Source organism: Euprymna scolopes, chromosome 23 (genome assembly GCF_053919585.1).
Source record: "Euprymna scolopes isolate OS-2025 chromosome 23, ASM5391958v1, whole genome shotgun sequence".
In the NCBI taxonomy this organism is placed as follows: Eukaryota; Metazoa; Mollusca; class Cephalopoda; order Sepiida; family Sepiolidae; genus Euprymna; species Euprymna scolopes.
In genome coordinates this window covers 10,257,241-10,401,419 of record NC_136504.1, presented here as the reverse complement: position 1 = coordinate 10,401,419, position 144,179 = coordinate 10,257,241, and the positions used below count along the sequence as shown (strand labels likewise).

Sequence of the window (144,179 nt, the reverse complement as noted above, 5' to 3'; positions counted from 1 at the left end):
CCCCCCCCTCTTTGGGTAGAGCACTGTCGTAAATAATCTCACCCGATACTTAATTGGCTGAAAATGCGAAGCTCATTGTTTGTTTGTTTACGAACAGGCGATTTGAGCACAATAAAAGTGGTGGCGGATATCTATTTAAATAGACATTCCGACGAGTTATTTACGGGCGTCGATTCCATGGTCGAGTGGGAGAACTGCCGACTGTCAACACGACGGTTCTAGGTTCAATCCTTGGCTTGGGAGAGATGCTAGTCTAGCGGCACTGATGAGTTGTGATACAACGGAACAGGACTGTATGTCGATGACTACAAATATATATATATATATATATATATATATATATATATATATATATATATATATATATATATATATATAAGTGAACGTGTCTGTGTGTCTGTTTATCTGCCTGTCTGTGTACATTCCCTACGCAAAGAAAAAAGAAAAATTAAAAAATTAAAAATAAAAATAAAATGAAAAGCATAGATAAATAAATAAATGAAAGAAAAGTAAATGCTTACATACATTAGCGAATATAAGAGAAGATAAAATAAAATAAAGAGGAAGGGAAGGAAATAGATTAAATAATAGGGAGAGATAGAGATTAGAGAATAATAATAAAAAAGAAATAGAGGGGGTGGGGAGAAAAATAGACAGAGAAAGAGAAACTAAGGAAATGAAATCAATAAACCTTTATAAGATAAAATGACAGACCGCGAAAATAGGTCAGATTGCGAAAGTAGGTCTAGACATATGCAGGAAAGAAAACGAAAGCAAAATCCAAAATCACGCCATTTTAAGTAGAAATTCCCACTTAAATAAATTTAAATCAAGTCAACTCAAAATAATCTTATCTAGCATATACAGTACAATTCTTGCTGATTTTATATGTATTGATAATATTCTTTATATGACAATATTAAACTGAAAATTTGGAACTATAATAATCTGTGGACGTACTTTGAAAAAATAAAACTAGGCGTATTAATAAAACGTGTTATAAATATTATAATATTAATGACAATACTTTACTGAAAAAATATCATATATAAATACGAAAAGTATAAAAGCTTATAACTTTTCTTTATCCGTTTTCTCTGGTAACATGCAGGAATACAAAATAACAGATTTGCGACCGATCCTTCAGTCTTCATTAGTGTAATGAAAGTGATGAGTATATACAGGGAAAATGGGAAAGGAAAAGGAAGGAGGAGGTATAGCCAATGAGAAGGTGCCACGTCAGTTTAAAATACATATACATATAAGTATACACATACACACATGAACACAGTACATATACAAATACAAAAGAAAAATTAAAAATTAAACAGTAAATAAACGTGAAGAAACGCGCCTTTAACTGTCCAATGTTTTGAATTCCAACGATATTATTTATTCCAAGAGAACTAGAATTCAAAGGATATAAGACGTTATGAGGAAAGACGCCATGAATTCATTTGTAAATCAACGGCTATTTCTCGTTTGAAGAAGGAACGAAAGCGGCGTTTCCAAATTTAACTGTTTGAAGACAGAAACGAAACGCTTTTTTTATTAATTTATATATTAATATGTACATACACATACGTATACAAACAAATACTCATATGTACAAATATATACACATATATATGTATATATATACACACAAACACACACACACATATATACTAACAAATACACATGCACATACATAAATGTTTGCGCATATACTTACACGTAGAGACAGCTATACATATATACACAAGTCTACATAAGCGAATGGAGAGAGAGAGAGAGAAAGAGAGAGAGAGAGAGAGAGGGGGGACGGGAAAAGAGGTATAGGTGTGCGAGAAATACATATACATATATATATATATATATATATATATATATATATATATATATATATATACGGTACTATGTAGAAAATTAACACTTAAAAACATGTAAGTGTTTTGAAAAAAACACACACACATATACACGCACACATATATACATATCCCCACATCTAGGAAGAGAATAATTAAAGCCCGTCAATAATGAGTTTTTACATAATAACATATTATTAAGAAAGGCATTCAATGTACGGCTGGCGTCAACGAAATGTAAAAAACCTGTGTAGAGCATTTAAAACCTTTTAAAAATCAAGTGAACTCTCTGGGATGATGACATATAGACATTTAGCGAATAGATGCAAAAAGTTACAAAGGGAATAGGCAAGTTATCTCTCGATAAATGACTTATAAATAAAATTAATTAAACTCTGAAAATCAATGTTAAATCTGTAAATGAGATTTATAACTCATTATGTGGCCTTTCTCAGTCTTTTGTCGTAAATGAACAACTTTTAATACAAAACAGTTTGTGCTTATTTCATTTTTTTTTTATTGTAAAATATATAAATAAATAAAATAAATAAATAAAAGAATCGGTTTGAAATCGGAAATTAAGCTGTAATTTTTTCGATTCCGATACCCACAAAAGTTCCAATTTTTCCAATTCCCAATTCCGATTAATCATCACAACATTAATATATATATAAATAAACTTTATAAATTGTTGAAAACCCGGTCGCTGCCACACATGCTTAAGGCGATCAGAACCAAACAAATTAAATTTCGTCTCATCAGACGATAAGACATGGTTCCAGTAATCTATGGACTTTGTTGACATCTCTTCAGCAAACTGTTTGCAGGCTTTCTTGTGTATTGCTTTCAGAAGAGTTTTCCTCCTGGGGTGACATCCATGCACACTAATTTGAGGAGTACAAAGATAAGCTTACAGTACAACATGGTGGTGGGAGTGTCATGGTCTGGGGCTGCATATGTGCTGCAGGTATCAGAGAGATACATTTCATTGAGGGGAAACATGAACTCCAACATGTACTGTCAAATACTGCAGCAGAGCATGGCCCCCTCCCTCCAGAAACTTGGTCGCAGAGCAGTGTTCCAGCATGACAATGACCCAAAAACACACATCCAAGACAACCAATGTTTTACTGAAGAGGCTGAGGGTGAAGGTGATGGACTGGCCGAGCATGTCTCCAGACTTGAACACAATAGAACATCTTTGAGGCATTCTCAAGCAGAAGCTGGAGGTGCGCAAAGTCTCAAATATCCGCCAGCTCCGTGACGTCACAATTGAAGAGTGGAAGAGCATTCCAGTGGCTACATGTGAAACTCTGGTAAACACCATGCCCAGGAGAGTAAAGGCAGTTTTGGATAACGATGGTGGCCACACAAAATATTGAGAGTTGACATGCTATATGTTAATATTGGCAACTTTTCTTAGGGGTGTACTCACTTTTGTTGCCAGGGATTTAGTTTTTAATGGCTATATTTTGAGTTATTTTCAGGGGGAAATAAATTAACTCTGTTATAAATGCTGCAGACAGACTACTTTTCATTGCGTCAAAAATCATTTTTTCAGTGTTGTCCCATGAAGAGATATACTTAAATATTTGGAGAAATATGAGTGGTGTACTCACTTTTGTGATACACTATATATATATATATATATATATATATATATATATATATATATATATATATATATATATATATATATATTTAAATAAAATGGGTTAAGAAATTCCAACGAAAGAAAGATGTATATTTAAATAAGGGAGTAGTCACCAACAATGTGTATTTTTTTAACATTATTTTATTATTCCGTATCTTGGTTTTTCATTGAGAATTATGTTTGGATCATTGTAATAATGTTTTTAAGTCATTGAAATTGTTTTTGCGCGCGTTTCAGACGTTATGTGAAGCGTCCTCGTCAGAAATTATTTTCAAATGTGTTGGAGATGTAAAAATGGCAATTTTCGTAGTTCATTTGAAGTGTTTCCAAGGGGTGGAGGCTTGTAAGTGTTTATTATTCATTGGCATGTTCAATTTTTATTACTCTTTTATTGGGCTTGTCCAGGCCGCTGAACTGTTTTTTTTTGTTTTTTTTTACACAGTGATCACCACTTATCAAGGCCCGGAAGCCACTCAGGGATAAGGGTTATTGCAAGTACATTACGTTAGTGTGGAGATTTGATGAAGTGTTTACTTAAGGGGGCGATTCATTAGGAATTTGTTAACATTGGACTTGAAGACATCCAAGTTGTAGTCCGGTGGGAAGCAGGCAGACGGAACAGAGTTCCACAGGCGTGCAGTTCTAAGAAAGAAGCTTTGTTCATGGAATCCACGTTTTGATCTAGGCACAGATAAAGAGTGGGGGAAATTTTTCACAGTGGATTCGGCTAGACGGGTGTATTTCGTGAAAGATTGGCAAGGGGGGACCAGGGATTGGAGTTCAGACGAGCACCTGCCATGTAAATAACGATAAAACAAGGATAGGCTCGCAACGTCTCTTCTGTGGGAGAGAGGTTGCAGGGTAGAGAAAAGGGCATCCCCCACTAAGTCACGAAGTCTATTTTGTACTCTGTCAAGGCAGGATAGGCTGTTTTTTGCAGCTCCTGCCCAGATATGGCAACAGTATTTCATCCTTGGACATACTTGGCTTTTATATAGATAGATAATTGCATCAGTAGTGAGATATCTTCTGGAGCGGTAGAAGGATCCCACCATCTTTCCAGCGACCTTGGCAACAGACTTGATGTACATGTTCCATTTCAGATCAGGAGTAAAGGTCAAACCCAGAAGCTTGTCAAAACATGGAGCCTTACCCAGACGAGAGCCATCCATCACAATTGATGCCAGATGGGGATCAGAGCGTTGATGATGTAAGGATAGGAGTTTGGTTTTGGATGCATTAAAGGTAACCAGCCACATCTTCCCCCACTGAACCACAACTTTGTCATTTACAGCCTTTGATGTGTTGCCGTAGATGGTCGTGTCATCAGCGTAGATGTCAACGAATGATTTAAGTATGTGTTTAGGGAGGTCATTGATGTAGATCAGGAAGAGAGTTGGGCCCAGGATTGACCCCTGAGGGACTCCAGCATTTATATTGCAGGCCTCCGATTTTTGTCCATCTACCACTACTCTTATGAGCCTATCGGAGGTTGTAGTCACTCTCTCTTTCTGCTAGTGTATTTTTCTTTTCCTTTAGGGTGGGGTAGGGTGTGTGTGTGTGTGTGTGTGTGTGTGTGTGTGTGTGTGTGTGAATGTGTGTGTGTGTGCGTGTGTGTGTTTGCTTTTATTGGTTTGAGAATGTTGAGAGTATACTGTTTTATAATATTATGAGGTTATTTTCTTCCTTAGGAAGGTGACTGTGATCCGAGGTCGTTACTAATGTGTATGTGTGAGGAGAGGGGGCGGCTCTTCTGAAATAAGGGTAGGGGTGCTTTCATTCTATTTTGATATTTATTTTTTGGATTCTTGGATTTTAGTATTGTGATTTTTCGTTTTAGTCTTTTCGGATATTCCTTATATTATGTTTTGTTTAGAAAGAGGGGTGTATTTAAAATATGTATAGGGGATTTTTTAATGTTTCTATTTATTTGTCTCCCCCTATATATATCTCTCCTATATATATATGTATATATATATATATATATATATATATATATATATATATATATATATATATATATATATATATATATATATGTCCTGGATATGACCTTAAACTATATCCCGTGGTGAGGCCCCAGCTTGCGGGCTTTGGGGAGTGTGGAGCCGCCCTTTAATTGCTATGGGTTAAATAGAAACCGACTTGAAAACAACAGATATATTCTATTACAATTTTTTTCTTGGATTCGGCATTAAATAACCTGACAAGGGTTGATTTACCGTCAAACAAAAACAACTACCCGACCATATATATATATATATATATATATATATATATATATATATATATATATATTACCCTAAATGGTAATCTCCAGTCAACCACACTAGACATAGCAACGCCACCGCAAAGTTCCCTGTATACCAAGTTGACCATCCACTGAACCCGTCACTTAATAACCACAAAGGAAGAAGATATTCTCCAGCATACAACGAGAACAAACGAGCATTGTATTTAACGTCACTAGATAAATAAGGTGTCGCACGTTATAAAAAAAGTAGAAAAAAAACGAACTTATTTCCCTACCGTTCGATAAATGAAAGGAATTCTTCGTCATCCCACTCGATACATCACTTTCCACTTATGCCCTTTCTACACACCCACCATAAACATCCCTAAGAACTAAGGCAAAACCGATCTGCCTTCAGATTTTGTCATCATTCATACCCACACACCCAATACAATTATAGACTGCACCTCATCCAACGCCTCTCATTGTTTCAGTCTCAAACCTACTGCCATACATGAAAAGAAGAAGGAGAAAAAGAAGAAGAACAATAACAACAACAACAATAATAATAATAATAATAATAATAATAATAATAATAATAATAATAACAATAATAACAATAATAATACGAAAAAGCGTTACATGGAACCAAAAACATTGAAGATGCATATCTATAAGTTCTCTATCCCCCTCCGCTCCCACTCCCATTACTTAATCATCCCCCCCCCCCCAAAAAAAAGAACGATGCCAAATAGCCGAGAAGAGTATGGAAAGACCGAGGAGAGAGCACTGACCAGATCTCCGCTGGACAAGTGTGAAGGGGTCCTGGATATGACCTTAAACTATATCCGATGGTGAGGCCCCAGCTTGCGGGCTTTGGGGAGTGTGGAGCGACCCTTTAATTGCCATTGCTCCCAGGTCCACTCTGACCCGGAGTGGTAGTACCTGTTAGGGTCCCAACTATGGGTTTAATAGAAACCAACTTGAAAACAACAAACATATTCTAATAAAAAAAAATTCTTTAAAATCTTTGGATTCGTCATTAAATAACCTGAAAAGGGTTGATATGCCGTAAAACAAAAACAGCCAACAAGCAGAGAAATTGGATCTTGGAGAGCCTTATTGTCACTCAGATTCCAGTGGAGACCAATGGCTGCTGCTAGCAAGAAATTGATGGACTGTTGCGATAATGCAAATTCATTTGCAAATGTTATCAGAAGAGGTGGAAAACTGGGGAGACTTTTGTTGTCACTCAGCTTCCAGAGAACACCACAGGCCGTTTTCAAGGAAAGATCCTTCATGATCTGTGTGAGAGCTCCTTGTGAGTCAATAATAATAGCAATAATAATAATAACAATAATAACAACAATAATAATAATTATAATAATAATTATAATAATAATAATAATAATGCAAATACCGAGTGGTTTACGAATGACGTCACGGCAAAGAAAAAGAAAAAGTCTATGAAAAGGAAAAGAGATCATGGTCGTAACGAGATGTCACGTGTGGCGGGAAAATGAGGAAATAAATATTGTTGTTAAAAAAAGGAGTCGAGTTATTACCTATCCTATGTTCCTTGCGATGTGTTAACCTATTAACGAGAACGCTGCACAAGAGCAAAATCAAATCAAATAACACGGGGCATGTATACGTGTGTTTTTTACTTATTTTGTTTTTGAGTGGCCTTGGATTCGTCTTGTGGTCGAAGATCTTCTGTTTATCTTAAGACGAATAACTACTCATGCATGAAAATACAATGAAAACTTGCTGAGTTTTCAAGGTTTTATTAAGAGAAAGGCAATTTGCTTATGGGGAGAGACCACGTAACTAATTATTATTATTATTATTATTATTATTATTATTATTAAAATTCCACTTTCACCCAAGCAAAGCACAGTGCCACTTTAATGTAGGAGGCTAATATCTGGGATATAATTTGTAGGGAATCTATGTAGGGAGTTGAGCAGCAAGATGTCTTGAACTTCTGCACGTCAGTAAAGTCAGGGATCAGAAACCTGGAAGCGAATTTCAAAGTCTTGCAGTCCCAGGAAAGAAACTATTACAGTAGAAGGCTTTCAGGCATCTAGGGATCTCTACTGTGTAGGAGTGGGACTTTGCTGCTTGTTGAGTTTGTCAGGGGTATTTACGTCGAGGGGGTACAAGGGCTTGTTGTTCGTCGGAGCACCTAGTATTAAAATACTTGTAAAACAGGCAGAGGAATGCAACATTTTGTCAATGGGACACAGGTAAATCCTAGCTGAGAGAGTTCGAGACCTATTAGGTTGGTGACTCTTTTGAACCTTGTCCAGGAGTGAGAGACTAGTAGCAGATGCACGAGTCCAACAATACTTCATATATGGACGAATGGTGGCCTTGTAGAGGTACAGGATACTCTCAGGCATAAGTAACTTTCTTGTGTGGTAGAGAGGACTAACCTTCTTCACAGCAACCTTGGCAATGTCCTCAATGTATTTGTTCCAACTCATGTTCCCTGTGAACGTTAAACTGAGGAGTTTGAAAGAAGTATTTTCAGGTAATGTATCGTTAGCCATGGCTATTGGTGGTAGAGAAGGTTTCTTGTAATTATTAAAGGAAACAAGTTTAGTCTGGGCAGCATTGAAGGTGACTATCCATTTTTGTCCACATTCCACTACAGATTGGAGGTCATCCTCTAGGATTTCTACCATTGCTTTGGATATGTGTTCATTCATTTTCCCTTTGTGCCTGTTATAGAGCATGGTGTCATCAGCAAATATACCCATCTCAGAGACAATTTTATCAGAGAGGTCATTTATGAATATCAGGAATAATAAAGGTCCAAGGATCGTTCCTGAGGTATACCCACATTTATATCATATTGTTTGGAGATACAATCATCGAGGAAAACCTGGATTCTTCTTTTATTTAAGAAGGAATTAATTAAGTATTTGTCCACTAATACCATATGATCTGCTTTTAATGAGAAGACTATTGTGCCATACCCTGTCAAAAGCCTTAGATATATCTAGGGCTACTGCCATAGCCTCCCTTGCTTTATCCAGTGCATGGTTCAGAGATTACAGTTAGGATATCTTTAGTAGAACAGGCTTGCCTTAATCCATACTGTTGGTCGGACAGAAGTTTAGCAGCTGTAAGGTGATGGGCTAGAGCTTGAATAATTATGGATTCAAATATTTTGGCGAAAAGTGGGAGCAGTTCTTTCCCCACTTACTTTATTTTCATAACTAAGTCTAAAGGAGAGGAGTTGACGACGCAAAAGGATAACATCTCGGGGTAACATTCACTTAGATTATCATTACATTGTTGGAAGCATCTCGTCTGTATTGCTTCTAATGAGAGACTGCTTAGAAACTCTGTTTTCTTACCCGAATACGTGACGTCATTTCTATTGTCATATCGTCTGATGCTTGCATTTCTAGCATGGTTTGTCTAGAGAGTGTACATTTTGCTTCCGCTTCAATCATGTCACATGTCGCTAGGTACATCTCTGTTTACCGCCAGGTTATCCTGATACATACTAATGTGACCCCTGCCAAAGTTCATACTAGTTAACTTAATTGCTACTTACTGGTGTAGGATCCCAGTATATGACAACATTTCACATACAAACAACCACATCTGGGCTTGTGCATCTACCATTTTAAACATGATGCAATAAAGAGTCTCCAACCTAATAGATCTCGCACTGTCAACAAAACTCCAACATCTGCCCCATCGCCGCAATGGTGCATTTCTCTGCTCTTTTACAAATATTTTAATGAAATGTGCTCTCACGAATTTGTAGCACTTGTGTTCCCTCGATGTAAATATCCCCAACTAACTTGCGAAGCAGCAAAATCCCACCCTTCACTGTAGAGATCCCTAAATGCTGGAAAGCCTTCTACTCAAATAGTTTCTACCCTCGAATTGCTAAACGTTGAAATTCCTTCCCGGTCTCCTGCTTCCATGACTGTACTAACATGCAGTAGTTCAAGTATAATGTGAATAGACATCTCGCTGCTCAACTCCCTACATAGTGTCCTTCTAACTATGGTTCCAGATAGTAGCCTCTTACATTCAAGTGGCAATATGCTTTGTTTTTGAACAAGATTTAAAAAAAAGATAGAACAGGTTTAACAATAGAATATTCCTCTCTTGGAATCGCCATCACATACAGGGTCCAGCTAGACAATTCTAGATGCTTGCAGGCATCATTACCAAATTCTAGAGGAAGACTTTTTCTGGAAGGTAATTTCGAATAAAAACTTCACTTTATTTTTTACTAGAAGATGTACCGAGAACTGCTCGGTATTAAACGTAACATTACATTTCTTTAAAAAAAAAAAAAAAAAAAAAAGAAGCAAAAAAACAACAAAAAAAACGGAAAGCAACTGAGACATGTGTATGTTTTTTCTAAACAGTTCACTTCTTGTAAGTAAAAAAAAAAAAACTCGAGCTGAGATCGAAACAAAAACCTAAAGATAGTGAGTCAAGTACGATAACCATCAGGCCAGCTTGATACGATTTTTAAAGGTGTTTTCAAACCTACTTATTCTTAACATAATGTTAACGATTCGCTCATGTGCAATCGTGAACCAGTTGACAAACAGATAAAAATCTGTACCAATTTTTCAATTTTAATCCCTTAGCAGCCCTTTTCCCGGATGAAAACCGATTAAAAGTTTTTCTATGTCTGAATACCCTATATATCAAATTTCAAGTCTGTGGATCAAAAATATGGTTGAGAAATGCCCACACACACATACACATACACACACATGCACACACACACATGCACACACACACGCATACACACATATTCTCGCTTTGATATAGATTGAAAAAGAAATTGTTTAAAATTTAGCATTTTTAATTTGAAGTTGCGTTTGGTTATTATTTGAAGTTATCCTTACGAGTGACGTCTATTGGCAGGAGAAAAACAACAAATAGAGAGATCAACAAGCCAGTGGTTCTAGCGTCTCTAGTTGAGTCTCGACAGAATTGTCTGTCACGTTTCAGGTTAAAATAGCATTTCCACGCCTCATCCCGCATCTTGAACACGCGCATCTTATTTTATTTACACCCAACCGTTTCTATAACATGCCGCGTATTTGATTGGTCTGCACGCTTCAGTTAGAAACAGAATTTTCATAGGTCTGCCAGGATGAAAATTTTTAGTAGTTACTTCTTTGGTCTAACACGCATAAGTTTGAAATATAATTTTGAAACACTAACAAGCAAGGGTCCTGGATATGACCTTAAACTATATCCAGTGGTGAGGCCCCAGGTTGCGGGTTTTGGGGAGTGTGGAGCCACCCTTTAATTGCCATTGCTCCCAGGTCCACTCTGACCCGGAGTGGTAGTACCTGTTAGGGTCCCAACTATGGGTTAAATAGAAACCAACTTGAAAACAACAAACATATTCTAATAAAAAAAAATTCTTTAAAATCTTTGGATTCGTCATTAAATAACCTGAAAAGGGTTGATATGCCGTAAAACAATAACAACCAACCAACCAACTAACAAGCAAAGATAACGAAATACCAAAAGTTTATGTACGACATGAAAAGAAACTGAAATCTTAGGAAGATTCCCATCATTCCAGTTATTATAGAAGCAACCGAACTCATGAAAAAACAATTTCAAAAGCTACCTGACAAATATACCGGCGATTCAAGTGCAGGAGAAATGTAAAAAGGTTGTATTTAAAGGGACGGTTAGAATCTTTAAAAAGATCTCTCGGTTGGAAAATATGAGATAGCGGGTGAATATCTGCCATCCGGTAGGATGTCCCATCCCCAGCTTGGAAAAAATTATAAGATTTAAAAAAAAAAAAAAAGAAGAGGCAAATATTGAATAAACATATATGAAGAATTCCGATTCTCATCCATCCTTGTCTGAAACTAAAAATACCGGAAACTGCGGGATTTTCCCGTTTTTTGTTGTCAACCATCAAAGAATGGATTTTGTTTTTGTTTCATTATTAACTCAAAGACAATGCGATGGAATAAAGTTTATTAGAAGTAGAACATATAATTTTGTTTTTCCGTTCAAATTTTTAACTAGTTTTAACCGCTTTAATCCCACAGTTCATGGAATTGCGTCTACGTACACAAATTCCAACGCCGAAAAGTAGAATTTAACACGCATAACTCGGCAACGTTGAGTTCTTAGTACAAATTGTATATTTATTTTAAACTAGCGGGATGAGGGGCACCCAGAGCTTTGCCCGGTCGTAAAATGCGCTTAAATACATTTTTCATTCATGCAGATATCGTATTTATTATTAAAAGCCAATAGTCAAATGAATATTAGATTATACTTTATTAATAATAATATTGATAATGATATTAGATTATACTTAATTAATGATAATATTAAAAATAATATTAGATTATACTTTATTAATAATAATATTAATAATGATATTAGAGTATACTTTGTTAATAATAATATTAATAATAATATTAGATTATACTTAATTAATAATAATATTAATAATAATATTAGATTATACTTTATTAATAATAATATTAATAATAATATTAGATTATATTTATTCATAATAATATTAATAATAATATTAGATTATACTTTATTAATAATAATATTAATAATAATATTAGATTATACTTTATTAATAATAATAATATTAATAATGATATTAGATTATACTTTATTAATAATAATAATATTAATAATAATATTAGATTATACTTTATTAATAATAATAATATTAATAATGATATTAGATTATACTTTATTAATAATCATATAAATAATGATATTAGATTATACTTTATTAATAATAATATTAATAATAATATTAATAATAATATTAGATTATACTTTATTAATAATAATATTAATAATAATATTAGATTATACTTTATTAATAAAAATATTAATAATGATATTATATTATACTTTATAAATAATAATATTAATACTAATATTACATTATACTTAATTAATAATAATATTAATAATAATATTAGATTATACTTTGTTAATAATAATATTAATAATGATATTAGATTATACTTAATCAATAATTATATTTATAATACTATTAGATACTACTTTATTAATAATAAGATTAATAATATTAGATTATACTTTATTAATGATAATATTAATAATAATATTAGATTATACTTAATTAATAATAATATGATAATGACTATTAGATTATACTTTATTAATAATAATATTAATAATTATAGTAGATCATACTTTATTAATAATAATATTAATAATAATATTAGATTATACTTTATTAATAATAATATAAATAATAATATTAGATTATACTTTATTAACAAAAATATTAATAATGATATTATATTATACTTTATAAATAATAATATTAATACTAATATTACATTATACTTACTTAATAAAAATATTAATAATGATATTAGATTATACTTTATTAATAATAATATTAATAATGATATTAGATTATACTTAATCAATAATAATATTCATAATACTATTAGATAATACTTTATTAATAATAAGATTAATAATATTAGATTATACTTTATTAATAATAATATTAATAATAATATTAGATTACACTTAATTAATAATAATATTAAAAATAATATTAGATTATACTTTATTAATAATAATATTAAAATAATATAAGATTATACTTTATTAATAATAATATTAATAATGATATAAGATTTTACTGTATTAATAATGATATTAGTAATAATATTGGATTATAATTAATTAATAATAATAATATTAATAATCATATTAGATTATACTTTATTAATAATAATATTAATAATAATATGAGATTATACTTTTTTAATAATAATATTAATAATAATATAAGATTATACTTAATTAATAATAATATTAATAATGACTATTAGATTATACTTAATTAATAATAATATTAATAATGACTATGTGATTATACTTAATTAATAATAATAATAATAATGTATATTAGATTATACTTCATTAATACACATATTTATAATAATATTAGATTATACTTAATTAATAATGTTATTAATAATAATATTAGATTATACTTAATTAATAATAATATTAATAATGAATATTAGCTTATACTTTATTAATAATAAAATTAATAATAATATTAGATTATACTTTATTAATAATAATATAAAAAATAATCTTAGATTATACTTAAGTAATAATAATATTAATAATAATATAATATTATACTAAATTAATAATAATATTAATAACAGTATGCGATTATACTTTATTAATAATAATATTAATAATATTATTAGATTATACTTTATTAATAATAATATTAATAATAATATTAGATTATACTTTATTAATAAAAATATTAATAATGATATTATATTATACTTTATTAACAATAATATTAATAATAATATTAGATTATACTTTATTAATAATAATATAAATAATGACTATTAGATTATACTTTATTAATAATAATATTAATAATAATATTAGATTATACTTTATTAATAATAATATTAATAATAATATTAGATTATACTTTATAATTAATAATATAAATAATGATATTAGATTATACTTTATTAATAATAATAATAATATTAGATTATATTTTATTAATAATAATATTAGATTATACTTTATAAATACTAATATTAATAATCATATTAGATTATACTTTATTAATAATAATATTAATATTAATATTATATTATACTTTATCAATAATAATATTACATCATACTTAATTAAGAATAATATTAATAATGACTATTAGATTATACTTAATTAAAAATAATATTAATAATGAATATTATATCATGCTTTATTAATGATAATATTCATAATGATATAGATTATACTTAATTTATAATAATATTAATAATATTATTCGATTATACTTAATTAATAATAATATTAATAATGAATATTAGATCATACTTTATTAATAATAATATTAATAATAATATTAGATTATACTTTATTAATAATAATATTAATAATAATATTAGATTATACTTTATTAATAAATCTATTAATAATAATATTAGATTATACTTTATTAATAAAAATATTAATAATGATATTAGATTATACTTTATTAATAATGATATTAATAATAATATTAGATTATACTTTATTAATAATAATATAAATAATGACTATTAGATTATACTTTATTAATAATAATATTAATAATAACATTAGATGATACTTTATTAATAATAATATTAATAATAATATTAGATTATACCTTATTAATAATAATATTAATAATAATATTAGATTATACTTTATTAATAATAATATAAATAATGATATTAGATTATACTTTATTAATAATAATATTAATAATAATATTAGATGATACTTTATTAATAATAATATTAATAATGATATTAGATTATACTTTATTAATAATAATATTAATAATGATATTAGATTATACTTTATTAATAATAATATTAATAATGATATTAGATGATACTTTATTAATAATAATATTAATACTAATATTAGATTATACTTTATTAATAATAATATAAATAATGATATTAGATTATACTTTATTAATAATAATATTAATAATAATATTAGATAATACTTTATTAATAATAATATTAATAATAATATAAGATTATACTTTATTAATAATAATATTAATAATGATACTAGATTATACTTTATTAATAATAATATTAATAATGATATTAGATTATACTTTATTAATAATAATATTAATAATGATATTAGATTATACTTTATTAATAATAATATTAATAATAATATTAGATTATACTTTATTAATAATAATATAAATAATAATCTTAGAATGTACTTAAGTAATAATAATATTAATAATAATATAATATTATACTAAATTAATAATAATATTAATAATAGTATGCGATTATACCTTATTAATAATAATATTACTAATAATATAAGATTATACTTTATTAATAATAATAATAATAATATTAGATTATATTTTATTAATAATAATATTAGATTATACTTTATAAATAATAAAATTAATAATCATATTAGATTATACTTTATTAATAATAATAATATTAATAATAATATAAGATTATACTTTATTAATAATAATATTAATAATAATATTATATTATACTTTATTAATAATAATATTAGATCATACTTAATTAAGAATAATATTAATAATGACTATTAAATTATACTTAATTAAAAATAATATTAATAATGAATATTAGATTATGCTTTATTAATAATAATATTAATAATGATATAGATTATACTTAATTTATAATAATATTAATAATATTATTCGATTATACTTAATTAATAATAATATTAATAATGAATATTAGATCATACTTTATTAATAATAATATTAATAATAATATTAGATTATACTTTATTAAAAATAATATTAAAATTAATATTAGATTATACTTTATTAATAAGAATATTAATAATAATATTAGATTATATTTTATTAATAAAAATATTAATAATGATATACGATTACACTTTATTAATAATAATATTAATAATAATATTAGATTATACTTTATTAATAATAATATAAATAATGACTATTAGATTATACTTTATTAATAGTAATATTAATAATAATATTAGATGATACTTTATTAATAATAATATTAATAATAATATTAGATTATACTTTATAAATAATAATATTAATAATACTATTAGATTATACTTTATTAATAATAATATAAATAATGACAATTAGATTATACTTTATTAATAATAATATTAATAATAATATTAGATTATACTTTATTAATAATAATATAAATAATCATATTAGATTATACTTTATTAATAATAATATTAATAATAATATTAGATTATACTTTATTAATAATAATATTTATAATGATATTTGATTATACTTTATTAATAATAATATTAATAATAATATTAATAATAATATTAGATTATACTTTATGAATAATAATATTAATAATAATATTAGATTATACTTTATTAATAATAATATTAATAATGATATTAGATTATACTTAATCAATAATAATATTTATAATACTATTCGATAATACTTTATTTATAATAAGATTAATAATATTAGATTATACTTTATTAATAATAATATTAATAATAATATTAGATTATACTTTATTAATAATAATATTAAAAAAAATATTAGATTATACTTTATTAATAATAATATTAAAAATAATATTAGATTATACTTTATTAATAATAATATTAATAATGATATAAGATTTTACTGTATAAATAATAATATTGATAATAATATTGGATTATACTTAATTAATAATAATAATATTAATAATCATATTAGATTATACTTTATTAATAATAATATTAATAATAATATTAGATTATACTTTTTTAATAATAATATTAATAATAATATAAGATTATACTTAATTAATAATAATATTCATAATGACTATTAGATTATACTTAATTAATAATAATATTAATAATGAATATTAGATTATACTTTATTAATAATAATATTAATAATGATATTAGATTATACTTAATCAATAATACTATTAATAATACTATTAGATAATACTTTATTAATAATAATATTGATAATAATATTAGATTATACTTAATTAATAAAAATAATATTAGATTATACTTTATTAATAATAATATTAATAATAATATTAGATTATACTTTATTAATAATAATATTATTAAAAATATTAGATTATACTTAATTAATAATAATATTAATAATGACTATGTTATTATACTAAATTAATAATAATATTAATAATGTATATTAGATTATACTTTATTAATACACATATTTATAATAATATTAGATTATACTTAATTAATAATGTTATTAATAATAATATTAGATTATACTTAATAAATAATAATATTAATAATGAATATTAGATTATACTTTATAATTAATAATAATATTAGATTACACTGTATTAATAATAATATAAATAATAATCTTAGATTATACTAAAGTAATAATAATATTATTAATAATATAATATTGTACTAAATAAATAATAATATAAATAATAGTATGCGATTATACTTTATTAATAATAATATTAATAATATTATTAGATTATACTGTATTAATAATAATAATAATAATATTAGATTATATTATATTAATAATAATATTAGATTATACTTTATTAATAATAATATTAAAAATAATATTAGATTATACTTTATTAATAATAATATTAATAATAATATTAGATTATACATTATTAATAATGATATTAATAATAATATTAGATTATACTTTAATTATAATAATATAAATAATGACTATTAGATTATACTTTATTAATAATAATATTAATAATTATATTAGATTATACTTTATTAATAATAATTTTAATAATGATATTAGATTATACTTTATTAATAATAATATAAATTATGACTATTAGATTATACTTTATTAATAATAATATTAATAATAACATTAGATGATACTTTATTAATAATAATATTAATAATAATAATAGATTATTCCTTATTAATTATAATATTAATAATAATATTAGATTATACTTTATTAATAATAATATAAATAATGATATTAGATTATACTTTATTAATAATAATATTTATAATAATATTAGATGATACTTTATTAATAATAATATTAATAATGATATTAGATTATACTTTATTAATAATAATATTAATAATGATATTAGATTATACTTTATTAATAATAATATTAATAATAATATTAGATTATACTTTATTAATAATAATATAAATAATGATATTAGATTATACTTTATTAATAATAATATTAACAATAATATTAGATAATACTTTATTAATAATAATATTAATAATAATATAAGATTATACTTTATTAATAATAATATTAATAATGATACTAGATTATACTTTATTAATAATAATATTAATAATGATATTAGATTATACTTTATTAATAATAATATTAATAATGATATTAGATTATACTTTATTAATAATAATATTAATAATAATATTAGATTATACTTTATTAATAATAATATAAATAATAATCTTAGAATGTACTTAAGTAATTATAATATTAATAATAATATAATATTATACTAAATTAATAATAATATTAATAATAGTATGCGATTATACCTTATTAATAATAATATTACTAATAATATAAGATTATACTTTATTAATAATAATAATAATAATATTAGATTATATTTTATTAATAATAATATTAGATTATACTTTATAAATAATAATATTAATAATCATATTAGATTATACTTTATTAATAATAATAATATTAATAATAATATAAGATTATACTTTATTAATAATAATATTAATAATAATATTATATTATACTTTATTAATAATAATATTAGATCATACTTAATTAAGAATAATATTAATAATGACTATTAAATTATACTTAATTAAAAATAATATTAATAATGAATATTAGATTATGCTTTATTAATAATAATATTAATAATGATATAGATTATACTTAATTTATAATAATATTAATAATATTATTCGATTATACTTAATTAATAATAATATTAATAATGAATATTAGATCATACTTTATTAATAATAATATTAATAATAATATTAGATTATACTTTATTAATAATAATATTAAAATTAATATTAGATTATACTTTATTAATAATAATATTAATAATAATATTAGATTATATTTTATTAATAAAAATATTAATAATGATATACGATTACACTTTATTAATAATAATATTAATAATAATATTAGATTATACTTTATTAATAATAATATAAATAATGACTATTAGATTATACTTTATTAATAGTAATATTAATAATAATATTAGATGATACTTTATTAATAATAATATTAATAATAATATTAGATTATACTTTATAAATAATAATATTAATAATACTATTAGATTATACTTTATTAATAATAATATAAATAATGACAATTAGATTATACTTTATTATTAATAATATTAATAATAATATTAGATTATACTTTATTAATAATAATATAAATAATCATATTAGATTATACTTTATTAATAATAATATTAATAATAATATTAGATTATACTTTATTAATAATAATATTTATAATGATATTAGATTATACTTTATTAATAATAATATTAATAATAATATTAATAATAATATTAGATTATACTTTATGAATAATAATATTAAAAATAATATTAGATTATACTTTATTAATAATAATATTAATAATAATATTAGATTATACATTAATTATAATAATATTAATAATAATATTGATTATACTTTATTAATAATAATATAAAACATGACTATTAGATTAGAATTTATTAATAATAATATTAATAATAATATTAGATTATACTTTATTAATAATAATATTAATAATGATATTAGATTTTACTTTATTAATAATAATATTTATAATAATATTAGATTATACTTTATTAAGAATAATATTAATAATAATATTAGATTATACTTTATTAATAATACTATAAATAATGACTATTAGATTATACTTTATTAATAATAATATTAATAATAATATTAGATTATACTTTATTAATAATAATTTTAATAATAATATTAGATTATACTTCATTAATAATAATATTAATAATGACTATTAGATTATACTTTATTAAAAATAATATTACTAACAATATTAGATTATACTTTATTTATAATAATATAAATAATACTATTAGATTATACTTTATTAATAATAATATTAATAATAATATTAGATTATACTTTATTAATAATAATATTAATAATAATATTAGATTATACTTTATTAATAATAATATTAATAAAAATATTAGATTATACTTTATTACTAATAATATTAATAATGATATTAGATTATACTTTATTAATAATAATATAAATTATGACTATTAGATTATACTTTATTAATAATAATACTAATAATAATATTAGATTATTCTTTATTAATAATAATATTAAAAATAATATTAGATTATCCTTTATTAATAATAATAGTAATAATAATATTAGATTATCCTTTATTAATAATAATATTAATAATAATATTAGATAATACTTTATTAATAATAATATTAATAATAATATTAGATTATACTTTATTAATAAAAATATTAATAATAATATTAGATTATACTTTATTAATAATAATATTAATAATAATATTAGATTATACTTTATTAATAAAAATATTAATAATGATATTATATTATACTTTATTAACAATAATATTAATAATAATATTAGATTATACTTTATTAATAATAATATAAATAATGCCTATTAGATTATACTTTATTAATAATAATATTAATAATAATATTAGATTATACTTTATTAATAATAATATTAATAATAATATTAGATTATACTTTATTAATAATAATATAAATAATGATATTAGAATATACTTTATTAATAATAATATTAATAATAATATTAGATTATACTTTATTAAAAATAATATTAATAATGACTATTAGATTATACTTTATTAATAAAAATATTAATAATAATATTAGATTATACTTTATTAATAATAATATTAATAATAATATTAGATTATACTTTATTAATTATAATATTAATAATAATATTAGATTATACTTTATTACTAAAACTATTAATAATGATATTATATTATACTTTATTAATTATAATATTAATACTAATATTACATTATACTCATCCTTAATAATATTAATAATATTAGATTATACGTTGTTAATAATAATATTAATAATGATATTAGATTATACTTAATCAATAATAATATTTTTAATACTATTAGATAATACTTTATTAATAATAAGAATAATAATATTATATTATACTTTATTTATAATAATATTAATAATTATAGTATATCATACTTTATTAATAATAATATTTATAATAATATTAGATTATACTTTATTAATCCTAATATTAATAATAATATAAGATTATACTTTATTAACAAAAATATTAATAATGATATTATATTATACTTTATTAATAATAATAATAATTATACTAATATTACATTATACTTAATTAATAATAATATTAATAATAATATTAGATTATACTTTATTAATGATAATATTAATAATGATATTAGATTATACTTAATCAATAATAATATTTATAATACTATTCGATAATACTTTATTAATAATAAGATTAATAATATTAGATTATACTTTATTAATAATAATATTAATAATAATATTAGATTATACTTAATTAATAATAATATTAAAAAAAATATTAGATTATACTTTATTAATAATAATATTAAAAATAATATTAGATTATACTTTATTAATAATAATATTAATAATGATATAAGATTTTACTGTATAAATAATAATATTGATAATAATATTGGATTATACTTAATTAATAATAATAATATTAATAATCATATTAGATTATACTTTATTAATAATAATATTAATAATAATATTAGATTATACTTTTTTAATAATAATATTAATAATAATATAAGATTATACTTAATTAATAATAATATTCATAATAACTATTAGATTATACTTAATTAATAATAATATTAATAATGAATATTAGATTATACTTAATCAATAATACTATTAATAATAATATTAGATAATACTTTATTAATAATAATATTGATAATAATATTAGATTATACTTAATTAATAAAAATAATATTAGATTATACTTTATTAATAATAATATTAATAATAATATTAGATTATACTTTATTAATAATAATATTATTAAAAATATTAGATTATACTTAATTAATAATAATATTCATAATGACTATGTTATTATACTAAATTAATAATAATATTAATAATGTATATTAGATTATACTTTATTAATACACATATTTATAATAATATTAGATTATACTTAATTAATAATGTTATTAATAATAATATTAGATTATACTTAATAAATAATAATATTAATAATGAATATTAGATTATACTTTATAATTAATAATAATATTAGATTACACTGTATTAATAATAATATAAATAATAATCTTAGATTATACTAAAGTAATAATAATATTATTAATAATATAATATTGTACTAAATAAATAATAATATAAATAATAGTATGCGATTATACTTTATTAATAATAATATTAATAATATTATTAGATTATACTGTATTAATAATAATAATAATAATATTAGATTATATTATATTAATAATAATATAAAATTATACTTTATTAATAATAATATTAAAAATAATATTAGATTATACTTTATTAATAATAATATTAATAATAATATTAGATTATACATTATTAATAATGATATTAATAATAATATTAGATTATACTTTAATTATAATAATATAAATAATGACTATTAGATTATACTTTATTAATAATAATATTAATAATTATATTAGATTATACTTTATTAATAATAATTTTAATAATGATATTAGATTATACTTTATTAATAATAATATAAATTGTGACTATTAGATTATACTTTATTAATAATAATATTAATAATATTATTAGATTATCCTTTATTAATAATAATATTAATAATAATATTAGATTATACTTTATTAATAATAATAATGATAATAATATTAGATTATACTTTATTACTAAAAATATTAATAATGATATTATATTATACTTTATTAATAATAATATTAATACTATTATTATATTATACTTAATTAATAATAATATTAATATTATTAGATTATACGTTGTTAATAATAATATTAATAATGATATTAGATTATACTTAATCAATAATAATATTTTTAATACTATTAGATAATACTTTATTAATAATAAGATTAATAATATTAGATTATACTTTATTAATAATAATATTAATAATTATAGTAGATCATACTTTATTAATAATAATATTTATAATAATATTAGATTATACTTTATTAATCCTAATATTAATAATAATATCAGATTATACTTTATTAACAAAAATATTAATAATAATATTTTATTATACTTTATTAATAATAATAATTATACTAATATTACATTATACTTAATTAATAATAATATTAATAATAATATTAGATTATACTTTATTAATAATAATATTAATAATGATATTAGATTATACTTAATCAATAATAATATTTATAATACTATTAGATAATACTTTATTAATAATAAGATTAATAATATTAGATTATACGTTATTAATAATAATATTAATAATAATATTAGATTATACTTAATTAATAATAATATTAAAAAAATATTAGATTATACTTTATTAATTAAAATATTAAAAAAATATTTAGATTATACTTTATTAATAATAATATTAATAATGATATAAGATTTTATTGTATTTATAATAATATTGATAATAATATTGGATTATACTTAATTAATAATAATAATATAAATAATCATATTAGATTATACTTGATTAATAATAATATTAATAATAATATTAGATTATACTTAATTAATAATAATATTAATAATGACTATTAGATTATACTTAATTAATAATAATATTAATAATGAATATTAGATTATACTTTATTAATAATAATATTAATAATGATATTAGATTATACTTAATCAATAATACTATTAATAATAATATTAGATTATACTTTTTTAATAATAATATTAATAATAATATTAGATTATACTTAATTAATAAAAATAATATTAGATTATACTGTATTAATAATAATATTAGATTATACTTTATTAATAATAATATTATTTAAAATATTAGATTATACTCTATTACTAATAATATTAATAATGACTATGTTATTATACTAAATTAATAATAATATTAATAATGTATATTTGATTATACTTTATTAATACACATATTTATAATAATATAAGATTATACTTAATTAATAATGTTATTAATAATAATATTAGATTATACTTAATAAATAATAATATTAATAATGAATATTAGATTATACTTTATAATTAATAATATTAATAATAATATTAGATTATACTTTATTAATAATAATATAAATAATAATCTGAGATTATACTTAATATAAATAATAATATAATATTGTACTAAATAAATAATAATATTAATAATAATATGCGATTATACTTTATTAATAATAATATTAATAATATTATTAGATTATACTTTATTAATAATAATAATAATAATATTAGATTATATTTTATTAATAATAATATTAGATTATACTTTATTAATAATAATATTAAAAATAATATTAGATTAGACTTTATTAATAATAATATTAATAATAATATTAGATTATACATTATTAATAATGATATTAATAATAATATTAGATTATACTTTAATTATAATAATATAAACAATGACTATTAGATTATACTTTATTAATAATAATATTAATAATTATATTAGATTATACTTTATTAATAAAAATTTTAATAATGATATTAGATTATACTTTATTAATAATAATATAAATTATGACTATTAGATTATACTTTATTAATAATAATATTTATAATAATATTAGATTATCCTTTATTAATAATAATATTAATAATAATATTAGATTATACTTTATTAATAATAATATTAATAATAATATTAGATTATACTTTATTAATAATAATATTAATAATAATATTAGATTATACTTTATTAATAATAATATTAATAATAATATTAGATTATACTTTATTAATAATAATATTAATTATGACTATTAGATTATACTTTATTAATAATAATATTAATAATAATATTAGATTATACTTTATTAATAATAATATAAATAATAATATTAGATTATACTTTATTAATAATAATATTCATAATAATATTAGATTATACTTAATCAATAATAATATTAATAATAATATTAGATTATACTTTATTAATAATAATATTAATAATAATATTAGATTATACTTTATTAATAATAATATTAATAATAATATTAGATTATACTTTATTAATAATAATATTAATTACAATATTAGATTATACTTTGTTAATAATAATATTAATAATGACTATTAGATTATACTTTATTAATAATAATATTAATAATGACTATTAGATTACACTTTATTAATAATAATATTAATAATAATATTAGAATATACTTTATTAATAAAAATATTAATAATGACTATTAGATTATACTTTATTAATAATAATATAATTAATGACTATTAGATTATACTTTATTAATAATAATATTAATAATAATATTAGATTATACCTAATTAATAATAATATTAATAATAATATTACGTTATACTTTATTAATAATAATATTAACAATGACTATTAGATTATACTTTATTAATAATAATATTAATAATGACTATTAGATTAATCTTTAATTATAATAATATTAATAATAATATTAGATTATACTTTATTAATAATAATATTAATAATGATATTAGATTATACTTTATTAATAATAATATAAATAATGAATATTAGATTATACTTTATTAATAATAATATTAATAATAATATTAGATTATACTTTATTAATAATAATATTAATAATAATATTAGATTATACTTTATTAATAAAAATATTAATCATGATATTATATTATACTTTATTAACAATAATATTAATAATAATATTAGATTATACTTTTATAATAATAATATAAATAATGACTATTAGATTATACTTTATTAATACTAATATTAAAAATAATATTAGATTATACTTTATTAATAATAATATTAATAATAATATTAGATTATACTTTATTAATAATAATATAAATAATGATATTTGATTATACTATATTAATAATAATATTAATAATAATATTAGATTATACTTTATTAAAAATAATATTAATAATGACTATTAGATTATACTTTATTAATAAAAACATTAATAATAATATTAGATTATACTTTATTAATAATAATATTAATAATAATATTAGATTATACTTTATTAATAATAATATAAATAATGATATTAGATTATACTTTATTAATAATAATATTAATAATAATATTAGATTATACTTTATTATTAATAATATAAATAATGACTATTAGATTCTATTTTATTAATAAACATATTAATATTAATAGTAGATTATACTTTATTAATAATCATATTAATAATAATATTAGATTATACTTTACTAATAAAAATATTAATAATGATATTATATTATACTTTATTAATAATAATATTAATAATAATATTAGATTATACTTTATTAATAATAATATAAATAATGACTATTAGATTATACTTTATTAATAATAATATTAATAATAATATTAGATTATACTTTATTAATAATAATATAAATAATGATATTAGATTATACTTTATTAATAATAATGTTAATAATAATATTAGATTATACTTTATTAATTATAATATTAATAATGATATTAGATTATACTGTATTAATAATAATATAAATAATAACATTAGATTATACTTTATTAATAAAAATATTAATAATGATATTATATTATACTTTATTAATAATAATATTTATACTAATATTACATTTTACTTAATTAATCATAATATTAATAATAATATTAGATTGTACTTTATAAATAATAATATTAATAATGATATTAGATTATACTTAATCAATAATAATATTTATAATACTATTAGATAATACTTTATTAATAATAAGATTAATAATATTAGATTATACTTTATTAATAATAATATTAATAATAATATTAGATTATACTTAATTAATAATAATATTAAAAATAATATTAGATTAGACTTTATTAATAATAATATTAATAATAATATTAGATTTTACGGTATTAATAATAATATTAATAATAATATTGGATTAAACTTTATTAATAATAATAATAATAATATTAATAATCATATTAGATTATACTTTATTAATAATGATATTTATAATAATATTAGATTATACTTTATTAATAATAATATTAATAATAATATTGGATTATACTTTTTTAATAATAATATTAATAATAATATAAGATTATACTTAATTAATAATAATATTAATAATGACTATTAGATTATATTTAATTAATAATAATATTAAAAATGAATATTAGATTATACTTTATTAATAATAATATTAATAATGATATTAGATTATACTTAATCAATAATACTATTAATAATAATATTAGATAATACTTTATCATTAATAATATTAATAATAATATTAGATTATACTTTATTAATAATAATATTAATAATAATATTAGATTACACTTTATTAATAATAATATAAAAATAATATTAGATTATACTTTATTAATAATAATATTAATAATGATATAGATTATACTTTATTAATAATAATATTAATAATAATATTAGATTATACTTTATTAATAATAATAATAATATTAGATTATACTTTATTAAAAATAATATAAATAATAATATTAGATTATACTTTATTAATAATAATATTAATAATAATAATAGATTATACTTTATTAATAATAATATTAATAAAAATATAAGATTATACTTAATTAATAATAATATTAATAATGACTATGTGATTATACTTAATTAATAATAATAATTATAAAGTACATTAGATTATGCGTTATTAATAAAAATATTAATAAAGAAATTAGATTTTACTTAATTAATAATGTTATTAATAATAATATTAGATTATACTTAATTAATAATAATATTAATTATAATATTAGATTATACTTTATTAATAATAATATAAATAATAATCTTAGATTATACTTAAGTAATAATAATATGAATAATAATATCAGATTATACTTTATTTATAATAATATGGAATTTTACTAAATTAATAATAATATTAATAATAATATAATATTATACTTAATTAATAAAAATATTAATAATAGTATGCGATTATACTTTATTAATAATAATATTAATAATAATATAAGGTTATACTTTATAATTAATAATATTAGATTACACTTTATTAATAATAATATTAATAATAATATTAGCTTATACTTTATTAATAATAATATTAATACTAATATTACATTATACTTAATTAATAATAATATTAATAATAATATTAGATTATACTTTATTAAAAATAATATTAATAATAATATTAGATTACACTTTATTAATAATAATATAAAAATAATATTAGATTATACTTTATTAATAATAATATTAATAATGATATTAGATTATACTTTATTAATAATAATATTAATAATAATATTAGATTATACTTTATTAATAATAATAATATTAGATTATACTTTATTAAAAATAATATAAATAATAATATTAGATTATACTTTATTAATAATAATATTAATAATAATAATAGATTATACTTTATTAATAATAATATTAATAAAAATATAAGATTAAACTTAATTAATAATAATATTAATAATGACTATGTGATTATACTTAATTAATAATAATAATTATAAAGTACATTAGATTATGCGTTATTAATAAAAATATTAATAAAGAATATTAGATTTTACTTAATTAATAATGTTATTAATAATAATATTAGATTATACTTAATTAATAGTAATATTTATTATAATATTAGATTATACTTTATTAATAATAATATAAATAATAATCTTAGATTATACTTAAGTAATAATAATATTAATAATAATATCAGATTATACTTTATTAATAATAATATGGAATTTTACTAAATTAATAATAATATTTATAATAATATAATATTATACTTAATTAATAAAAATATTAATAATAGTATGCGATTATACTTTATTAATAATAATATTAATAATAATATAAGGTTATACTTTATAATTAATAATATTAGGTTACACTTTATTAATAATAATATTAATAATAATATTAGATTATACTTTATTAATAATAATATTAATACTAATATTACATTATACTTAATTAATAATAATATTAATAATAATATTAGATTATACTTTATTAAAAATAATATTAATAATAATATTAGATTATACTTAATCAATAATAATATTAATAATAATATTAGATACTACTTTATTAATAATAAGATTAATAATACTAGATTATACTTTATTAATAATAATATTAATAATAATATTAGATTATACTTAATTAATAATAATATTAAAAATAATATTAGATTAGACTTTATTAATAATAATATTAATAATAATATTAGATTTTACGATATTAATAATAATATTAATAATAATATTGGATTATACTTAATTAACAATAATAATAATATTAATAATCATATTAGATTATACTTTATTAATAATGATATTAATAATAATATTAGATTATACTTTATTAATAATAATATTAATAATAATATTAGATTATACTTTTTTAATAATAATATTAATAATAATATAAGATTTTACTTAATTAATAATAATATTAATAATGACTATTAGATTATACTTAATTAATAATAATATTAAAAATTAATATTAGATGATACTTTATTAATAATAATATTAATAATGATATTAGATTATACTTAATCAATAATACTATTAATAATAATATTAGATAATACTTTATTAATAATAATATTAATAATAATATTAGATTATACTTTATTAATAATAATATTAATAATAATATTAGATTACACTTAATTAATAATAATATAAAAATAATATTATATTATACTTTATTAATAATCATATTAATAATGATATTAGATTATACTTTATTAATAATAATATTAATAATAATATTAGATTATACTTAATTAATAATAATAATATTAGATTATACTGTATTAAAAATAATATAAATAATAATATTAGATTATACTTTATTAATAATAATATTAATAATAATAATAATAGATTATACTTTATTAATAATAATATTAATAAAAATATAAGATTATACTTAATTAATAATAATATTAATAATGACTATGTGATTATACTTAATTAATAATAATATTAATAATGTATATTAGATTATACGTTATTAATAAAAATAATAATAATGAATATTAGATTATAATTGATTAATAATGGTGTTAATAATAATATTAGATTATACTTAATTAATAATAATATTAATTATAATATTAGATTATACTGTATTAATAATAATATAAATAATAATCTTAGATTATACTTAAGTAATAATAATATTAATAATAATATCAGATTATACTTTATTAATAATAATATTGAATTTTACTTAATTAATAATAATATTAATAATAATATAATATTACTTAATTAATAATAATATTAATAATAGTATGCGATTATACTTTATTAATAATAATATTAATAATAATATTAGGTGATACTTTATTAATAATAATATTAGATTATATTTATTAATAATAATAATAATAATAATATTAGATTATACTTTATTAATAATAATATTTATACTAATACTACTTTATACTTAATTAATAATAATATTAATAATAATATTAGATTATGCTTTATTAAAAATAATATTAATAATAATATTAGATTATACTTAATCAATAATAATATTAATAATAATATTAGATAATACTTTATTAATAATAAGATTAATAATATTAGATTATACTTTATTAATAATAATATTAAGAATAATATTAGATTATACTTAATTAATAATAATATTAAAAATAATATTAGATTATACTTTATTAATAATAATATTAATAATGATATTAGATTATACTGTATTAAAAATAATATTAATAATAATATTGGATTATACTTAATTAATAATAATAATATTAATAATCATATTAGATTATACTTTATTAATAATAATATTAATAATAATATTAGATTATACTTTATTAATAATAATATTAATAATAATATTAGATTATACTTTTTTAATAATAATATTAATAATTATATTAGATTATGCTTAATTAATAATAATAATATTAATAATGACCATTAGATTATACTTAATTAATAATAATATAAACAATGAATATTATATTATACTTTATTAATAATAATATTAATAATGATATTAGGTTATACTTAATCAATAATACTATTAATAATATTATTAATAATACTTTATTAATAATAATATTAATAATAACATTATATTATACTTTATTAATAATAATATTAATAATAATATTAGATTATACTTAATTAATAATAATATAAAAAATAATATTAGATTATACTTTATTAATAATAATATTAATAATGATATTAGATTATACTTTATTAATAATAATATTAATAATAATATTAGATTATTCTTAATTAATAATAATAATATTAGATTGTACTTTATTAATAATAATAATTATAATAATATTAGATAAAACTTTATTAATAATAATATTAATAATAATATTAGATTATACTTTATTAATAATAATATGAATAAAAATATTAGATTATACTTTATTAATAATAATATTAATAATGACTATGTGATTATACTTAATTAATAATAATATTAATAATGTATATTAGATTATACTTTATTAATAAAAATATTTATAATAATATTAGATTATACTTAATTAATAATGTTATTAATAATAATATTAGATAATACTTAATTAATAATAATATTAATTATAATATTAGATTATACTTTATTAATAATAATATAAATTATTATCTTAGATTATACTTAAGTAATAATAATATTAATAATAATATCAGATTATACTTTATTAATAATAATATTAATAATAATATTAGATTATACTTTATTAATAATAATATTAATAATAATATTAGATTATACTTTATTAATAATAATATTAGATTTCATTTTATTAATAATAATATTAATAATAATATTAGATTATACTTTATTCATAATAATATTTATAATAATATTAGATTATACTTTATTAATAATAATATTAATAATGAATATTAGATTGTACTTTATTAATAATAATGTTAATAATGAATATTAGATTATACTTACTTGATAATAATATCAATAATAATATTAGATTATACCTCATTAATAATATTAATAATGAATATTAGATTATACTTTATGAATAATAATATTAATAATGAATATTAGATTATACTTTATTAATAATAATATTAATAATGAATATTAGATTATACTTTATTAATAATAATATTAATAATAATATTAGATTATACTTAATGTATAGTAGTGATTTCAAAAGTAAAAAAAATGGCTTGAGTACCATCAGCTAGAATCGAAACCAAAACATTTACCGCTCCAACCGCGTTCCTTACCCTTTATTGACAGACAGATAAGAAAATATTTAAAATTAGACTACTTCAACGTATGAATGAATTTGTGCATGCGCGCAAGTAATAGAAATATGTTGGCAAGTTGACAAAGGTTTTACTTGTTATACACCATCCTTGGTGTATGATCACTATTTCCTATTAATTTCAGTGTTATGTGAAAAATAGTTTACGAGTTTATCAGTTAAATATTTTCACACACATACATACATCTACTGTTTTATTTATCGTTTACAATACTTAAAATATTTAAAAGCATTTAAGCGTACCATTTGTTTCATAATGAGCCTGGTTAATGGTTGTTGTTTTTTTTTAATATGGATTAACAAGGCTTCAATAATCGTGAGGCATACATCACAGTGTGAGACAGCTAAAATGGCAGTGCTTTTTATTAGTATGTCTCTAAATTCAGTTTTGGGGTATCGTGTGCTGTGAGGTGCCGATAAACGGAGCTATTCAGTGAAGATAGGTTACATATTAATCGACGAGAGATGTTGGTTCGGATCATGCCAATGTACGTGTTATTTATATCGATTAATTAATTAATTAGAGTCACGGCAATGAACTTATTTTATTTATCTATATAATTATAAAACTCAAATGACCTTGTAACGAGTGATGTAACCCACTTTCTGGTTTACGACATCCGGTTGCGCATGCGCATATATACATTAAACCATATCAACGTAAACAAATAAACACAAATCGCTTCTTTTGCAGATTTTGACCTGCGCACTGAAATATTAACGTTATTATTTCGAAATTATTATTTAACATGGGAAGAGTGGGTGTGTTTTGCAACTATTCTTTATTACAACTATACTGTTGCTATTTTCTTACAGCTAAACAACTTTAACCCGTTGACAAACATAAGAACAATTGTAGTAAAGCCAAGACTACTACTACTACTACTACTACTACTACTACTACTACTCTCTATCCGTCCCTTTTCCTTCCTTCCTTCCTTTTTTATTTTTGTTTAGATTTCTAGATACAAAATAGTTGTGTGAGAACGGTGAATTTGTTGACACATTTACTAATCTGTTTCAATATTAGTTTTATTTTATTTTATTTTATTTAGGTTTTATATTTTTTGCTTCAGGTTTTATTAATTATTATTTTTTTTTTTTTAGATTTTAAGTTTCTATAACTTGGTTGAAGGATTCCAATATGGGTTTTTCATTCTTATATTTCTCATCGGTAGGTTCATGTGCGTTTTTGCTGCTAAATGATTTTTGTCGGCGTTCAATTCGTAGGAAAATCATGTTTAATTTTCGATTTTTGAGCGATTATTCGGAAAAATAGTTAACTTTACACGAATAGGGATGATTTTTTTGTTTGTTTTTTCATGTTTGAGTGATCCGTCCGTGATTTTTCATTTTAATATACTTTCATAGAAATGTTTCTGTTATGTAAAAAAAAAACTATTTTCTTTACGTCACACGTGTCACGCTCATACGTGAATTCCATAGCTAATATAACATACTGACCCAACGGGTCACGGGTAGTCTAGTATAGATTAAAAGTGGAAGAATCCATATTTTCATTTTACTTGCCATTTTAATTTTGAGGGAAGATCTATTTATAAGTTTAATTTTACTTGGACATTACATTTATTTTGATTTGAGCATTAAATTTATTTTGACTTAGGCATTATTTTTTTTTTTTTTTTGCTTGGGCATTAAATTTATTTTGACTTGGACATTAATTTTCTTTTGACTTGGACATTAAATTTATTTTGATTTGAGCATGAAATTTATTTTGACTTGGGCATTAATTTTTTTGGGGGGGGCATTAAATTTATTTTGACTTGGACATTAATTTTCTTTTGACTTGAACATTAAATTTATTTTGACAGGGGCATCAAAGGCTTTGTGTTTAGCGGTTTGTGTGAACAATTGAGGATATTTGAAAGCTGTATAATATCCACAGGCAAACACTACAAAAATCCCCCATAACAACCCAACCAGCACAAATAACACCGACATGATTTATAAAAATAAATCTTCCCTCAAATATAATTAAATGCAGTTCATATATTGTTTAATGTTAGAACTCTCATAATGTTTCTCATCTTTTGGCTTTGATTTATTGCCGCATCGTTAATCCTTATCCTTGAGTGACTTTTGGTCTTGATAGGTGGTGGCCTCGAAATAAAAAAAAAAGAGAAGAGTGGTCACTGAGTTCAGTTGGCACCAACGATGTCAACCACAACAAAAATCACATAAAAAAGAACTCCATACACTTTTGCGTTTGATTTTCAAGCCAAGTTCTCAGCAAACTTCGATATTTTTGTTTTTAATAAATTTGTTAGAATTTCGCAAAGAATATGTTTTTTGTTGTTATTGTTTTGTGTTGTTTACGAACTGCCACTCCCTTTCGTACGGAACCAAATATTCTCAGTTGAGGAAACCTTTCTGGTTGGCGCTCCTCTATTTACGTTTACATATGCAATATTTTCTGAAGTTTGTTTTTCTACATTTAACGTTTATAACTCGTTAAATTCTTTTACATAACACAACCATACTCGCCACATGGCAGTCAATTACGTGATACATCTCGTTAATAAATTTTTTACCGTTCCTCTATTGTTCATTAATTTAATTGTTCGTGAGATTATACGTGTTTGTTATTTAGTTTGCTTTATAAAGGAATTGTATCTTGTTTATTAATTTTTCCATGTTCACCGTTACGGCACATCAACAATCGGAGGTCTATAAAAGTGTTCTTACTTGATAAAGATGTCTACGGTATTCGAACCGAATGTGATGTTCAAATAATAAAATCGAACGTATATTTTATCCCGTTCGCATATTTGTCCCAGAAGTCACCTGCGTCTGTTCTGTGTTTCTCAGCCCAGGAAACGAACCTTTTTCAACACAAATGATAGACGCAAGTATCTATTATTTTTTTTCTAGACAAATGAGTTTTTATTCAGCCATTGATGTTACCACGCCGAACCTGCGTCGCCAATTCGCTACCTTAAGACTATTTATCTTGCTATGATCTCAATCTCGATGCGGCTCTTCTCGCCGCCCCCACGAGAAATCAGTCGGCCTATCTTCTCTGAGATCCAGAGGCCGGCTTTTCGATCCGCTGTCTCTGCCGCCCAAAAACAAACCTTCGATCTCGTAATAATCGCGTCCACGAACGATTCTGTAAGGTTGCAGCATCACCCCATGTCAACATGTGCTCAGCTCAGCACAATATCGAATATCGAACCATCTCTCTATTTTGTTGTGACACATTAAGTAAACAAACAACAATTTCGTTGCACGCTCATTTGAACTTAAGAATTTCTAATCTAAAACAATGACCCGTTTCTCAATTCTATATATCGCATTGACCACAACTGATCGTCTGTCTACATAGGGCCATTATCCAACAATATTTACATACACTCAGAAGAAAATAAACTTCATAGTCTTGTGGTTTGTTTGTTATTGTTGTTGAACATCATTGGTATTCGTTTCGATGATATCTTTCTTTTAAGAATTCTTTCTAGAAGGATATTGATTACTAACAGAAGGGACCACATGAAGGTTGCCAACATCCTTAAATGAAAGTTCTCTTTTTTTTAAACTCACGTTCACCCCTAACAAGACATATCGCCACTTTGACATAAAGGGCTACTATTTGGAACCATGCCTAAGAAAGATTAATAAGATGTTGGTTTACATTACATTTAAACTTCTACATATCAGTACAGTTTGGGAAGCAGGTAGCAGGAAGGGAATTCCAACATCCAGCTGTTCGAGGGAATAAACTATTAGAGTAGAAAGCTTTCTGGCATTTAGGGACCTCAATAGTGAAGGGGTGTGATTTTGTTGCGAAGCGGGTTTGTCAGGGGTATATACGTCGAGGGGGGAACAAGTGCAACGAGTTCATCAGAAAACATTCCATTAAAATACTTGTAAAACAGGCACAGAGATGCAACATTGTGGTGATGGGACAGGGGTTGGAGCTTAGTTGCCAAAGAAGGACCTATTTACTGAAAACTCTTTTTTTGACCCTATCCAAGAGGAAAAGGCTAGTGGTAGATGCACCAGTCCAGATGTGGCAACAATACTCTATGTACGTGTGAATGGTGGCCTTGTAGAGGTACAGGATACTCTCAGCTGTGAGTAGTCTTCTAGCTCGATAGAGGGAACCCACCTTCTTTGCATCAGCCTTTGCAATGTCCTCTATGTATTTGTTCCAGTTCACATTGCCCTCAAATGTTAGGCCGAGAAGTTTGAAGGAAGAATTCTCAGGTAGTGTGTCATTTGTCATGAATATCAGTGGTTGGAGAAGCATCTTGTAATTGTTAAAAGAGAACAGCTTAATCTTACTAGCATTAAATGTTACCATCGATTTGCAGCCCCATTTCACTACGGCCAGGAGGTCATTTTCTAACAATTCTGCCATTGTCTTTGATTTATATACACTCGGTCTTTCCCTCATGCATGTTATAGAGCGTTGTATCATCAACAAATATATCCATCTCGGACACAATATTATCAGGGAGGTCGCCTATGAATATCAGGAATAATAGTGGTCCAATGATCAACTCCTAAGGCACTTCCGCATTAATGGTTTGCTGCTTGGGTGCACGTCCATCAATGATAATCTTCTATGGGATGAACTGGATTCGAACTTAGCACACCCAGATAGTCAGTCTGTGCACGATCTTCGTAATATATGTCATTAAGGCCCGTGAGCTGTAAATGACGTCATCGCTGAGGTCCTAGCAAGAAAGATCTGTCGAATAGTCAGACTGTAGGTAATGAGTAAATTTTTTTACAAAAAGCATTTAAAACTTTAACTTAAAAATTTTATTAAAAAAGAGAAAAATAAGGAACACGATGATTTGTACTGAAACTGATTCAATATTTAAAAAAAAAAAAAAAGAATTCAAAATGGAAAAATTTTGTGTTAATGCGTTATGGTAATTAAAAATATTGTTATTTAATGGATTTTGAAGACTAAAATATGTTTATTATTTACTTATAAATTACATTTTAAAATAAGAAAAGAAAGGAACACGATTCGATTCATAGTAAAACTGAACTTTATTCAATGTATAAAAAATTATGCATGTAAAATTATGGTTGTTTGAAGCAGAAAACAATGTTGCAAATCATGAAATATGAATTTAGGCAATCAACAAGTATTAAACAATCAACTTAAAGTATTAAACAATCAACTTAAAGTATTAAACAATCAACTTAAAGTATTCAACAATCAACTTAAAGTATTAAACAATTAACTTAAAGTATTAAACAATCAACTTAAAGTATTAAACAATTAACTTAAAGTATTAAACAATCAACTTAAAGTATTAAACAATCAACAAGTATTAAACAATCAACTTAAAGTATTAAACAATCAACTTAAAGTATTAAACAATCAACTTAAAGTATTAAACAATTAACTTAAAGTATTAAACAATCAACTTAAAGTATTAAACAATCAACAAGTATTAAACAATCAACTTAAAGTATTAAACAATCAACTTAAAGTATTAAACAATCAACTTAAAGTATTAAACAATCAACTTAAAGTATTAAACAATCAACTTAAAGTATTAAACAATCAACAAGTATTAAACAATCAACTTAAAGTATTAAACAATCAACTTAAAGTATTAAACAATCAACTTAAAGTATTCAACAATCAACTTAAAGTATTAAACAATTAACTTAAAGTATTAAACAATCAACTTAAAGTATTAAACAATTAACTTAAAGTATTAAACAATCAACTTAAAGTATTAAACAATCAACAAGTATTAAACAATCAACTTAAAGTATTAAACAATCAACAAGTATTAAACAATCAACTTAAAGTATTAAACAATCAACAAGTATTAAACAATCAACTTAAAGTATTAAACAATCAACTTAAAGTATTAAACAATCAACTTAAAGTATTAAACAATCAACAAGTATTAAACAATCAACTTAAAGTATTAAACAATCAACTTAAAGTATTAAACAATCAACTTAAAGTATTCAACAATCAACTTAAAGTATTAAACAATTAACTTAAAGTATTAAACAATCAACTTAAAGTATTAAACAATTAACTTAAAGTATTAAACAATCAACTTAAAGTATTAAACAATCAACAAGTATTAAACAATCAACTTAAAGTATTAAACAATCAACTTAAAGTATTAAACAATCAACAAGTATTAAACAATCAACTTAAAGTATTAAACAATCAACAAGTATTAAACAATCAACTTAAAGTATTAAACAATCAACTTAAAGTATTAAACAATCAACTTAAAGTATTAAAAAATCAACAAGTATTAAACAATCAACTTAAAGTATTCAACAATCAACTTAAAGTATTCAACAATCAACAAGTATTAAACAATCAACTTAAAGTATTAAACAATCAACAAGTATTAAACAATCAACTTAAAGTATTAAACAATCAACTTAAAGTATTAAACAATCAACTTAAAGTATTAAACAATCAACAAGTATTAAACAATCAACTTAAAGTATTAAACAATCAACTTAAAGTATTAAACAATCAACTTAAAGTATTCAACAATCAACAAGTATTAAACAATCAACTTAAAGTATTCAACAATCAACAAGTATTAAACAATCAACTTAAAGTATTAAACAATCAACTTCAAGTATCAAATAATCAACAAGTATTAAACAATCAACTTAAAGTATTAAACAATCAACAAATATTAAACAATCAACTTAAAGTATTAAACAATCAACTTAAAGTATTAAACAATCAACAAGTATTAAACAATTGACTTAAAATTACATGATAATTTTTGTTCGTTTTAATAAAAAAATATTTTTTATTAAAACGAACAAAAATAAATATTTTTAATCAAAACGAACAATAAATATTTTTAATAAAAACGAACAATATATTTTAAAATCAAAACGAAATTAAATATTTTTAAAAAATCAAAACGAACAACAATATTTTTTTTAAAATCAAATCGAACAACAATTTTTTTAAAAGTCAAAGCGGACAACGATATTTTTTTTTAATCAAAACGAACAATATTTTTTTAATCAAACCGAACAACAATATTTTTTAAATCAAAACGAACAATATTTTTGTAAAATCAAAACAAACAATAATTTTAAAAATCGAAACGAACAACAATATTATTTTAAAATCAAAACGAACAATATATTTTAAAAAATTATAACGAACAACAATATTTTCTTTTAAATAAAATGAACAGCAATATTATTTTAAAATCCAAATGAACAAGTTTTTTAATCAAATTGAACAACACTATTTTTTAAAAATCAAAACGGACAATAATATTTTTTATATCAAAACGAACAATATTTTTTTAAATCAAAACGAACAACAATATTTTCTTTTAATCAAAACGGACAATAATATTTTTTTAAATCAAAACGAACAATAATATTTTTAAAAATCAAAAGGAACTATATTTTTTAATCAAAACCAAAAATAAATTAGTTTATCTGAAAAAAAAACCCGAATTAAATTCAAACAAATAATGTTAACAAAAACAAAGTTACTAATGCAGAAATATTTCAAACATTAAACATTAAAACATTACATTTAACTTTTTGCACCTGTCTACCGCAATTGCTTCGACATCTGTTAACGTGAGCTGAGCTGATATGCGCTGACATTTCGTACTAACCAGCGTTATTCCTTGTATCATCCTGACATTTAGACATCTAACCTGTGTCGTATGATTCGGTTCGATCCTATGATGCGCACTATCCAAGGAATAATCTCCTTCTTCTGGAAATTTATTTTAATAAACTTATCTATTAAAATAAAAATCATTTTTTTTCAAATTTTTGAATAGTAAAATATTCTTCATCAGGAAATATAGAAAGTTTTCTCTTCCTTCGTGTCATGCTGGAGGTAAAGCCTGGCACGTCCTCAGTAGTAGGAAATTGAGGCTGAGTAATGTTTAAATGCCCGATAACAGTTCGTACACATGGGTCAAAATAATAATAGGAATTACACTGTCTAAGAAGCACTTGATATTAAGAATTTAAAGTTTAACGGTTGAAAAGATCAGACAAGTGCCAGTATATTTTAATAAACATACTTTACCTCTGAAGAATCCGCGACGAGGTAAAAGCAAACCGTGGGTGATGAAAAACATGAAAATAGAGAACTCTAAGAGACATAACTTGGTAAGAGTACATTAACCACAAATCGGATGTCGCCTATGCACAATACAAAAGGTAGCGAAACTATGTTGTCTACATTGAGAGGCAAGAGCACTTCAAGTTCAAAAAACATTTATCCAATGACGCTAATCGAATCCCACAAGGGTTGGGGGGGCATTTCCAACGAAATTCCGGTCTAAACAATCAGATTGACAGACCGAGCGACTGTTGAAGACGCTATTGAGCAATTTGCTGTTTTCGAGCGAATTTCTCAATCTTCAAAACAGATGATGGCAGAGAACCGCCACTGTTTGACTGCGATGCCCCACCTTTGCCGCAAATCGAGTTTGACAGAAAAAACGTTGAGCGAGTCCTCAGATCTCTTGATACAACAAAGGGTCCCCTGGTTCTGATAGTGTCTCCTGGCTCTGATAGCGTCCCCGAATCGTCAAAAAGCTCGCCGTTTTCATCTCTACCCCACCTCACGTGCCTTTTAACATGCCTCTGACTACCAACATCGTTCCCAATGACTGGCGTGCTGCTAAGATCTGCCGCATCTTCAAGAAGGGTAACAGAGAAGACCCTGTAAACTACCGGCCTGTTCTGCTCACCTCTATTGTCTGCAAAGTCATGGAAGTGTTACTGAAAAGAGCGATGATGCTCCACCTTCAACGAACCGAGAAAAATCTTTTAATCCCAACACGGCTTCGTGCCGAAAAGGTCTAACAAACTTTCTGGTCATAGAGGAAAATCTTTCTGGTTATGGAGGAGAATACGGACAAGGGAGACACTGTGGACATTGTCGTTCTGGACTTTGCCAAAGTTTCGACTGTAAATCATCGTCTACTTCTCATCAAGCTCCTGGCGTAGAGGTCCCATCTTGAAGTCGCGCAGTAGGTCGACGCCTTCCTCGCTGACCGCAGTTTCCTGCTTCAAGTGAGCGGCTGCCTTTCTTATGCATACAGTGCAACAAGTGGTGTGCCATAGAGTTCAGTCATTGGGCCCCTGTTGTTTATCATCTTCGTCAATGACTTGCCTGAAGTTATTTCTCAGTTGTTTCTCCTGTTTGCCGATGACGTCAAAATTCTTGTCCTCCTCCCCTACAGCGACGATGAAGACCTCCAGCATTGCCTCCATGAAATCTGGAGAGGGTCACTGGACTGAGACCTGAGTTTAAACGTCGCCAAGTGCAGCCACATAGCAGTGAACCGGTATCCCCCAACTCCTCCATTCTCCCTTGACTTCCAACCATTTGACTGGCTGCTAGTTTTCGTCAGTCAAGCCAAGGGTCTTGAAATGATTGTGCATTCCACTTATTCTCTGAACACTGCATCACCGCTGCTAACAAGGCCAGGGGTATCTTGTTCCTCATGCGCTGATCCTTTGGTCATCTTCCTTCCCTTCTACACCTTCCTGGCGCGCCCGATTCTCGAACACAGTATTCAGGCGACATCCACCTATTACGTAAAGGACGTCCAGTGTCTCGAATAGGTTCAGCGCCTAGCGACGAGAATCATGGCTGGCTTCAGAGGTCTATCCTATGACCAACGTTTAAGGAGTCTAAATCTTTTTTCCCTTCAGCGCAGAAGGCTTAGAGGCGACCGCATCCTCGCCTACAACATCTTCCTTGGACGGTGCAGCCTAAACCGGGACCTGTTCTTCACCCCTGCCCTGGTTAAGATTGGCTTTTTAAATAATAACGTTATTATTTCAGCACGGATCACTCTCTGCATGAATACCGTACTTTCACCTAACAATTTAATAAACAAAACATGGTACTTATGCAGAGAAAGTACCGTGCTAAAATAATAACATTATTTAGAAAACCATTCTTAGCATGGGGAGGACGTTTTGTAACTATTCTATACTTTCACCTAAGAATTTGATAAAAAAAAGCTGGTACTTATGCAGAGAAGGTACCGTGCTGAAATAATATCGTTATTAAGAAAGCAATTCTTAACATGGGGAGGGAGTTTTGCATCTATTCTATACTTTCACCTAATAATTTAATAAACAGAAATAAATAGTACTTATGCACAGAAAATACCGTACTGAAATAATGTTATTTAGAAAGACATTCTTAACACGGGGAAGGTATTTTGTAACTATTCTGTCCTTTTACCTAACAATTTAATAAAAAAAACATGGTACTTATGCAGAGAAGCTACCGTGCTGAAATAATGACGTTATTATTTAGAAAGCCATTCTTAACATGGGAATAGGGGTGTTTTGTAACTATTCTGTACTTTCACCTAACAATTTAATAAACAAAAGTTAAACTTAAGCAGACAAGGAACAGTACTGAAGCATTAACATTGTTATTTAGAAAGCCATTCTTAACATTGGGAGGGAGGATGTTTTCTAACTATTCTGTACTTTCGGTTCTAATACAGAGAGTAATCCGCGCTATTTTTTTTAAATCGTATTTCCACGTTTAATTAAAGTTTTTTTTATTCAATTGTAAGGTTAAAGTACAGAATATGTACAAATACCCCTCCCCTCCCCTCCCCATGTTAAAAATGGCTTTTCAAATAATAACGTTTTTATTTCAGCACGAATTACTCTTATTACTATTATTTAAAAAGCCATTCTTAACATGGGGAGGGTGTTTTGTACCTATTCTGTACTTTAACCTTACAATTGAATAAAAAAAACATATCATAAAACTTTAATTAAACTTGGAAATACGATTTAAAAAAGTAGCGCGGATCAGTAAGTTCATTAGCACCAGAAATTGTTAGGTGAAATACAGAAAAGTTTCTACCAAGAAAACGGTTATTCTTTTTAGCCATTCTTACCAAGGGGAGGGGATGGTGTTTTGTCACTATTCTGTGCTTTCAACTAACAATTTATTAAAAAAAACAAAAGATAAATTTTCACATTAGGTCCACCTCCACAATTTTTAACATGAGTAGGTTGGGGGTGTTTATTTCGAAAGCCGTTCTTAACATGGGGAGAATGGTGGTATTTATTCCAAAAGCCATTTTTAACAGACGAAAGACAGGTAAAAGGTTAAAACACGTGGTTAGGCATGGGTGTTGTTTATTCCGAAAGCCGTTCTTAATATGGGGAGGTTGGGAGTGTTTATTCATGGCCGCCAGTGAATTATAGTGCACAGTACAGGTCTTTATATCTCGAAAACTACTTGCCTCTGCAAATTTTAAATGAGATTTTCTTCTTCAGCATAGTCGAAAATTGTGGAGGTAGACCTAATGTAAAAAAAATACCCTCCCTCAAAAAAGATATTGTGAAATTTAAATTTAAGCGCGGTACTAAAAATAAAATTAGACAGAAAAATACCTGCTTTGGGTTTGTACTTATGCAAAGACTTGAAAAAGTTGTCAACAAAAACAAATATATAACAAGCTAATATTTTCAAAGGAAAGATAAGTTACTTTTCTAATTGGATAATTTTTAGTGTTTTTATTGGGTTTGTACTACTGTACATATAGATTCGAAAAAGTTGTCAAAAAATAAATGTATAACAAATATTATCAAAAGCAAGGTATGTTACTTTATTACCAAAATGGATAATTTTTTAGTTTGTTTTAATGTAAAATGTTTATTCGGCTCGAAAAACACAGCGTTTACTGCTATATTTGAAAATTACAAATGGCGGCAGACTGTGTTAAACACGTTAAGTTTGGGAAAATGAGTTTAAACTAAAAACTATACAAAATACTGTTAAAAACCACCGAATACATGTCTGCCTATGTCACGGTAACATATATTGAGTGAGTTCCTGACAGTATTTTGTATAGTTTTTTAGTTTTAACTCATTTTCCCAAACTTAACGTGTTCAACACAGTCTGCCGCCATATTTATTTTTCAAATATACAGATAAACACTACATGTTTTCGAACCGATTAACCATTTTACACTAAATAAAAACACTAAAATCTTAGGTAGAAAAGTAACTTATCTTGCCTTTGATAACATTTATTTGTTATATTTATTTTTTCAACAACTTTTTCTTTTCTGTGTTTAGTAATACAACGAATCTTGTTTTCCCGACTGCTGGAAAACCGCCTCTGTGGTACCAGTCTTCAAGAATTCTGGTAAAAGAACTGACCCACTAAATTATCGCCCCATTAGCCTCCTCCCGCTTTTCGCCAAAATATTTGAGTCCTTAGTTAATCAAGCCCTAGTCCAGCACCTAACAGCTGCTAAACTCCTGACTGACAAACAATATGGATTCAGGCAAGCCCGTTCAACAGCAGATATCTTAACTGTAGTTTCTGAACGTATATACCGTTCATTGGATAAAACAGGGGAGGGTAGAGCGGTGGCCCTTGATATATCTAAGGCTTTTGACAGGGCATGGCATGATGGTCTTCTAAGAAAAATTAGATCATATGAAATCACTGGAAGAATTCATAATGTAATTAAATCCTTCTTAAGTAATAGAAAAATCAAAGTTGTCCTCGACGGACATACATCCAAACAATATGACATAAATGCGGGAGTACCTCAGGGGTCTATCCTTGGACCTCTATTATTCCTGATATTCATAAACGACCTCCCTGATAATATTGTTTCGGAGATGGGTATATTTGCCGATGACACCACTCTCTATAACAGATATGAGGGGAAAACAAATGAACACATATCCAAGAAAATGGCAGAAACACTAGAGGATGACCTCCAATCCGTAGTGGAATGGGGACATAAATGGTTGGTCACATTCAATGCTGCTAAGACTAAGCTTGTTTCCTTCAATAACTACAAGAAACCTTCTCTACCACCAATAGCAATGGCCAAGAACACATTGCCTGAAAGTACTTCTTTTAAACTCCTCGGCCTTACGTTTACAGGGAATATGAACTGGAATAGATACATTGAGAGCATTGCCAAGGCTGCTGCAAGGAAGGTTGGCTCCCTCTACCGTGCTAGAAAACTACTTACGCCTGACAGTATCCTATACCTCTATAAGGTAACCATTCGCCCATGTATGGAGTACTGTTGTCACATCTGGGCTGGTGCATCTGCTGCTTGTCTCTCGCTCCTGGACAGGGTTCAAAAAAGAGTCGCCAACCTGATAGGTCCTGAACTGTCATCTAGGCTTCAACCTCTGTCCCATCGACGAGATGTTGCATCCCTCTGCCTGTTCTACAAATACTTTAATGGTGAATGCTCTGACGAACTGCAAACACTTGTACCTCCCCGACGTAACTACCCCCGACAAACCCGACAAGCTACTAAGTCTCATCCCTTTACAGTAGAGATCCCTAGGTGCAAGAAAGCCTTTTACTCCAATAGTTTCTTCCCCAGAACTGCGGGTCTTTGGAACTCCCTTCCGGGATTCTGCTTTCCCAACTGCAATGATATGCAGAAGTTCAAGTGTAATGGTAACAAACATCTTTCTACTCTTCTCCCTTCATAATGACCCCGCTAATTAATTCCCTAATAGTAGCCCCCTGATTCAAAGTGGCACTGTGCCTTGTTTGGGGTGAAAATTGAAAAAAAAAAAAAAAAAAAAAAAAATACAAATCCGTTTTATTTACTGTAACGTTTAGTAAACAGTGTTTATCAGTGTGTTTGAAAAATACAAATAGTGGCGGACACTGTTGGTGATGTTAAGTTTGAGAAAATGATTTAAAACTAAAAAACTATACAATATACTGTCAGAAACTCACCGAATATGTCAGCCTATGTCACGATAACATATAATCAGTGGTTGTCTGACACTGTTTTGTATAGTTTTAAACTGATTTCCCCAAACTTAACGTATTCAACAGAGTCCGCGAATTCACCGTTTCCGTTGACAATAAATATAAAAATATGAGAGCATGAAACATTCGTTGACCATCATTCAATTTCGGGCAACGTCGGGTCACCATGCTAGTATATATATATATATATATATATATATATATATATATATATATATATATGGAACATCATTAATTTTGGGGAGGTTTGGACATTATAAATAAAATATGGGCGATTTTCTAAGTAAAACGAGCTTCGAGGCGAATACGCAATTTAACTGTATTTATCGTTAAAAAAATCAACAAGAAATCCAAGTTTATAAACGATAACAATAAATGCTGAAATTATCTCTCATGGCGTAACGGTTAACACGCCGGACTGTGATATACATGGTCCTGAGCTCGATTCCAAGCCAAGCTACACTGGAGATAAGTGTAATACCTCGAAACATGCATGTACATAGATTACTGCTTTAAAAAGAATAATATATATATATATATATATTTTTTTTTACACAGTGATCACCACTTATCAAGGCCCGGAAGCCACTCAGGGATAAGGGTTATTGCAAGTACATTACGTTAGTGTGGAGATTTGATGAAGTGTTTACTTAAGGGGGCGGTTCATTAGGAATTTGTTAACATTGGACTTGAAGACATCCAAGTTGTAGTCCGGTGGGAAGCAGGCAGACGGAACAGAGTTCCACAGGTGTGCAGTTCTAAGAAAGAAGCTTTGTTCATGGAATCCGCGTTTTGATTTAGGCACAGATATAGAGTGGGGGAAATTTTTCACAGTGGATTCAGCTAGACGTGTGTTTTTCGTGAAAGATTGGCGAGGGGGGACCAGAGATTGGAGTTCAGACGAGAACCTGCCATGGAAATAACGATAAAACAAGGAAGGTCCTGGATATGACCTTAAACTATATCCAGTGGTGAGGCCCCAGCTTGCGGGTTTTGGGGAGTGTGGAGCCACCCTTTAATTACCATTACTCCCAGGTCCACTCTGACCCGGAGTGGTAGTACCTGTTAGGGTCCCTACTATGGGCTAAATAGAAACCGACTTGAAAAAAACAAATATATTCTATTAAAAAATTTTTCTTCAAAATCTTTGGATTCGGCATTAAATAACCTGAAAAGGGTTGATATGCCGTAAAACAAAAACAACCAACCAACCTCCAAGGAAAACTTAGATACAACTGCGCCATACCACGTGTGCTATACCCTCACTGAGTCGGGGGAGTACTGGGAGGAAAAAAAAAGAAAGAAGTTGTTAATTAGAAATTATGAGTACTTAAGCAAAAGTAAGGTGACAAAACAAAGTGTTCTCTTTTTTTTTTTTTTTTTTTTTTCCTGTGTGGTCTACTCGGCGAGAGAAAATTTTCTGGTTTCCGTTGTAAATTGTATAACATGACTCTTGTTTCGGCCATTACTCAAGCGCTTTCCATATTCTTAATCGTCATCAGGAAGAGGTATTTTAGAAAGAGGTCTAATCGTATATATTAATTATTTATTAATTAATTTTGTTTGATTATATTATTTATTTATTCATGTCATTTATTTATTTATGTTATATATTTATTTATTGTTTTTAATTGCAAAATACGTTCTATATATTAGTACCAGTATATAAAAACACTATTTTCTTATATATATATATATATATATATATATATATATATATATATATATATATATATATATATATATATATTGTGTACAGAAAGTTGTTAGTTGAGACAGATCATTGGTACCGTCGGTTTCAAGTCCAAAAATAAGGCCCGTTTAAGGTATCCTTATCAAGCTCTCTTCAGCCAAATTCGAGAGCCAAGAGACGAATATTGGCTGAAGAGAGCTTGATAAGGATACCTTAAACGGGCCTTATTATCGGGCTTGAAACCGATGGTACGAATGATCTGTCTCAACTAACAACTTTCTGTACACAAAATATAAATACGCTCTTACAATTTGGATTTTCCTTTTAATTGAGCCCTCTGCTGGAATTCTTTTTCCAAAAAAAAACTAATCATATATATATATATATATATATATATATATATATATATATATATATATATATATATTTACATTCATATCTGATTTACCTCTGCACTCCATGTTTAAAAAGGAAGTGTCCTCTATAGTATCAGATCTGACCGAATAATTAATTGTAGGCATAGACCAATTCATACCATCTAAAAATTCCAACAAAAACCTAACAGCCAGCCATGGTTCTCCCCAGAATGTGCTGCTGCTATCGCGCACAGAAATCACTTTTTCCATAGCTACCAACGTAATAGATGCACTGAGACTAAAGCTGCTTTCAGGACTGCCAGCAACCACTGTAAAAGAGTAATAAAAAATGCAAGAGAGCTATATGCCCAGTCTGTTAAATCCAAGGTAGCTGATCAGCGGCTTGGTTCCCACCAGTTTTGACAAATAACAAATAGGATCCTGAACAGATGTGTGCGTTCTATCCCAACCATTATCAATGGACCTGAGGTCATCTCGTCAGCGTCAGACAAGGCCAAACTATTTGCAAAGAACTTTGCAGCTAATTCTACCCTATGCGACGAAGGCCATCAACTCCCCATATTTCCTCCTATAACACAGAACAAGCTAGGTAACATACAAATATCCGTGCATGAGGTCGCTAAGCTAATCAAGAACCTAGATTCCAGTAAAGCAACTGGCCCTGATGGCATCCCAATTATAGTGTTAAAAAAGCTTCAACCAGAACTTGCTCCCATACTTACGAAACTGTTTAAGCGCTGCCTTAAGGAGAAGTGCTTTCCGACTCTCTGGAAGACCCCATCAGTTTGCCCTGTATTTAAGAATTCAGGTGATAAGTCATCTCCCTCTCAGTACAGACCAATAAGTCTCCTGTGTGTTATGAGTAAGTTGCTGGAATCCATATTAAATAGAGAAATAGTCGACCACCTCAGCAGGAATAACCTTCTTAGTGACACACAATATGGTTTCCGCTCTGCAAGATCTACCGCAGATGTGCTGGCGGTTATATCCCACAGGATTAGTGAATCTCTTGACAAAGGCTTCCTTTCTAGGGCAATTGCTCTTGACATATCAAAGGATTAACGATTATCAATACTTATCGAAGACATTCTGATACAAAACCTATCTAAGAACACTGTCAGGCGCATACCGGGCCTTCGTGTGAAGTTTAATAAAAAAAAAACGGCCTAGCCATTTGTAGTCTATAGGAAACGAACTCAAAGACACAGACAATTCCTTATATATATATATATACTAGCATTTCAGCCCGGCGTTGCCCGGGTATTTGGAGGTGTATGTTAAGCAAAAAAAAAAAAAAAGCTGTCAATTTTTTAAAACTTTCACCCCTGTTATGACCCCTTAACATTTATTATTTTGGGCTCAAATCAAGTTATTAAGTTAGATCCATGTCCAAGGAATCTATATCTAAAATTTCAAGTGTTGTGACCCAAAATTGGTGGAGGAGATTGGTAGAGTTCTCAAAAGTGAAATCGTTGAACTTTGACCCCTTAACAGCCAAATTTCTGTCTGAAAACGGATTACAAAGATTTTTCCAAACCTCAGTACCCTGTATATCAAATTTCGAGTCTGTAGACTAAAAATTGACAGAGTTATTGCGTAGGAAAATGTACACAGACACACAGATACATACACAGACACGTGGATACCCCCACAACAATTCCAAAAATAAAATAAAAGAACGGATAAAAACATGTAACTGTTATCGCCCAAAAAAGGAAGTACGGGATACTCTCCACCAGATATCTCGGCAGAAGGGATACAAAGAGAAGAAACTATTCTCCGTATATTGAGCACTAGAAAGAACCCGATTTCTGTATAGCCGTTTAAAGAATAATAAAAACAAACAAATAAATAATTAAAAATAAATCATTACAACTTTTGTTTCAATAAAAAATAGTAGCGAATGCCCATGTGATCGCAAAAAAAAAAAAAAAATAGCCAAGTAGATAGAACCCCTAAAAAAATGAAGATCTACCAAAAATTAACTCCAAACACAATTAAGGATTTTCGTCATTTTATGTTTCTGATGTAATCCTCCTCCGACTCCCCAAAATTGAATTTGTTATATTTTGGGGTTCGTTTTGTTTACGAAATTGTTAGGTAAAATTACAAAATAGTCTCATGAAAGTTAATAAGTTTATTGTTTTTTTATGTTTCAAATGTAATTCCCCCGCCTTCCCCCCCCCCAAAAGCAAATTGTTACATAGCCCACTGCCCAATTGAGGTCATTGCCTTTCCAACAAGCCTTCATTTGTTAAACTCTGATCAATAGTCGCTGAGATTTGGAAGTTAAAGTTACCCCCGAAGTGGTATATCCGTATAATATATATATACTAGCATTTCAGCCCGGCGTTGCCCGGGTGTTTGGAGGTGTATGCTGAGCAAAAAAAAAAAAAAAAAGAGTAAATTTTTTTAATTTGACCCCTATTATGACCCCTTAAAATGTATAGTTTCGGGCTCAAATCACTTTATTAAATTAGATCCAGGTTCTAGGAACCTATATCTAAAATTTCAAGTGTCTAGACCCAAAATTGTCGGAGGAGTTTGGTAGAGTTCTTAAAGGTCAAATCGTTGAAATTTGACCCCTTAACAGCCAAATTTCTGGCTGACACCCGTCACATCGATTTTCCCAAATCTCAGTACCCGGTATTTCAAATTTCGAGTCTATAGACTAAAAATTGACAGAGTTATTGCGTAGGGAAATGTACACAGACAGACAGACAGACAGACAGACAGACAGACACGTTCACTTTTATAGATATATAGATAGATAGATAGACAGATAGATGAAACAAAAATATATACGTATACATAAATATATATGGAAACGATTTTGTGTTCATTGTAAGCTTTTTACGCAAATATTTCGCACGTATAAATCATGTAGAATATCTGCATGAATATAATTACCCGTAATAGTTAACTAAAGGTGATCACCCTATAAGAAAACTGAAAAAACTAATAGGGAATTAATTAAAAATGAATGTTTAAAAGAATATGCAAATTAGTTAGATCTTTTGCTAATGAATGCAATTCGATAACTCATATATAACAAAATTGTATTTTCTTTTTAAATAAATAGAAAAATAGGGTTTTTAATATGAATATCACTACACGCCAAAGGAATACGGAATTATAGGTATATATATATATATATATATATATATATATACTTGTAGCCGAATTGAATATTTAAATGCTCATATCTTTGGTTCTATGGAACGAAACTAGATGAAAATTTTCAGGATTGTTGAAGATTATAATACTATTCTATAGTTTAAATTTTATGACAACTGGTAAAAAAGAAGCTACATTTTCAAACCAATACAATATGCTCAAATTTGCCTACATTTGTATTTATATTGTCCTAGCAGGCAGCTTCAGTTTTGCTACTTTAGTTGTCTCACCTGTGGCCTTGCCAGGCCACTAAAGTTCGTATTCCTATCTGTTTATTTGTATGTTTGTTCACAATTTTATTGATATATACAAAAGGTCTATTACTTTCCTAATTACTTTTGAAAACTTACTTGCATAAACTTTATTTCATTTACTTTTATATATATAGCATGATTTTTGCAAAATATTCACTCAAAGGTAACCTTATTTGCATAAGGAAAATCGGTTTTACTAAATAGCTGTATGTTAGTTACCGTTTATAGTGAGAAAATTGTTTTAATTGTTCTATTTAAGATTGTTATTTAGAGTTGATTTATATTGATAATACATTTAATTTAATTATTTATTTTGAAATATTAACGACATCGATTTTTTTTAGAAACCGGTTTCGAGTTATTCCCCCTAGGTGCCACCTGTTGGATCGAATACAGTATTTCCATTTGAAAACATTTTAAACTGCGGCAAATTACGTTTAATACGTATTAGATAGTGCCTTCACGAAAAAAAAAAAAAAACAGTGAAGAAATGGCCTATACAAATAAAAAAAAGAGCCAGTAAAAGTAATCCCATTTTTTCTGAAACTGCTCACCAAATAATGCCTCTGCTTAAAAATACTTTTTCTCCCGCTATGATGAACCAGAAAAGGTGTCAACTGTTGAATCAAATACAATATTTCCCTTTAAAGACTCTTTAAACTGCGGCAAATTACGTTTTATACGTATTAGAAAGTGCCTTTACGAAAAAGAAAGGCCAGTTTAGTGCCTTTATAAAAAACAACAAAAAAAAGTAAGCCAGTGAAATAATTTCATTAGTTTCTAAAACTTTTTGCAAGTCACGTACGCGTTTAAATAGCTTATTTTGCATCGTCATGACGGCTTGAGCACTCGTGACCGAATGGATAAAATAGTGTATCCCGTAGGTTTTTGCCTTCTTCCTCTCTTTCGCGTTTCACGTTCGAACCCGGACACCGCGGCTCATTATTTTTCATTTTTTTGGTACACGGGCACTCCCTGCTAACTTTGAATGAAAGGTTGTTTTCATTTATTCATTTATTGTACGGGGGGGGGGGGTCCAGCACACGGGCAACAAAAGTGTTCGATATCCGGAGAATATCTTCTCTTTATATCCTTTCTGCCGAAATATCTGGTGGAGAGGGTGTCACGTACTTTTTTGGGGGGGATGCGATTACATTTACATGTTTTTATCCGTTCTTTTATATTTGAAATTGTTGTGGGGGGGAGCGGTATCGATGTTGCCCACAATGAAAGTTTTCAATATCTTTAATATAGCAGGTGTGTTCCAAACGGAACTTTATGTCGACACGGACAAAGCTGTGTGTCCATACTAACACACACACACACACACACACACACACACACACACACACACACACACATACATATATATATATATATATATATATATATATATATATATATATATATATATATATATACACTGTGTAAGCAAAAACAAGACTTCAAAACAAGGTGTTGGTGGCAACAAAAAGTGTATTTCCATCTACGTTACAATTGTTTCCATGTCCAGTTCGACAATTTCAAGCATTATATAGTTTGAAAATTTTCAAAACCAGCATTTCTTCAGACTTTATGAATAAGCACACTTTTGGCAATGGAGCATTTTTTTTTTTTTTTTGAATAGAAAGAAGGAAGAGTCTTAAATCCGAGCACAAATATAACGATAATCTATAAACATTACCTGCCAATAATACGAAACTAAAACTGACCGTAACATTTTTGCAAGGCTGTTACGGCCATAATATCGAAACAAAAATATTTAAAATTTAAAAATTAAGTATTGGGTAACAAAGAAATAACAAGATCGAATGGGATATATAATAAAAAAATAATTTAAAAAATTCTTGTAGCAACTTGTCATAACTCTGCTCTTAAATAAGGATACGAAAATTAGGCTGTATATTAATATTTAAATGGGATTTTCCGTAACCACAACAAAGGTAGATGTTTTTCGCATGCCTTTCTAGCTAGGGATTTCCCATTCCTTCCTTTTCTTCAAAAATGCTCCATTGCCAAAAGTGTGCTTGAAATTGTCGAACTGGACATGGAAACAATTGTAACGTAAATGGAAATACACTTTTGTTGCTACCAACACCTTGTTTTGAAGTCTTGTTTTTGCTTACACAGTATATTAATGGTCAATTATAAAATTTGATAATTTTGTAGCTTACTCTTTAAGTCAACAATTTTGGGCTTAAAACTCATTGGTATATGAAAATTTACTGAATTTCACGAACTCAGTATAATTACATATAAGTCTATCTATCTATCTATCTATCTATCTATCTATCTATATATATATATATATATATATATATATATATATATATATATATATATATATATATCAATGGTCAAAATACCGGACTAGAGTGCTCAATGTGTAGCCAGAGCAGTATATAGGAAATTTATTACTGTGAGTCCAGAATGAGTTTACATATTGTTTCAGCAAGGGGGAAATCCTCAAAAAGAAGAGGAAAAATCCGACTAGCTTCGTCCATCTATGAATTCTGACGAAGCTAGTCGGATATTTCCTCATCTTTTTGAGGATTTCCCCCTAACTGAAATAATATGTAAACTTATTCTGGAATCACAGTAATAAATTTCATACATATATATATATATATATATATATATATATATATATATATATGTGTGTGTGTGTGTGTGTGTGTGTGTGTGTGTGCAGGCGGTAAAAAGAAAGTCCGCACTTGTGTTTTTTTTTCAAAAACTGCAAATTTAAGCTAAATCTAATGTAACTGTTTAAACAAACTATACCTCATTTGATTGTCCTTTTATTCTTCTATAATTTTACCTGTTCATATTTGACTTTTAATTGAAATATTCTAGTGTTCACGTCAATTTAAAACAATACTCATATTGAGGAGGCAAAAAAGAAAGGGCGTACAATGGAAAATTGTTACTTAAATGTAACTTTAGGACATTAATGCATCACAAATACAACAGCTAGTTAATATTTAGTAGCATATACCGTTCATTTGACAAGGCAGGGTAGGGTAGAGCGCATATACCATTCACTTGATAAAGCAGGGGAGGATAGAGTTGTAGCTCTAGATATATCTAAGGCTTTTGACAGGGTATGGCATGAAAGTCTTCTCAGGAAAATCAGATCATACGGTACCAGTGGTAGAATACTTAACATAATTAAATCCTTCTTAGATAAGAGAAAAATCCAGGTTGTACTCGATGGTCCTACATCTAAACAATATGATATAAATGCGGGAGTGCCTCAGGGGTCTGTACTTGAACCTCTGTTATTCGTAATATTCATAAATGACTTCCCTGTCAAATTTGTCTGTGAGATGGGTATATGTGTTGATGACACCACACTCTATAACAGACACGACAGGAAAACAAATGAACACATATCTAAAGAAATGGCAGAAACACTAGAGGACGACCTCCAATCTGTAATGGAATGGGGACAAAAATGGATAGTCACATTCAATGCTGCCAAGACCAAACTTGTTTCCTTCAATCACTACAAGAAACCTTCTCTACATCCAATAGCAATGGCCAAAGACTCTTTATCTGAAAGTAATCTTTTAAACTCCTCGGCCTAACGTTCACAGGAAACATGAGTTGAAAAAATTACATTAAGAGCATTGCCAGGACCGCTGCGGAAAAGGTAGGTTCTTTCTGCTATGCTAGAAAGCTACTAATGCCCGAAATTATCCTGTACCTCTATAAGACCATCATTCGCCCATGTATGGAGTATTGTTGTCATATTTGGGCTGGTGCATCTGCTACTAGTCTCTCACTCCTAGACAAGGTTCAAAAGAAGTCGCCAACCTGATAGGTCCTGAACTGTCATCTAAGCTTCAGCCTCTGTCCCATCGACGAAATATAGCATCCCTATGCCTGTTCTACAAGTACTTTGAATTCTCCGACGGACTGCAAGCACTTGTACCCCCTCGACGGAAATACCCCTGACAAACCCGACAAGTAGTTGAGATCCCTAGATGTAAGAGAGCCTTCTACTCCAGTAGTTTCTTCCCCAGAACCGCTAGATTCTGGAATTCCATTCCCCAACTGTACTGACATGCAGAAGTTCAAGTGTAACGTGAACCGACATCTTGCTGCCAAACTCCCCACATAGTACCCCTGTAGCTTATGTCCCCGATAGTAGCCCCCCCCCCCACATCAAAGTGACAATGTGCCTTGTTTGGGGTGAAAATGTAATTAAAAAAAAACATAGCCCTTCTGCAATTTTACAGCAATCATTCTTTTGGAAATTCCTTGAATTAGACTGCAGCAATACTCCGGGGGAAGGGCATCCCACTTTTCTTTAATTTTTGACCAAAGTTCTTCCAAATTTGAAATGTTATCATTGCGTAGCTGTTGCTTGATGTAATGCCATACGTTTTCAATGGGATCGGGGTCTGGAGATTTTGCAGGCCAATCCAAACAGGGAATATCATGCTCTTCCGGGAACCTCTTGACATTGCCAGCTGTGTGAATGGGAGCATTATCCTGCGTGAAGATAGGATTAATGGAACAACAACAATTACGATTAGAGATGCTTTGTTGCCTGTTGGTGGATATTTTAAACTGATTTGGGGCGATAATTTAAGCTGGTTTTAAGCGAATTTGTTGCTGCGGACTTTCATTTTGCCTTCTTAATTTGAAGCTATTTTTTAAATTGATGTGGACACTAGAATATTTCAATTATAAGTCAAATATGAACAGGTAAAATTATAGAGAAATAAACGGCGAATAAAATGAGGTATAAGTTGTTTAAACAGTTACATTAAATTTAGCTTAAATTTGCAGGTTTTGAAAAAATTACAAGTGCGGATATATATATATATATATATATATATATATATATATATATATATATATATATATATATATGATTAGTTTTTTTGGAAAAAGAATTCCAGCAGAGTGCTCAATTAAAAGGAAAAATATATTGGCTGAAGAGAGCTTGATAAGGATACCTTAAACGGGCCTTATTATCGGGCTTGAAACCGACGGTACCAATGACCTGTCTCAACTAACAACTTTCTGTACACAAAATATATATATATATATATATATATATATATATATATATATATATATATATATATATATATATATATATATGTTCAATCCTCTGCACGAATAAGCGTTAAAGATCGTCACATGACAACAATTAAATAACAAGGTAAGTATTTTGCTAATTGCGCGTTATAATTTGCATTAGTCATTCATTCGTAGTCATTTGCTTACGTATATATATATATATATGTGTGTGTGTGTTGTTTCCATTTATAGATTCCGAGCAACTTCCCAGGGAGCTTTATTTAGAAACGTTTGTACTCAATCCTGTTTAGTTGAAAGTGCATCGACTGTTGTAGCATCTTTATATAAAGATCACCCTTCGACGCAGCTCATTTCCATTGTTATTTTCGAAACTGCCGTCTCTTCTTATAATTATTCCAAATTCGTCTTTTCGTTCCAAATTTGTAAACAACGTCATGAAATTCGTGTTGATCTTGTGTTTCGTGGCAGCCAGCTGGGCGCACAAGAATAAGACAGCTCCACAGAATATAATTGGCCCTTTTTTCCCCTGTAAGTAATTTTATCATATCTCTCTCTCTCTCTCTCTCTCTCTCTCTCTCTCTCTCTCTCTCACTCTCTCTCTCTCTCTCTCTTTCCCTGTGCCCTATTTGTCTCTCTCTATGTATGTATGTATGTATGTATGTATGTATGTGTACGGTATAATCACGTTGACACACCGGTTCTCGTCAGATCACCGAAGTTTAGCAACGTTGAGCCTGGCTAATACCAGATGAGTGACCATTTGGGAATTCTATGCGCTGTCTGTGCTTTCCGCTTATCTCGGCATTGTTTCCAGTCGTCCTGAACCTTCACTTGCCTCTGGTATTCAACAATGTCTACTCAGGAGAGGTATGGTTGGAGATTGCGCAACTCTTGCCACAAAATTTTCACGCGGAAGCACCTTTACAGTGGGTATCCATAGTCTGCCAAGACTGGAGGAAGCCTTCCAATGTATGTATGTATGTATGCATGTATCTATCTCTCTCTCTCTCTCTCTCTCTCTCTCTCTCTCTCTCTCTCTCTCTCTCTATCTATCTATCTATCTATCTATCTATCTATCTGTCTATCTATCTGTCTATCTCTATTTTTCTCTCTTTTTATCTCTCTCTTTTTTTCTTTAGGGACAGAAAAACTGAGATTAGGAGAGGTTGATATATAATTTTTCGTTTTTTATTAAGAATTCCGCTTTCGAAAATAAGCGTTGTTGCCTGAAGAGGTCTCTAGTTGCTAAATACTAGAAGACCGAAACATGCTCATGACTGTGTAGCAACAAATTGCTGCTTATGTAAAGACAAATTGAAAATGTAACTTGCTCTACTTCCGTATTGAACACTCGTGTATTAACCTCACTATATTTCACTGGTTACCCTACTTTTTAAAAATAGCACCCTTATATATATATATATATATATATATATATATATATATATATATATATATATATATATATATATATATATATATATATATATATATATATATGGCGCCATCTTGGATCGCATTTTGTCTTTTAAAAAAGAGAATATATATATATATATATATATATATATATATATATATATATATATATATATATATATATATATATATATATATATATATATATGGCGCCATCTTGGATCGCATTTTGTCTTTTAAAAAAGAGAATATATATATATATATATATATATATATATATATATATATATATATATTCTCTCTTTTCTTTCTCTGTCTTTGTTTCTCCGTATCTATCACTACCCGCCTTCTCCCCCTCTCTCTCTTTTCTTTCTGTATCTATCTATCATCTCTTATCATGTGTATATACAGGGTGTCCAAAAAGTCACCGAAGGGTTTTTAACTTAAATAGATTCTTTATTTTTGACGATATCTTTCTGTAATTTAACACAATCTGACTAAGACATTGGGGATTTTCTTTTTTAATGCAAAATTCAAAAAATCTTTATTTATGAAAAATAATTTCTTTTTAATGTTGCCCATTTTCAGCTTCGCAAATTTGTGCTTTTTCCAAAACATTATTCATGGCAGATTGCAGAATCTCTGGATTGCGATTTAACTCCCTTATTTTGTTCCTGATGTTTTCCTTCAATTCTTTCAGGGTTTGGGGTTTGTTAACATAGACTCTTTCACAATGTTTCGAATTGTATTGTGACTTGGGGCTATCTGTTACATAAAAATGCCGTCGATAAGCTCATTCAGTCAAAACAATTGATCCATGATTAAAACAATTTCACAACTTGCGTACGTTGTTCAATGCTAAGCTTATCCATAATTAATTTCCAAAATATTATTTGTAAAATATTGGAAATAGAGGAAAAATAGTCATTAATGATGAAATGACAAAGATTTTCAATCTTTTAGTGACTTTTAGACACCCTGTACTTTTATATATATATATATATATATATATATATATATATATATATATATAGAGAGAGAGAGAGAGAGAGAGAGAGAGAGAAAGAAAGAAAGAAAGAGAGAATAAGTGACAAAAAGTGATATTCCAAAATTCATAATAGTGACCATCTTATAATTTATTCCTTTAAATCAGTTGACGCAAAATCAATCACTTAATTATTATATCAATTAGTGAATCTATTATGCCCTTAACTCATCAGAAGAAATAGCAACAATCAATCCGTCAAAAGGAATTGAAATGTGATTTTACATGGTAAAAATCCGAAAATTGGAAGAGAAGCTGTAGTTACCTTTATATTTTTTCATTTCGCCATATTGAATTGTTATCAAAGCCATTAAACCCAACTATTCGTACTAACAATTTTAATTCATTTATGAATCTTCTACCAAAATGTTCTATTTAATAATTAGTAAATTTATTAATTCTAAGTTATGTATACATGTTTATGAAAATAATATCAACAAATTATAAACTATTATACATGTTTGTATATACGAAACTAAACTAAGCTACAAAAGAAAACGATTGATCATTTTAGTCATTTATTTAATTGATCCAAATTGAAAACCATACATAATTCAAATCTATTAGCTATTTACAATCAAACACATCAATCCTTACAATTATAATTTTTTAAATAATACAATTCAAGAACTATACTTACGTTTTGTTAAGATTTAAATATTCCGAAACCCCTTTTTATATCTTAATTGTCCATAGTTAAATTAACTTAACAAAGTGCGGCAGAGTTACCTCCCTTGGAACAAATCTTCCGAAATTAACTTTAGTTATATTGATTAATTTTTCACAACGTATAGACATCCATATTCACATTTCGTATATACAAACATGTACAATAGTTTATAATTTGTTGATATTATTTACATAACTTAGAATTAATAAATTTGCTAATTATTAAATAGAACATTTTGGTAGAAGATTCATAAATTAATTAAAATTGTTGGTACCAATAGTTGGGTTTGATGACTTTGATAAAAATTCAATATGGCGTAATGGAAATATATAAAGGTAACTGCAACTTCTCTTCCAATTTTCGGATTTTTACCATGTAAAATCACATTTTAATTTCATTTTGACGGATTGATTGCTGCTATTTCTTCTGATGAGTTAAAGGCATAATAGATTCACTAATTAATATAATAATTAAGTGATTGATTTTGCGCTACGAAACAGATACTGTCAAGAATTGTATAAATCAACTGATTTAAAGGAATAAATTATAAAAGGGTCAACGTCATGAATTTTGGAATATAACTTTTTGTCGTTTATTCTATATATTGCTCTGCAATTATATTGAGTTTCTTATGCAAGGATTGATATATAATAAGAAAATATATTTCTACAGAAATATATATATATATATATATTAAATTTATTTATACAAACATTAATGCTACATATGTGCATACATGTTTCTGTAATCACCCGCGTTGTTAATGTTTGTATAAATAAATTTAATATACCTGCTCTGTTCACTCATTGAGCACTCTTTTGGTAGACACATGTTGTTTCATTGGATGTACTTCTAGGAAACTAAACTCTACTGGCTATATATATATATATATATATATATATATATATATATATATATATATATATATATATATATGGCCCATGGGATCGATGCCCGTAAACGATCTCCTCATATGTACTTTTATATAAACATTTGACCGATGCTTTTACAGTGGTTGATTTGTTTGTTTATTTACGCTGAAAGAGCTTCGCGTTGCGTTAAGCAAGCAGTTTGTGAAATCATTTTCGACGGGAGGGGGCTTACATCATCTACAGAGGGACTATTTCGTTGTATCACAGCTTTTCGGTGCTCTCTTTCTCTCTCTCTCTCTCTCTCTCTCTCTCTCTCTCTCTCTCTCTCTCTCTCTCTCTCTGTATGTTAAATTTATTTCATTTTTCACGCTTAGGATGTTTTCAATGTTAATATTTTTCAAACTACACCCCCCCCCCAATTTTTGTTTTAATGTGTGCACCGATTGTAACAACGTGTGCCTAAAATTTTAGTCGGATTGACTCGGAAGTTTTTGTCTCCCAAAATCTACTTAGAGAAATGCTTATAAGGGCCATACCAGGCAACGAAATATATACTTTAAACAAAGAACTACAATAGATTTTTATAAGTTGTTTTCAATTCAAGTACCAAATACAAAGTGGAAAAGACCATGACAAATTGCAGATTATAGACATTACTGAAGATCAGAATAACATCGGTACCGTCGGTTTCAAATCTGAACAAAGGCGACTTCAATTGATCGCCCCTCTTGGGCTCTCTTCAACCTATGTTTATGTCTTGTCTCTTCGAAAATCAAGGATCACGCGTTATATGACTTTTTTTACGTCAGTTTTCTGTTACATTTTTATTTCTTACTAATTTACTAATTCGGCCTTTCTAGTTGCAAATATTGCTTAGACAAACACACATTCACAATTCTCGACAGCACCTGTTTAAAATTAAATGAATGAGTTTGCGCTACAAAACAGGTGCTGTCAGGAATTGTGCATGGCAACGTATTTAAAGGAATAAATTGTAAGATGGTCAACATCATGAAATTTTAAATATAGATTTTTGTCATACCTACAGACGCTAGTATTTCATCCTTTCGGGAATTATCAGTGCACGATGACACGATTACTACCGGTTGGAGATTCGAACCCGGCCACGAAGTCATCTCTGACTCCATTAGCAAGGAAGAAACCTCACGGCCAATCTCAACTGCCAGAGATATCGTTGAAAATTTAACATTTATTTTTTAAATGTCATAACATTCGGCCATAGTGATCCAATGCTTATAACATCATAACCTATGCATGCGAGCTTAAGTGATCGACTTTCTGTTTCAATGTTAAAGTGCTCAACAATAAGAACCAAGTTTCTTAAAGGGACTGGCATAATTATTACAATAATATTTTTTAGTATCTGCATATAACACACACACACACACACACACACACACACACACACACATATATATATATATATATATATATATATATATATAGAGAGAGAGAGAGAGAGAGAGAGAGACATGTATTATATTCTGTTTATTATACATACATTATTGGTTACATATGTGTGTACATGTTTCAATGGAGTTCGTACTATATACCAGCTCTGCCCTGCATTGAGCACTCTTTAATAATTATATATATATATATATATATATATATATATATATATATATAATTATCCACTGACATGTGTTTCGTCGTCTACAGCTCATCAGAGTGGCTGAATCTAGCGAAATTCGGAATCGGGACACCGCGGTCAGGAGCCTAAACTCTTACCGCTCGTCCACGACGATTTGGATATATGGCGATTTACTTTGATGTCATATGTTTTTGTTTTTGCAATACGTCTTGAATGAATTCAATTATTTACGAAAGTGCATTTTTACCTAAATGCGAGTTGGAAATAATTTTCCCTTTAACCAATTTGGTACCCCCATATGAGGAGCGGTATATATATATATATATATATATATATATATATATATATATATATATATATATATATATATATATTGTTTTTAAAATCTCATTATCCACTGATATGTGTTTCGTCGTCTACGACTCATCAGAGTGGCTGAATCGTAACCCCCCGCGGTAAGGAGCCTATATATATATATATATATATATATATATATATATATATATATATATATATATATATATCGTGGGGAAGTAGAAAAACTTCATTTCTTTTTCTTTGATCTATGTAAAAAAAAAAACATTGAACAAATCAGGTAGTAGCGATCATGATGATTAATGATTGTCAATGGCCTACGATACACCAGGGAAAGACTATTCTACCATAAGTAAATTACCAAAAATATAGTAAATAAAATAAAGAGATAGCATTTTCCCAATAAATCTGGACATTTGTTCAAAATACGCAGTTAAACGTTATGAAAGTTATCGATCGCGATAACCGTTCTCTACAGATACATAAAGTTGATTTGCATTGACTCAAGGATTTTAAAGTTATTTAATTTGGGTACTGATCCAGAACCTGACCCAACTTCCGGCAGTTTACGGTAATCAGTCAGATAAGTTGACCAAAAAAAAAAAAAACGCCAACGCGAAAACTGCCGGCCCAGCCAGCCTGAATGATCGGCCCATCATCGGCCCATTACAGTGTTTGTCGGCTGATCGTTGGTTATGTAATGGGCCGATGATGGGCCGATCATTCAGGCTGGCTGGGGGACTATTAATTCCAAACACTGAAAAAAAAATGTAATACAAAAAGATAAGACTTTCCACAATTTTTTTTTAACAGTCAACTAACGTACTTCCTAATTTCCGGCGTAGTGCTACCGGAAGCGGTGACAAAGCAAATTAGTTTCTTTACTTTATTGTTCTTCAGTATTTCTATTTTGAAGCAATATTTAAAATAAAATATAAGAAAAGGACATTATTGAAAAGTATACAATAAAAATTAACAAAATTATACGGATAAACATAAGTTATTTTTCTTCTTATTCGTGGAAATTTTTACAAGAAAAATTTCAATAAAATAATATATATATTTATTTCTTGTTTTTTGCAACGATGAAGCCATTCTTCATGGAAATAAACATAATTGTCAGCTTTCGTTTTCAGTAATAGTATTAGATAAGTAGGGTTTTTTTCCTATTAACGAAAAAATCGTCTGCTGATTGCTGTTGGCTTCTCGGATAGCTTTTGACGGCTGCTTACCATAAACTGCCGGAAGATGCCGATGCGACCTGGGGCCAGGTTCTGGGTCAGTACCTTAATTTTTCACGCTTAAGTCTATTCTCTATGAGGGACTTGAATACCTACTAGACAATCTTACCCATCCGGTTACTTCGGTCTCTCTGTATAGGGATTTGTCACAGATACTGACGTGAGGATATTTCTCATTTGAAGTAAACCTTAACCAAATATTTTTTTAAAGTGTGCTATCTAATCAATCAATCCAATACACCCTCCGGTTGCGGACGGGATATCCCCTCTATTGACAGAAGATCACTTTTAATAACAAATAAAGAGTCGTGAACAATGAGAAACTCGTATTAAATATGAATAAAATCAAGAATGCATACTGGCAGATCAGCACATATGATAAAAAGGACTCATCATACACTTGGCAAGAAGAGATAAACAACGGCATAAACCATCATGCCTCTGGAAGTGATATTCTAGTCATTACAGAGACCAATCTGAGTTAGCCATAAGGTAATGATAAAAAAGATTCTGGGCGCCTATTTTCATCAAATGCAGCAATTAAAAAACAAGAAAAATACGAGGTTTAAAAACCAGATCATGGTCAGTTGCACAAAACAAGATGTTGTTTTGCTCTCTCTCTCTCTCTCTCTCTCTCTCTCTCTCTCTCTCTCTCTCTCTCTCTCTCTCTCTCTCTCTCTCTATCTATCTCTCTTGGACGAAAATGGCCATTACTGACCAGCCATGGCGCTCTTTACAAATCATCACCATTGACTCTGGTTCTTCGCCATTCTGCGCAAACAGAGCTATGCCAATGTCCACAATGTCCTTCACGTTGTCTAACGTTCTTGTTATTGGTCTTCTACGTCCTCTTTTGCCAAGAGTTGTACCAAAGAACAGATCTTTTATTTGACCGTCTATTCTGGCCACATGTCCCCAAAATTGCAATTTCTTGTCATTGATGTTGTCCAAAAGTCTTCGGCATGTCCAATCTGCACCAGAACCTATTCGTTTGTAGGTTTGTCCACTTAGCTTACACGAAGAAATCTACGATAGCACCACAATTTAAAGGCAGCAATTTTCCTTTTGTCGATTTTCTCCAAGACCGAACATTCTGTTCCGTATATTGCTATTGAGAATACCAAATCTTGCAGGAGTGATTTTTGTGCATTGTGAAATGGATCTGTCTTTCCAGATATTGATTAGCACAATCGTTGCTGTCTTTACCGTTGCAATACGTCATCTTACTTCTACATTTTCAACATTTTGATTGCCCACAATTAGGTTTTCATCGTTTGGTGCCTACGTTAGTTTAATTACCTTTGTTTTGCTGACGTTAAGGAAGAGTCCTGCTGCTTTGTTGGCAACTTTTACCATGTTGGTTAAGTCATGTAGTTCCTGCATTTATGTTGCAATCAGAACTACATCGTCAGCTTGTTGATTGCTCTTCCACTCATTTCGTTTTGTTGTTTTATTAGCACAACTCAAAGTTTGAAAAGTGGAGAAAAATATCAAACGAAATTTTGATTGAAGAATCGTATTTAAGCTATACATGAATATGTAGTTCAATTTTAGCTATATATGAATATGTAGCTAATTTTAGCTATATATGAATATGTAGTTAAATTTTTAGCTATATATGAATATGTAGCTAAATTTTTAGCTATATATGAATATGTAGCTAAATTTTAGCTATATATGAATATGTAGTTACATTTTTAGCTATATATGAATATGCAGCTAAATTTTTAGCTATATATGAATATGTAGCTAAATTTTAGCTATATATGAATATGTAGTTACATTTTTAGCTATATATGAATATGTAGCTAAATTTTTAGCTATATATGAATATGTAGCTAAATTTTAGCTATATATGAATATGTAGCTAAATTTTTAACTACATAAAATATGAATATGTAGCTAAATTTATCTATATATTAATATGTAGGTAAATGTTAGCTATATATGAATATGTAGCTAAATGTTAGCTATATATGAATATGTAGCTAAATTTTAGCTATATATGAATATGTAGCTAAATTTTTAGCTATATATGAATATGTAGCTAAATTTTTAACTACATATGAATATGTAGCTAAATGTTTAGCTACACATGAATATGTACCTAAATTTTAGCTATATATGAATATGTAGTTAAATTTTTAGCTATACATACATGACTATGTAGTAAAATTTTAGCTATATGTAGCTAAAACTTGTATCGGATTGTTTAAACATTTTGAATTTGGACTTTTTGAAAACTGGTGTCGCTGTTGTGACAATAGTTTCGAATATAAGTTGAATGAGATCAACACTCGATGAGTTTTTAAATCTGTAACGTTTGTTACTTTGATAAATCTAAATAACAAAAAAATCTGCGATCAAAGTTTACGAAAACTACTGTCTTGCTTGTGACAATGATTGAGAATATGTACCTAAAAGTTTGGGATTAATTTTTGGTCTTCCAAGCTCAAGTTTTGAATAGCGTTTTCGCTTGTCACGCATAGTTTAAGATAACATTTCCTTCTGACTATTTCGATTCAGTTTGAAATAGAGTTTTGGTCTTCATCCGGAAAAAAGGGACGTTAGGGGGTCAAAATGGAAAAATTGGGGGTAATCTGATTTTTATTTGTTTGTCAACTGTTTATGTATAGGTTGAGAATGTTCTTACACACATGCACACATTCTTACTTTTATAGATATATAGATTTTCAAAAAGCATCCTGTATGAAAGAATAATTCTTTTCAGTTATCCGTCAATAATAACTACAGACAAGGGGTTTCAATTTCAGTCTATGCTAAGCAAATTATTAGAAGGCAAACAAAAAAAACTGTCCCTTAACATGGCTTGTTGTACTTGAACAACAAGGGATGCGAAGGAAACTTGATTCTAGTATACAACATAATCAACAGGAATTTAAAACTAACTTTTCACCTCATCACCGTTTTCCGGTCTCAACAGGCACTCACAAAATATTATTGACTGTTTTTGCAGATTATATACGACAGATTAAGGCACGATAAATATACGACAAAGCACGGCAACTGCTTCTGCTGGTTTAGTGTAATATTTAGAAACCACAAATCAAGGCCTGATAAATTGTTTTTTCTTTTTTGATCAAATCTTTGCAAAAAAAATAAACAACTTTTTTTTCAAACTTATAAAAAATATTTTAAAAAATACGAATCAAACTTAAAAAGAAAAAGTTCCCTTAACTTAGAAGAAAATAATATTTGTTCTCTGATTTTTATCCTAAATGTTTATTTTTATGTAGTGAACGTTTTTTTTTAAGTAAATATTTTATAGGAAATATTCGTTTTTATAATAAATATTGGTTTTTATAGTACATGTTTTTTTTATTGTAAATATTTTCACAGTAAATATTTGTTTTTATAATAAATATTTGTTTTTATAGTAAATGTTTGTTTTTATAATAAATATTTGTTTTTATAGTAAATGTTTGTTTTTATAGTAATTTTTATAGTAAACACTTTTATAGTGAATATCTGTTTTTATAGTAAATATTTGTTTTTATAATAAATATTTGTTTTTATAGTAAATGTTTGTTTTTATAATAAATATTTGTTTTTATAGTAAATGTTTGTTTTTATAGTAATTTTTATAGTAAACACTTTTATAGTGAATATTTGTTTTTATAGTAAATTCTTGTTTTTTATAATAAATATTTGTTTTTATAATAAATATTTGTTTTTATAGTAAATGTTTGTTTTTATGGTAAATATTTTCACAGTAAATATTTGTTTTTATAATAAATATTAGTTTTTATAGTAAACGTTTGTTTTTATAAGTATTTGTTTTTATAGTAAATGTTTGTTTTATAGTAATTTTTATAGTAAACACTTTTATAGTGAATATTTGTTTTTATAGTAAATGCTTGTTTTTTATAATAAATATTTGTTTTTATAATAAATATTTGTTTTTATGATAAATGTTTGTTTTTATAATAAATATTTGTTTTTATAGTAAATTTTTGTTTTTATAGTAAATATTAGTTTTTATAGTAAATATTGGTTGTATAGTAAATATTTATTTTATAGTAAATATTTGTTTTTATAGTAAATATTTTTTTATAGCAAATGTTTGTTCTTATAGTAAATATTTTCATAGTAAATAGTTTTATAGTAAATATTTCTTTTTATAGTAAATAGTTTCATAGTAAATACTTGTTTTTCTAGTAAATATTTGTTTTTATAGTAAATGTTTGTATTTACAGGAATGTTTTTATAGTAAATATTTGTTTTTATAGTAAATAGTGGTTTGTATAGTAAATGTTTGATTCTATAGTAAATATTTTTATAGTAAATATTTGTTTTTATAGTAAATAGTTTTATAGTAAATATTTGTTTTTATAGTAAATAGTTTTATAGTAAATATTTGTTTTCATAGTAAATAGTTTTATAGTAAATATTTGTTTTTATAGTAAATACTTTTATAGTAAATGTTTGTTTTTATAGGAAATATTTTTATAGTAAATATTTTTATAAACAAATATTTTTTACAACAAATATTTGTTTATACTGTGAATGTTTTTAGAGTAAATAGTTTTATAGTAAATATTTCTTTTTATAGTAAATAGTTTTATGGTAAATATTTCTTTTTATAGTAAATAGTTTTATAGTAAATGTTTGTTTTTATAGGAAATATTTTTATAGTAAATATTTGTTTTTATAACAAATATTTGTTTATACAGTAAATGTTTTTATAGTAATTATTTGTTTTTATAACAAATGTGTGCTTTTACAATAAATGTTTTTTATAGTAAATGTTTTTATAGTAAATGTTTACCAAAAAATGATAAAGAAAGTAAATATACCAACAACAAATGATTTAACTTTCCCAAATCTTAGTCCGTCAGTCTAAAGAAAAAAATGTTTATTTTTTAGAACGATTGTTAGAGAAATAAAAAAGTATATCAGCCCGTTTAAATTAAAATCGGTTACTCTTTGTTCTTGATATAAGAATCCTAGGTTGTTCGAATGACGTGCCTAAACATCACACAAATATAGAATCGGCGGAAGCAATTGTTGTACTTTGTCGTATATTTGTCGTGTCTTAATTTGTCGGACATAATTAGTCAATCACCGCTATTGACTTAGAAACATAGCATTTTAATGTATAATGCATCATTTCTAATTCGTGTTTTCATGTGGTTTGCGTAATTTACTTGTCTAGCCGACTTTCTAGTGATGATTGTGCGTCGGCAGAGTCAATAAATAATTCCCAGAGTTTTCCGTTGACTCGATTTCAAACTGTACTTTTTGAACGCTTTTTTTTTTTTATTGTAATAAGGCCTTTCGGTTTTATGTCGACTACAGCAAATGGGCGTGAGTAGGAAGAACAAAGAAGCGTCTTTACCGTATCATTTCGTATGAAAATATATTCACAGTTCTGAAGATTATTTTGGTGTATACAAATATTTCCTTGTTATCGCCTTGTAGGTGTTAAAACAATATACTTCATTCTTTGTTTAAAGTCCAATTAAAAATCTATTTGAATGGTTTCGATGCAAAACTGTTCTCATGGTGCCATTGATATTCCGACGACTATTTCGAACGGTGTACATCTTTTATCTGCTTTGATTAAACGTGTGGTGAATGACAAGATTGTTGGTAGTTTTACTCACACCTGAGAGTTTCCCATATCTCTACAAAGCCTGTCCCATCGCCACAACGTTGCATCTGTGTGCCTGTTTTACAAATATCTCAATGGAATGTTCTCTGATGAACTCGTTACACTTGTGTCCCCTCAAAGTACATATCCCCGACAACCCTGCTTAGCAACAAAACTACACCCTTTCTCTGTTGAAGTCCCTAAATGCCAGCAAGCTTTCTAGTCTAATAATTTCTTCCCTCGAACAGTTAGACTTTGGAATTCCCTTCCTACTACCTGCTTCCCTGGCTTTACTGATATGCAGAAATTTAAATGTAATGTAAACCGACATCTTGTTACTCTTTCCTAGGCATGGTTCCAAACAGTAGTCCCTTACAATATGCTTTGTTAGGGCGTTAACATGAATAAAAAAAAGAAAGAAAAAAAGCCACCATTCGCCCATGCATGGAGTATTGTTTCCACATCTGAGTTGCTGCACTTACCACTAGTCTCTCGCTTTTAGACAGGGTCTAAAAAAGAGTCACAAATCTACACTATCAATCAAGCTCCAACCTCCGTTCTATCGCCACGATGTTGCATCCCTCTGCCTGTATTACGAGCACTTTAATGGGATGTGCTCTGATAAACTCATAGCGCTTGTGCCACCTCAACATACATATTTTCGATTAATCCGATAAGCAGTAAAGACCCACTCCTTCACTATTGAGGTCCTTAGATGCCAGAAAGTTTTCTACTCTAATAGTTTTTTTCATCGAACTGCTAGACTTTGGAATTTCCTCCCTGTTTAATGCTTCCCTGACTGTACTAACAAGCAGAAGTTTAAATGTAGTGCAAACAGATATTTTACAGCTCAACTCCCCACATAATCCACTGTAGGCATGATCTCAAATAGCAGCCCCTTGCATACAAGTGGCAATACATCTTGTTTAGGGTAGAAAAAAATGCTTTAATCTTTGGTACGACCAATATTTGAGTAGTCCATCTAAACAACAAATCCTTAAATACAAAAAGATACCATGCACCTGCAGCGTGTTCAACAGTTGGAAACCTGAATGATGACAGAACTCTTCATACTTACCTATAAAGAACGGTTCCAAAGACTAAATTTATTCTCACTTGAACAATGGAGGATGTGAGGAGGAGACTTGATTCTAGCACACTACATAATCAATAGAAATTTAAAATTAACCTTTAAGGAGTTTTTCACCCCAGCACCAATTCGTGGTCTCAGCAGTCACTCACAAAAGATTACCACCGGCGTTTTCTGCTCAATAGATAAGGCTTTCCCTGTCCGCGTTCCTTCTCTGTGGAACAACCTGCCAGAGAAGGTCATGACAATGACTACCATGTTCATGTCTAAGGCGGCCTTGGACAAACATCCCAACTATTTGTAGATGTATATAACTTCTGCCTGTCTCTTTACATGGCTTGCTGCACTATGTATTTTTTTATTAAATAAATTTTATTTGATTTATTCTTTTTTGGCAAGTTTGAAATTAATTAATTGTTTATTGAGATTGTCGGACTGACTTCTTCATCTTGGTTGTTATAGTCACAACGTTTCGGCCGTTTTGCCCTCCGGCCTTCATTAGGTGTTTTGTATCGAACTGGGGAACCGTTTGTTAGGAGTCTTGAACCCAACCCTTTATTATTATTACTGGGGGTACCGTGTTCGGACTCCAGCTAGGCTCTGGGACATAGTTGCTGATTCTCTATTTTGAATATTACTTTTCACTGTCTTCGTTCAGGATTGAACTCAGCACCTTTGGGTAACTGTAAACTTTGTAAACTCGGCCATATGTCACTAGGACTATTCTTAGTTGGTTTTTGTAAATGTTAAACCTATGTTGTTATTCAAGGTTTTCTCTCTCTATTAGACGTGTCCAAATTGCATTCAGCTCTATGCTTGGTTTGCTCAGTAGGTTGTTATGTCCGAGCATGTGAGCTGTTTCTTTAAGTTTTCTCACTTTCCTGTGGGTCTCTCTGGAAAGTGAGAAAACTTAAAGAAACAGCTGGCATACACATTCATTATGCCTATGCAATTCCTACAGCTACGTATTTAAAAAAAAACGGAGCTATTAAACCTGACATAGTGATATGGAATAAAAAGGAGAAAGAAGCAACCTTAGTAGAAGTTAATGTCCCCCCCAATGATGCTGGGTTAAGTAGAGCTGAGATGGAAAAAACGAAATACCAAGGTCTTATGTACGACATGAAAAGAAATTGGAATTTTAGGAAGATCTTCATCATTCCAGTAATTATAGGAACAACCGGACTCATGAAAAAGAATTTTAAAAACTACTTGTCACATATATCCGATGAACCAAGTGCAAAACAGATTTAAACAATTGTACTTAACAGGACGGTTAGAATCTTAAAAGATATCTTGGTTGGAATATATGAGATAACGAATGAATATCAGGAATCTAACAGAATACCCCATCCCCAACTTGAACTAAATGATGAATTTTTTTAAAAATATATATGTATATTATTGTAAAATGACATATCATAATATCATATCATAAAATATCATGTCATAACATTATAAAATGGTACATCATATCATACTATGATATCATATAAAATATATCATAATATTGTAAAATGTATATCATATCATAATATTATGTCATATCATAACCCATCTCATATCGTAAGTCCTGTCTAACATATAAATAGCCATGTTAAGAGTTGCAAAGAAAAACAGAATGCCAAAATAAAGTAACAACCTGTATTGCAAAGTATACAATAGGTGGGTTGTTCGTCGTAGCCGACGAACAACCTAGGTTGGTCCACCGGATATTGACTAGGTTGGTCCACCGGATATTGACTAGGTTGGTCCACCGGATATTGACTAGGTTGGTCCACCGGATATTGACTAGGTTGGTCCACCGGATATTGATTGGTTATTTATATGCCACAAGGTCGTTTTTAATGTGGAGGATAACCAGCTCCCCTCAAAAGGGGCATTCTGCAAAAATAAAATTGCCTTAGTATAGAAGGGTTCCCGCTCCATTGACTAAGGACAATAAATTTGAGTGCAGCATTTTAGCAGACACCACACTTCAGCCACCAGTCCAGTACGAGTTCTGTATATCGACTGACCCCTTAAAGGTTAGTCTTCCGGTATTTATTGAGATTGTAAAAGTCTATTATAGGGTAACATAGGTTAGTTCCGCCACAACACATATTAATCCTATAAATTGTAATGTTTGTCTTTTTCTTTTATTTTTCAGTTCGGCCTCACTGTGAGTACACTTTTTGTCTATTTCCCAAATTCCTTCAATTCGTCCATTCATTTCTGTTTTATAATATATATCGGATTTATTTCGTGTCTATTTTGTAACATACATACATACATACACACAGACGTTTGAGATTTATATATATAGATATCGGATTTATTTCGTGTCTATTTTGTAACGCACCATTTTTACCACCAAAAATTAAAATTCCTATTATTTTGATTCATCAGACCACTACTCTCACCTATTTTCACAATGTTTCGGTTGATGTAACCTGCGACCTCATTCGGCTATATCTTTTCGAACTCAGGATCTTCTTGTCGAGCTTGGGAATCTGCACGAAATTAAAAAAACAAAACGAAACTTTTATTTAATCCACGGGGTTAGAAGTTCAAACTGATTCGCAATTTGTCTTGAATGTTGCTCGCACTGAAGATTGAACCTTCAACCTCCATAAAAATGTTGTGAAAATAAACTCAAGATGAGAATAATAATCTGATGAATCCAAATAATCCTCATCAAAAAAATTCTCAACTGTAAAATTAAAAAGGTCTGTGTTTAATTTTCCATGATTGTTTCTTATTAAAATAGAGCTACACTACATTCTATAAAATCATGTCATAACATTATAAAATGGTATAATGTTCATTAAAATGAGATTACAGATTTATAACGAATTTTAATTTCAATATTCCTCAACATTACGCAACAAACTTTCCTTTGCAATAGGAATTGCCTCACACAATAGAGGGTATTCCTTGCCAATTTCTGTATAAAAATAATTTGATACTAACCGATACAAAGTTTATGAAATTAAATTTGCACAAATTAAATAAAAATAACTTGATAATAACCAATACAAAGATAATGAAATTAAATTTGCACAGATTAAATAAAAATAACTTGATACTAACCAATATAAAGTTTATGAAATGAAATTTGCACAAATTAAATAAAATAACTTGATACTAATTAATACAAAAGTTATGAAAGTAAATTTACACAAATTAAATTTACACAAATTAAATAAAAATAACTTGATACTAACGAATTCAAAACTTATGACATTAAATTCACGCAAATTAAATAAAAATAACTTGATACTAACCAATATAAAGTTTATGAAATTCAATTCACACAAAATTAATAAAAATAACTTGATACTGACCAATACAAAATTTATTAAATTAAATTTACACAAATTAAATAAAAATAACTTGATACTAACCAATACAAAATTTATGAAATTTAATTCACACAAATTAAATAAAAATAACTTGATACTAATGAATACAAAGTTTATGAAAATAAATTTACACAAATTAAATAAAAATAACTTGATACTAACCAATATAAAATTTATTAAATTCAGTTCACACAAATTAAATAAAAATAACTTGATACTAACCAATATAAAGTTTGTGAAATTAAATTTACACAAATTAAATAAAAATAAGTTAATACTAACCAATATAAAATTTATTAAATTCAGTTCACACAAATTAAATAAAAATAACTTGATACTAACCAATATAAAGTTTATGAAATTAAATTCACACAAATTAAATAAAAATAAGTTAATACTAACCAATATAAAGTTTATTAAATTAAATTTATACAACTTGAGATGACTAAGCAAAAGCTCCGAAATGAATAGGATTGCCAAAGAGCAATCGAAAAAGATTCGTAAAAATAAAAAGATTAAAAAGTGGAGTTAAATTCGTAACTCCATGTGTGACCCTCGAAAAAGAACAAGCATTAAGTTTAAATTGTTTGATTTCTTTGTTGTTTTGTTGTTGTCGTTGTTGTTGTTGTTGTTGTTGTTATTATTATTATTATTATTATTATTATTATTATTATTTTTATTATTTTTATTATTATTATTATTATTATTGATGTTGTTATTACTATTATTACAATCACTATTATTATTACTTATACTATTATTATTATTATTATTATTATTATTATTATTATTATTATTATTATTATTATTATTATTATTTTGGTTATTATTACAATTATTATTATTATTGCTGTTGTTGTTGTTGCTGTTGTGGTTATGGTTTTTGTTGTTTTTATTGTTGTTTTCACAGATATTTATAGGTAAATTATTTTAAAACGTAAGTAAAAGGAGATTAAATATAAAACGTTTGCTTTAATGTATTTTCAGCTTAGAGAGGATCTAAGTACACAAGATATGTAAAAAGATGTTTTAATTTTATAGGATTTATGTCAAACTCTTTTACCATTTCCGTTTTTACTTTTTATTATTATAATAATATTATTACTTACTCTAATTAGAATAAATTTTAAAGTTACTTTTTTTAATTTTTATTATTATAATGACATTATTACTTACTATAATTAGAATAAATTTTAAAGTTACTTTTTCAATTTTTATTATTATAATAACATTATTACTGACTATAATTAGAATAAATTTTAAAGTTACTTTTTTAAATTTTTATTATTATAATAACATTATTACTGACTATAATTAGAATAAATTTTAAAGTTACTTTTTTAAATTTTTATTATTATAATAACATTATTACTAACTATAATTAGAATAAATTTTAAAGTTACTTTTTTAAATTTTTATTATTATAATAACATTATTACTAACTATAATTAGAATAAATTTACTTTTTTTTAGTTTTTATTATAAGAACATTATTACTTACTATAATAAGAATAAATTTAAAAGTTGCTTTAAATATAAATTCAGATATAATTATGTCTGAGTCACTTAGAGAGGAAACATGAAGCCATGGATGGGCCGGAAATGTCACCTGAATCCATTCTTTGACACAGAACTTCCTATCTGGAGAGAGATTCAAAAGTTTGTGGGAGCATAAAGATCCACGCCATCACCTCACCCGAGAAGGATAACTTGCATTGTATGCAGTGTACAAGAATTATCCAAAGGTTATGGAAAATTTTAAGCGTTGTCTGGTGGAGATGCAGGGTCCTAGAACGGTAAAGATTCGCAAAAAGAGTATGAATCCCGAAAGAAAAATCATCGAAGACGCTGAACCAATTCTGTACTATTTCCTTGTTGGTTATATAGTCTGCTAACGTTTTTCCTAATTTTCTGTTTAGACGGGGAGAAGATAGCACGTCAACACATTTCAAGTGTCCGAACTGTTAACTTCAGCTGGAATTTTATCACAAAACGCGTGAAAGCGCTGATCAATCAACCGGCAGAAATTAGTCGCATGATTAACAACATCAGCAGCAGTGAAGCAAACTCAAGAAAAAGAAAGAAGAGGAGAAAATAGAAGAAGAAGAAGAAGAAGAAGAAAGATATCCCCTCAAACTTTCCACAAAACTTACAATAACACAAAATAGAGTTGTTTTTTAATTTTTTAATAAAACACGATCATGTATAATTGAAATGATTATGAATTTTGAGAAAAACTATTTTTCTTTCAAAAATAATTTAAAAAACGCGCATTAACAAAAACACGCATTAAAAATAAACACACATTTATTTTCGATTCAGTCCTGAAATTGCATTTGTCTGTCCCTGCTATGCACTCTCCCATTGTCACAACTGAAAACCGAAAACGTGATTCCGTCCTAGAAATGCATCATTACCAAAGACTTTTTATTGGAAATTTTATATATATGTAAATGCTTTGAAAGAATTGAAATCAAAATACAATTTCAAACATCATAAAAAGACGTATCCAATAAATAAAACTGAATAACAAAGAAGCAAAATAGAAAAAGCGAACGAACTAATTTGCAACATAGTTGAGCCACACACCAACCAACTCCTTACGAGTAACGTCTCTCTCTCTCTCTCTCTCTCTCTCTCTCTCTCTCTCTCTCTCTCTCTCTCTTTGTCAATATAATATTCCAAACTTTATATATTTTTCTGAAATATATTTTTATATACTTTAAGAAAACTTTTTCAAATTAATATTCATATTGTTTATTTTATTTTTACTTTCAGTCCCAAATGTTCCACCATATTGTAAGTAAATTTGCCTTCTTTCAACAATACTGTAACTTATAGTTAAGGCTTTACTGGTTCCATTTGTTTGGTCATTGGAGCTAGCTTTCCTCCATACGCTTTTGTTTGTGTTAACTTGCGCACTGATACTATTAATAATATATATTAATAATATATATTACTAATATGCACGTTTGAATGTCGAACACGTGTCTGATGAAGGGAGATTTCCTGAAAACTTACAATACGTATATTGCTAATACAATTCAATACCATTGCTATATATTGAGACCTTATGCCAGTAAATAAAGAATGTATCACCTAGTATTATTATGTCACCTAGTATACATTTTGGCGAGGGTTACATAGTCCATGCCAAGATAACATGACAGAACAGGTGTTGAATGATATTACATAGAAATGATGCCACGTGTTAAGGGGAGAGAATAGCGCCTGGTATCCCCAAATATTTACTCATCTAGTACTAACCAAACTCAACGTTGCATAACCTCACTGATCTAATAAGAACCAGCACGTCAACATAATTATATCATGTACATAAAGATATAAAGGGAGACAAATCATTCACTGAAAAAAAAAACAATAATATTTATAAGTAAATCTGTATTGTAAGGAATTTTGTATTATTTGAATTCTTTTACTCTTCTCATCTTGAGTTTTATTTGCACAATGTTTCGGTTGATACAACCTTCGCACTTCAAGTTTATCCCGTTAAACTCAAGAATCTTTCTATCAAACTCGGGAATCTGGACAGAATTTCGAATGGAACCGTTAATTTAATCCATGAGGGATCATGCTCTCATTTCATCAATCATGTCCCAAGTCATTTGCAATTATATTTTGGGTGGTGTCCACACTGTGGATTGAACCTTCAATCACCAGAAGAGTGTAACTTTCACAACTGAATTTTACCAAGTCTATCACTGCATCACGGGTCGCTACAGACCTGAAGATACACCTGAAAAAGGTCGGAGGTTACATCGACCGAAAGGTTTTGCAAATAAAACTCAAGACGAGAACAATAGTTTGAAGAATCAAAAAAGATATGAATAATCAATCGTCATCCAAAAAATTCAGAACCCATCATAAGTAAATGTTGAAATGTTCCGTAGGCAAATATGATTATTAGAAATCACTGCCGAAAGATTTTTCTCCCAAAATAATAAAGATTAAACCATTCCAGTAATGACCTGTTTTCTGTTGAATGTTCATTCTCTGCCGTTCTAGGAGGTTCAGCCTCACAGACTTTGACTTCTATCTTTAAGGGATTATTTAATTATAACAAATAATCAGATTAGAAAAAATGAAATATAGGAATGTAAATAAAAAATAGCGAACTATTTTATTTATATTTCTAAATTTCATTTTTTCCAATCTGATTATTTATAGGTGGTCTAAGAAACATCAAATTAATAAAAATAAAAAAGGTTTTTATTTTTATTAATTTTAATCATTTTACTACATTTTTTGACAAAGAGACGAGGACCGCTCGAAATATCAAAAGAAAATATAATTAATTAAAAACAGTTTTTATGCTTCTTACTTCACCTAAAACCCTGATAATATTTTTCTAGATGGATACATAGAATAACATACAAATTTACACACACACACACATATATATATATATACTAGCAGGCTGCTCTGCGTTTCCCGGTCGTTAAATATGCATAGATATTATATTTTAATTAAAACAAAAACTGAGACATGTGCATGCGAGTGTCTTGTTTTTTATTTTTGTAAGTATAAAAAGAAAAAATACTCGAATTGAGATCAAAACCAAAATCTAAATTCAGTGAATCGAGTACGATAACCATTAGACCAGCTTGAAACGATCTTTAAAACATGTTTTCAAATTGTACTTATTCTTAACATAAGTAATCCATAATATGAACCATTCACATGTGTGATATTCGTGGAAAAGTTAGTAAACCGATAAAAATTCGATGACTCCTATTTATCAATTTTTCAATTTTATCTGCTTAGCAGACCTTTTTCAGATGAAATCGGATTAAAAAGTTTTCCACGAGTCTGAATATCCTTTATACAAAACTTCAAGTCTGCAAATGAAACATTCGTTGAGTATATAGGTTGAGTAGTATACTCACATACACATTCTCACTTTTATAGATAGATAGATAGATAGATAGATAGATAGATAGATAGATAGATAGATAGATAGTGTGTGTATGTATGTGTGTTACAAAAGGAAAAAAAATCAGTACCGTCTGGGCCAATCTCTGGTCGTCTATGCTGGACTCTCTTCAGTCACTGTTTATATCTATCTCCTTGGAAATAGTGTCTTGGAGAGACAGATATAAACAGACTCTGAAGGGATTTTGACATAGTGAATCAAATATTGGTTTCCTTTGTTTTGGATTTGAAACTGATATGACACATATATATTTATATATATATATATAAGTGACCTTGTCTGTCTGTCTGTCTGTGTGAGGAACAGTGTCTACAACACTACTCTATCAATTTTTTGGTCTAAAGACTTGAAAGTTGGATTTGGAACAAATCTGATTTGTTTTTAGTCGGTAAAAATAGCTGCTAAAGAGGTCAATATTGAAAAAAATTAGAACGTGGCAGGCGAAAGTCGACTACTGCATGCGTAAATATACATTTATACTTTTAACAATATTATTTTAAACGTTTTTATATGCGTATGGATTTAGTTCAGACAGTAACAAATTAGACTAGAGTGTTAAATGTTTCGGTTTCGATTTTAGCTGATGGCCCCCAAGTTATACTTTTTTAAAACTTTTGAAATCATTATTATTATTGGGTAAAATAGAATAATCAATAGATTATTGGCTTTATAATAATGCATATGATATTCACATGAATTAAAATATACTATTTAAGCGTATTTTACAATCAAACCAAGTCGAGCGGTCACTACTATTTATTGGGTATAATATAATAATCAATAGAAACTTGGCTCTATAATAATAAATACGAAACCTGCATAAATTAAAATATCATACTTAAGTGTATTGACAACTAGGGAACATTGAGCGGTCTGCTAGTTTATATATATATATATATATATATATATATATATATATATATATATATATATATATATATATAAACTATTGAGGTATATAATCTATAAATATAAGTTTTTACTTTATTTTATAAAGCACGTTTTACACGTGTTTCGTTGAATAGTGAAAGATCAATATACAACTACCCAGAATCAATGAATATCCCACGAAAACTATTGGAGAGTTTATTATATGGAATGAAAACAAAAGAAGAATTTGAAGAATAAAAAATGCAGGTAAAAGGAAATGATGATGTGTAAAGTCTACAGATGTATAAATTAAAAAAAAATAAACACTAACTTATTGTAGTGTTTTATAGTCCTGCCATTAACAAGCAGAGGTGTGCACAGATGCACATTCTACATGGAGTTGATCTGCATTTTTGTGTCCCATAAAAATAACCAGAATTGTAATTATCACGAAAACAAAGAACTGTTTACATTCCAAAATCAGAAGGTATGCATTGCGGAATGCAAAATAGGAAAAAAGAATGTGGTATCTTGATGTTTACAATGCCAGGAATGTTGATTTATGACTATATAAGAGAAAAATAAACAACACGAAACAGAATAGAGCAGACTGACAGAATCAAGCATAAAAGACATCTTGATACGTCTTCGTCGTTGAGCCACACACTAACCAACTCTTTACAACTAACGTCTCTCTCTTTCTCTTTCTCTTTCTCTCTCTCTCTCTCTCTCTCTCTCTCTCTCTCTCTCTCTCTCTCTCTCTCTTTGTCAATATAATATAATAATAATATAAACTTTATATATTTTTCCTGAAATATATTTTTAATATACTTTAAGAAAACTTTTTCAAATTAATATTTATATTATTCATTTCATTTTTAACTTCAGATCCAAATGTTCCAAGATCTCGTAAGTAAATTTGCCTTCTTTCAACAATATTGTAACTTATAGTTAAGGCTTTATTGGTTTCATTTGTTTGGTCATTGGAGCTAGTTTTCCTCCATATGCCTTTTGTCTGTGTCAGCTTACGCCATGATACGATTAATAATATATATTAATAATATGCACACACATGTGTCTGACGAAGGGAGATTTCCTGAAAACTTACAATATGGATATTGATAATATAATTCAATACTATTGTTATATATTGAGACTTTATGCCAGTAAATAAAGGCTATGTAACCTAGTATTATTATGTCACCTAGTATACATTTTGGCGAGGGTTACATAGTTCATGTCAAGATAACATGGCAGATTTTGAAATAGTCTCACCTGGAGGTGGTGTAATTGAAGTAGGGCAGTCAAGTGTTACCTCCTAAGAAAAAGGTACAAGAAATGCAGTGTTGAATGATGTTACATAGAAATGATGTCACGTGTTAAGGGGAGAGAATAGCGCCTGGTATCCCCAGATATTTACTCATCTAGTACTGACCAGACTCAACGTTGCTTAACCTTGCTGATCTAATAAGAACCAGCACGCCAACATAATTATATCATGTACATAAAGATATAAAGGGAGACAAATCATTCACTGAAAAAAAAAAACAATAATATTTATAAGTAAATCTGTATTGTAATGAATTTTGTATTATTTGAATTCTTCTACTCTTCTCATCTTGAGTTTTATTTGCACAATGTTTCGCTTGATACAACCTTCGCACTTCAAGTTTATCCCGTTAAACTCAAGAATCTTTCTATCAAACTCGGGAATCTGAACAGAATTTCGAATGGAACCGTTAATTTAATCCATGAGGGATCATGCTCTCATTTCATCAATCATGTCCCAAGTCATTTGCAATTATATTTTGGGTGGTGTCCACACTGTGGATTGAACCTTCAATCACCAGAAGAGTGTAACTTTCACAGCTGAATTTTACCAAGTCTATCACTGCATCACGGGTCACTACAGACCTGAAGATACACCTGAAAAAAGGTCGGAGGTTACATCGACCGAAAGGTTTTGCAAATAAAACTCAAGACGAGAACAATAGTTTGAAGAATCAAAAAAATATGAATAAATCAATCCTCATCTAAAAAATTCAGAACCCATCATAAGTAAATGTTGAAATGTTCCGTAGGCAAATATGATTATTAGAAATCACTGCCGAAAGATTTTTCTCCCAAAATAATAAAGATTAAATCATTCCAGTAATGACCTGTTTTCTGTTGAATGCTGATGCTCTGCAGTTCTAGGAGGTTCAGCCTCACAGACTTTGCCTTCTGTCTTTAAGAAGGAGTTAATTCATTGCTAATCGCCTGACGTGTCTTTTCCGGGGAATGTCGACAGGTTGTGTAAGCATCTTTTTCAGTGTCAGTACTCCTCCTCTGGAGTGCTGGCTTTTCAATCCCACTTTCCGACGCTCGTGTCACATATGTTGCAGTGGAATGAAAATAAATAACTAGCCAGTTAGTTAACTAGTTAGTTAACTAGAAAGGTCAGATTAACAGAAGAAAAATGTAATGACCTGTGTATTATTAGTTTGTATGAAAGAAAGGTGAACGATATGTGTCTATAAAAAGGTAATATGGCGCTTCAAGAAGGCAAGAGATAAACACGTTTATGATACCACCGATAACAGCGTGATTGAGAAATGTAAATTAAAATATTGATTTATATATCTGACGTCCGGTGTTACAAAAAAAAAAAAAAAAATATCATCATCACAAACATTAATTAATGAAAAACGAATTACCTCCCTTTATAGTCGTGCTTTATCAGTTAAAAATCATTAAAACCATTCCCTCTCCAAATTTGCATTTTGAAATCACTATTATTTATCAAGTACAATAGAATAATCAATAGATTATTGGCTTTATAATGCATATGATATTCACATAAATTAAAATATAATATTTAAGCATATTTTACAATCAAACCAAGCTGAGCGGTCACTACTATATATTAGGTACAATATAATAATCAATAGAGAATTGGCTCTGTTTCCCACCTGACTTTAGCTTGGACGTCTTCAAGTCCAACATAAACAAACTCCTGACAAACTGCCCCCTTAAGTAAGACACCCTATCAAAACCCCCAATACTAATGATTACTACGATGCTGTCTCATTGATTACTGTACACGCAATGACCCTTATCCCTGAGTGGCATTCGGGCCTTGATAAGTGGTGACCCCCCATGTAAAAAAAAAAAAAATGAAATTTGCATGCATTAAAATATCATATTTAAGCATATTTACGACCAGGCAACGTCGAGCGGTCTGCTTGTACACACACACACACACACACACACACACATATATATATATATATATATATATATATATATATATATATATATATATATATATATATATATAGCTTAATGCATAAGAGGAAAAGAGAGAGTTAAATTCCACAAGAGAAAACTTATCACAAGAGCTCAACAATTATCATTGCAGCTTATACAATGGGACAACAAGAGTATGAAATGAAGTCACACACTATATATTGGTAGATATAGAATGGATCATTTATTGAATAATGGAATACAAGCAAAATTTGGGAAATAGAAGGGACTCTTTATGCCAGGGCATTTCGAAGCCTAATGCTTCTCATCAGAAGAGTAGAGAAGGTGCAAGGTAGCATTGGGAAGATGCGGCGTCTAGCGTAGGGTTCATTAGGGACGAAAAAGATTAAGAGGAATTATAGAATGTTGGGGGAAGCTTTATTGAATTCTAAATAAATAAAGGAGAAGCTTGTTATATATAGTATGATATATAAGATTGTATATGGTCTTTAACATAGTGTTGAGTTTAAGGAGTATATATTTTAGGGTCAAATTAGGGGTGTATTGTTGCTACGTGTTAATTTATTTTAACAGTTTGTGAGGTGTCTATTATCTGTGGAGTGATATTTTTGACAGATGCAACCTAAACGGCAAATGTCGGCTATAAAATCGCTTATAATTGGGGGGGGGGGTATGCAAGGTTGTAATATTGGTTAGGTAATATGCGGCAATATTTTTAAGTTTCTTCTGTTATGATATAGGGAGTATGATTATAAAGGGGCGGTCGGAGGATAGGCTGGCAATGTCTATGAATGCGTTTAACTTGATGCAAAAGGTTTAGGGTTACATATAGTTGGCAAGGTGGAAGAGTAAGGTGACATTTACTACTTATAAAAGTGGTAATAATATCAATAATAGTAGGGTAATTATAATAATTAGAATGATAATAATAATGATAATTATAATAGTATTAATAATAATAAAAATAAAAAATAAAATAAAAGTAAAAATAAAGATAAAAATAAAAATAAAAATAATATTACCAATAGCAGTATAGATTTATGTGTAAACTTTAAGTATTTACTTCAAAAGTGCTCAATACGTAGGTAGAGCTAGTTAGTAATTTATAAAATATATATGGCGATTAAGCTACAATGAATATTCGGCGTTTCATCCACTCTAGGATTCGTCAGGCTTATGCGCAAATTCTGTGGTTGTTTATCGTTTTTATATGGTCCTCTTCTGTTGAGGATTTTAATTAGCCAATAAGCTTTCTAGTATCCACCGCGCCCCTTTCTATCAGCCAATGGGTATGCATTTTATCGAACAAAGGATCTGTTTTAAAACTAGTTTAGTGGTTTAAGGCAGACATTTTCTTTTTTTCTTTTTTTTTATATATATATAATTATTATAATCCTATAATTATAATAATAATAAGATCCTTTGTTCGATAAAATGCATGCCCATTGGCTGATAGGAAGGGGCGCGGTGGATACTAGAAAGCTTATTGGCTAACTAAAATCCTCAACAGAAGAGGACCATATAAAAGCGATAAACAACCACAGAATTCGCGCATAAGCCTGACGAATCCTAAAGTGGATGAAACGCCGAATATTCAGTGTAGCTTAATCGCCATATATATTTTATAAATTACTATATATATATATATATATATATATATATATATATATATATATATATATATATATATATATATATATATATATATATATAATAAAAAGATCAATAATTGTAGATTATAAATCAGTTTCAAAAGAAAAAACAAACAAAATCAACTCTAGTGCATGATCGTTTCCGAAACGATGTTCATTTTATTGAAATTGACAATAATTATTGACAATAATTGAACATAATTTCCTCATCAGCAAAAATAGGGGAAGGGAGAAGTTTCAGACATCAAAATGAAACTAGCATTTTTGTCGTAAGTAAGGCGGATATTCCTGCAAATATTTCAAAACATAACAACGAAGTTATTAATTTTATGTTGATAAAGAAAATAGAAAATTAGGAATAAAATTAAGAGAAAAAAAAATTTTTAATAAAAAAGAAAGACCTTATTTAGCTCCATTAGAAAATTTGTTTTAAGTTCAGTCAGTAAATCTTTAGACATGCTGCTGTATCTTGTGTCTGAATGGTTGAAATAATTATTTAAAGTTACTTCTAATCTAAAAAAAAAAAAAAAAAAAACGCCGTGTTAATGTACAGTTAAAATGTCTTTTCAGTAGACGCTAAATTCAAAATTTTAAATCTAAGGTAGACAACTGCAATTTTTTTTGAAAAGTGAAATAAAATAAAAATAAAAATTCTAGTGATCAAAGGGAGATAACTTATAATTATATTAGGGATAAATTATTTATTTATTGTGATGTTTAACGTAGAAAAAATATAGACAATGTTAATTACAGAAATGATAATAATATTGGTGATAATATAATAAATAAAATAATAATGATAGTTATAATAATAATAATAATAATAATAATAATAATAATAATAATAATAATAATAATAATAATAGTTATTAAATTACTATTAGTAATATTATTAATTATAAACGATAATAATCAGATTAATAATCAGATTATTAATATTACTTTATTGGGCTTCAAATCTGTTAAATTTCATCCAACGTTTATGTATGCACCCGTAAATATTTCGTCTTTTTGGTTTAAACATTTTGATTTATTGCCATTGAATTTTTATATAATCAGAGCTTCAAATCTATAAAGAGTGCAGAAGGTTTATATGCTTTGCAAGAGCCTAGTATTTTCCATTTTGAATTAAAAGGGATATTCATATTTACAAGAGCCTAGTATTTTCCATTTTGAATTAAAAGGGATATTCATATTTACAAGAGCCTAGTATTTTCCATTTTGAATTAAAAGGGATATTCATATCTTTGAGATGCCAAATATATATTTGCTAATGTTGTTTTTTTTTTAAGGATCTTTTTTTGAAAGAGTGTTTATGTGTGGAGATTCTGTGTTTTATAAGTCCAGAAGTAGACCCAAAGTATATTGCATTTCGTTTAATAGAGTTGTAATAGTTGCTTTCAGTTTGATTAACAGTGGTATTGCTATGCACTAGTTTGTTTGATGGGTTTATGGGGGTGTTGTTATTCATTAATAGTGTGTTGGTGTTAGTCTGTGTGAAAGGATTTATATGGTTGCTATTCTTAGAATTTACATTTGGGATTTTTTTTACTGTGCATCTGTAAATTACACTTTTTGCTTAGCACGTACCTTTGTAAAGGACAGTTGTTTTTATTTCTACAGTTACAGCTTGCCATAGTTTATATATTTGTATTTTGTATTTTCTTAATCTTTTTTTTTCTGTTATTACTACTTATTTTTTTATGCAGATTTGGCATTGTTGAATAAGATGTTTTGATCGTGTTTTTGTTAAAATTTTTATTATATTGATGGGGAGGATTTGAAGTTACTTTCTAATATTTTGAAAAATTCTCTGGCTATATCTATTTTAATATTTTTAGAGTACAGAGGGTTAAACTAGGTTCTCCCTATGTCTGTTTTTACGTTTAATGACATGGTGTTGGGGTTTAGGGTTAGGATTAGGGTTAGGTGGTGGGGTTTATTGATGCTAATGGCTGATGCACGTGGTTTTGTATGGTTTTGTATTGTGATCTGATTATTTTTTGTAATTCTTTGTGGGTTGAAATGGCCATATTGTAGGTTATTGTGTTTTTACTAGGTTTATTATAATTTTGTAGTTTGTTTTATGTAATTTGCATTTTTATTAGATTTATTTTGGTATTTAATTTGCGTTTTATATCCTGAGTTTTTAAAGGCATCATTGTAGTATTTTGTGTTTTTATTAAATATAGATTTGTTGGAAGATAATTTAGATATTCTTAAAGAGACATTAGGGACTATTGTTTTTAATATTGACTTAGGATGGCTTTATTCATTATGTACAGATTAGCTTGGTTTATGACAGGGTTCACAAGTAGAGTTTGTAAGATTTAATGTTACATCTAACTATTTTGTTTTATTAGGGTCGAGTTTAATAGTAAGTCCATAATTTTTAAAAAGTTAATGTAGGGATTTAATTGCTTTTTCGTAATTTTTATTTGTAGAGTTAGTTATGAAAAGTGCAGCGTCTCTGTACATCCCCCTTCCCCCAATCGGACTTGTTTGTGGAGTATTTCATGAATTTCACCTAAGAGGAAAAGGACAACTTGATCAGTGACCTAAGCTGAGTCGGTTGAACCCATTAAAATGTTAAAATGGTTAGGGGTATTATTTCTGGTCCAAAATTTGTTGTCAAAGGTTATTATAGACTTTCTAACTATTAATATTAGATTGGTTTCGTCTGGAGTTCTATTAGTTATTCTATGTGCTATTAAAAGAAACTTGTTTAATAGGATTGGTGATATAGATTGGGAATGTGAGCTGATGTCGGAAAAAAGAAATTTAAAATTCTTTTTATTGTAAATGTTTGACAACCATTTAATGGCCTGGGTAGAAGATTACAATAGTGGGTATTTTGTTACAGATTTAATTTTAAGGATAATTATATCGAGGATATTTATACTAACTAAGCCTATATCTGATTTTGAGGGGCAAATCAGTCTTATTAAAATCACCTTTGCGATCTTTTAAAGAAAATCTTGGGGTACCTGGTACTGTTTTTTCAGTATATTTGTCTGTTTTAAGTTTAGTGAAGATATTTTTTTGCTTCTGTGTTTTTATTAAGTTCCTTATACATGAGAATTTTTATATTGTATATAGACGATGGTATAAAAATTTCTAGTTTTATCCACCGGTACTATTAGTTTATTTTCGTGGCTTTTTGATATTGATTTTGAAAAAAAAAAATTTTAAGGGTTTGGATGACACGCTTTTCGTTTTTTTTTTAAATTTAACATTTTTAATTAGGCTAAGTAAGTCGTTTTCAAAACTTTCAATGTGCTTGTTTTATTTTAGGGTTTATATATGTTTTTAATTTGTAGTGTTTAGCCGCTTTTCTTTGCGCTCCATCTTCATTGGTATTTTCCAGTTCGTGGGGTTGCACATCAATTGGTCGGTGTTTTTTGGGGGTTTATTTACATGGGGATCACCACTTATCAAGGCCCGAAGGCCACTCAGGGATAAGCGTTATTGCGTGTACAGTAATCAATGAGATAGTATTGTAGTAATCATTAGTATTGGGGGTTTTGATAGAGTGTCTTACTTAAGGGGGCAGTTTGTCAGGAGTTTGTTTATGTTGGACTTGAAGACGTCCAAGTTGTAGTCAGGTGGGAAACAGGCAAGCGGCAAAGAGTTCCACTGGCGTGCAGTTCTAAGAAAGAAGCTTTGCTCATGGAATCTACGTTTGGATTTAGGCACAGATAAAGAGTGGGGAAAATTATTGACAGTAGTTTCAGCCAGACGGGTGTTTCTCGTGAAAGATTGGCGAGGGGGGACGAGGGATTGGAGCTCAGACGAGCACCTGCCATGGAAATAGCGATAAAACAAAGACAGGCTTGCAACGTCTCTTCTGTGGGAGAGAGGTTGCAGGGAAGAGAAAAGGGCATCCCCCACTAAACCCAAAGGCAGGATAGGCTGTTTTTAGCAGCTCCCGCCCAGATGTGGCAGCAGTATTCCATCCTTGGACGTACTTGGCTTTTATAAAGATATAGAATTGCATCAGTAATGAGATATCTTCTGGAGCGGTAGAAAGATCCTGCCATTTTCCCAGTGTCCCTGGCAACAGATTTGATGTACGTGTTCCACAAGCTTGTCAAAACATGGAGCCTCTCCAAGACGAGAGCCATCCATTTCAATTGATGCCAGATGGGGATCAGAGCGTTGATGATGTAAAGATAGAAGCTTGGTTTTGGATGCATTAAAAGTGACCAGCCACCTCTTCCCCCATTGTACCACGTGCTCAAGATCAGAGGAGAGAGAATCAGAGAGAACTATGTCATTTACGGCCTTTGATGTGTTGTCATAGATGGTCGTGTCATCAGCATAGATGTCAACGGTTAATTTCTATTGAAGTGGTTATTGAAGTGGTAAGCTTTCCATCTCATATTCCTTACACTTCCAATCAAGCTAGTCATTAGATGGTATGGGCATATATATATATATATACATATTTTAAGGGTGTCACTTTCTAGCATTAAGGGACCTCAACAGTGAAGAGGGTGTGATTTTGTTCCTAAGCGAGTTTTTCTAGGATATGTAAGTTGAGGGGGTAAAAGTGCTTGGTTGCAAGATCTGTTTTTTTTTTCTTTTTTTGTCCTTTCGACAAGTATTTGTTATCGTCGCAAAATAAAATGTTGATATGTCCCCGTCATCGTTTCAGTCTAGCTTAAGCAAAACATTGTTCTTTGTAAAAGTTTTATGCGCCCTGTCTGTTGGTTTATATACGCCAACATTTATTCAATAATTTGATACGCCGCTATCCAACACTAAAATGAGAACAGTAGTCCGAATAATCCAGATCATGCAATATATTATTCTAAAAATTCAATTGATTAATAGATCTAATTTGGAAATCTATCCAAGCAATACCTTTCTTTAAAAAATGTCATCAATAGTTAGACATGCCAAAAATTCTTAAAGCGTTTTTTAATTCTTTTCTATAGTAAAGTAATAAATCCTGATTTTCAAAACCTTCCATATAATTGTAATTGTTTCACTTTTTTTTTTTTATTAATGGCGTCACTTTTCTTTGTCGACAATTATCAATATTTTTGATTTGATTCCATTTTCAGCGCCAAGCTACAACCCTTGCCAACAATTCCAAGCACCGGCGGATGGAACTTGTGCTTTGGCGTGTAGCAACAATAACGATTGCCCAGGAGGTAATTTTTTTTTCATTTGTGTTCAAGCGTACGGTAACATTTAATGCTACTAAGACTAAACTCCTTTCCTTTAACAAGTACAAAAGCATTCTCAACTAATGATTACCATGACAAATAACAACCTACCTGAGAGCCTAAAAAACTCCTCTGTCAAACATTCACAGGTAATATGAATTGGAACAAATAGATTGAAAACGTTGCCAAGTCTGCTGCACAGAAGGTAAGCTCCTTCTACCGTGTTAGAAAACTACTCACACCAGAAAACATTCAATATCTTAAAAAAAAACATTAGGCAGGGTCCATAAAAGAATCTCAAATCCAATAGGTCCCGCACCATTGACCCAGCTCTAACCTCTGTCCCATCGCTGCGATGTGGCATCCCTGTGTTTGTTTTACAAGTACTTAAATGGAATGTGCTTCGATGAATTGATAGCACTGACTTGACAAGCAGCAAAAATCCCACCTCTTTACTGCTGAAAATCCTTCAATTCGACCAGATACACTTGAAGAAGGTTGGGGGGTTATGTCTACCGAAATGTTGTGAAAATAACACTCAAGATGAAAACAGTAGTTCGGAGAATCTAAATAATACGAATAATCAACCTTCATTTGAAAAATTCAGAAACGTAATATCAAGAATATTCATATTAAACATGAGAATGCATATGAAATATAAGAAATAAAGAAATGCCGCTCAAAATTTCATAAAGATACTTGAGTTATACAAGATACACCTGAAGAAGGCCAGAGGTTGCATCGGTCGAAACATTGCTAGGCAAACTGTGGTGAGTTTTCAGATGTTATCCTTTGATATTTGATCCATATTTCACAAGGTTGGTGTTTCAGACAGTAGTGTTTTTATGAATACAGAGAGATACATTTTTTTTTTGTCTACTCACATTCACCCTGAAAAGCCATGGACGTAAGGGGCTACTATTTCGGACCGTGCTTAGAGAAGATGAACGAGATGTTGGTTTACATTACATTTAAACTTCTGCATATCAGTACAGTAAGGGAAACAGCTAGCAGGAAGAAAATTCCAAAGTCTAGCTGTTCAAGGGAAGAAATTATTAGAGTAAAAAGCTTTTTGGCATTTAGGGATCTCAACAGTGAAGGGTTGTGATTTTGTTGCTAAGTGGGTTTGTCGGGTATATGTACGTCAAGGGGCCACAAGTGCTTGGTTGTAAGATCTTATCATTTTTTGTTCTTTCGACCACATGGTCTTGTTACGCACATGTTTGAGTGGTTGTCGGTGATTACAAGGATTTCTTAGTTTCGGAAGAAGTCACACTGAGTTGTTGCAACACTTCTACCTCAAGGGGCGTAGAAAATTAGTGTTAGGGCTCGGGGTAGAGTAGGGGGAGACCTGCAACTTGATTACCATAAAGTGTTGTCCGTCGCAATCACCTGTTAATTGTTGCAAAAGAAATGCATTAACATACAGTTTGTTTCATGCTTTTGTTACCTCAAACAAAGCATGTTGTCAGTTGCAACGTAATGAGCTACTATTTGGGATTATGTCACAAATGATATAATCTTGCTGCTGAACTCCTCATAATCCTTTCTTAGTGGACTATAGGGAGTTCAACAGCAAGATGTTTGTTCACATTACATTTCAACTTCAGCAGGTTAGTATTGTTAGAGAAATAGGAAATAGAGAGAGAATTCCAAAATCTGGCAGTCTGAAGGAGGAAACTGGACCATGAGCAATGTTCCTGGCAAAGAATGAAGAATTGTTGTTTCCATATAGCAGTTATTTTGATCTTGTGAAGTATTTTTTATTTTATTTAGTTCCTTACATCAAGTGGCTTCATGCATTGTCTGGAACGATTTCCATTGAAAAAATAAATGATTACCAATAGTGATGGCACGATTCCAATATTTTTTCCAGATTCTGATACATTTCACGATTCTGTACTAAATTCGGATTCCAATACAATTACTGATTCCAATTTTTTTTTATAAATCTCCAAATATTTAACTATACGTTTGTTATTTTTCCCTGCTTACCGTAAAACTCACATTAACTGTTCAGATATTTTCTTAAACGTAAAAATACATTTCTGAAGGATGATCTATCGATTTTTGTTTTATTGGTAGTTAAAAATCAATGAATATTTATTATTTTATCATTATTACCAGCAATGGAAGATTTTGTTTAAAATAAAATCAAATAAAAAAAGGCAATTAAAAGAATCGTTTTGGCATTGGAAAATAAGCACAAATTTTTCCGATTCCAATACCGATTCTGATACCCTCAAATGTTTTGATTTTTCTGATTCCCAATTCTGATAATCGTCCCAACACTAGTTACCAATCTGGCTGTGTGTAAAACCAGTGACAGACTAGCTACCTGTGAAGCTTCAAAATTATTAAATGTTATGCTTAAATCATGCTGAAACTCCAGTTATTGCTAGTTAACTGTAATTAACTACGCCTGCTCTTGGTTTGTAATTTGAAAGAGGTTGTTATTTATCTGCTCCAGTTAGTGCTACAGAAGACAGAGACAATACAACTAATTCAACCTATGAATCTTAATGCTTGAAAATAAGTTCTTTGAATATTAGATTAACAAGCAGGCATATTTATTTATAAATCTCAGTTCGTAGAGACGTTCTAAAAGTAACGCTTCCTATTTTTTTTTATTCCACCCAAATAGATCAGAGGGGATTGCAAACAGTATTGTTATGATGACTGAACTTATGCATTCATGACCTGAAAGTTCCATCTCTCTATTGCCGATATTGACGGTATGAGGCTCTCAGAAAGCAACCTCTGTCATAGACATGCATCCGAAGCAGAGATGCGTCATTGAATTCCTCCATACAGAAAAATTTAAACCGATCAACATTCACCGGCGCCTGTTGAACGTTTATGAAGCCGATGCAGTTGATGTCAGCACGGTTAGGAGATGGGTTTGTCGATTTCAGAGTGGCGATAGAGATGTGAGTGTAGAAATGATCTCCAGACTTTTATGACTGAGGCATCAAAACAAGTTGGAAAAAAATGCATTGAGAGTGATAGTGACTATGTAGAAAAATAAATTCTGAAGCATAAAAGATAACTCATTTTAATGGTGTCACTTCCTTCTTCATAGTTCTTCAATGTTTTAGTTTTTTAGTTGAAAAATAGGAAGCCTTACTTTTGGAATGACCGTCATATACACATATGTATAATTATAAAATAAATATTTATACATACAAACACGAAGTGTTATATGCTTATGCAATCATCAGTTTAGGGTAACAATTCCTGCTGGTCATGAGATTTGAACCCAGCTATGAAGCCACCTTTTGCTGAGCCTCTACCTCAGAGCCACCAGACAAATGGCACAGGAATGAAGGAAAGTAAGAACTATTAAACGCCGAATTCCAGGCGAATACATTAAACAATCTAGAATGTTCAAACTAGTGGAAGTCGTGAACTATGCATAAACGCTAGTTAACTGCCTTTTGGTTATTATTCTGCAGACAGTGACAATCATTAAGTATACTTAGAGGGGCTTGTCAATTACAATTATATATATATATATATATATATATATATATATATATATATATTGCAATCACATTAGATCAACCAATTAAACAGGTGTGTATCTAGGATCACGTTTAAAACCACAATGGCATTTATAGGTACTTAATTTCTCTTAATTTCTGCGTTAATTGCCTGGAGGTAGAATGCTAGCCCATGGAGTGAAGATTGAGTTTGTGACTGGGTTCGAATCTCTCAACTGGCAGTAATTGTCACTTCCTACACTGATGATTGCGTAAGCACGAAACACCAGTGTCTGTGTGTCTGTAGGTATAAAATAGTTGTTAACTTTTATTTATAACAATATTATCGTTATGAATAAATATTTACTTTTATACCTAGAAACACTAGTATTCTATACTTTTGCAATCATCGGTGCAGGAAATGATGATTTCTACTGGTTGGGAGATTCGAATCCGCTAAAAAGCCAGGTTTGCCTTCATTTACTAGGACGTTACTTTCAGACTAATTCTATTTGATTCAATTTAATTTATTCAGCATAGACTAAAACATTACATGTTTCATTGCCGTTAAGTAGAGTGTGGGATCTCCAGCTACGATATAGCTAGAAATGTTTTCTAAATCATTAAATCATTTCTCTCTGATAGGTTGATAAGAGTAGTGGTTGATGGGCAGACATCAGAAGCTCACAGTATTAATGCTGGAATCCCTCAGGGATCCATCCTGGGCTCAACTCTCTTCCTGATCTACATTAAATCACATCCTTACATCATTCGGAGACATCTATGCTGATGACACTACTATCTATGGTAGCACATCTAAGACCCTAAACGACCAAGTTCCCTCCGATTTTTAAATTTTTAAATTATAAATCACATTACTTAATATTGAATTAGCTCTAGGACATTTAACTATCGAGCTTATTATATATCTAAATTACAACGAGCATTTCCTGTATTTTAATTAAACTAGTAATTTCACTATTACATTAAAATACACTTAGCTCTTTAGACTATTATTCTAATCTCCTTTAAATTTATATATATATATATATATATATATATATATATATATATATATATATCACATTCCAAAACGGTGAGCTTGCCTTTGGAATACGGCCAACCGAATGACCAACTCTGCACTACAAGGACACCTGGAACAGAGACCTGAATATTTGTGGCGTTCAACCACAAAATCTCGAGTTAAAGACATCTGATCGTACAGCCTTTTCAGCAAAGGTCAAGGACGGCATCAAATTATCAGAAAAGAAGAGAGAAAGACAATGGGAAGAAAAGAGAATCTGCAAGAGAGAGAGAGAGAGAGAGAGAGAGAGAGAGAGAGAGAGAGAGTGGATAGCGTTCACACCTAATGGCCCCCACTATTTCTAGCACTGACTACATCTGCAGCAACTGCTAACGAAGCTGCAAATCTAAAGTTGCACTATCTAGTCAAAGCAGACTCTGTACCACCAGACTAGATACAGAACACCATTGTTTCATGAGACATAAGGTTGCCATTATATATATATATATATATATATATATATATATATATATATATATATATATATATATATATATATATTATAAACATTATATTCTTTTTACATCTATATATATAAAAGCGAAAATGTATGTATGTATGTATGTATGTATGTATGTATGTATGTACGCTTTTCCTCGATGTCCACAAAAGGCTTCTTTCAGAGAAGCGCTTGTTCGGTTCACAACTTCTTAAAACTTTTTATATCATCTATAAATTGTAATATCTCAGAGTTATTCACGGAGCTCGCCTGTCTATTTAATTTTATTGACTTTTAAACGTTAATTATTCGACATTCCCCGCATCGGCACGCGTTACATTCGGTTTTCGGTATAAAAAAAGCGGAACTCGACTCTAATCACCGGCCGAAAGCCAGTTGTCTCAAGAGAGCTAAGTAACGTTTGTTCAATGTCGACTTCGTCATATCAGACTGTAGCTTTGATTTCGCTCCTCCTAATAAACAGGGAGCGGGTTTTTAAAAACAAACAAACCGATTTATTCACCTCATTCAAAACTGTCCCGCACAAAATGCTTACTGCTGAATTAAACCAGGACCAAACTCAAAGAAAACCAACCTGCCTCCTCCCTGGAGGCTTGCATTTACTAATATCCGCGGGCTTGAAACTAACTTAGATGATGTTGAGTTATTTCTCCTTGTAAACACCCCGGATATCTTAGCATTAAGTGAAACTAACCTTCACTCCTCCATTCCCTCTAACCACTTTAACATGCCTGGTTATCTCCTACTCTACCATAAGGACTCGGACAGACATATGCATGGACTTGGAGTCTATATTCGTAACACCCTCCCTCTGACTAGAGAAATAAATCTAGAATCAGAGGACCAGGCCTTTATGTGCTTCAGACTAAATATGCAACACAATATTATCTACTTGTATTTTCTCTACCGCTCTCCCTCAAACCAAGACTGTACCCTAATAAACAAAGTCTCAGACAGCATAGATATAACACTCTCCCTCGACACTAACGCACAAATACATGTATTTGGTGACTTCAATATCCACCACAGTAACTGACTAGGATTCTCTAATCACACAGACGTAGCTGGTAGCGCAACAAATAGCTTCTCTATATCCCATTCCCTATCTCAGTTGGTTACATTTCCGACACGTTTCCCAGACTAGCAAGAGCAACATGCCTCACTTCTAGATCTCTTTCTGACAACGGTTCCCGATGACTGTACAACAAATGCCCACAGCCCACTCGGGAATGCTGATCACGCTTTAATAATGGTAGAAATCAGCCTAAATTCTCGCCCTAAAACTGAAGACCCAGCCGTAGGTGACACGATAACTTATTTTTTTATTCTCGTCAGCTTTAAGACTATATATATATATATATATATATATATATATATATATATATATATATATATATATGTGTGTGTGTGTGTGTGTGTGTGTGTGTGTGTGTGTAATTAAAAAAAACTCTGTGGACCTTGCTTGCTTTCTTGCTTTCTTCTCTGTGATAATCAGGTGATTTCATCTTTTAAAAAAGGGATTTAGTGAATTTATATATATGTGTATAGACATGGCTAAGGAATGAGGTAGGAGAATTGTATGTTTTAGTTTTTGATTCTAGCTTATGACAACCAAGTCATGTGTGTGTATATATATATATATATATATATATATATATATATATATATATTAGTGTTAGGACGATTAATCGGAACCTTTGTGGGGTGTCAGAATTGGAAATATTGGTGCCTATTTTCCGATGCTAAATCGATTCTTGTCATTTTTTATTTGATTTTTTTTAAAGTAAAATCTTTCCTCGCTGATAATATTGAAAATTCATTCATGTTAAAATACAAGTAAAACTAAAATCGATAGATCATCCTCCAAAAATGTATTTTGACGTTTAAGAAAATATCTGCATATTTAACATGTGTTTTTATGAAAATCGAGGAAAATAACAATCTTATATATATATATATATATATATATATATATATATATATATATATATATATATATATATATATTAGTTTTGATCTTATAATTAAATAATTAGAGATTTATGAAGAATCGGAATCAGTAATTTAGCATGAAATCGGTAATTGTATCAGAATCGGGAAAAATATTGGAATCGTCCAGTCTCTAAATATATATATATATATATATATATATATATATATATATATATATATTAGTTTTGATCTCACTATTATATATTAGATTTAATATAATAATCGATAAAGAATTGAAGAATTGTCTCTATAATAATAAATGTGTAATCTGCATAAATAAAAATTTTCATATTTAAGTGTACCTTGCGACCGAGCAACACTGGGTGACCTACTAGTATATGTGTATGTGTATATATATATATATATATATATATATATATATATATATATATATATATGTGTGTGTGTGTGTGTGTGGGTTTATAGAAAAATATGCTTATTCAATTATGTTTCGCCCTTTATCTATACCAATCCTTTTATTCATCAAGCTCAGTGTATGCTAAATATAACAGCATATACAAATGAATGACAAAATCTAAATTCCAAGATGTTCATTTTACTGTTTATTTCTTTCAGTATGTTAAAATGTTCAATTCTTGTTTTTCTGTAGGGCAGAAACAATCGTATAGTTGTGTCAGTTTTTTTTAATATTTTCCGCCCCGACTCATCAGAAGAATATTCAAAAATTGACATAGTTGTGTGATTTTTTTCTGCGCTACGAAACAAGTACTGTCAAGATGAACTACATCTTGGAATTTGAAATATAGACTTTGTGCACACCTATATGTGTGTGTGTGTGTGTGTGTGTGTGTGTGTGTGTGTGTGTGTGTGTGTGTGTGTGTGTGTGTGTGTTCTTATAATTTCAACCTCAGGGTGTATTTACTTCAATCATTACAAGTTGTTTCTATAGACGGGATAAACAAATTATCGAGCCCATGTTGTCAGATGATTTAAGCCAAAACTGAATAATAAGAAAAGATTTTTGATTACATATGGGTATTAAAAACCAAGATTTGGAGTAATGGATAGAGATGGGAGAGTATATTTAAATAAATTAAAATTAACAAAGAGAGAAGGAAATAAAGGGGATTGAAGATGTTGTAAGAAGTTGCTTGTTAAAAAGGATAAAATAAAAAAGAAAAGGAAAATATGACGAAATAAGAAGAGGAGATAGAAAAGGATAAATAACGGAAGTGTATGTTCCGACGTGTCATGAAAAAGACGCTGAAAGGGAAAACAGGCGACAGTTTGCACAAGTCACTAAAGTTAGAAAAGTGTCTACAAATCTCGGCAGCAGTGGTAGGAGGCAGATAGTCAAGATACGTACAAATTTAAAGATGCGTCCAATAAAATTAGACTCTCTTTAAATAAAACTAGCGGGGGGTACATGGCGTTGCCTGGGTGTTTTCAGGTGTGTATGTTTTTGGGTAAATAATAAAGTGTGGAAAAAATGTGCGATATTTAACGGCAGGTGCCCGTTTTTGACGAGTTAATGACGTCAACTTTGAGTGCCGGACAGTGTTTTATTTACCGCGAGTCTGTTCGCGTTTTTTATACGAAAAAGCTTAATGCATATGCGGCGATCGAAAATTGTTGAATATTTATCTTTGAAAGCCGGCCAAATTAAATAGACAGGCGGCCCAGTTGTTAATTCGTAGCCTTAACCAACTGTTTATACCTTCTCTTTAAATTTATTTATTTAATGCATTCTATTTACATATGCGTAGAAATGGTCTTTAACATTTTAGTTCCATGCGAGCCGTTTTGTGAACAGAACTTACTCAGAAACGAATAGTCTATACAAAAATACAGAACAGAGCTAGGAATACCTTTCTTTCTACTATAGAAGACAGAAGAACTTTATTTAAGTAGTATACTTAATATATGCAATCACCGTACGCTTGCTTGTATTAAAGTGTCCTCCATGATACCCATACCATACCAAACCACTGCACGTGGCTCAAAATTTAACTGTCACTATATTTGTAACTGCAATATACATAATCCCAGCTGTGATACTAGGGCTAATTTTCTGAGTAGATGCAACACTCTGCGCCTGACCTTAATGACTACAATTCCAAATCCCAACGAACTAGCTGTTCCTATAACTGGGAGAAAAAAACCTAATAGCTAGCTACGAAATCTTATACATTTTACCTCCAAGACGATTGCGTTTGTCTTACCTGCATGCAAAAAAAAAAAAAAAAAAGTTCCCCCCTTCTTCAAACTAAACCTTACCTGTAACTCAAAAATCCTAATGGAAATCTATCTGTAAATAAATAACCCCTCTTCTCTTGAACGCTAACAATCTACTCCTTCCAACCTATCCGCCACTAAACTCCCACATTGCCCCGCATCTGTAGTGGAATCGCTAACTTCCAGCCACTAATCCCTCACATGCAAACTGTTTTAATAGCCATCACTAAACATCTATACATTTCTACCTCTAAGGCATGCATTACAGCTCATTCCTATCCAGTAAGGGATTTAACAGCCTATGCACACAGAGGCAGGTACTTAACAGCCAAAGTACTCAAAAACAAAGCGATCTGCACTACGCAACTGTCTCCTCGAGTTTTGCAACGATTAATACGTTATTAAAACGACACTCCTTGTTATGCAAAATGCCCCATGACTCTTACTAGAAAATACCTACAACTTCAACTCTATTCGCACCTACTGAAAACCTGCCCATATATCTATTCACCTAATTACGCATGACTCAAAACTTGCTGTCTTATCCATGCTATATTGCACTTACATCTTAACCCTCCTATCATCTAAAATAGCGCGGGCACAACTCGTAGCTCAATTCTTAATACCTACTCATACTGTAACATTATCCTAGACCTAAGCTAACATGAATAAAATAATAAAAAAACGGGGTAAGACTAAAATCACATTATCTCCTCCCTAACAAGCCCTCTTACAATCATAGACGCTTACACTGCATGAACTTCACCCACCCCCTTTATCCATTAACAAGTAAATAGCATGTCCCTAAATCACTTTGAGGAGTGTAACTAATCAGCAGAGATATAATCCCCCACAAACTTACCCAGTAACACTAACCACGCGGGGTCGCAGAAATACCTGGATTAGAACCTAGGCACGGAGAAAACACTCTCGGGGCTGACGGACCCAGTAGGTCTTCCCAGATCATCCGTCTAGGAGAAGGAAAACTCTGAAACTAAACCAAAGGGGAGAGAGGCCTCTTCAGTCTTGGATGACAACCTTCCTAGAGCTGGTGACTCAAATAAAGTCACCGGTTTGCAAACCTAAATTGCTTAAGGAGTAGATAGGCTCTGTCTATCAACCGGCTTCCATACTCCTTCTTTGCCTATTAGTCAAGCGCAGAGACACTATCTCAGTGATTCGACAGAAACAGCCAGCGGTAGATCTTGTTTCCTGGCTAGGGCAATGAACGCCGTTCTTCCCCATTCCCAGCACGCCCCACCTCTAAAACTGAACATTTGGGAGTGCTGATATGCCTGAGCGATTAGATTGGGTTGACCTTCTTCTAAAGGGTTGAGGGTACCGGATTGACAGTTCCTGGCTGCTGTTCCCGACTGGTAGTACAGGAGCCCTAACTCTTTGGTAGCGCTTAGAGCGGCTGCTCCATCAACAGTTGAATAATATCGGGTTGTTTGTAGTGCCATGACGCGCATGGAAAGGGACCCTGCACTCATCCCCGGTGGGCTTTCCTGAGGCCACAATCCTAATTGGAGAAAGGTCAGCTGATGGTCTACTTGTGATACATGTCTGAAGCTCCGCATAACCTCTTGTTTAGCTCCCCCTTACCGAAACTCTTATAAAAAAATATGACGACAGTACAATCTAAAAATAAGCTTAAACCAGGATTAGGGACAAACAAATTCAACTTGCCTCCTCCCTTGAGGCTCTCATTCACAAATATCCGTGGGCTTAGAACTAACTTAGCTGATGTTGAAGCATTTCTCTTAACAAATACCCCGGATATCTTAGCACTAAGTGAGACTAACCTACACTCCTCCATTCCCTCTAACTACTTTAACATGCCTGGATATCTCCCACTCTGCCGTAAGGACTCTGACAGACATATGCACGGACTTGGAGTTTACATTCGTAATACCCTTCCCTTGACTAGAGAAACAAACGTAGAAACAGATGATCAAGCCTTTATGTGCTTTAGACTAAACATGCAACACAATATTAGCTACTATTATTTTCTCTACCGCTCTCCCTCGACTCAGGACTGCTCCATAATAAACAAAGTATCTGACAGCATAGACACGGCACTGACCCTCGACACTAGCGCACAAATACATGTGTTTGGTGACTTTAATGTCCACCACAAAAACTGGCTTGGATTCTCTACTCATACAGATGCAGCGGGCAGCACAACCCATAGCTTCGCTATATCTCACTCCCTATCACAAATTGTTACGTTTCCAACCCGTTTCCCTGACCAGGAAGAACAACACACATCACTTCTAGATCTGTTTTTGACCACAGTTCCCGATGACTGCATAACGAAGGCCCACAGCCCACTCGGGAACGCTGATCATGCAGTGATAATGGTTGAAATCGCCCTAAACTCTAGACCCAAAACTGAAGAGCCAGTGCTCAAAACAACGAGATATTATAATAAGGCTGACTGGGAAGCCATCAGGGAACTAATTAGAGATGCTCCATGGAAAAATATTTTTTCTCTCCCTGCTGAACAATGTGCAAACGAGACCACTGACTGGTTCAAAACTGCAATCGAAGCGCATGTTCCCATGCGGAAATTTTATAGTAAGCCCCACTCTCCCCAATGGTTTACGTCGACTTGTGCAACTGCCATTGCTCAAAAGCAGCATGCATACCGTAGGTTTAACCGACATAAGTCCAGTTCAAACAGACTGAAGTATATAGAAGCTAGAAATAACGTTAAGAAAGAAATAGCAACAGCTAAGAGAGAATTTACGGAAACCACTAAAAAGCGCATCGAAGAACAAAAACTAGGAACTCGAGACTTCTGGAAAATCTACAATAGTGTAGTAAATAATGGGCAATCAACAATTCCACCACTAACCAACAATCACGAGGTTGTCTCCTCAGCAACCGACAAGGCTAACATGCTTGCCAGTCGGTTTGCCTCAAACTCCACACTGGACCCTTCCAACCACCCCCTACCTGACTTTCCTATGCGGACAGACGCCACACTAGACGATCTGAAAACCACCCCTGCTCAGGTGCATGCTATCATAAAAAACCTTGATGCCTCAAAAGCATGTGGACCTGATCTTATCCCAGCTGTGCTATTAAAAAAGTGCTCAGCCGAAGTAGCTTCAGTTCTCTCCAAACTCTACAACAAATGCCTTAATGAAGCTTGCTTTCCGGGCTGTTGGAAAACTGCTTCTGTTGTACCAGTATTCAAGAATTCTGGCGAAAGGACAGACCCATCAAATTATCGCCCCATTAGCCTCCTCCCACTTTTTGCCAAAATATTTGAGACCATAATTAACCATGCTCTAGTCCATCATCTTACAGATGCTAAACTACTGACTGACAAACAATATGGATTTAGACAAGCCCGTTCCACAGCAGACATCCTAACTGTGATCTCTGAACGTATATACCATTCACTGGACAATGCGGGGGAGGGCAGAGCGGTAGCTCTAGATATATCTAAGGCTTTTGACAGGGTATGGCATGAGGGTCTCCTCAGTAAAATCAGATCATACGGTATCACGGGTAGAATACTTAACATAATTAAATCCTTCTTAGATAAGAGAAAAATCCAGGTTGTCCTCGACGGTCGTACATCTAAACAATATGATATAAATGCGGGGGTGCCCCAGGGTTCTATCCTTGGACCTCTATTGTTCCTGATATTCATAAATGACCTCCCCGACAACATTGCCTCTGAGATGGGTATATATGCTGATGACACTACACTCTATGGCAGGCACGACAGGAAGACGAATGAACACATTTCTAAAGAAATGGCAGAAACACTAGAGGAAGACCTCCAATCTGTAGTGGAATGGGGACAAAAGTGGTTGGTCGCGTTCAATGCTGCCAAGACTAAACTAGTTTCATTCAATAATTACAAGAAACCCTCTCTACCACCCATAGCAATGGCCAACGACTCTTTATCTGAGAGTCCATCTTTCAAACTCCTTGGCCTAACGTTCACAGGAAACATGAGTTGGAACAATTACATTGAAGGCATTGCCAGGGCCGCTGCAAGAAAGGTGGGCTCTCTCTACCGTGCTAGAAAACTACTAACACCCGAAAGTATCCTGTACCTCTATAAGGCCACCATTCGCCCATGTATGGAGTATTGCTGCCACATCTGGGCTGGTGCATCTGCTACTTGTCTCTCGCTCCTTGACAAGGTTCAAAAGAGAGTCACAAACCTGATAGGCCCTGAACTGGCATCTAAGCTTCAGCCTCTGTCCCATCGACGAAATGTTGCATCCCTCTGCCTTTTCTACAAGTATTTTAGTGGTGAATGCTCTGACGAACTGCAATCACTTGTGCCCCCACGACGTGTGCACCCTCGACAAACCCGACAGGCTGCTAAATCCCACCCCCACACTGTAGAGATCCCTAGATGTAAAAGATCTTTTTACTCCAATAGTTTCTTCCCCAGAACCGCTAGACTCTGGAATTCCATTCCAGGTCCCTGCTTCCCCAACAGTACTGACGTGCAGAAGTTCAAGTGTAACGTGAACCGACACCTTGCTGCCCAAATCCCTACATAGTACCCCAGTAGTTGTTGCCCCTGATAGTAGCCTCCTACACCAAAGTGGCAATTTGCCTTGTTTGGAGTGAAAATGTAATAAAAAATTAAAAAAAAAAAAAAAAGACCCACTACTCAAAACAATGAGGTATTACAAAAAGGCTGATTGGAAAGCCATCAGGGAGCTCATCAGAGATGCCTCATGGCAAAATATCTTTACTCTTCCAGCGGAACAGTGTGCAAATGAGACCACTGAATGGTTTAAAATTGCTATTGAAGCACATGTTCACGCACGGAAATTCTATAGCAAGCCCCACTCTCCCCAATGGTTTACTTCTGCTTGTGCAGCTGCCATTTGTCAAAGGCAGCATGCGTTCCGCAGATTCAACCGACATAAGTCCAGCTCAAATAAACAGAAGTTTATAGAAGCTAGAAATAATTGTAAGAGAGTGATAGAGACAGCTAAGACAGATTACTCTGAAACCACCAGAAAACGCATTGGAGCACAGAAATTAGGAACCCGGGATTTTTGGAAAATCTACAACAGAGTAGTAAATAATGGACAGTCAACTATTCCCCCACTATCAAACAATCATGAGGTTGCTTGCACGGCAACTGACAAGGCTAATCTGCTTGCCAGTCGGTTTGCCTCAAACTTCACACTGAACTCGGTACACCACTCACTCCCTGATTCTCCTCTGCGAACAGACGCCACACTAGACGATTTGAAAATCACCCCTCCTCAGGTACATGCTATTATAAAAAACCTAGACACCTCAAAAGCATGTGGACCAGATCTCATCCCGGCTGTGGTATTAAAAAAATGCTCTGCCGAGGTTGCTCCAGTTCTGTCCAAACTTTACAATAAATGCCTTAACGAATCTTGTTTTCCCGACTGCTGGAAAACCGCCTCTGTGGTACCAGTCTTCAAAAATTCTGGTGAAAGAACTGACCCACTAAATTATCGCCCCATTAGCCTCCTCCCACTTTTCGCCAAAATATTTGAGTCCTTAGTTAATCAAGCCCTAGTCCAGCACCTAACAGCTGCTAAACTCCTGACTGACAAACAATATGGATTCAGGCAAGCCCGTTCAACAGCAGATATCTTAACTGTAGTTTCTGAACGTATATACCGTTCATTGGATAAAACAGGGGAGGGTCGAGGCTTTTGATAGGGTATGGCAGGATGGTCTTCTAAGGAAAATTAGATCATATGGAATCACTGGAAGAATTCATAATGTAATTAAATCCTTCTTAAGTAATAGAAAAATCAAAGTTGTCCTCGACATACATCCAAACAATATGACATAAATGTGGAAGTACCTCAGGGGTCTAACCTTGGACCTCTATTATTCCTGATATTCATAAACGACCTCCCTGATAAAATTGTTTCGGAGATGAGTATATTTGCCGATGACACCACTCTCTATAACAGATATGAGGGGAAAACAAATGAACACATATCCAAGGAAATGGCAGAAACACTAGAGGATGACCTCCAATCCGTAGTGGAATGGGGACAAAAATGGTTGGTCACATTCAATGCTGCTAAGACTAAGCTTGTTTCCTTCAATAACTACAAGAAACCTTCTCTACCACCAATAGCAATGGCCAAGAACGCATTACCTGAAAGTACTTCTTTTAAACTCCTCGGCCTAACGTTTACAGGGAATATGAACTGGAATAGATACATTGAGAGCATTGCCAAGGCTGCTGCAAGGAAGGTTGGCTCCCTCAACCGTGCTAGAAAACTACTTACGCCTGACAGTATCCTATACCTCTATAAGGCAACCATTCGCCCATGTATGGAGTACTGTTGTCACATCTGGGCTGGTGCATCTGCTGCTTGTCTCTCGCTCCTGGACAGGGTTCAAAAGAGAGTTGCCAACCTGATAGGTCCTGAACTGTCATCTAGGCTTCAGCCTCTGTCCCATCGACGAGATGTTGCATCCCTCTGCCTGTTCTACAAATACTTTAATGGTGAATGCTCTGACAAACTGCAAACACTTGTACCTCCCCGACGTAAGTACCCCCGACAAACCCGACAAGCTACTAAGTCTCATCCCTTTACAATAGAGATCCCTAGGTGCAAGAAAGCCTTTTACTCCAATAGTTTCTTACCCAGAACTGCGGGTCTTTGGAACTCTCTTCCGGGATTCTGCTTTCTCAACTGCAATGATATGCAGAAGTTCAAGTGTAATGTTAACAAACATCTTTCTACTCATCTCCCTTCATAATGACCCCGCTAATTAAGTCCCTGATAGTAGCCCCCTGCTTCAACGTGGCACTGTGCCTTGTTTGGGGTGAAAATTGGATTTTAAAAAAAATTAAAAAAAAAAAAAACCCATCGCCGTCACGTCAATCAAAAACGCGCACCTGTTTTTTTTTAAACACTTTACTATTTTCCAACTGCGCGTCGTGAAGGCTTCGTTTTTTTTTCACGGGCACCTGTTTTTTTTTTCACATTTTCGGTTTTTTTTCATATACCCCGAAAAACACCTGGGCAACGCCGGGTACCCCTCGCTAGTCTATCTATAAATCGTAGTCTCTCTCTCTCTCTCTCTCTCTCTCTCTCTCTCTCTCTCTCTCTCTCTCTCTCTCTCTTGCTCTCAATTTTACTTACACTTGTATATATTTACTTTTTAGGAATTTGCTGTTATCATGGATGCAGTAGTACATGTGGTTCTTTAACTACCGGTCCAACGACAGCTGCAGCTCCCACGCCAGCCCCAACTCCAGCACCCGCTCCAACTCCGGCACGTAAGTGATTTTGTTTTTTAATTTCAATTTGAAATATCATAATTGATAATCGGAAAACACCAATCCTTCCTTGAAAATGACGTCCGCAACCAAACTCTTCACTAGTTTCAGGCGTATCTTTATAAATGGACTTGAATTTAATAATCGTCTGCATTGTTTTTACAATTGTATGACGCCGGGTTTTGTTCAGAATTAGGTCCTCATTAAATCCCCCTCCCTCCCAATGCCATAACAACATTGAAAATTTGCGATGTTGTTTCAATGAAATTCATTATAAAAACCAAATATCTGTTTATATGTCCAACTAAGTCTTGAAAATACACAATAAACACCCACAAAGTTGGTATTTTTTAATCAGTGTAATCCCGGATGTATAATACCTAATTTTTATAAAATATTCATTATTTCTGGGTCAAATGATTTAATTTATGATTTAATCTTATCAAGACTACACACATCATTTAATGTTATCATATAATCAATTTTCCAGCAACTAAATAAAGAGATATATATCTTTTAACACAGTTATTTCTCTTAAGCAGACTAGAATTGCGAATGTGTGTAGGTACAGGGAGGGGAATGGGCTGGACGACGAAGAAAGAATGGGGTTGTGAGGAGGGAGATGAGAAGAACAAACGAGGTAGGGAGAAAGAGAGGGATAGAAGTTATGGTTTTTGTCTTAGGTAATGTCGGGTAACCCTGCTAGTTGTGTATGCTTTATATACATTTTTTTAATATAAAATTAAAGAAACGAACTCTGTAAGAGTTTCGGGAATAAACTGGGAACACACCGCAACATTAACAAAGAACTGAAAGTCATCAAAATACGCTGGTTTTCGTGAAAGATTTGATTTGCAATCAGTCACTGTAGAGAAGAATGAAGCGATAGGCCCCACCCCACAAAACTTTCTCAACAGGCTTGTTTTATCAATGAGTACGATCGTGAACTGACTTGGCTTTATGAGCGTCTCTCCATCGCCATTATTTGTGAAAACCCTTTGAAACTGCGGTAGTGTGATATGCATTGATTAGCATATTAATGAGGCTTCGCCCCCAAAAAAGACGATGTACAAAGACTAAATTCGACAGAGAAGGGCTGTCGAGTTATTGGAACTGAATTGAACAGGTCGGAATTTAGAATGGCGTACAAACGCTGCCAAGAATCTTATTTTTTTTTTTAACAAGCTATTTTGTCATGAAACATAAAGTCGATGCGCCTGAGACGAAATTGGAAATTGTGAACATTAAAAGTGTCAAGAAAGGAAAAGATTGAACGAGTCGAGTGGAACTTTTTAAATTGAAAGCGTCGAGAAATGGAATACTGAAATGTGATTCGAGTCGGACTTTTTTCTAATCATCGCCGAGAATTACAATGACCTTTTTTTCTTTTTTTTTTCTTTTTTTTTTTTTTTTTTTTTTTTTGAGAAACTAGTAAAGTCCAACGGTGTTTGAAAGACTAGCAGTGTCTGGCGGTGTTTGAAGTTCATGTGATTGCCGATCTTGGCACAGGGTTATGAGATGATCTTTTAGGATCATAGGGGGATATAGATTGATATGCATTGATTTGCTTATTAATGAGGCTTCGCCTCCAAAAAGACAATATAAAAAGACTAAAGTCGAGAGGGCAGGACAGTCAGTTCTTGGAACTGAATTGAACAGGTTGGAATTTAGAATATCGTGCGAACGCTGACAAGCATCTGTTTTATATATATATATATATATATATATATATATATATATATATATATATATATATATATATATATATATATATATATATATAACAAACCTGTTAAGCCAGCAAGATATCAAATAAAACTTCTTCATATTTGCATATTGGTTTTGAAAAAAGACTTTCTATTAATTATTATTTACTGGTATTTATTGAATAAATGTTATTATAGGCTTAAGAATAAACATTCAGTTAAAAATGGCCCATATAAAAAAAAATTAAATGTGTTCAAATGAAAATGAAAAAGGTCAATACTAAATTAGAAAGGTTCAACTTCAAATTAAAAACGCTGAACAATAAATTAAAAAAGCTTTGCACTAAATTAGAGAGGCTCAATTCAAAATTAAAAATATTCAGCATCAAATTTTAAGAGCTTAGCATTAAAATTAGGCTCATTTCTAAATTATACAGGCTTAGAACTACATTCAAAAGAGCTCAACACTAAATCAGAAAGGTTCAATTCAAAATTTAAAAGACTCAGCATCAAATTTTAAAATCTCAGCACTTAACTAGGTTCAATTCTAAATTATTAGGTTGACAAAAAAATTATTGTGGAATTTTTAATTTTGATTTCAATTGGTGTATTTTCAAATGAGTTTACGTAATATCTTGACTTTACCATTTTAAAGAGCTTTTTCGCTCTATCTAATCGTTTAGATTTCAACCGTTTAAAAGAATTATGTTTTCTTTTCAGAACGTTGAATACAAGTTGTGAAAAAGCAAATTCGCACAATTTTCTTATTTGGATTCAAGCTAGGCTGAAAAGCTGCTGAAACAGCTTGCAATATCAACGAAGCGTTTGGCCCAGTAACACTACTGAACGCACAGCACAATGGTGGTTCAAGAAATTTCGTGGCGGCGACCAGAGTCTTGAAGGAGATGAGCATAGTGGTCAGTCATCAGATGCTGACACGATCAATTAAGAGCCTTAGTCGAAGCCAATCCATGCACAACTGTTCGAGAACTTGCTTCTGAATTAGACGTAACGTATACGATGATTTCCAACTATTTGAGAGAGATTATAAAGATAAAATGACTTTATAAATAAGTGCTCCACGAATTGCTGACTGCTCGGTGGTCTGCAATCGGTCTCATTCATTACAGTGGTTTTTGAATGCAGACGAAACAATTATGGTGGAGAAGTATTGTCATCAAATGGATGAAATGCATCAGAAACTTCGACAACAACACCCAACATTAGTCAACAGAAAAGACCCAATTCTCCTCAACAACAATGCCCGGCCACACGTTGCTAAACCGAGCCTGCAAAAGTTGAATGAATTAGGTTACGAAACTCTGCTTCATCGCCATACTTCTCAAACCTTTCATCTACCAACTACTAATTTTTCAAGCATCTTGACAGCTTTTTGCATGAGAAATACTTCAAAAGCTCAAGCGATATCAAAAACGCCTTCAGTGACTTCATCGCCACCAGAACACAAGATTTTTACGCTACAGAAGAAACGTTGCAGGCCTTTCCCTACTCTATCATTATTTTCATGGCAAGTGCTCATCTGAGTGTCAATCTAAGGTCCACCTGCCAAACTTTCACAAAAAGCACTCGTCTTTCCACAACCACTATCAAAAATTTACCCTACTCACTATCTGTGCCTAAATCTAAATGCAAATTTCATGAACAAAACTTCTTTTTCAGAACTTCCCACCTGTTGAACTCTATTCAGTTGACCTGCTTTCCTGTTGACTACAATATGGTTGTCTTCACGTCTAATGTAAACAAGTTTGTTTGTAGCTGTCCTCTTAAATAATCAAGTTGTACTCAAATCCCGCCACTAACAATCACTGCACTGTTGCATCAGTAACCACCGTACATTCATTATTCTTGAGTGGCCCTTCATGTCTTCATAATTGGTTACTTCCTTGTAAAAAAAATCTGCTTCCGCTTTGTGTGTCTTTGAGACATGTGTTCATACAACAATTTCCCACTTATTCACACAAAATTCGTTTGCATTATTGCATGCTGCAAGATCTTTCAAGCTGCACCGGTTGTGCAGTAGAGAGCACACATTCGTAAATGGTTGCTCAGTTTTGTAGTTCCATCTGGTCATAGTAATAGTATCGTATAGATTAGACCTCTATACCATTATTTTTAGCCAGTCTGAGAAATTGTCTTCAGGTAGATGGGCTGTCGCGTAGCCTCCTTGCAGTCAGGTGACTGGACAGTGTAGGATCAGTTAGTCTGTGGGGCTTCCTTGCACTTTGGGCAGATTGGGGAGTCTATTTGTGTCCACCTGTGTTTGTTAACTACAATTTTTTTTTTTTACACGGTGGTCACCACTTATCAAGGCCCGGAAGCCACTCAGGGATAAGGGTTAAATCCTGCAGTGTTTTGTTATGATCCGATCTGCGGCTACCCACTGCTTCCTACTATTTGTAGCAAAACCTGGGAGGCACAAAGTTGGATCTTCAATAATGTCCCCTCCTTTGGCAGTAGTGTTTTTCCATTCCTCCTTCTATGTCTCAACTGGTTATAGCAACTTTAGATCGCTCCATTCCTGTTTTCAGGCGGTTGAATGTTTTCCACTGGAGTCAGGATGCTTCTGAGCCAGGATGAGGGGGCATCAGAAGGAGAGATTCCCATGTCAGTAAGAGAGGGACATTCTCTAGCTGTCTGGTACATAGTTGTAGTTTTGTCTCTTCCTGAGATATTACTAGGGGTTTGACATGGCTGAAAAAGCTTTTCCTATAACTGTTCCCAAAGATTTTACGCAATCATTGTTAAGCTCCTTAACTTTGTACTTTTGAAGGTGTCCTATTTTGTACAACTACTGGATAAATGATTTCCAAATTGTGTTAGATAATGAAAGTCTTGTGGTAGACAGGAGGGGTTGGGTCTTGAAATGAGTCTGTGTAAAAATATGCATTCAAGTGGATAAAAATGAAGTTGTAATATAGAAAAGGAAAAGCCCCCCTTTTGTAATAGTTGAAGAGATAAACTGGAACAATTTTGGTTATAGGCAAAATTTTCTAGTCTTTCTGACTTCCGGTTTCTGCTGGATTAGACATAGTCAGGTGAACAAGAAAACCATTATTAGCATGGAGAAAGGCGGGGGGGGGGTCCCACGTTATCTGAAAAGAAGGTAATCATTAATCAAAAAAGATTATACATTACTTGTCGCCGGTGTCTCTACTCCGGAATAGAAGCCGGAAGTTCGAAAGAGCAGAAAATCTTGACTATAATCACAATTTTTTGTCTAATGTATCATGATAATAAATAAAAAAAAAAAACAAGCGACTTTGTTTCTGCTCCCCTTGTAGAGTTTCTGAAACGAGAAAGAAGATTTTCTGATTATCATTAAAGTTATAGAACAAGTTGTTAAGAAAAACTTAATGACTTCATCTTCTCAACTGAATGAGCAGGAATAAAACAGGAAGTAGTTGTGCACGAAATGCATGCATAACCGGAAGTCTTAAAACGTTATTTATGCCAGCAACGTTGACGTTCAAGTAAGAAGAAAACTTTTGATATTTTGCACTAATTTAACGTTGCAATTAAAATTATACAAAGTCTGTACAGCAATGCATGTGTCTTTTTCTCTTTGTAGCCATTTGTCCTCCAGGTGGAGATCCGTGGATGTGCAACTATATATGTTCCAGTCCTGCCTGCTTATGTAAGAAATGTGTTTAATCTTATGCATTTACTAGTGTACGGGACGATTAACCAGAATCAGGAATCGAAAAAATAGGAACATTCGGTTACATTCAAATAAAACTTCAATTTAAGTGGTTTTTGAAAAAATGACAAATGTGGACTTTGATTTTAGCGCCACTATATATATATATATATATATATATATATATATATATATATATATATATATATATATGATTGTTGAGCTGGATTAAATCCGACGATATGAAATAAAATGGAGGTGGAAGGACCTGAATACTCAACGTTTCGCCCGATTTATGCGGGCTTCCCTCTTGAAGAAGCCCGCATAAATCAGGCGAAACGTTGAGTATTCAGGTCCTTCCACCTCCATTTTATTTCATATATATATATATATATATATATACATATACATATACATATATATATATATATATATATATATATATATATATAGCTACATTCCAAAATCCAAATATTTGTTTTTCATACAAAACAGCTCCTCCAACACATGTCAATTTCGGTGCATGCATGCATACAGAAACGGATCTGTAAAGAATGTGCTGAAATTTTAACAGGCTGGAGAAGCTGTTTTGTGTGAAAAATAAAAATCTGGATCTTGAAATGTAATTATACTGTTATTCTTATATATATATATATATATATATATATATATATATATATATATATATATATATATATATATTGGCCATTCAGAATTAGAATTATTTGGTCAAATTGATAGATTAGAGTTATCTTCCTTGGATTCTGGGAATTCATCAAAATTAACAAATACAATAAAATTGAATTATTCAATAAATTTCATTTTTACTTGTAATTATTTAGACATGACACTACTTAGTTTTCATGTCACAATAAGGAACATATCCAAAAATTACGAAAAACGATAAGACAGAAAATTAATTATTAATGAAAACAGTTTTCAAAAACAGTTAGCAAAAATTAAACTAAATTCGTCAAAGATTTTCAAAGTTTTCAGAAAATATTTACCTCTTTTTTATTACGATTTGAACTCTCCAGTTTCTTTTTTTTCTTCTTTTTTTTTTTTTTGCAAAACTCAGTTTTTGCTAATTATCTTTGAAAACTATTTTCACAAATAATTAATGTTTTACTTCATCATTTTTCCTAATTTTTGGATATGTTCATCACTGTGACGTGACAAATAAGTAGATACCATCGGTAAATAAATGTTACAAAAGGCAAGAGAGAATACTCTTCTACCTACCTGGATAAGTTTTTGATGTTTTAACTTATTTCAAAATTTTTATTTTCGTTTTTTTTTTCTGAGATGGGTATAATTTCGCTATTATGTCGAAGAAAAATCCATCAGAGCATGGAAGATGCGAATATATCATGTAAGGGAGATAATCATTTACTTAAGTATAGTGTCACTATGCGATTGATTCAATTAAGTTAATCCTCTCCTACAAAATTCCGAATCATAAGAAATATTTATTTTATGAGATGCTAAATTACAATCTCTTCAGAACCAGAAAAATTTATTTGACACAAGTCCAATATTCAACCTATTCAAAAAAAATAAAAAATAACAAAATCGAAAAAAAATCTTCATGATGTACGTACCTGTCACAGAACAAAAATTTCATCTTCCAAAAATCATGTAAATTGATTTTTTTTTAAACTAAAAAAATCAAATTTTATGAAGAAGAGAGAACGGTATGTTTCACTCAGCCATATCCATAATTCATCATCAGTTATCTCCCCTTTCTCGACCTCTGCAAAAATAGAGATCAAAATCAGCCTTGTAATGACTACAGCTTACTATTAATCATTAAAAATCCTAAACAAATGATTTTCTATATATATTTAAAAAAAAAAAATACTTGATCAATTTACGTTCCATGACGGATACGTACATCATAAAGATTTTTCTGTGATTTTGTTTTTTGAATACTTTAACATAAGCAGTTACTATTTAGGGTCGTGTCTAACAGGGGGTTGTGACGAGTTGAGCAGCAAGATGTCTGTTCACGTTACATTTAAACTTGTGCAGATTAGTAGAAGTGATTAAGTTGAAATTTTGAACCTGCATCATTTACATTTATTTTTCAAATTCTTGTCCAAATTGTGGTGTCTTATAAGTCGATGCATTTCATAAACTGTCAAAATTGTAAATATGAGCTGTCTATGTGTTTCAAATTATCCGTGAGTGTGGCCGACCTTCACAGACATTTTGTTTGTATAACATGTTTATTTCTGCATTATCCGGTTCTAACTTTTTCAGTGGGTCGGTGTCCAGTCCTATGCAGAAGACAAGGGTGCTCCTGCCCAACATGTAAGTATTTAAAAGAATTGTGTTCTTAAAGATATGTTTGGTAGAACCAAGCGTTTAGAGATCAAAATGGTATTTCAATCTTAAATACTTTTTTTTTTTTGCGTGTGTGGAAATCGCTCCAGACAAAACAGGAAGCTACTTCATGCAAGGACCTACCAAGTGTTGTATTGTTGGCATCATAAAAGGGGACTGTTGTATGATCGTCTAAATGTTGCTGTCTTTTTGTGATATATTCATATCTAATTGTTCATATGCGGTTGTGTGTGTGTGTGTGTGTGTGTGTGTGTGTGTGTGTGTGTGTGTGTGTGTGTGTGTGTGTGTGTGTGTGTGTGTGATACATGTATTTTGAACATACCTTAACTTCATGCGTCGTTGATCTTGTCCAGCTAGAATTCATCTTGTTCTTGGAGAAGAGACTGGAAACCTGTTTTGGACGAATATTCATTCACTCCAAGACGATGATTGGTTTTTTATAGTTTTTATTCACCTTCCAGTTGTTGATCGCAGAAGAATGGAAAGTGAATGTCTTTGCTTGCGTGGTTCTTTCAAGGTCTTATTTTCACACACGTCAGCGTCCCCCCCAGGGAAGGGGAGGGGACGACCTGTTAAGCCGTCTGTTCTCCTCTACGTCCAAACCCAAACTCACCGACTCCAGCTAACCTGATCATGTGACTCACACGCAGATCCGATCAGCTGACCCTCACTTCCGGTAAAACGTGTTTACAATATAATTTACCATATTTCTTTCTTATGTTCGACCTATTTCCTAACACCAAGAACATAAGATGATTATCAAAAAAACAGAAAATGTCTATCGACATTAATCATGAAAAGGCCAAGGCTGTAGGTAGGAGTGAAATATTTAGCAGGAAGAGAGTTCCACCAGCCAAAAGTTCCTTGAAAGAAGCCACTGAAATAAGGAGCTCTATTATAATAAGACATAAAAACAACGAGTTGATGGAGACCACTAGATCAAATTTCATACTCCCATGGAACTTCCTCCAAAGGAATATATTCACAAACCATCCTCAGTTGCATGATATCCTCTTTAGGAGAGATGACAACGTTAGGTTTTTGCAACTCTTGCAGAGAGATATCAACGTCCTCCTACATCTAGCGCCTGGAATTCCCAAATCGGTCACCCATTTTAGTAATAACCAAGCTTAACGTTGCTTAACTGCGGTGATCTAATGAGAACCAGTGTGTAAACATGATTAAAAAGCTACTTGAATACGAAGCTGTATTACAAACGACTCCCTGGAAGACCTCATCAGTTTTGCCCTGTATTTAAGAATTCAGGTGATAAGTCATCTCCCTCTCAGTACAGACCAATAAGTCTCCTGTGTGTTATGAGTAAGTTGCTGGAATCCATATTAAATAGAGAAATAGTCAACCACCTCAGCAGGAATAACCTCCTTAGTGACACACAATATGGTTTCCGCTCTGCAAGATCTACTGCAGATGTGCTGACGGTTATATCCCACAGGATTAGTGAATCTCTTGACAAAGGCTTCCTTTCTAGGGCAATTGCTCTTGACATATCAAAGGCCTTCGACAAGGTACGGCATAAGGGTCTACTTCATAAGATTTCCAGCTACGGTATAACTGGAAATGTTTTCTCAATCATTAAATCATTTCTCTCCGATAGACTCATAAGAGTAGTGGTAGATGGACAAAAATCGGAGACCTGCAATATAAATGCTGGAGTCCCTCAGGGGTCAATCCTAGGCCCAACTCTCTTCCTGATCTACATCAATGACCTCCCTAAACACATACTTAAATCATTCGTTGACATCTATGCTGATGACACGACCATCTACAGCAACACATCAAAGGCTGTAAATGACAAAGTTCTCTCTGATTCTCTCTCCTCTGATCTCGAGTGCGTGGTTCAGTGGGGGAAGATGTGGCTGGTTACCTTTGATGCATCCAAAACCAAACTCCTATCCTTACATCATCAACGCTCTGATCCCCATCTGGCATCAATTGTGATGGATGGCTCTCGTCTGGGTGAGGCCCCGTGTTTTGACAAGCTTTTGTGTTTGACCTTTACTCCTGATCTGAAATGGAACACGTACATCAAGTCTGTTGCCAAGGTCGCTGGAAAGATGGTGGGATCCTTCTACCGCTCCAGAAGATATTTCACTACTGATGCAATTCTCTATCTATATAAAAGCCAAGTACGTCCAAGGATGGAATACTGTTGCCATATCTGGGCAGGAGCTGCTAAAAACAGCCTATCCTGCCTTGACAGAGTACAAAATAGACTTCGTGGCTTAGTGGGTGATGCCCTTTTCTCTACCCTGCAACCTCTCTCCCACAGAAGAGACGTTGCGAGCCTATCCTTGTTTTATTGTTATTTCCATGGCAGGTGCTCCTCTGAACTCCAATCTCTGGTCCTCCCTCGCCAATCTTTCACGAAAAACACCCGTCTAGCTGAATCCACTGTGAAAAATTTCCCCCACTCTATATATGTGCCTAAATCAAAACGCGGATTCCATGAACAAAACTTCTTTCTTAGAACTGCACGCCTGTGGAACTCTGTTCCGTCTGCCTGCTTCCCACCGGACTACAACTTGGATGTCTTCAAGTCCAATGTTAACAAATTCCTAATGAACCGCCGCCTTAAGTAAACACTTCATCAAATCTCCACACTAACGTAATGTACTTGCAATAACCCTTATCCCCGAGTGGCTTCCGGGCCTTGATAAGTGGTGATCACTGTGTAAAAAAAAAAAAAAAAAAAAGTATCAAAACAACAAGCTGATGGAGACCATTAGACCAACGAGTCAAACGCGCTGGAACAAAGGAAGCAGGAAATAGACAATTCTGAAGGAGATATGTCATAATAGTATTTATAAAAAAGACTGAGACTAGCAACATCACGTCTGTGAGAGAAAGATGTTGCAGAGAAAAAAAGGGTGGAGTCAATCAAATTATATATACAATGATTATTACAAAGACAGGAGATGTTTATTAGCCTTAATCTTGAAAATACCAAGGTTATAGTTAGGAGGAACACAGTCAGCAGAAAAAGAGTCCCACAAGCCTGCAGTTCTTGGAAACAAGCCACTGGAATAAGAAGCTGTATTACAATGAGGTATCAAAACGTCCAATTGTTGAAGACCACTAGACCAACGAGTCAAACGAGCTGGAACAAAGGAAGCAGGGATCAAACAATTCTGAAAAACACATGGTATCATGTTATTTGTAGAAAAGACTGAGACTAGCAACATCACGGATTCACAATATTGTCCAAATATGACAACAATACTCCATACATTAGAGTTGTAGCGATTAAAGCGATTTTAAGAGAATCAAAAATATTAACAGATTTAATATATGAACCCCGAGAAAGATTTGATAAGAAAAAAAGACCAAGAAGTTTAAAGTCGATTTCTCATCAAGAGCAGAGCAATCTATAAGAATCGCAGGAAGAAAAGGGACACACCTACGATTGAAAGACAATAATTGAGTCTTAACAGGATTAAACAGAAACACGCCATGCTTACTCCAATCCCAACTCAACTCGATCAACTGCATATTTTAACTGATCGAAGAAATATGGGCGAAAAGCAATACCAGACTATAGTATCATCATCATAAATGCTTAATGGTCAATCATCAACCATGATGACGTCACATGCATGGCATGAGAAGGCTGAAACAAGCCATTTCTTACTCCAATCCATAATAGAACCCAAATCAATTTCTAGATCAACTTCATATTTTAAAGGATCCGAGAAAGATGGAGGAGAAACAATGGTAGTAATTCTTCAAAACATACAAATCTCGTACACAAATGACGTCAATTCTCGAATGCTACGTTCCATAAACACAATCTTTTTTTTATACCGAAATCGAAAATATTACTGAAAGTTCCACAGTTATCACGAGCGCTTTTGATTCGACTGCGAATCATCTTCAGATAGAATTCATGGAGTTGATGGCATGAAAGTGAATAGGAGCGAAATTGGAAAGTAGAAAAATGGGAAGTAAAAAACACAATTGTTTCGAGTGATGGATGGATAAAAGTATATATATATATATATATTGATTGATTGAGATTGTCGGACTGACTTCCTCATCTTGGTTGTTATTGTCACAACGTTTCGGCTGTTTTGCCCTCTGGCCTTCATGAGGTGTTTTGTATCGAACTGGGGAACCGTTTGTTAGGAGTATCGAACCCAACCCTTTATTATTATTACGGGGGGTACCGTGTTCAGATTCCAGCTAGGCTCTGGAACATAGTTACTGATTCTCTGTTTTGAATGTTACTTTTTCACTGCCTTCGTTCAGGATTGAACTCAGCACTTTTGGTTAACTGTAAACTTTGATACAACGTCTAGGACCACTCGGCCACATGTCACTAGGACAATTCTTAGTTGGTTTTTTGTTAATGTTACACCTATGTTGTTATTCAAGGTTTTCTCTCTCTATCAGAGGTGTCCAAATTGCATTCAGCTCTATGCTTGGTTTGCTCAGTAGGTTGTTATGTCCGAGCATGTGAGCTGTTTCTTTAAGTTTTCTCACTTTCCAGTGGGTCTCTCTCTGTTTATTATTTTTACTTCATCCCATAGGGGGCGATGGTCCCCCCTCTCCATCCAGACATGGTTGGCTATGCCCGATTTTTCTGTCTCCCCTTTAGTTACCGCTTTTCGGTGTTCTTCCACCCTTACTTTAAGGGGGCGGCATGTTTCACCCTTGTAAACCTTTCTGCAACTGCATGGGATGGAGTATATGCAGTTTTTGGTCATGTTCTCCTCCATATATATATATATATATATATATATATATATATATATATATATATATATATATATATATATATATACAGAGAGAGGTAGAGAGATAAAGAGAGAGAGAGAGAGAGAGAGAGATAACATATCTAAATAACTTTTTTTTCTTTTGCAGCCCAGCTGTGTTGCCTTAACAAACAATGCAGCTATGAATGCACGACACCTAGGTAAGCATCATCGTTTTTTAGTGTTTGATAAAATCTATAATCATTTCTTGATTCATTCATTAGCAGATTAAATCAATTTAAATATTAAATCATTAACAGATTAAATCAATTTAAATATTAAATCATTAGCAGATTAAATCAATTCAAATATTAAATCATTAGCAGATTAAATCAATTTAAATATTAAATCATTAACAGATTGAATCAATTTAAATATTAAATCATTAGCAGATTAAATCAATTTAAATATTAAATCATTAACAGATTAAATCAATTTAAATATTAAATCATTAACAGATTAAATCAATTTAAATATTAAATCATTAGCAGATTGAATCAATTTAAATATTAAATCATTAGCAGATAAAATCAATTTAAATATTAAATCATTAGCAGATTAAATCAATTTAAATATTAAATCATTAGCAGATTAAATCAATTTAAATATTAAATCATTAACAGATTAAATCAATTTAAATATTAAATAATTAACAGATTAAATCAATTTAAATATTAAATCATTAACAGATTAAATCAATTTAAATATTAAATCATTAGCAGATTAAATCAATTTAAATATTAAATCATTAACAGATTAAATCAATTTAAATATTAAATCATTAGCAGATTAAATCAATTTAAATATTAAATCATTAGCAGATTAAATCAATTTAAATATTAAATCATTAACAGATTAAATCAATTTAAATATTAAATCATTAACAGACTAAATCAATTTAGATATTAAATCATTAACAGACCAAATCAATTTAAATATTAAATCATTAACAGATTGAATCAATTTAAATATTAAATCATTAGCAGATTAAATCAATTTAAATATTAAATCATTAACAGATTAAATCAATTTAAATATTAAATCATTAACAGATTAAATCAATTTTAATATTAAATCATTAGCAGATTAAATCAATTTAAATATTAAATCATTAGCAGATTAAATCAATTTAAATATTAAATCATTAACAGATTAAATCAATTTAAATATTAAATCATTAACAGATTAAATCAATTTAAATATTAAATCATTAGCAGATTAAATCAATTTAAATATTAAATCATTAACAGATTAAATCAATTTAAATATTAAATCATTAACAGATTAAATCAATTTAAATATTAAATCATTAGCAGATTAAATCAATTTAAATATTAAATCATTAACAGATTAAATCAATTTAAATATTAAATCATTAACAGATTAAATCAATTTAAATATTAAATCATTAACAGATTAAATCAATTTAAATATTAAATCATTAGCAGATTAAATCAATTTAAATATTAAATCATTAACAGATTAAATCAATTTAAATATTAAATCATTAACAGATTAAATCAATTTAAATATTAAATCATTAGCAGATTGAATCAATTTAAATATTAAATCATTAACAGATTGAATCAATTTAAATATTAAATCATTAGCAGATTAAATCAATTTAAATATTAAATCATTAACAGATTGAATCAATTTAAATATTAAATCATTAACAGATTAAATCAATTTAAATATTTAATCATTAACAGATTGAATCAATTTAAATATTAAATCATTAGCAGATTAAATCAATTTAAATATTAAATCATTAACAGATTAAATCAATTTAAATATTAAATCATTAGCAGATTAAATCAATTTAAATATTAAATCATTAACAGATTAAATCAATTTAAATATTAAATCATTAGCAGATTAAATCAATTTAAATATTAAATCATTAGCAGATTAAATCAATTTAAATATTAAATCATTAACAGATTAAATCAATTTAAATATTAAATCATTAACAGATTAAATCAATTTAAATATTAAATCATTAACAGATTGAATCAATTTAAATATTAAATCATTAGCAGATTGAATTAATTTAAATATTAAATCATTAGCAGATTAAATCAATTTAAATATTAAATCATTAGCAGATTGAATCAATTTAAATATTAAATCATTAGCAGATTAAATCAATTTAAATCTTAAATCATTAACAGATTGAATCTTTTAAATATTAAATCATTAGCAGATTGAATCAATTTAAATATTAAATCATTAGCAGATTGAATCAATTTAAATATTAAATCATTAGCAGATTAAATCAATTTAAATATTAAATCATTAACAGATTGAATCAATTTAAATATTAAATCATTAGCAGATTGAATCAATTTTAATATTAAATCATTAGCAGATTAAATCAATTTAAATATTAAATCATTAACAGATTGAATCAATTTAAATATTAAATCATTAGCAGATTAAATCAATTTAAATATTAAATCATTAGCAGATTGAATCAATTTAAATATTAATTCATTAACAGATTAAATCAATTTAAATATTAAATCATTAACAGATTGAATCAATTTAAATATTAAATCATTAACAGATTGAATCAATTTAAATATTAAATCATTAGCAGATTAAATCAATTTAAATATTAAATCATTAGCAGATTAAATCAATTTAAATATTAAATCATTAACAGATTAAATCAATTTAAATATTAAATCATTAGCAGATTAAATCAATTTAAATATTAAATCATTAGCAGATTAAATCAATTTAAATATTAAATCATTAGCAGATAAAATCAATTTAAATATTAAATCATTAGCAGATTAAATCAATTTAAATATTAAATCATTAACAGATTGAATCAATTTAAATATTAAATCATTAACAGATTAAATCAATTTAAATATTAAATCATTAACAGATTAAATCAATTTAAATATTAAATCATTAACAGATTAAATCAATTTAAATATTAAATCATTAACAGATTAAATCAATTTAAATATTAAATCATTAGCAGATTAAATCAATTTAAATATTAAATCATTAGCAGATTAAATCAATTTAAATATTAAATCATTAACAGATTAAATCAATTTAAATATTAAATCATTAACAGATTAAATCAATTTAAATATTAAATCATTAGCAGATTGAATCAATTTAAATATTAAATCATTAGCAGATTGAATCAATTTAAATATTAAATCATTAACAGATTGAATCAAATTAAATATTAAATCATTAGCAGATTAAATCAATTTAAATATTAAATCATTAACAGATTGAATCAATTTAAATATTAAATCATTAACAGATTAAATCAATTTAAATATTAAATCATTAACAGATTAAATCAATTTAAATATTAAATCATTAGCAGATTGAATCAATTTAAATATTAAATCATTAACAGATTAAATCAATTTAAATATTAAATCATTAGCAGATTAAATCAATTTAAATATTAAATCATTAACAGATTAAATCAATTTAAATATTAAATCATTAGCAGATAAAATCAATTTAAATATTAAATCATTAGCAGATTAAATCAATTTAAATATTAAATCATTAACAGATTAAATCAATTTAAATATTAAATCATTAGCAGATTAAATCAATTTAAATATTAAATCATTAACAGACTAAATCAATTTAAATATTAAATCATTAACAGACTAAATCAATTTAAATATTAAATCATTAACAGACTAAATCTATTTAAATATTAAATCATTAACAGATTGAATCAATTTAAATATTAAATCATTAGCAGATTAAATCAATTTAAATATTAAATCATTAACAGATTAAATCAATTTAAATATTAAATCATTAACAGATTGAATCAATTTAAATATTAAATCATTAGCAGATTAAATCAATTTAAATATTAAATCATTAACAGATTAAATCAATTTAAATATTAAATCATTAACAGATTGAATCAATTTAAATATTAAATCATTAGCAGATTAAATCAATTTAAATATTAAATCATTAGCAGATTAAATCAATTTAAATATTAAATCATTAACAGATTGAATCAATTTAAATATTAAATCATTAGCAGATTAAATCAATTTAAATATTAAATCATTAACAGATTGAATCAATTTAAATATTAAATCATTAGCAGATTAAATCAATTTAAATATTAAATCATTAGCAGATTAAATCAATTTAAATATTAAATCATTAGCAGATTAAATCAATTTAAATATTAAATCATTAGCAGATAAAATCAATTTAAATAAAAATGAAAAAAACAAAAACTTTCGCCTTGGTTCAGGTTTCGAGTTTCTTCTTTAATTACAATCATTAAAAAACAAAGCTTTTTCACATTTTTAAATCCAGCAGTCACACACGTTAACTTAATCGAGCCATTGTTTGTTGTAATAACACGTCATAGGAAAATAGGTGTTAGTCAATTCAGCGACCCCGCCTATGATTTCTTGTCGGATTCATTTCCATATTGCTTTAAAATATAACTAGCAAGGTGACCCGACATCGTCCGAGAGTGAATGATCATCAAAGAATGTTTCACACTCCCATATTTTTATTGTTATCGAAATCGATGAAACGGCCCATTTTTCAATCAAATCGATTGATTGCCTGCTCTTATTGGGGATCATCGTTGTGCATCTTAAGAAAGCTTCACATGACTCTCGTAATAACTAAATTCACAATATATTGTAGTCTAAATTGCACTGTAGAGAATCTACTGTTGATTTTATAAAAGTATTTTTTATATATAATGGCTTGCATTAAAGTTTAAAATGCAAAAGTCAAGTAATATGGTTTAATTGTGCTCTAAACAGAAACATTCATTTCGAACACGCCCTTGTCAAAGCAATCTCCGGTAGGGGCGCCTCAGGCGATAATCAATTAACTTGCCCCACCAGGAAGCCCGGTGGCAAGGCCTGGGAGGGTGGACCTCCTAGGTAGTACCCAAGCGGTGTACCTCAGCCCGACAGGTGCTGGACCGGTTCCCGAACCCTCACCTGTCGGGCTGAGTGTCAAGAATGGATCCTTGACGAGAACGACTACCCTGTCTTCCTGCAGCCGAAGTCGCTAGGAGAAACACCCTCCACCACGAGTGATGGGGGTATATATTTAATTGCTGCCCACATCAGCAAAATGTGGCACAAGGCCGGAAAGTGGGAACCCCACAGGCTCCTCTAAAGAAGGGGCTCATCTGCAATTTTAAAAATTGCCTAAGTAACCCTGTCGGCATTCCCCGGTCGGGGCGCCTAAGGCAGCAAGCAATAAACTTGCCCCACCGGAAAGCCCGGTGGCAACGCCTGGGAGGGTAGACCTCCTAGGTATTACCCAGGCGGCGTACCTCAGTTCAACAGGTGCTGGGCCGGTTCCCGGCCCCTCACCTGTTTGGCTGAGTGTCAAGTGACGAATCCTTGACGTGTACTACCCTATCTCCCTGCAGCCGAAGCCGCTAAGAGACCTTCCCCATCAGACAAGTGATGGGGGTATTTATTTAAATGCTGCCCACATCAGCATTATTTGGCACAAGGCCTGGAAAGTGGGATACCCGCAGGCTCCCCTAAAGGAGGGGCACTCCTGCAATTTTAAAAATTGCCTGAGTAACCCCGTCGGCATTCCCCGGTCGGGGCGCCTCAGGCAGCAAGCAATAAACTTGCCCCACCGGAAAGCCCGGTGGCAAGGCCTGGGAGGGTGGACCTCCTAGGTATTACCCAGGCGGTGTACCTCAGTCCAACAGGTGCTGGGCCGGTTCCCGGCCCCTCGCCTGTTGGGCTGAGTGTCAAGTGACGAATCCTTGACTGGTACTACCCTGTCTCCCTGCAGCCGAAGCCGCTAGGAGACACATCCCATCATAAGAGGTTTATAATGGGGGTATGACACCAATGATTTCGACGATCGTTTTTATAACCACACATTATAATACCCAACCAATGAAAAGCTTCCAAAATTACTATAAAAATTGTCGAATTTTGGATTCAATCAGTTCGCCGTTGGCTACGTCACGGACCGCATTTGATTCTTTGCCGCCATCTTTGTTACTGGCTATTACTTTACACTCAGTATCGGGACTGCGCTGCTTCTCCACCGCCATCTTAGTTCGACATAATGTCTCAACACTTTACAAATATATTAAAAAAATATGTAAACAATATATTAAAAAACATGTAAATAATATATTAAAAAAATATGTAAAAAATACATCGAAAAAATATGTAAATAATTTATTGAAAAAATATGTAAATAAACTTATTTATTTAAACCAAAATATTTGTGAAAAATTCATAAAAGTAAATAAACATACTAAAAAATATTTAAATAATTTATTGAAAAAATATCTAAATAAACTTATTTATTAGAAAAAAAAAATCAGTTCATGAATATTCTTATTTATTATATTTAAAGACAATATTGAAATGAAACAAACAAGAAATCGTGGAATGTAATTGGGTGGGGTCGCCAAATTGACTAATACTATCTATTTTCTATGACGTGTCATGACGTAGACTACAAGCAATGATTTGAGTAAGTTAAAATGCATGATCGCCACGGAAATTCATAAAACAATATTAAATTATTGACACTTTTATAGATTTTTTTCGAATACAATATCTATTTTTCTTTTAATGTTTTTTTTTTTTTTTACTCAAACAAGAAATATCGTCACTGAACCGTTAAACGGCTACGTTAATAAGAGCCAAATTTATAGGGGAGGGGCAGCTTGGGCTGAAAGTTGTATAGCAATGTGTTTGTTCACATTACATTTAAATATCTGCTTGTTGGTATAGTCTGAGAAACAGAGAGCAGAAAGGAAACTCAAAAGGTAAGTGACCCAAGTCCGAAGCTACGAGAGCAAAGAATCTTCTGGTATCTGAGGACTTCTACAGTGAAGAGGTGGAATGTTGCTGCTCATCTTTAAATATGAAACATTTTAACATAGATATTAACAATATATTAAAATATTCTGCTTATTCCTTCTTTAGTATGTACGTAACGCTTTCGAAAAGAAAGCTACATCAAAGGGAGGTAACTCATATTTTTGTCCAGGGTTGCTAGATTGGTCTTTTTAAAGCCAAATTTGGTAAATGTGGCCATTTTTTTTAAACAGTTTGCCCTTTAAAAATTGTATTTGGCCTTTTTCAATTTTTATTTTTAATGAATTTTTTATAAAAATATTGTCTTTGTTTCCATACAGTTCTAGGAGGTCAACTCAGACTATACCAACAAGCAAGGATTGAATACTGTTGCCATATCTGGACAGGAGCTGCTGAAACAGCCTATCCTGCCTTGACAGAGTACAAAATAGACTTCGTGGCTTAGTGGGGGATGCCCTTTTCTCTACCCTGCAACCTCTCTCCCACAGAAGAGACGTTGCGAGCCTATCCTTGTTTTATCGTTATTTCCATGGCAAGTGCTCGTCTGAACTCCAATCTCTGGTCCCCCTCGCCAATCTTTCACGAAAAACACCCGTCTAGCTGAATCCACTGTGAAAAATTTCCCCCACTCTATATCTGTGCCTAAATCAAAACGTGGATTCCATGAACAAAGCTTCTTTCTTAGAACTGCACGCCTGTGAAACTCTGTTCCGTCTGCCTGCTTCCCACCGGACTACAACTTGGATGTCTTCAAGTCTAATGTTAACAAATTCCTAATGAACCGCCCCCTTAAGTAAACACTTCATCAAATCTCCACACTTACGTAATGTACTTGCAATAACCCTTATCCCTGAGTGGCTTCCGGGCCTTGATAAGTGGTGATCACTGTGTAAAAAAAAAAAAAAAAAACTCTCCAAAGCTTTTTGGAGAAGGAGTTAATTTATTGCTAATCACTTGAGGTATCCCTACCAGAAAATGCCAATGAGGCAGCGCAAGCATTCTTTTTACAGGCAAGAATGATCTCCCCCTTGGACTATGACTTTTTAAATTCCATTTTCCGACCCTTGTGTCACATCATCCCGTCGTAAAAGGGAGATAAATATTATCAAGGGAGATTGGACATTTTATTTCCTCTCTTAATAGTTTTCATTTCTGGGGCAGTAAATATTATTGTCTTGTATTTTGGAATGTAAATATGAATGCCTTAAAATATTAGGGTGCTTATTTACAATGAAATTTATTCATGAAAACAAAAAATACAGAAAAATCTTTATGATGTACGTACTGATCACGGGAGGAAGATGTCATATTCCAAAAAATCACGTAAATTGATCAAGTAGTTTTTTTTTTTAATTGAAAAAAATCAAATTTTACGTTTTTAGTGATTAAAAAGTTTTAATCTGATATATAAACGGCTATATGTCTGTCTGTCGGTCTGTCTATCTGTCTGTCTCCATATTTTCAAACTCTATCTCCTAGGAAATAAAAAGTTGCAGAGCCGCGCTCCATCCATCCATAGCCTTGAGCCACTGAAATGGCATAGGCCATCTACAACTTTGTAGATGCTGAGTTCTTTTTATGGGATGAGGGTGCTGGCCTCACGGCCAACCTTCCCAGAAGGTGCATACAGGGCCTAGCCTTCCCAAATGGTCACCCATCTGGTACTGGCCAGGCTCAACGTTGCTTAACTTCGGTGATCTGGCGAGAACGTGATTGTACTATACTGCAGAGCGACGCCAGGGGCCTCAAATGATTGGATTTTTTTTTTACGAGCCGTTGTTTTATAGGTCTTTAGTCGGTTAAAATTGTTTTTAAAGGTCAAAATTGAAAAAATCGTTAAACATTTTGTACATTCATCTTAATTTATTTTTAATTTATTCATTTTTTTTTTAATTAATTTATATGCATATCCAGTTGGTACAGTGGTGACGTCACCAGATTTGAATGCTACAGTTTCGGTTTTGATTCTAGCGGACGGCATCTCAATATTATTTTTTTTTACTTTTGAAATCACAAGTCTGTAATAACATATACGAAATCTTGACAAATTAAAATATCGTATTTAAGCGTATTTTACGCCTGGGCAAAGCCAGTGTAGGGGTTCAGAAGTTTAAGTGAAATTAAATTTCCTCGCTCCAAACAAAATAAAAAAAAAGGAATGAAACAAAACGACACCTCCTTCTGATTTAAATGCTCCGCATTTATTTTTTAACAAAAACAATAAGGTGATTACACAAAAGTCCAATTGGTGAGAGTTCTTTCGAAGTCATTATGATTAAAATGTTAGGTGAAAGTCCTTCATGGAATTAATGAGTTTTGAAGGTTAAAGTCCTGTGTGAAAATAATAAGATTCATTTAAAGTTTGTGTTTATCTGGTGAAGTTCGCCTTACTTAAAAAGTCCCATGAGGAAAATAATTCGAGAAGAGAGTGATTTGGTGTTATTAATTTAGAAGATGTGTGTAATGAATGCGTGTGTGATTAGTGATTTTGAGTGTCCGCGTGGCGTATGTATGGCGGTGTTGGCGGTATTGGCAGTGACACGGGAGGCACGTTGTGTCGTCTAAGCGAGCTGAGAGGGAAAAAGCTGAAATCTTTCCGTAGACGACTGGTTTATACATTTTGGGCTCCAGAACACGATTGCTACTGCTGATATTTTGGTTTTTGGAAAAGCGTTAAAAAGACAATCTTCTTAATTTTCTCATTGGTTACTTGTGTCACGTGATGGTGCTTTCAACTACGTCCGACAAAAATATGTTCATTTTACTTTTGTTGTTTGAGAAAAGTGTGTGGGCGTATTTGAAATTGTGCCGTTGCTGACAAAACATTTTCTTTTTGCAAAATGAGCGGGGAAAATTGAAATGAATAAAGGTTCGTTTATTTGCGCACGAGTGTGTGTATGTGTGTGTGTGTGAGTGAGAGAGAGAGAGAGAGAGAGAGAGAGAGAGAGAGAGAGAGAGAGAGAGTGTGTGACTGCACACCAGGCATCCCCATTCTGTTAGTTATTTTAAATATAAACAAAATTTCCGTAGCCGAATTGAATTGTCGCCCTTGAATTTTAAGACAAAATGGCGGCTCCCGGACCCGTCCTTTTTCTTCATAAAATTTGATTTTATTAGTTACAAAAAACTACTTGATCAAGTTACATGACATGTTCGTTCCGTAACGATTGTGTACACCATAAAGATTTTTCTCTATTTTTTTTGTTTTTTATAATTGTAATTCTAAATATGCACCAATATTAGATTTCAAAAGAAAAAAAGACAAAAACTTTAGCGACATTATATGAATAAATATTAACTTACTAGCGGAAGGGGACGTCCGGCTTTGCCTGTGCGTAAAATACGCTTAAATATGATATTTTAATTTGTCCGGATTTCGTATATATTATTATAGAGTTGTGATTTCAAAAGTAAAAAAATTAGTATTTAGGTGCCAACAGCTAGAATCGAAACCGAAACTGTAGCAGTGAAAGCTGGTGATGTTACCACTGTAGCATATGGACTGATTAAAAATTAAAAATAAACTAAGATGAATGTACAAAATGTTTAACGATTTTTTCAATTTTAACCCATTTTTGACCCCTTAAAAACAATTTTAACGAGCTTAAGACCCATGAAAAAAACTGCCTGTAAAAAATTCCAATCATTTGAGGCTCCTAACGCCGCTCTGAGACTATTAGTTTCGGAGGAGATAGAGTTTGAAAATATGGAGACAGACAGACAGACCGACACAGACAGACATATAGCCGTTTATATATTAGATTTTGAATTAAATTTATTGACATCTAGAAAAGTCCGTGATTTTAAATAGGAGTGACGTTTGTTTGTTTTTTTTATTCGACTCAAACAAGACACACTATACCTATATAAAGAATCTAGCCATATTCTTTAATTCCATTATATATATATATATATATATATATATATATATATATATATATATATATATATATATATATATAGGAAGGAAGGGAAATTAAAATTTTGTAAATTAGGATTTACATTTATTATTTAACACAAGGGATACAGGTTGAAAATTTCCCTATTCCATGAAGTTTCAAAGAATGGCACTCAGAGGGAAAATGATTAGCAAATAATATTTATAGGCTGGCTATAATTTGGCTGGTTAACACATAGATTGAAAACATCCAAATTTGAGAGGAGCCATTTAAAAAAAAGTTTATATATATATATTACTTTTTTTAATTTTATATATATATATATATATATATATATATATATATATATATAATATCAGAATCCCCTATACACTATATATATATCAAAAGGATATTCAACAATGAAGTTTATGCATCAAAAAGAAAGATAAAAAAATGTAGTAAAATCTAAAAATAGATCGGTTCGTTGGTTGGTTTTGTTTTACGGCATATCAACACTTTTCAGGTTATTTAATGCCGAATCCAGTAATTTTGAAGAAAAAATTTTTAATAGAAGTTTTTTTTTTTCAAGTCGGTTTCTATTTAACCCATAGTTGGGACCCTAACAGGTACTACCATTGAGGATCAGAGTGGACCTGGGAGCAATGGTAATTAAGGGTTGGCTCCACGCTCCCCAACGCCCGCAAGCTGGGGCCTCACCATCGGATATAGTTTAAGGTCATATCCAGGACCGGTTGGATGGTAATCGAAAATCCAATGCTGTAATCAGTATTGTAAATGTAGAAAAATTCATCTGTAAAGTTGAGAAAAATTCATTAAAATTTTATTTGATACATAAGCTATGCCTCTGAAAAATGCAAGAAAATTTGATTGAGGATAGAAATGCTATCATTTGGTCAAAAGTCGTGAGAAAGGGAAATTCGACTTACCATGCTCTCCTTCCATCTCTAAGAAGTCATAAGTTGTTTTTTTTTTTGGGGGAATCAAACTGTATTGTTGTGGCCATATATGAATATGACGTATTCTTCTTTTTATTGCAGTTAAAGTTTGACTCTCCTTCATTGAAACAGATGCGCCATATTGAAAAACCGAAACACGGACGACGGAAGTGTCACATATTTTTTGTTATTTATAAGAAAAATTATATCGTTTCATATTTCGCAATAAATCATGAGAAACGTTTTGCCTTCATATCTTTGTTTTACAATTTACTATTAGATAAAGGGAGTGAAAATCAGAGTGCTTCGAACTGATGTCCTTATGCCAGACTAGAGAGTGCATTATGTACTTTGATCGCAACATGGTGTAGTTTAGACAATGTGATACTATCAACGCCCCCACCCCCAGAGTGTTAGGAATTTTTTAGAAAGAATGTAAAAAAATATAACAAAAAAAAAGAGGAAATATATTTAGAGTTATTTACGGGCACTTTGAAGAATGAGACATTGCAACAGTTAGCAACGTTTTACGGACAGACTTGAGTTTGCTTCACATCTCTTGTCAACACACCTCCAGCTAGATAAATAATTATATAGACAGATAGCTGGGTAGATAGATAGATAGATCGAGCGATACATACAGAGATAATTAGACAAACACATACACTGCGCATCAAATTATTAACGAGTTTACATTTTTTTTTAATATTTAAGGAACGAGTGAATAAAAATCCATGAAACTTCGAGGAAGTGCTTACAATAATATTCATCTACTCCAGTCAGAAAATAAAAGTATTTAAAGCAATATTAGCGAAACTATGGCAGAAGACAGGAATATCTGTTGCTTTCAGTGTGTCAAGTCATTAACGAGGTTGAGAAAAAAAAAACAAAATATACCCATAACTTGTTTATTGAAATAATATTCAAACATTAAATGAACTAGGAAAAATGCTTAGAACACAATAACTACATAGCAATTTCTACGTTGACATAATTAGTAGGGCATATGCGATCCTTTTTTATGAATGATTTGTAAAAGACGTTGGTCCACAGAATTAGTCAATTTGTGATTTCGTCAACAGTTATTCCTCGCGATACCTCTTGGAGAGCATCCCACAACTCATCTTTGCTCTTAAATTGGCGTCCACTTGCATAGAGGCGTCGCTTCATGATACTCCGAAGGTTCTCAATTGGGCTCAAATCTGGTGAATTCGCAGTCCACTTCATCTTCCGTTGTCCAGAGAACCCAAGTTGTTGCAAATACTCTTTGCGTTGTTTGCTTCATGCGAGGAAGCATTATCTTGCATAAAAATAATGGTTCTTCTGAACGTCAACCTTTGCTTCTTCAGCCATGGTTCAAAGTGCTCCTTCAGAAAAGCTATGTAAGCATTTGACGTCATTTTTACGACTTCTGGGACTCTCCGTGGGCCAACTAAAGTACCTCCGATAATCCTAGCCCAAATCATTATCCCATCCATCACCACCTTGTTGGCGTCTTAAAAACTGATGACGATGTCGTCCCTCTAGGACCCATCCCTTGCTCCAGCGATCTGGGTCATCAAGAGTGACACGCACTTCATTCGTGAACAAAACATTCTGTTTTCATGTTGTCCTCTGCCCATTTACATCGGGTTTGTATGTGATATTGCTTTAATGGAGGCTTTGTCACAGACTTAGCAGACATTGCCACTTCTTTCAGAAGGCGACATCGTGTACTTTTTTAGACATTCTTAAATCAATCTTGGTCAAAGACTTCTCGACTTGTCTGTCCTGCCTGAGTCCTTAACAACTTCACGTTAAATTTGGAGTAGAGTACGACGTGTAACCACTCTAGATTTACCTTTATAAGCTCCCCTACGTACCATTGCAGGGTCCTTGAGAAAGTTCTTCGCAATTTAATGGTACTTTCCGATATTTCGAGGGTAGTTTTACCTTTTGATAGCTGTTCTGTAATCGTACTCTTTTCAGAACTACTCAAACAACCTTTACGACCCATTTTACTGACACAACAAACTGCTTTGTTAATAATTTGACACACCTCAAATACCGTGGACTCAGCAATTACGAAAGCAAGTTGTTTACATTGTAAAAAGATTCCACAGTACGCGCAGCCCAGCATTGCCGTTTCTGAAGCTTTTGATACGAAACTACCGGTAAGTTTCTGAAAGTGCAAAAAATGTTATCTCGTTAATAATTTGACACGCAGTGTACATCGATGGATACATAGCTAATTAAACACAAAAAGATAGATAAAGAGATAGATAGATAGATAGATAGATAGATAAATAGATACATAGATAGATAGATAGATAGATAGATAGATAGATAGATAAACAGATACATTGATACATGCACAGAAAAATTGATACACAAATAGATACATACACAGATAATAAGATAAACGAATACATCGATGGATACACGGATACATAGATACGCAAATACATCGATAGATAAGCAGATGGATAAAAAATGCATCGATAGATACACAGATAATAAGATACACAAATACATCGATAGATATACAGATAAATAGATAAACAAATGCATCGATAGATACACAGATAAATAGATAAACAAATACATCGACAGATACACAGATAAATAGATAAACAAATACATCGATAGATACACAGATACATAAATAAAAAAAATACATTGACAGATACACAGATAAATAGATAAACAAATAAACCGATAGATACACAGATGAATAGATAAACAAATACATCAATAGATACACAGATAAATAGATAAACAAATACATCGATAGGTACACAGATAAATAGATAAACAGATACATTGATAGATACACCGATAAATAAATAATCAAATACATCGATAGATACACAGATAAATAGATAAACAAATGCATCGATAGATACACAGATAATTAAACAAATAAATCGATAGATACACAGATAAATAGATAAACAAATAAATCGATAGATACACAGATGAATAGATAAACAAATAAATCGATAGATACACAGATAACTAGATAAACAAATAAATCGATAGATACACAGATAAATAGATAAACAAATACATCGATAGATACACAGATAAATAGATAAACAAATACATCGATAGATACACAGATAAATAGATAAACAAATAAATCGATAGATACACAGATAAATAGATAAACAAATAAATCGATAGATACACAGATAAATAGATAAACAAATAAATCGATAGATACACAGATAAATAAACAAATAAATCGATAGATAAACAGATTAATAGATAAACAAATACATCGATAGATACACAGATAAATAGATAAATAAATACATCGATAGATACACAGATAAATAGATAAACAAATAAATCGATAGATACACAGATAAATAGATAAACAAATAAATCGATAGATACACAGATAAATAGATAAACAAATACATCGATAGATACACAGATAAATAGATAAACAAATACATCGATAGATACACAGATAAATAGATATACAAATACATCGATAGATACACAGATAAATAGATAAACAAATACATCGATAGATACACAGATAATTAGATAAACAAATACATCGATAGATAAACAGATAAATAGATAAACAAATACATCGATAGATACACAGATAAATAGATAAACAAATATATCGATAGATACACAGATAAATAGATAAACAAATACATCGATAGATACACAGATAAATAGATAAACAAATACATCGATAGATACACAGATGAATAGATAAACAAATAAATCGATAGATACACAGATAAATAGATAAAAAAATACATCGATAGATACACAGATAAATAGATAAACAAATACATCGATAGATACACAGATAAATAGATAAACAAATACATCGATAGATAAACAGATAAATAGATAAACAAATACATCGATAGATACACAGATAAATAGATAAACAAATACATCGATAGATACACAGATAAATAGATAAACAAATACATCGATAGATACACAGATAAATAGATAAAAAAATACATCGATAGATACACAGATAAATAGATAAACAAATACATCGATAGATACACAAATAAATAGATAAACAAATACATCGATAGATACACAGATAAATAGATAAACAAATACATCGATAGATACACAGATAAATAGATAAAAAATACATCGATAGATACACAGATAATTAGATAAACAAATACATCGATAGATACACAGATAAATAGATAAACAAATACATCGATAGATACACAGATAAATAGATAAAGAAATACATCGATAGATACACAGATAAATAGATAAACAAATACATCGATAGATACACAGATAAATAGATAAACAAATGCATCGATGGATACACAGATAAATAGATAAACAAATACATCCATAGATACACAGATAAATAGATAAACAATATATCGATAGATACACAGATAAATAGATAAACAAATACATCGATAGATACACAGATAAATAGATAAACAAATACATCGATAGATACACAGATAAATAGATAAACAAATACATCGATAGATACAAAGATAAATAGGTAAACAAATACATCGATAGATACACAGATAAATAGATAAACAAATACATCGATAGATACACAGATAAATAGATAAACAAATACATCGATAGATACACAGATAAATAGATAAACAAATACATCGATAGATACACAGATAAATAGATAAACAAATACATCGATAGATACACAGATAAATAGATAAACAAATACATCGATAGATACACAGATAAATAGATAAACAAATACATCGATAGATACACAGATAAATAGACCAAAAATACATCGATAGATACACAGATACATAGATAAACAAATACATCGATAGATACACAGATAAATAGATAAACAAATACATCGATAGATACACAGATAAATAGATAAACAAATATATCGATAGATACACAGATAAATAGATAAACAAATACATCGATAGATACACTACAGAGATAAATAGATAAACAAATGCATCGATAGATACACAGATAAATAGATAAACAAATACATCGATAGATAAACAGATAAATAGATAAACAAATACATCGATAGATACACAGATGAATAGATAAACAAATACATCGATAGATAAACAGATAAATAGAAAAACAAATAAATCGATAGATACACAGATAAATAGATAAACAAATGCATCGATAGATACACAGATAAATAGATAAACAAATACATCGATAGATACACAGATAAATAGATAAACAAATACATCGATAGATACACAGATAAATAGATAAACAAATGCATCGATAGATACACAGATAAATAGATAAACAAATACATCGACAGATACACAGATAAATAGATACACAAATACATCGATAGATACACAGATACAAAAATAAAAAAAAATACATTGACAGATACACAGATAAATAGATAAACAAATAAACCGATAGATACACAGATGAATAGATAAACAAATAAATCGATAGATACACAGATAAATAGATAAACAGATACATTGATAGATACACCGATACATAAATAATCAAATACATCGATAGATACACAGATAAATAGATTAACAAATGCATCGATAGATACACAGATAATTAAACAAATCAATCGATAGATACACAGATAAATAGATAAACAAATAAATCGATAGATACACAGATGAATAGATAAACAAATAAATCGATAGACACACAGATAACTAGATAAACAAACAAATCGATAGATACACAGATAAATAGATAAACAAATACATCGATAGATACACAGATAAATAGATAAACAAATACATCGATAGATACACAGATAAATAGATAAACAAATAAATCGATAGATACACAGATAAATAGATAAACAAATACATCGATAGATACACAGATAAATAGATAAACAGATAAATCGATAGATACACAGATAAATATTTAAACAAACAAATCGATAGATACACAGATAAATAGATAAACAAATACATCGATAGATACACAGATAAATAGATAAACAAATACATCGATAGATACACAGATAAATAGATAAACAAATACATCGATAGATACACAGATAAATAGATAAACAAATACATCGATAGATACACAGATAAATAGATAAACAAATAAATCGATAGATACACAGATAAATAGATAACCAAATACATCGATAGATACACAGATAAATAGATAAACAAATACATCGATAGATACACAGATAAATAGATAAACAAATACATCGATAGATACACAGGTAAATAGATAAACAAGTACATCGATAGATACACAGATAAATAGATAAACAGATACATTGATAGATACACCGATAAATAAATAATCAAATACATCGATAGATACACAGATAAATAGATAAACAAATGCATCGATAGATACACAGATAATTAAACAAATAAATATATCGATACACAGATAAATAGATAAACAAATAAATCGATAGATACACAGATGAATAGATAAACAAATAAATCGATAGATACACAGATAACTAGATAAACAAATAAATCGATAGATACACAGATAAATAGATCAACAAATACATCGATAGATACACAGATAAATAGATAAATAAATACATCGATAGATACACAGATAAATAGATAAACAAATACATCGATAGATACACAGATAAATAGATAAACAAATACATCGATAGATACACAGATAATTAGATAAACAAATACATCGATAGATAAACAGATAAATAGATAAACAAATACATCGATAGATAAACAGATAAATAGATAAACAAATACATCGATAGATACACAGATGAATAGATAAACAAATACATCGATAGATACACAGATAAATAGATAAAAAAATACATCGATAGATACACAGATAAATAGATAAAAAATACATCGATAGATACACAGATAAATAGATACACAAATACATCGATAGATACACAGATAAATAGATAAACAAATACATCGATAGATACACAGATAAATAGATAAAAAATATATCGATAGATACACAGATAAATAGATAAACAAATACATCGATAGATACACAGATAAATAGATAAACAAATACATCGATAGATACACAGATAAATAGATAAACAAATACATCGATAGATACACAGATAAATAGATAAACAAATACATCGATAGATAAACAGATAAATAGATAAACAAATACATCGATAGATACACAGATGAATAGATAAACAAATACATACATAGATACACAGATAAATAGATAAACAAATACATCGATAGATACACAGATGAATAGATAAACAAATACATCGATAGATACACAGATAAATAGATAAACAAATACATCGATAGATACACAGATAAATAGATAAACAAATACATCGATAGATACACAGATAAATAGATAAACAAATACATCGATAGATACACAGATGGATAGATAAACAAATACATCGATAGATACACAGATGAATAGATAAACAAATACATCGATAGATACACAGATGAATAGATAAACAAATACATCGATAGATACACAGATGAATAGATAAACAAATACATCGATAGATACACATAAAATAGATAAACAAATACATCGATAGATACACGTATGAATAGATAAACAAATACATCGATAGATACACAGATGAATAGATAAACAAATACATCGAAAGATACACAGATTAATAGATAAACAAATACATCGATAGATACACAGATAAATAGATAAACAAATAAATCGATAGATACAGAGATAATTAGATAAACAAATACATCGATAGATACACAGATAAATAGATAAACAAATACATCGATAGATACACAGATAAATAGATAAACAAATAAATCGATAGATACACAGATAATTAGATAAACAAATACATCGATTGATACACAGATGAATAGATAAACAAATACATCGATAGATACACAGATAAATAGATAAACAAATACATCGATAGATACACAGATAAATAGATAAACAAATACATCGATAGATACACTGATAAATAGATAAACAAATACATCGATAGATACACTGATAATTAGATAAACAAATACATCGATGGATACACAGATGAATAGATAAACAAATACATCGATAGATACACAGAGGAATAGATAAACAAATACATCGAAAGATACACAGATAAATAGATAAACAAATCCATCGATAGATACACAGATAAATAGATAAACAAATACATCGATAGATACACAGATAAATAGATAAACAAATACATCGATAGATACACAGATAAATAGATAAACACATACATCGATAGATACACAGATAAATAGATAAACAAATACATCGATAGATACACAGATAAATAGATAAACAAATCCATCGATAGATACACAGATGAATAGATAAACAAATCCATCGATAGATACACAGATAAATAGATAAAAAAAATACATCGATAGATACACAGATGAATAGATAAACAAATACATCGATAGATACACACATGAATAGATAAACAAATACATCGATAGATACACAGATGAATAGATAAACAAATACATCGATAGATACACATATAAATAGATAAACAAATACATCGAGAGATACACAGATAAATAGATAAACAAATAAATCGATATATACACAGATAAAAAAATAAACAAACACATCGATAGATACACATATAAATAGATCAACAAATACATCGATAGATACATTGATAATTAGATAAACAAATAAATCGATAGATACACAGATAAATAGATAAACAAATAAATCGATAGATACACAGATGAATAGAAAAACAAATACATCGATAGATACACAGATGAATAGATAAACAAATAAATTGATAGATACACATATAAATAGATAAACAAATACATCGATAGATACACAGATAAATAGATAAACTAATACATCGATAGATACACAGATAAATAGATAAACAAATAAATCGATAGATACACAGATAAATAGATAAACAAATAAATCGATAGATACACAGATAATTAGATTAACCAATACATTGATAGATACACAGATAAATAGATAAACAAATACATCGATAGATACACAGATAAATAGATAAACACATACATCGATAGATACACAGATAAATAGATAAACAAATACATCGATAGATACACAGATAAATAGATAAACACATACATCGATAGATACAGAGATAAATAGATAAACAAATACATCGATAGATACACAGATAAATAGATAAACAAATCCATCGATAGATACACAGATGAATAGATAAAAAAATACATCGATAGATACACAGATGAATAGATAAACAAATACATCGATAGATACACAGATGAATAGATAAACAAATAAATCGATAGATACACATATAAAAGATAAACAAATACATCGATAGATACACAGATAAATAGATAAACAAATAAATCGATAGATATACATATAAAAAGATAAACAAATACATCGATAAATACACTGATAAATAGATAAACAAATACATCGATAGATACACAGGTAAATAGATAAACAAATACATCGATAGATACACAGATAAAAAGATAAACAAATAAATCGATAGATACACAGATAAATAGATAAACAAATACATCGATAGATACACATATAAATAGATAAACAAATACATCGATAGATACACAGAAAAACAGATACACAAATACATCGATAGATACACATATGATTAGATAAACAAATACATCGATAGATACACAGATAAATAGATAAAAAAATACATCGATAGATACACAGATAAATAGATAAACAAATAAATCGATAGATACACAGATAAATAGATAAACAAATACATCGATAGATACACAGAAAAACAGATACACAAATACATCGATAGATACACAGATAAATAGATAAACAAATACATCGATAGATACACATATAAATAGATAACCAAATAAATCGATAGATACACAGATAAATAGATAAACAAATAAATCGATAGATACACAGATAAATAGATAAAAAAATACATCGATAGATACACAGATAAATAGATAAACAAATACATCGATAGATACACAGATAAATAGATAAACAAATAAATCGATAGATACACAGATAAATAGATAAACAAATACATCGATTGATACACAGATAAATAGATAAACAAATTAATCGATAGATACACAGATAAATAGATAATCAAATATATCGATAGATACACAGATAAATAGATAAACAAATACATCGATAGATACACAGATAAATAGATAAACAAATTAATCGATAGATACACAGATAAATAGATAAACAAATACATCGATAGATACACAGATAAATAGATAAACAAATTAATCGATAGATACACAAATAAATAGATAAACAAATTAATCGATAGATACACAAATAAATAGATAAACAAATTAATCGATAGATACACAGATAAATAGATAAACAAATTAATCGATAGATACACAGATAAATAGATAAACAAATTAATCGATAGATACACATATAAATAGATAAACAAATTAATCGATAGATACACAGATAAATAGATAAACAAATTAATCGATAGATACACAGATAAATAGATAAACAAATTAATCGATAGATACACAGATAAATAGATAAACAAATTAATCGATAGATACACAGATAAATAGATAAACAAATTAATCGATAGATACACAGATAAATAGATAAACAAATTAATCGATAGATACACAGATAAATAGATAAACAAATACATCGATAGATACACAGATAAATAGATAAACAAATTAATCGATAGATACACAGATAAATAGATAAACAAATACATCGATAGATACACAGATAAATAGATAAACAAATTAATCGATAGATACACAGATAAATAGATAAACAAATACATCGATAAATACACATATAAATAGATAAACAAATACATCGATAGATACACATATAAATAGATAAACAAATACATCGATAGATACACAGAAAAACAGATACACAAATACATCGATAGATACACATATAAATAGATAAACAAATACATCGATAGATACACAGATAAATAGATAAACAAATAAATCGATAGATACACAGATAAATAGATAAACAAATACATCGATAGATACACATATCAATAGATAAGCAAATAAATCGAAAAATACACAGATAAATAGATAAACAAATACATCGATAGATACACAGAAAAACAGATACACAAATACATCGATAGATACACATATAAATAGATAAACAAATACATCGATAGATACACAGAAAAATAGATAAAAAAATACATCGATAGATACACAGATAAATAGATAAACAAATACATCGATAGATACACATATAAATAGATAACCAAATAAATCGATAGATACACAGATAAATAGATAAACAAATAAATCGATAGATACACAGATAAATAGATAAAAAAAATACATCGATAGATACACAGATAAATAGATAAACAAATACATCGATAGATACACAGATAAATAGATAAACAAATAAATCGATAGATACACAGATAAATAGATAAACAAATACATCGATAGATACACAGATAAATAGATAAACAAATACATCGATAGATACACAGAGGAATAGATAAACAAATACATCGATAGATACACATATAAATAGATAACCAAATTAATCGAAAGATACACAGATAAATAGATAATCAAATATATCGATAGATACACAGATAAATAGATAAACAAATTAATCGATAGATACACAGATAAATAGATAAACAAATACATCGATAGATACACAGATAAATAGATAAACAAATTAATCTATAGATACACAGATAAATAGATAAACAAATACATCGATAGATACACAGATAAATAGATAAACAAATTAATCGATAGATACACAGATAAATAGATAAACAAATTAATCGATAGATACACAGATAAATAGATAAACAAATTAATCGATAGATACACAGATAAATAGATAAACAAATTAATCGATAGATACACAGATAAATAGATAAACAAATTAATCGATAGATACACATATAAATAGATAAACAAATTAATCGATAGATACACAGATAAATAGATAAACAAATTAATCGATAGATACACAGATAAATAGATAAACAAATTAATCGATAGATACACAGATAAATAGATAAACAAATTAATCGATAGATACACAGATAAATAGATAAACAAATTAATCGATAGATACACAGATAAATAGATAAACAAATTAATCGGTAGATACACATATAAATAGATAAACAAATACATCGATAGATACACATATAAATAGATAAACAAATACATCGATAGATACACAGAAAGACAGATACACAAATACATCGATAGATACACATATAAATAGATAAACAAATACATCGATAGATACACGGATAAATAGATAAACAAATAAATCGATGGATACACAGATAAATAGATAAACAAATACATCGATAGATACACATATCAATATATAAGCAAATAAATCGATAGATACACAGATTAATAGATAAACAAATACATCGATAGATACACAGAAAAACAGATACACAAATACATCGATAGATACACATATAAATAGATAAACAAATACATCGATAGATACACAGATAAATAGATAAAAAAAAAACATCGATAGATACACAGATAAATAGATAAACAAATATATCGATAGATACACATATAAATAGATAACAAAATAAATCGATAGATACACAGATAAATAGATAAACAAATACATCGATAGATACACAGATAAATACATAAACCAATACATCGATAGATACACAGATAAATAGATAAACAAATACATCGATAGATACACAGATAAATAGATAAACAAATAAATCGATAGATACACAGATAAATAGATAAAAAAATACATCGATAGATACACAGATAAATAGATAAACAAATAAATCGATAGATACACAGATAAATAGATAAACAAATACATCGATAGATACACAGATAAATAGATAAACAAATAAATCGATAGATACACAGATAAATAGATAAACAAATACATCGATAGATACACAGACAAATAGATAAACAAATAAATCGATAGATACACAGATAAATAGATAAACAAATAAATCGATAGATACACAGATAAATAGATAAACAAATACATCGACAGTTACACAGATAAATAGATAAACAAATAAATCGATAGATACAGAGAGAAATAGATAAACAAATAAATCGATAGATACACAGATAAATGGATAAACAAATACATCGATAGATATA

General features: G+C 29.3%; 1 protein-coding gene across 2 annotated transcripts; it reads left to right on the top strand.

The window, feature by feature from the left end:
- The first annotated feature begins 57,524 nt into the window (after positions 1-57,524).
- Positions 57,525-131,335, top strand: LOC145245744 (uncharacterized). 2 transcript variants are annotated; one of them, XM_080107341.1, is made up of 10 exons: positions 57,525-57,826; positions 73,326-73,337; positions 77,299-77,319; positions 81,233-81,253; positions 90,315-90,404; positions 106,796-106,909; positions 112,205-112,270; positions 114,536-114,586; positions 119,501-119,552; positions 131,185-131,335. In XM_080107341.1, exons 1-10 carry the CDS (start codon positions 57,733-57,735, stop codon positions 131,186-131,188), a joined length of 525 nt encoding a protein of 174 aa, XP_079963467.1. In that variant the 5' UTR covers positions 57,525-57,732; the 3' UTR covers positions 131,189-131,335. The 2 variants fall into 2 exon arrangements, with proteins under 2 accessions (XP_079963467.1, XP_079963468.1); XM_080107342.1 differs by lacking the exon at positions 73,326-73,337.
- Positions 131,336-144,179: the final 12,844 nt, after the last annotated feature.

Coding starts and splice junctions, on each gene's coding strand:
- LOC145245744 (XM_080107341.1), top strand. CDS start 57,733: ATGAAATTCGTGTTGATCTTGTGTTTCGTGGCAGCCAGCTGGGCGCAC. Junction 90,405..106,795: donor CAATAACGATTGCCCAGGAG/GTAATTTTTTTT, acceptor TTTACTTTTTAG/GAATTTGCTGTTATCATGGA. Junction 106,910..112,204: donor ACCCGCTCCAACTCCGGCAC/GTAAGTGATTTT, acceptor TTCTCTTTGTAG/CCATTTGTCCTCCAGGTGGA.